General features: G+C 35.1%; 15 protein-coding genes and 1 long non-coding RNA gene across 23 annotated transcripts; 5 read left to right on the top strand and 11 right to left on the bottom strand.

Annotated features, from left to right (window-relative positions):
* Positions 1-5,761: 5,761 nt before the first annotated feature.
* Positions 5,762-7,646, top strand: LOC116136602. Of its 4 annotated transcripts, XR_004129047.1 has the most exons (5): positions 5,762-5,806; positions 6,086-6,149; positions 7,022-7,118; positions 7,208-7,477; positions 7,553-7,646. XR_004129047.1 is itself a non-coding variant. In XM_031422276.1 (4 exons), exons 1-4 carry the CDS (start codon positions 5,780-5,782, stop codon positions 7,413-7,415), a joined length of 396 nt encoding a protein of 131 aa, XP_031278136.1. In that variant the 5' UTR covers positions 5,762-5,779; the 3' UTR covers positions 7,416-7,546. The 4 variants fall into 4 exon arrangements, 1 of the variants encoding a protein (XP_031278136.1); XM_031422276.1 differs by lacking the exon at positions 7,553-7,646 and having other exon boundaries at positions 7,208-7,546; XR_004129049.1 differs by lacking the exons at positions 5,762-5,806; positions 7,553-7,646 and adding an exon at positions 6,753-6,841 and having other exon boundaries at positions 5,893-6,149; positions 6,942-7,118; positions 7,208-7,229.
* Positions 7,647-8,245: 599 nt separating this feature from the next.
* Positions 8,246-11,006, bottom strand: LOC116136600 (putative pentatricopeptide repeat-containing protein At1g12700, mitochondrial). 2 transcript variants are annotated; one of them, XM_031422274.1, is made up of 2 exons: positions 9,131-11,006; positions 8,246-8,693 (listed from the first exon to the last, which is right to left on the bottom strand). In XM_031422274.1, the coding sequence occupies exon 1, from the start codon at positions 10,982-10,984 to the stop codon at positions 9,431-9,433; it is 1,554 nt and encodes a 517-aa protein (XP_031278134.1). In that variant the 5' UTR covers positions 10,985-11,006; the 3' UTR covers positions 8,246-8,693; positions 9,131-9,430. The 2 variants fall into 2 exon arrangements, with proteins under 2 accessions (XP_031278134.1, XP_031278132.1); XM_031422272.1 differs by having other exon boundaries at positions 8,246-8,823.
* A 7,144-nt stretch (positions 11,007-18,150) lies between these two features.
* LOC116136533 (putative pentatricopeptide repeat-containing protein At1g12700, mitochondrial) lies at positions 18,151-22,354 on the top strand. Its single transcript, XM_031422224.1, has 5 exons — positions 18,151-18,387; positions 21,142-21,402; positions 21,451-21,828; positions 22,028-22,221; positions 22,339-22,354. The coding sequence occupies exons 1-5, from the start codon at positions 18,151-18,153 to the stop codon at positions 22,352-22,354; spliced, it is 1,086 nt and encodes a 361-aa protein (XP_031278084.1).
* A 21,554-nt stretch (positions 22,355-43,908) lies between these two features.
* On the bottom strand, positions 43,909-45,108 carry LOC116136606. Its single transcript, XR_004129056.1, has 4 exons — positions 45,024-45,108; positions 44,842-44,946; positions 44,650-44,756; positions 43,909-44,575 (listed from the first exon to the last, which is right to left on the bottom strand). It is a non-coding gene; the product is annotated as an uncharacterized LOC116136606 (long non-coding RNA).
* Positions 45,109-45,583: 475 nt separating this feature from the next.
* On the bottom strand, positions 45,584-47,622 carry LOC116136534 (uncharacterized calcium-binding protein At1g02270-like). Its single transcript, XM_031422225.1, has 7 exons — positions 47,613-47,622; positions 47,441-47,494; positions 46,960-47,232; positions 46,680-46,790; positions 46,033-46,253; positions 45,835-45,911; positions 45,584-45,731 (listed from the first exon to the last, which is right to left on the bottom strand). Exons 1-7 carry the CDS (start codon positions 47,620-47,622, stop codon positions 45,584-45,586), a joined length of 894 nt encoding a protein of 297 aa, XP_031278085.1.
* LOC116136537 (pentatricopeptide repeat-containing protein At1g12775, mitochondrial-like) lies at positions 46,849-75,759 on the bottom strand. The gene is made up of 3 exons (XM_031422228.1): positions 74,653-75,759; positions 73,812-74,565; positions 46,849-47,186 (listed from the first exon to the last, which is right to left on the bottom strand). Exons 1-2 carry the CDS (start codon positions 75,664-75,666, stop codon positions 74,125-74,127), a joined length of 1,455 nt encoding a protein of 484 aa, XP_031278088.1. The 5' UTR covers positions 75,667-75,759; the 3' UTR covers positions 46,849-47,186; positions 73,812-74,124.
* LOC116136535 (putative pentatricopeptide repeat-containing protein At1g12700, mitochondrial) lies at positions 47,630-48,582 on the bottom strand. The gene is made up of 2 exons (XM_031422226.1): positions 48,121-48,582; positions 47,630-47,818 (listed from the first exon to the last, which is right to left on the bottom strand). The coding sequence occupies exons 1-2, from the start codon at positions 48,580-48,582 to the stop codon at positions 47,630-47,632; spliced, it is 651 nt and encodes a 216-aa protein (XP_031278086.1).
* Positions 49,412-55,058, top strand: LOC116136536 (peptidyl-prolyl cis-trans isomerase-like 2). The gene is made up of 6 exons (XM_031422227.1): positions 49,412-49,495; positions 51,184-51,262; positions 52,474-52,565; positions 52,665-52,754; positions 53,769-53,928; positions 54,946-55,058. The coding sequence occupies exons 1-6, from the start codon at positions 49,412-49,414 to the stop codon at positions 55,056-55,058; spliced, it is 618 nt and encodes a 205-aa protein (XP_031278087.1).
* A 7,044-nt stretch (positions 75,760-82,803) lies between the features above and the next one.
* LOC116136538 (pentatricopeptide repeat-containing protein At1g62720-like) lies at positions 82,804-83,518 on the bottom strand. The gene is made up of 3 exons (XM_031422229.1): positions 83,191-83,518; positions 82,943-83,133; positions 82,804-82,824 (listed from the first exon to the last, which is right to left on the bottom strand). The coding sequence occupies exons 1-3, from the start codon at positions 83,516-83,518 to the stop codon at positions 82,804-82,806; spliced, it is 540 nt and encodes a 179-aa protein (XP_031278089.1).
* Positions 83,519-88,227: 4,709 nt separating this feature from the next.
* LOC116136599 (pentatricopeptide repeat-containing protein At1g12300, mitochondrial-like) lies at positions 88,228-89,887 on the bottom strand. Its single transcript, XM_031422271.1, has one exon. It carries the CDS (start codon positions 89,652-89,654, stop codon positions 88,440-88,442), a length of 1,215 nt encoding a protein of 404 aa, XP_031278131.1. The 5' UTR covers positions 89,655-89,887; the 3' UTR covers positions 88,228-88,439.
* A 17,535-nt stretch (positions 89,888-107,422) lies between these two features.
* On the top strand, positions 107,423-114,521 carry LOC116136539 (ATP-dependent RNA helicase SUV3, mitochondrial-like). The gene is made up of 15 exons (XM_031422230.1): positions 107,423-107,461; positions 107,562-107,699; positions 108,068-108,208; positions 108,646-108,768; positions 109,174-109,251; positions 109,616-109,784; positions 110,402-110,514; positions 110,695-110,775; positions 111,466-111,531; positions 111,658-111,722; positions 112,122-112,167; positions 112,249-112,365; positions 113,049-113,140; positions 113,219-113,329; positions 114,160-114,521. Exons 1-15 carry the CDS (start codon positions 107,423-107,425, stop codon positions 114,227-114,229), a joined length of 1,449 nt encoding a protein of 482 aa, XP_031278090.1. The 3' UTR covers positions 114,230-114,521.
* A 1,164-nt stretch (positions 114,522-115,685) lies between these two features.
* Positions 115,686-117,428, bottom strand: LOC116136598 (pentatricopeptide repeat-containing protein At3g22670, mitochondrial). Its single transcript, XM_031422270.1, has one exon. It carries the CDS (start codon positions 117,421-117,423, stop codon positions 115,783-115,785), a length of 1,641 nt encoding a protein of 546 aa, XP_031278130.1. The 5' UTR covers positions 117,424-117,428; the 3' UTR covers positions 115,686-115,782.
* Positions 117,429-118,511: 1,083 nt separating this feature from the next.
* Positions 118,512-121,538, top strand: LOC116136661 (protein RDM1). Of its 3 annotated transcripts, none has more exons than XM_031422334.1 (3): positions 118,512-118,673; positions 120,559-120,757; positions 121,039-121,538. In XM_031422334.1, the coding sequence occupies exons 2-3, from the start codon at positions 120,619-120,621 to the stop codon at positions 121,404-121,406; spliced, it is 507 nt and encodes a 168-aa protein (XP_031278194.1). In that variant the 5' UTR covers positions 118,512-118,673; positions 120,559-120,618; the 3' UTR covers positions 121,407-121,538. The 3 variants fall into 3 exon arrangements, with proteins under 3 accessions (XP_031278194.1, XP_031278193.1, XP_031278192.1); XM_031422333.1 differs by lacking the exon at positions 118,512-118,673 and adding an exon at positions 119,102-119,258 and having other exon boundaries at positions 120,525-120,757; XM_031422332.1 differs by lacking the exon at positions 118,512-118,673 and adding an exon at positions 119,102-119,258.
* A 99-nt stretch (positions 121,539-121,637) lies between these two features.
* Positions 121,638-124,476, bottom strand: LOC116136660 (pentatricopeptide repeat-containing protein At3g22690). The gene has a single exon (XM_031422331.1). It carries the CDS (start codon positions 124,362-124,364, stop codon positions 121,809-121,811), a length of 2,556 nt encoding a protein of 851 aa, XP_031278191.1. The 5' UTR covers positions 124,365-124,476; the 3' UTR covers positions 121,638-121,808.
* A 1,165-nt stretch (positions 124,477-125,641) lies between these two features.
* LOC116136644 (homocysteine S-methyltransferase 3) lies at positions 125,642-129,725 on the bottom strand. 2 transcript variants are annotated; one of them, XM_031422317.1, is made up of 8 exons: positions 129,492-129,625; positions 129,227-129,296; positions 127,431-127,487; positions 127,122-127,348; positions 126,728-126,857; positions 126,407-126,610; positions 126,162-126,233; positions 125,642-126,037 (listed from the first exon to the last, which is right to left on the bottom strand). In XM_031422317.1, exons 1-8 carry the CDS (start codon positions 129,590-129,592, stop codon positions 125,879-125,881), a joined length of 1,020 nt encoding a protein of 339 aa, XP_031278177.1. In that variant the 5' UTR covers positions 129,593-129,625; the 3' UTR covers positions 125,642-125,878. The 2 variants fall into 2 exon arrangements, with proteins under 2 accessions (XP_031278177.1, XP_031278176.1); XM_031422316.1 differs by lacking the exon at positions 129,227-129,296 and having other exon boundaries at positions 129,492-129,725.
* Positions 129,726-136,018: 6,293 nt separating this feature from the next.
* On the bottom strand, positions 136,019-142,089 carry LOC116136617 (serine/threonine-protein kinase STY13-like). The gene is made up of 6 exons (XM_031422287.1): positions 140,802-142,089; positions 138,947-139,068; positions 138,121-138,329; positions 137,858-138,032; positions 137,257-137,391; positions 136,019-136,427 (listed from the first exon to the last, which is right to left on the bottom strand). Exons 1-6 carry the CDS (start codon positions 141,127-141,129, stop codon positions 136,221-136,223), a joined length of 1,176 nt encoding a protein of 391 aa, XP_031278147.1. The 5' UTR covers positions 141,130-142,089; the 3' UTR covers positions 136,019-136,220.
* Between the last annotated feature and the right edge of the window lie 1,501 nt (positions 142,090-143,590).

The raw sequence follows: 143,590 nt of genomic DNA on the forward strand, positions 1-143,590 counted from the left end.
TTTCAATTAGAAGTTTAAAAATTTAGGCCTCCCAAAATAGGTTTCATTTCTCTCTTGCATTTTGTTTATAAATGAAAAACAAAATTAAAAATTAAAAAAAAATTGAGAATGGACGCCCAGTTTTCATTTCTCTCTTGCCTTTTCTTATAAATGAAAAAAAAAAATTTGAGAATGGACTGGTGTCCATATTTTTACTTAATTAAAATCAATTTTTTTTTCTTTTATTTCATTTAAAATTTTATACTTTAAAAATAATATTCACTAAAATTACATGGACGCCCGTCCATATAATATGGACGACCGTCCTAATAAAAGGATTCTCGTCCATAATATATGGACGAGTCCATACTATGGACAGTCGTCCTCATAAGAGATAGGCGTCCATAAACATTTGGCCAAATTTTTTTAATTTAAATTAGAAGGACGGCCGTCCATATATATGGACGAAAATCCATTTCAAATGGGCCGTCCAATAACAATGGAAGGTCGTCCATATTTGATGGACGACTGTTCATTCGCGGAATATTTGTTAATTTGTTAACGTGATACGTGGCTTGTCTAATTCAGTTGACACGTGGTTCGGTGTAAAAATTCGGTCAAGCGTCGATGTTCCGTAGCATTTTTCATGAGATAAAGAAGGAGAAGTAGACAAAAAACATTGATTGGGTGATGAGATCAAGAAAATGATGTCACCAATTCGACCTGCCGATCGAACCGGTTCAACCGAGTTAACCCAAGACCTGATCATCTGTCCGAGTCATTGACGGGATCGGTTTTTAAAACATTAATAAGATGATACATAATCTAATATAAAAATTACGTGTATTGAAAAAGACTTTCTAAAATACTGACTTATTACAAACTGTTATGTCGTGTGTTATGAGAAATTTCTGTCTAACCATCTAATTACAAACTGTTATGTCGTGTTATGAAAATGTTTATTAGACTATCTTTATTCGATCTTTAAGATGAAGGGTTAGAGCTCCCATCAACCTTTGAAACAGAAAATATGTATATTTTATTATTATATATCTGGTTTGGTTAATGTTAGCTTTTATAATTGACTATTTACTTCTATTATATAACTGGTTTTTTAAATGTTAACTTTTATAATTTGCCTATTGACTTCTTATTATATAAGATGGTTTGTTAGTTGCTATTTGCTAAATCAAATCTAAGGCTTATTCCTCACTTAATCGCTCCGTCATGTTGCTAATTGTTGTAACCGAAGAAGAAAAAGAAAAACATTATCTATTCATTTTCTTAGATTTATACATAATACATTCCCCTATTGATAAAAGGACACTTTGAGAAACCTACTTCTACTCGCAGCATGACTTGCGAGTTGCGACTTCGAATAATAAACACAATTCTGATGATTTTTTTAAGGAAAAAATTGGAAACATATATTTAGTATAATGTGGAAACTTATATTTATATTATGACATTTCCTAAGTATCTCCTTTTAAGTCATTGAATTTTTATTTCACATCGAGAACATATAATGAATAATGTAAGCAAATTCTTCTCATCCACACTAATCAAAGCAAACCACCAAAAGCATCGTTATTTTTTATTTTTTATTTTTATAAAAATGTTTGATCAAATTTGATTCGAATTAGTTGGATACGTTATGAGCCTCTGTTATTGGTTGAATGGAATGACTTCTGATGAGTCTTGTGACAATAAACACCTATAGATGTTGGAATACTTGGAGTTCACATATCCTTGATCATCTTCTAAATAACTTACAATAACAAATTCAGTACAAATATATATAATGGTCATGAAAAGATACCTTCAATCTTTGTTCTGCTTCAGACTTTTGGCTAAGCTGATGAGATGAGATTCAATGTTCGACTTTCAAGTAATCGAGACAATTAAAGACACTGGACATCTAATGTTCAATTAAAAGATTGAACATCATTGACAATTAGAATTTGCACTATATGAATATATACCCCATCTATATTCTTTTTCAGGGGACAAAATCATCTCTACTGTTTTAAGACAAAGCCTCATTAAGCTACCAGATCATGTATAAGCAGTTTAAACTCATTCAAGAAAAATATGAGTCATGGAGTCATTGCCAATCTTAATCACTGTATGAGTGTTGAGTTCATGCATATCCTTAATCCTGTAGTTACAAAGAAATGATGCGACGGGAGCTGGTAGATATGTATCAACAATGTTTTCGATTTCTTTTTACAATTAGAAGGAGCTTCACTAGTCCATCCAGTTTCACATTCGTATTGCTCGTAAACAAAAGTGCAATCAAGGAGAAGACTAGAGCTACATAATTTCCAGAGAAGGTCAATTTGAAGAAAATATATTGACATATCAAATCATGGTGGAACAGCTAAACTAAAAATTCCTTACCTACGGCTATCACGGCAGTTAAGGATGATTGCAAAAGAATCAGCTTGAGAAGATAAAATCAAGTACAACCTGATCGATTTCAAAACAGTGTAAACCCAAAATTTGACAAATAAATACGAGCATAGAGCAAAGGAATAAAGCACAACAACATAATGTTGATGTTGGATCTACACCCTCAAATAACGATATTTATACAACAATGGTAGAATAACAAGGGAGAAATAACTTATATTAACTAGTAATTGTATTTATTATGATCCGGAGGAATCATATCAAAACTAGACAAGGTATGCTTGGAACTTTGAGACCAAATCTGTAGAGAAAGCATATCAAATGATCAGTAGACCTAAAAAATCTTCCAAACAATCAACTTGATGATATAACCAAAATTGATAAAAGCAAGAGGATAGTGAAGGCAAAAGCTTGCAACTCCAATAAAAATCATATAAACATAAATTTTAATGCTACGCACTCCAGATTCCGGCCCATAAACTAAGAATTCCTGAACAAATCAAGAAAAGAAGAAGTAGAGCATCCTAGATGCACTGCTTCAAAGAATTTTAGAAAGTAAATAACAAGCTTTCAACAAGAGTGAAAAATGCTGACGTTGGAAGACTGATAAACCAGAAAAGAAAAATATTTGTACTACATGTTTGATGGTAAAAAGCCATATCCAAAAAAGAGTAATTGAACCACATAGAAGGTTGGCTGCAGAAGAGGTAAAAATTCTTCCAGAAAGGAAAACCAATAAAACAACAGAACCAGTAAACGTCTGCAACTACAGTTGATAGAGTTCAAGGTCAATTTACAGTAATAATCTATAATGACTCGATATACAAAGCCCTTGAAATGCACCAAACAAAAATGATGAACTGAATAAAATACAACTTAAAAACATGCTCTGCAAAGCAGCTCTTTAGTTAATATCAGTTGTATTTTACTTCAAATTTGAGCAATTGATTGCATATGGCTTTCAGTTGCAATAACACACAAAATGCCTCGTTCATCAATACAAAAATAAATATAGAAAACCAATTAACATATATCCTTCAGACAGTGATACATGACATAACAGATATGGTATCAGACAGCAATTTGAGTGCTGACGCAAATTTTAGGGCTTGTACCAAGCACAACTGAGTCAAATAATTTTCGTTTGAACACTAATAGACTTAAGAATGTAATCTTCATTCTTTAGCCTAAAATTTCAAAAGGTTCGCTTTAGAGTCTATTTAAGAAATTTATAATGCTATAAGTTCTAACCTTTCCCACCGCCTGGCAGCTTTTTCTACTTTTGATTGTTCATTTAAGTCACTGTAATGCACTAAAGTGAGTCCTTGGCTACGTTAATCCGTAAAAGTTTGAAATACTAAAAATACCCCTAAAAAATTCATGAACCCCTACAGATTTAAAATGTAACAAAAACCCCCTAGAACTTGAACCGGACAGAAGAGGTTGCCAGTTCCCGGTCCGACCAGCCAGTCCAATTTGATTTTTAGAACATTAATCTTATCCCATTTACTATTATACTGTTACATATTAATACAAAATCTGCACATCTAAGTGATTATAGAAGATCTCGCACATGAACAAGTCCCATTGAAAAAGCATCATTGAAATTAAAAACGAAAAAAATACAAGTCACAAGTGTATTTACCATGACTATTCTCCAAATCACAAATATACTAATTAATAAAAAAGGTTTCTATTGTAAACGAAAGCATTAAATTCTTAAGAGTAGAATCTCAAGATTCTAATGCCAAAGTAATGCATCATGTAATCCTGCATAAGATCTGAACTTGAACTCTTGTCAATTAGCTTTTCAGGATACAGCTTGAAAATTATGGTATTAGTCTCAAATTAGCTTTGCTATCTCTATTCTGAAGTTATCCCAAGAGGCCATCCATGATGTGATCACAATCTTGCTTATCCATTTCCAAGGCATCAGATCTGTGATTGTATTGACTCAGAGCATTTTTAGATATTCTCGATGATTCCGCAAGACTCCTGGCTTGTTCCTCTAAAGAAGCAATACATTCATTTTCTGTTGAAGTTGAAGTTGTCAATGCTCATCAACAAATGCAAGAAACTTATCCCTTTGATCTTGACAGAGAGATGCTCAAATCCCATGAGGCAGCAGCGACGAATAAACTCTTTTGCGACACTGATCTCAGCAACGAATGTAGGAAAGAAGCAGTTTGGATAATCTAATATACAGACTAATACACACAAGAAGGGCCTGGAAAATTTACCTGCAACATCTATTATATCATTTCAGCAGCAAGCAATTCCATGGCCTTCAAGATTAGAGCCAGGATTTTCAGTTGTTCAGAGGGCTGGCTCAAGTGAGCCAACATCATGCTCTTCTTCTATTTTACTGTCCTCGTGGGCAGGTTCAGGATCTTGAGTGTCTGCAATTACTTCCGGAATCTATTCAATAACCACAGTTGTTCTGATGGAATCTCAAGCAGCAACAAGCTGTTCTTGTTCTTGACAATAGTATACCAAAATGAGGGCTAAGGATCAATTACATTTTGAAACACAATTGAACATACTTTAGATTGAAATTTTCAGTTCCCTTTTACTGGTCCTTTCTTTCAAACATTCCAATGATTACTTTCTCCTTACACAAACAATTGTTTTCAGTTCACTAATAGTCTAATTTTGTATGAAAAACTACATCATCGAAAGGATATTCTTCCACGCAATTCCTTTCATTTGCTTGATTAATGCAATTTTGTAACGAAACCAGCCCTCTAGCAATCCACTATTTGGCATCCATGAAATGAAAAGGAGAGCAAAGAAGTCAAAAGCAAGCAAAGAAATATGAAATATAACAGATTCAAATACGCCATAACAAAAAACACAATACAAGGCTTCAGAAATAATGCATGTTCAATGGTTCTGGTTCATTCAGCACAGCCCCAGAATTATATACTCTCAAATTAGTGAATCCTAATTTTGGATTTTATATGTAAAATACATACATGTTTTGTTATATCCTCATGTAGAATGCTAGCCTTCTGGTCAAGCTCCACCTGCATTCACCCTATTCTAATTAAGGTTGTCTATGATATTTTTAAAATTATTTTACTTAACTAAATGGCACTTCTATGTATGCAGAAAGCCTGTAATATTGTCAACACTTACAACAGTTGACCATTTTAGCAAGCCATCTTTCATTCTCTGAAACAAATCCTCACATTCTTCCTGCAAAAAATACTACTAGAGTAACTATTTGCTTTGCAAATAAATCATCACTGGAAACCTTTTGGCAAAAAAAGTTGAAAAATCAACATTTTGTCACTCTTATACAAAACTAGTTTTCTAGCTTGCCCTANATTTCAGTAATCTGATGTCTTTAACATTTTTCTTCAGCTTCACACAAAGGACTTGGAAGATGTCCAAACCATGGAGGAAACTAGAGTTGCATCTTGTAAACCTTATCAAATATGGGCTCTATTTCTGGCACAAGGATGTGCCGCTTTATTATAGGATAAGATTATGTGATATAACCATCTGTTACCTAATGGCTCAGTTTTGTGGGGAAAAGGAGTTATGTGTGGGAACAATCGAAATAGATATTCTTTATATGAATAGAACCTAGAATATATTTACATGCACTTATTTTTTTGGCTAATTTTTTTCCTCCACTATTTTTCCGCACTAATGAAATTTGCCTAATTTTGTTTAGTTGGTTGCACAGAAGGGAGACCAAGCTCTGAACAGAAACTTTAACCACCAGAACAGTTCAACACTGTATTACAAAGGTTGGTTTTTATTTCCCCCCCAGTCAGCACTATCATCATGCAAATTTTCATAACTGTCATTTCAATTTTCCTTTTCTCCTGTTTTGTGTTTTATGAGCTTGTAAGTTTCTTGATGCATTTTTATTTTCTTTAAGACCAGTACTTGGATTCTGTTTGTGGTTTAATTTAGACTGTTGAACAACCAACTCCCCAGCCATCCCCACCTCCTAAAAAGGCTATATTTTGCATCCAACTTACAAATTATTTTGAGAAGCTTGCAAAATTGCATGGTACTAACATGGATACTTTTGCAAGTATCTATGTTAGATGCTGTGCTTCTTAATAATTCTCTGTACATATGATGAATTCATTACAAATTTATCATTGGAATATGATTGAATGACCAAAAAGTTAAAAGATACTAATCAAGTATGGTAAGTAATAGAACTCTTCACTTTGAAATTTAATCTCTCTAGTGTCCATTGGTGATCCAAAAGGCCCGAGGGCGTAGCTTTAAAGTAATTTAGTTAGTTTTAGTGGTTTTGAAATTAATCCTGCATATCTATGCTCTAGTGTTTGGCAAGGTTAATTGTCATTTCTCTTCTGTAATTTTATATGTCTTAGTGATGCTGGTGTTGCCAATGTTGATGGCGTTAAGGATACAAATGGGACTACACAACTGTGTGACTCTAAAATAAGTGAAACTGCTCAAGGTAAGATTTAAAAACCCGCATGTTTTAAATTGTATGGACCATTTATTGATTTTACTATGTATTAAGAGTTTTCCATTGTAATGTCTTTGTGGGGTTAAAGGGTAATGTTGGGGTGTGATTCTTATTCTGGTTTGTCGGTTGAGGGTTTAAAGCTCATCTTGTCCCTGAATGCAATTTCAGATGTAGGATTACATGACCAAAACTGTTTAGCATCAAAAAAGATTGCTGGACAAGGTGGCTCATTTACCCCTAATGGTTTCCCTCCTTCAGGATCTTGGTAAATGCTTGTTGATACCCATTACTTGCCCATTTTCAATGTCAAATTGTGTAAATTAAATTTTAATAAACTGTTATCCTCTACTTCAGTTTATCCGCTGGACAGGATAGAGAACAAAATGACCGGCCGTCTGATGCGAATCAGAATCCAATTGGTTCAGGCCGTGACAAAGTTACTCCTAGTGTTGCCAGGGGGAGACCTGTGCATTTTTTAGTGAAGCTTCGATTGAAGTACCAATTACATGTGAAATCAATTGCACTAACACTGGCTCTGAAAACAGTTCAAAGCGCAGTGTAGCAGGCAAGATAAGTGATGCCACGGAGAAGCAACCGGCAAGGAAACTAACCAGAATTTTCATGGTGGTTTTTGTTAGAATTTTTTGAATGATTGAGAAGTATTAACTATTGTTCATAGTTAATTTTCCAATCATCTAGGTATTAGATTTTATAGATGTAAAAGATGTTGGGTGCCTACTTATTAGGCACATATGCAAACTTATTTTTCAAAATGTGATGAAAACTTCCAATTACTTTAGCATCAAATTTCTCTGCTTGCTTTAGTAACTCCTCCACTAAACTCTTCCTCAAGTAGACAAGTTTGATGTTTTTCGAGACTCTAGACGCGAAACAACTTTTTTGCACAACAACAACTGATCCTGAGGAAAATCATGTCATGGAAGAGGGATTTTAGTTTTGAGCCTCTTCTCGCTCTGCTATTTATTATACATAACACAAAAAAAAAAAAAAAGAAAAAAGAAAAAAAGCATCTATGATATTATAGGATTGTCATATCATCCGTAACATGTCAATATTAAATAAAACACCATTGATATGAGATGCTTGGGTGGATTTTAATCTATCTACCCATGGGAATGTGTCAACACACGAGGCTTAGTCCATCAAGTTTGAGTTGTTTCTTACCTAAGCTAGAATGAAAGAAGTTATAGCTAACCAAAAAGCAATACAAGCCAACCGATTTATATGAGTGATCAAATGCATAATCTTTTTTGATAAATTTTACAGACCTAAACAACTGAATTTGGAATCAATTTGTAATGATTTTAAAAAGATTTTTATCTATTTGTTTTTCAAAATTTTGTAACAGTGCCATATTCAATATGTCACAAGAACTGGAAAACTAAAAAGTTTCACCAGTAGAATAATATTATTTACATAACATCTCAAATATAGTTTTCTTACACCCACTGCAGTATACACCAATATTTCTATTTTCTCTCTAATGAATCTCTTACTGTACACAAAATTTGATGACAGTAATAAATTACAGGATCCAATCAATTACATAAACTTTTTCTAGCAAGTGTAATCAAACAATGACCATTAAAGACCTTTATGCGCTTTATCATCTGGTGCCTTTAGAAGGCAAGCAACTTTACAGTACCCAACATGATATCTATACAGAGATTCTTCGTTCACTTCTGGTTTCATCTCATTTTTAGAAGGTTTCAGCCTTCTTAGAGCCCATTGCATTGCCCATATGGCCATCGGACACATGTAACATGGTACTCTTAAACCATCACCAATAGTCCAAGCTTCTGGAGTTTGGTCAGAGTAACTACGAAGAATACAGCAATATGTCAGTGAAGCAGGAACAAATAATTCTGGCGCAGATAATTGTCAGTGTAATTATGCAGAATGGATAGTTTCCTATTGGAATCGGAAGAATATATCCTAAAGGGAGTAACCTGGAGAGTAAAAATACTATCTATTAGACATTTTTACTACCAGAGTTTTGTCCAACAATTTTCACCACCACAAATCTACAAGTAAATGGTTAATCAGCACATCCACCAATTTATGTCTACAATAAATTTTAATACCTGACAAAACCAATGATGCAATGAAATCTATAAACATTTCAAACTGATTTAGATCTAGAAAACAGACTTATAGCATAGTTAAAAGCCTATTAATGGCAAATGGCTAGCACTATGCCTTGTCCTTCAAGGTTTAAAAAGGTAACACCGTTATATAAGATAAAGGGGATCTTACCCAAGTCCATTTTTAGACCACGCTGCTTCATAGATTCCACTGACAGTTTGAAATCCCATATCAACCAAATCTTCATGGATCATCGTTACAATAACTGCATGTATCAGGGCAAAACATATTTCTCTTGACAGCAATGTTCTCATGTCAACTGCATTCTTCGTATGGTGACAATCATAGAGTCTTTCTGCAGCTGGCTGAGGCTTTTGCTGTTTCATATTTCAATGATGTCAATAATGCTCTCCTGACAAGGATACTGCTCTGAAAAAGTGAACCACTCCATAAATTTTTATTATGAAAACTTCAATTTCGCTTTTGGACCAGAAATTGAAGAAGCTGGTTCAAACATTCATGATAATTTTCGGCCTTCATTAGTAATTGCATGACTAAGGACATTGTACATTCAGTCGGCTTCACATTTCTCTCCGCCATCTTATGAAGGAGTTCAACAACTTTTGGTATCTTATTATACTTGAGGAAACTGAACATTAGGGTATGAAACGTGATTACATCTGGAGCACAACCTTTTTCCTCCATATGTGACAACAACTCATTTGCCTTTTCTAGTTGTCCATTTTTACAAAGCATATTGATTAAGACGCTATAAGTGACTACGTCTGGAGTAGTTCCCGAACTCTTCATTTCGAAATACAAGTCTATCGCCTTCTTAACTAATCCAACCTTCCAAAGACCATCGATTATAGTAGTATAAGTAACAACATCTGGCCTACAAATAACACCAGATTCTTCATTTCCCTCAGCCAATTCTTCAAGCAACTTAATGGCAGGACTTATCTTCCCTGTTTTACACAATCCATTGATTAAAATGTTGTAAGTACGAACGTTAGGAACCACACCTCTCTGAATCATAAGCTCCAACAACCTATTTGCTTCGTGCAATTTCCCTTTCTTGCAACGTTCATCTATGAGCACATTAAACGTCACCACAGAAGGCTTCACACCTTGATCTATCATTTCAATAAATAAACTTCTACCTTTCTCCCAATCACCCACACAACAAAAACCATGAATTAGAGTGTTATAAGTGACTGTGTCTGGACTGACTCCAGAACCCTTAATTTCCAAAAACAATTTTCTAGCCTTCTCAATTAATCCAGCCTTACAAAGACCATCAATTATAATAGTATAAGTAACAACATTTGGCCTACAAATAACACCAGATTTTTTATTCCCATCTACCATCTCTTCAAGCAACTTAATGGCAACACTTATCTTCCCCGTTTTACGCAATCCATCAATCAAAGTGTTGTAACTGATCACATCAGGCCTACAACCAACAGCAATCATTTTCTTAAACAATTCCATCGACTCCACAATCTTTCTCTCTACACACAGACCTTTGATCAAACAATTAAAAGTCATAGCATCAGGGCCGAAACCCTTCTTCAAAATCTCCCCCAAAACGGCAAAACCATCAGAAACCCTTTCAATCTCACACAAGCAATCGATCAAAACGGTCAAATACAATAAATCTGGAGACAACCCAGTTGAATTCAACCACTTATAAAGAGAAATCACTTCATAATAATGCTTCTTCTTTGCCAGTGCAATAAACAAAGTAGTGAATGATGAAATTGGAGAGATGGGTTGCGAATTAATCATGTAATGAAAAAAGTTCAATGCTTCATTCAGAGTAAAGTTACCTGATCGACAGTTTTCTTTGAGGAATTTAGCAAGTGAGGATCGTTCTAGGGGTTTTTCGAAAGAATACAAAACTTCATTGTTGGAGCTTGAAGTTGTGAGGTTGTGCAAGTGAGCTAACAAAGATGAAATATTAACTTTCAGAGATGGGTTTTGAGAGATTGAAGGCGAACGAAATGGGGATCCCAAAGCCATGTATGAAGAGCGTTTTCCAGGTTCAGGGTTGGATGGTTGCTTTTCGGTTTCAGGGGGCTTTACTTTTTAAATTCCAAAATTATCCAGTTGACCAAACCACCTAAAGTATCTTGCTATTGAAATTTGAATTTAATTTACAATAATATTAAAAATGTTTTTTTTTTTTATTTGTTCTTCAAAATTTTAAATATATCAAAATTTATATTTCATATAGACGAATGTGATATATTAAAAATTAAAGATATTGGTTTTACTTTTTAGAAGTTATATGAATAATTTTTTCATATCACATTAACAAGATTATCAAGCTAATTAGGTTTGTTGAGATATTTATATTATTAAAATAATATTATGTATAATTAATTATGACTATTAATTTTATATTATATAAAAAAGTTATATTGACGATCTTAAAGTTTGATATAATAAAAATAATCTAATTTATAAAATAACAAAAATCTTTACTGTTAAATTATAAAGGTTAAAATAATATAACGAGAATTATAAAAGATTAATTTCTAATTATATTTTTAAGCGAGAGACTAATAGTTTATCAATAATAAAGAGAATTTTATTATTTCAAAAATCTTAAGAGAATTTATATAATTATAGTAAACCTCAAAACAGTTGACTTGATGTTTTTAACTCTTTATGATATTATTATAATGTTCCACATTATTTTATCGGTTTATAATTTCTGTTATGAATATGTTTCCAATAACATTGTAGTCCCTGTTATGACCCTAACTGCTTACAAATTTCGAAACAATGATAACCATTTGCAAGAATTGAATAACTGATGGTAGAACAATTATAATTCGCATAGGCATTTCAAATGTTTTCTTATACAGCTCATTATTATAAACAAATTGGATGATAGTAATAAGTTACAAGAACCAATCAATTATATAAACATTCTCTTGACAGTGTGATAAAGGAGTGACTGTAAAAGATCATTAAACATTTTATCATCCAATACCTTTAGAATGCAAGCTAGGGGTGGGATAAATAATCTGAAACCGAACCGAACTGGTAACCGATCCGAAACCAAACAGAAAATTAGGTTTTTTTGCAAACCGGTTTGGTTTTCAATTCACAAAATTCAAAAAATTAGAAAACTGGTTCGGTTTTCGGTTTGGAATATTTTCCAAACCGGTTTTACCCTAACTATATAAGCAAATTTTTTTTTTTTTCACTCAGATGATCTACTTCTCTATTTCTCCAGTCTTCTCTGCCTTCAAGTCTCCACACTTCCACAGTGCACAGTGCACACTCCATCCACACCTTGAGCAGACTCCAATACTCCACTCTTCATCGTCACTCCACTGTCCAGTCACCAACACCTAGCAGACTCCACTCCATCTCCATTCTTCATTTCTTCGGACGTTCACCAGCACCCAGTGGACTCCACTTTCCAGTCACACCATTGTCCCACTGTGAGCAGACTCCACTCTCCCAACAGTCTCCACCGTCCACACTTCACAGTCTCTGATCGTAGCACTTTGCCAGCACACAGCAAGGCCACGCCGCTAGCAACAGTCTCCACAACAACCACCCAGCACCCACTCACCCAACAGTCTCCACCATTGCTGCTAAGTGGTAAGATCCGAACACTTACAATTACATTCTCTACTAGTTGTCTATCTTTGTTTGTCTATCTAATTGATGATTGGCCTGTATTGTGAGCTCAATGTGGGTGAATTCGGTTCCTTTTGTGGCAGTAGGAGGCAGTTTTTGGAGTGTTGTGGTCATTTTGAATTCGGCTTTTTTTGGCTGTTGTCCTTGCCCCGTGTTGTTTGTTGGTATAATGGGTTCTTTGGGTGATCTTGCCTGCTGTAGGTTCTTCTTCTGGGCTGTTGGGTTTTTGGCAGTTTTTTCCTGGCTGTTTGTTCTGTTTTTTGTTGACGTAAGGCCTTGGTGGATGGTTTCTTTGCTGGCTATTCTGGTGTCTTGTTTGCTGCGGTCTGTGAGTTGGTTTATGGCTGTAAATTTTTTGTTTTGTTTTCTTTGTTTGGTGATTATATAAAACTGAGTTTAGGACGAAATTGATAAATTTCCTAGGAGGAGCCATTAGTTTATTGATGGGGTGGATTAGAGTATCCTGAAATGATTCTCGATTGTAATGAATTGTCTGGTAATAGTTATTATGTTAAGTTTATGTTATCAAGATCGGTGTTTAATAAGTTGTAGTTGAATTATATATGCCTATAATATCTCACATCATTGGAATTTGTTAAGATACAGAATTGATCAAAATTTTAAATAATTAGTAATTGTTACAAGAATTTGGACCCTAATAACATTTTTGTTAAGTTTTCAAAGATATATTGACACAGACACAGAATACCTATACATAATTTAATGTCAAGATTTTATCTTTTTCACCCACCAAATCAAATATGGTCTTCCAATTTCATGAGTTTTTTATTTTTTATTTTTCCGTGGAAGGGCTAGAAAGCACTCTAACCACCAAGATGTAATCAATTTATGGGTTTATCAAGCTACCGCTATACTACGTCTACACCTGTGCTTTTATTGTGTTTTATATATTTGATTGATTCTTTCAAAGCTCAAGTAGTAATCATCCAAAAACTATAGCCAAATTTTTTAGTTATTGTCAATAAATAAAAGAATATGATTTATATGGATGTCTTATTTACTTAATGCATAGTTTTATTTGATGGAATTGTAGATGTCATCGGCCGCGGACAATACTCGTGAGACACCAACAAGTATGACTCCACCTCCAACTCCAAATTCCAGGCCACCACCAACACCTTTAGCTCCCAAACGTGCAAGGGAAACAAGTTCTAGGAAGAATAGTTCTCAAGTGTATGATCACTTTGTTAAGAGTGATTGTGAGAATAAGGATGATTTAACTGCGACATGTAGTTACTGTGGGAGTGTTCTAGCATGTCCGAGTCAAGGTGGTACGAGTTGTCTACGTAACCACTTAAATAGATGCAAAAAATATCCTCCAAATGTGGTAGACAAGAGACAGAAGACCTTAATTTTTCAACAAGGATTACGTGATCTCTCAAGCGACATTGCTCTCTCCACACAATCTTCATTGGTCTCATGGAAATATGATCCAGATCTGATTAGAGAGGCTATAGCAAAAATGATCATTGTTGACGAGGTACCTTTTAGTTTTGTGGAGCGTGAGGGGTTCCGCAACGTGATGAATGTGACACAACCTAGGTTTCAAGTACCTTGCCGGAGAACCATGACTAAAGATTGCTTTAAAATATATATTGGAGAGTGCCAAAAGTTGAAGAAGTTTTTCAATCAGTTTTCGCACATAGTTTTTCTGACGACTAATACATGGACAAACATTCAAAACCTTAATTACCTTAATTATATGTGCCTTACTGCGCATTTCATTGATGATCATTGGTAGCTACAGAAAAGAATTTTAAATTTCTGTTTAATCACTAGTCATAAAAGTATAATGATTGGCAAGGCAGTTGAGAGGTGTTTGCTTGATTGGGGTATTTATAAGGTATTCACAATCACAGTAGATAATGCTAGTTCTAATGATGTTAGGGTAAGCTATCTCAAGACTAGACTAGCAAGTTGGAAGGGAAGTGTATTGGACGGTGATTTTCTACACATGAGATGTTGTCATATTTTGAGTTTAATTGTAAAAGAGGGATTAAAGGAAATGGATGACTCCATATTTAGAATAGGTTCAGCAGTGAGGTATGTAAGGTCTTCTTCAGTAAGGTTACAGAGATTTAAGGCGTGTGTGGAGAAAGAAAAAATTGCAAGTAAAAGTCATTTGGTTCTTGATGTAGAAACCCGGTGGAACTCTACATACTTGATGTTGGAAGCGGCATTAAAATTTCAGAAAGCTTTTGAGTTGTTGGCATTGGAAGATAGCAAGTATGCAGATGAACTTACTAGTGGTGATAGGTCACGAGGTTTGCAATACTCCGTATTTTCTTTGTGGGTTTTATTTAATTTTATTTATGTGAATCTAAGGGGTAATATGTAAGAATTGAAACTTTTTAAAGATGTTTTTGTAAGAAATAAGGCATAGTGGGTTTATTAAGTAGTTTTGCAAGAGCACTTGTGTGAAATTGGAAGTGTGAAAATCTTTCAACAACATTATGAAAGTGATTAAAGATGAGGGGTCTTTTCAATATTGTGTCATGCAAGGGCACATGCATAATTCTCCAGGGGTGAGATCATGATAAAAAAATAAACTTTGTTTAAAGGATTTTGGGGTGCAGGATGTAAGAATCAAAGACTAAGGGATGCATGCATAATTAGCCATTGCAAGATGGATTAAAGGCCCACGGTTTTGGCACATTGTTTTGCCATTGATGGTTGTGCAATTTTATTAAATTGAGATGAGGAATGGTGGAGTGGTGAAAGAGATAGCCGGGAGAAACAAAAAAATAAAGTGTGAGGAGAAGCTTGTTTTATTCTTTTTGTCTTTCTCATTTCACATTCATTCTCCTATGCACATTGAAAGAGAGAAAAATAACATTTGAGTTAAAATAGAGGAGGGCCGAGAGGTGCTTGTAGGAGAAGAATTTTCAGAGAAATTTTGGGATGAAAAAGATAGGAGGACCGAGCACTTGAGTTAAAAGCAAAGGAGAAAGTGTGAGTGAAATATTATTAAACTTGCATTTAAAATCATGTGTTGGTTGAAATGATCATATGCGTGTGCATACCCGGTTGATTGAGGTTTTAATTTAGTTCTTTAGTTTTTAATTTCTAATAAATTGAAGATGTCCGTGACATGCATGTGTTTGGAATTGAGAGTATGAAATTATGTTTATGAAAATATTGGGTAAATTGCTATTAAAAAGAGGTACTTATGCGTTGCATGTTACTTATAATTGGGTATGGTTTTTACATGAATTGAATGGTATATTGCATGTGCATTTCGGTTGCTGGAAAGGTGTATTAATGATATAATTTTGTTTAGTTGCATTATAAGATGTAATTGCATGCGTGGGAAGTCAGCTAATTAAATTGTGTGGAATGAATTGGAAGGTTGTGGGTTAGTTATAAAATTGACTTGATTAGAAACACAAATATGGGTGGATACTAAATGAATTTTGAATTTTATATTTGAATGTTTGTTAAGCTTTGTAATGAGTGGACGGCTGGAAAATTTGGGAAATAATGGGCATGAGACTGCTGGCCTATATTGTATAGAATGTGAACATTTACTTTGCCTAAAAGGTTAGAGATTGGCTGGATTCTTTTTTTTTTTTTTTTTTTTGGTGGTAATGGGTATGAAATCATGACCTGGAGGTTTACTTAAAGTATATATATTATATATTTTTGCTGTATTGTTGTTGCATTGTTGACTAGGTATTTTTGGAATCATCAGTGTAGTAATTGCTGCATTTTCATAAACTACAGACTTGATTAAACGTGATTGTTGAGTGGGAATGAGTGTTGGAAGTTGGTAAAAAAGTAGAATTGATATTAAGGTAGAATGGATATGAAGTTAATGAGATATTAAATACTATAAATGGTCCATTTTAATTTGGATATTGCAGAAAGAGTGTTGAATAAAAATGTTAGATTTTTTCTTATGGGCAGTAGGCTCTTGGCAGTAGGGGGTTAATTGTCGTGTTTAGAAGTTTTGGGACCTTAGAATTGATTATAAATATAGGGTGTAAATAGATTTTTACATACTTTTGTATTTTGATGTGGTGAGCATTGCATTCATGATTACATGCCTTTTATTGGAATTTTATATCATATTATACTTTATACATGCATAAGGCATGCATGATGCATATTTGGAATGAAATTGTGGATGCATGATTATTGTTATGTTTGACTCCCGCATTGGAAACCGTACCCATCCTCCCTCCAGACATCAGCTAGTATTTGACATTTATCCTCATGCGCGCATTGAGATGGTCCGTCCTACTGAACCATTGGGATATCCTACTAGAACAAGACGGACGCCTGACGAGCTCCGGTCGGGATTACACTAGGCGGTTATTGGCCGGTGTGGGGTTTTGGATGCCCCGAGGGTAGACTATGGATGGTGCCACCCCGAGGGTAGACTGCGGGTGGTGTAGCTTCATGTCTGAGTTAGGGACTGGTTTAGATAGTTATGATCCAGGCCCTTAAGTGCTAGTAGGGTGGTGATAATTGATTTATTTTATATGATAGTGGTGTGTGATTTCATGGCATCCGAGAGTAATATATATATACTGTTTGTTGCCTTATCATGTAAGTGCATTAGTGTTGTGTGGCATACAATTATTCATGCATGTTTTCAAAGTTAGAGTTATTTTCGTATAAAATATATTATCCGCTCACTGGGCTTCCCAGCTCACTGTTTTATGTTTCCTCCCCCAGGACCGTAGATCGGGTTCGTGTGGAGCATACTCTATGCTCTAGGTTGGCCTTGACTCATGATGATTTGCATCTTTTACAAACTTTAGTGGACTCTGATACTACGTTTCTTTTGTAACTAGATTTCAGTTCCTGTTTTTAGAATAATTATTTGTGTATTTCCACCTTCTAAACCTTAAACATGCAAATGCACTACTTTTCACTTTCATCTATAAACGGAATTGTTTTTATGAATGTTTTTTTTTTTTAAGAGTATTCACCTTCCTTTCGGGATCTTGAGTCTCCTGGAGCGCTCGGATCTAGTGGGATAGGGATACTCGGGAGGGGGCGCGACGAGGTTTGCCTATGAGTACTGATTGGGGGTATGCTCACTACTTGTTACCTTTCTTGAAAGTATTTTACGATGCTACTCTACGTGTCTCTGTGTCTCTTTATGTTACTGGTAATGCATACATGCGAGAGATTTTCAGTGTTGAGTTGAAGATTTCAACATGGTGTAAAAGTCCTGATCTTGGCTTACGTAATATGGCTACACGGATGAAAGTGAAATTTGATAAGTATTGGTCAAATGTTGATAATATCAACATTATGTTATTCATTGCAGAGGTACTGGATCCTAGGCACAAATTGGAATATGTGGACTAGGTAGTTAATGAGGCCTATGATGTTATTATAGCTAACAAGTTGATGAGAAAAGTGAAGGAAGCTTTGTTGTCTTTATTTGAGCAATACAGTTTGCTTATGGTGGATGACAATGAGCAGTCAAGTGAGAAATCTTAAGTTTCAATTGACATTGATGTGCATGATGCAATGTTGATAATGAGGACTTCATGAGGGTTATGTATAATGAGAAAAAGGCTACAAAGAAAGTTGTTCAGCATAAAACAGAGTTGGATAAGTATTTAGCGGACGATTGTGAGGATGACAATGACAAAATTTTTGATATCTTGAATTGGTGGAAGACTAATTCAACAAAATATGTCGTACTCTCTATGATAGCACGAGATGTGTTAGCTATGCCTATTTCAACGGTTGCATCTGAATTGGCTTTTAGTACAGGGGGTCGTGTATTAGATCCATTTCGTAGCTCCCTTACTACTAAGTGGGTGTTTGTCTGAGCTTATGAAAATTAGCTTAGAACCAATAAGTACTTATAAGCTAATTTTAGCTTATAAGCATTTGAAATTTTAAGCAATTACGTGTTTGGTTAAAGTACTTATAAGTGACTGATAAGTAGTTGACGTGTTTGGTAAAATGTGGCTTATAAGTACATTTTATTATAAAATGACTAAAAAAGGTACTACATTAAACAATGGTATACTATGAAATTTTAAAATTAAACAAGGATAATGTGGTAATATACTTAGTCAAACTAGCTTATAAGCAGAGTGTTTATAAGCCCCTTAACCCCAAAAAAAAGTACCTCCTCCCCAACTTATTTTTTTTTGGCTTATAAACTCAACTTATAAGCTCAAAAAAGTTATAAACAAACAGGCCAGCTTAATTTTAGAGCTTATAAGCAAGTTTGACCAGCTTATAAGCTTAGACAAACACCCCCTAAGATGGTAGAGGCTCTTATTTGTACACATGATTAGATTAGGAATACGCGTGGACCATTGACCATTGAGGCAAGCTTGGAGAAATTATCTAAAATTGAGTCAGGTGACATTTTTTGTTAACTTTCAGTTATAATTATATATTTTCCATCATTATTTATGATTTTAGATAACTTGTTTATCCAACTTTGTGTAGAGTTTTTCTCTTTGGGAGTGGAAAGTAGTCTAACTCATCTTGATGATTGAAGGGTATTCCAAATTTCCAATATATGAGGTATATTATCATTGATAATTAAATGGTTTAGGGGTTAGTTGGTTATGTTGGTTAAATTTTTTTAACAATTGTTGTGTTTATTTGTTGTGAACCGATCTTCGGGAGTAATGTGTAATTGAATTATACATTAAAGTTATCACAGTATATGCTTAATTTATGTCACCTCTGTGTAACCGCATTAAGGAAATTAAGCAGGCCAAGGCATTTGACATTGGACTAATAGGATTAGGATGTGACATATATAGTCCTCTTCATTAGTATTTTCTATTTCTTCATTACTTTGTTCAACTTTTAGTCTCACCTTATCCCATTAAAATCAGAATCCTTATGCGTACTTCTATTCTGGTGTTAATTTTGATGCAATATTTTTATAAATAAATAGGTTTTGACAAGCATGTTTAATATGCGTGGATTATGGTTAATATTATATATAGTTGTATATGTTAATAAGTAAGTTTTAATTTGATTTCACAATAAATATGCGTGGATTGGAGTGTAGGTAAATGGTGGAGGTTCACCTTTTATAATAAATCAATGATGTATATAATTTTTAGAACATTGTTATTAAGATTAACTCTCAAGCTTGATATACGAAACAATTCAATGTAAAATGTGATTGTAAAGTCATATAACTTTATGCATAACTTTACGTTAAATTCATTCTATTTTAATCAAACAATTTGTGAGTACCATATACAAATACAATCATGCCAAAACTGATATATAAATAATAATATTACACTCACATACTATTTTTATTAATTTTTTCGCACAAATACGACGTGTCAGTTTGTAATGGTCAGCTCGCAATGAATCCCACCTGACTAAATGTAAGCTACCACATCAGTGTTAGTAAAAGAAGTTAGTGAAAAGTGTTTGTCAGCCTATTTTTATTTATATATAAATCATCTTCCTTTCCTGTTAAATCAAAATATTTTCTTGTTTGCATCATACATAAAATTGATAATTAACTTAAGAATTTATATAATTGTATTCAGTAATTTATATGTAGTGATTAGTGAAAGAAAATCAAGAATTTCTCTTCTATAGTCATCTTAAATTTAAAACCCTTAGATGTATAGTAGTCATCATAATTTTAATTGTGTATATTAATGATAAACGTAATAGAAAAGTCATAAAACTTCATGGAAAATTAAAACTAACACTATTACATGCATAATTTCACGTAACATCCATTATTTTATTTCAATCTAATTTGTGGTATATAAAAATAACCCAAAACTTACTGTTAAATCAAAGCAATTTCCTATTGGAATTATACATAAAATTGATATAAACAAAGGAATATTCTAATTGACTTGAAAGACAACTCTAATGTAAACTGACAAAAAAGTATAATTTATATAGTCACACATATTCATCCTAACATTTCTCTTTAATTCATTGGCATTTTGCGATTTGCAATGACCTTACTCCGGAAAAAGTAAACCACCCACAAAAACACTTTTCATGCATGGCTTTGAGATCACCATTAACCATTTCGTTCGTCTTCAATCTCTCAAAACCCATCTCCGAAAGGTAACATTTATCTTTGTTAGCTCACTTACACAACTTCACAACTTCAAGCTCCAAAAATGAAGTTTTGTGTTCTTTCGAAATACCCCCTGAACGATCCCCACTTGCTAAATTCCTCAAAGAAAATTGTCGATCAGGTAACTTTACTCTGAATGAAGCATTGTACTTTTTCTATTACATGATTAATTTGCAACCCATTTCTCCCATTTCATCATTCACCACTTTGTTTAGTGCACTTGCAAAGAAGAAGCATTATTATGAAGTGATTTCGCTTTATAAGTGGTTGAATTCAACTGGGTTGTCTCCAGATTTAATGTCTTTGAACGTTTTGATTAATTGCTTCTGTAATATCAAAAGGGTTTTCGATGGTTTTGCGGTTTTTGGGGAGATTTCGAAGAAGGGTTTAAGCCCAAGTGCTGTTACTTTTAATTGTTTGATCAAAGGTCTGTGTGTAGAGGGCTAGAGAACTGTTTTTGGAAATGAAGGGTTCTGGAATTAATCCAGACACGGTCAGTTATCACACTCTAATTCATGGTTTGTGTTGTGTGGGTGATTGGGAGAAGGGTAGAAGTTTATTTATTGAAATGATGGATCAAGGTGTGCCGCCTTCTGTGCGAACGTTTAATGTGCTCATAGATGAATGTTGCAAGAAAAGGAAATTGGATGAAGCAAATAGGTTGTTGGAACTTATGATTCAAAGAGGTGTGGATCCCAATGTTTATACTTATAACATTTTAATGAATGGATTGTGTAAAACATGAAAGATAAGTGTTGCCATTAAGTTGCTTGAAGAAATGGCTAAGGGAAATGAAGAATCTAGTGATATTTGTAAGCCAAATGTTGTTCCTTATAATACTATAATTGATGGTCTTTGTAAGGCTGCATTAGTTAAGAAGGCAAGAGAATTGTATTTGGAAATGAAGGGTTCAGGAATTAGTCCAAGTGCAGTCACTTATAACATTTTGATCAATATGCTTTGTAAAAATGGACAACTAGAAAAGGCAAATGAGTTGTTGTCACATATGGAGGAAAAAGGTTGTGCTCCAAATGTATTCACGTTTAATACCTTAATGTTCGGTATCCTCAAGAATAATGAGATACCAAAAGTTGTTGAACTCCTTCATAAGATGGCGGAGACAAATGTTAGGCCGAATAAATGTACAATGTCCTTAGTCATGCAGTTACTAATGAAGGACAACAAATATTGTGAATGTTTGAACCTGCTTCCTTCATTTCCTGAATAAAAGCTAATTTGTCGAGTGTTTCACTTTTTTATAGCAGTATCCTTGTCAGGAGAGCATTATTTGACAGCATTGAAATGTGAAACTACAAAAACTTCAGCGAGCTGCAGAAAGGCTCTATCTTTGTTACCGTACGAAGACTGCAGTTGACATGACAACATTGCTGTCAAGAGAAAGATGTTCTGCCATCACACATGCAGTTGTTGTAACAATGATCCATGAAGATTTGTTTGATATGGGATTTCAAACTGTCAGTGGAATCTATGAAGTAGCATGGTCTAAAATTGGACTTGGGTAAGATCCCTTTATCTTATATAACGGTGTTACCTTTTCAAACCTTGAAGGACAAGGTCTACTGCTAGCCATTTGCCATTAATAGGCTGTTAACTATGCTGTAAATCTGTTTTTCAGATCTAAATCAGTTTGAAGTTTATAGGTTTCATTGCATCATTGGTTTTGTAGGTTGATTAAAATTTATTGCAGACATAAGTTGGTGGATGTGTCGATTAACCATTAACTTGTAGATTCTTGGTGCTGAGAATTGTTGGACAAAACTCCGTTAGTAATAATGTGTAATAGATAGTATTTTTGCTCTTCAGGTTACGCCTTCAAGATATATTCTTCCGATTCCAATAGGAAACTATCCATTCTGCATAATTTAGATAATTATCTGCTCCAGAACTATTTGTTCTTGATTCACTGACATATTGTTGTATTCTTCGTGGTTACTCTGACCAAACTCCAAAAGCTTGGACTAAAGATGGTGGTTTAAGGGTCCATAGCTTCATTGCTTCATACAAGGATTCTGGAATGGTACGCAACTGAGAATCAACACAACAGATGAATGGCGAGTTCTCACCAGGTGTTTTGAGACATGACCATGTAGGAGTACGACAAATTCATCTCCAACAATAGATTGTGCAAGATCGTGAATAAGGTTATGCATTTTGCATTCTGTTACACTACCATCACGATCTTTATTTCACATCTCGGAAGAAAAACATCCACATGAAGTCTTTGAAGAATTCGTTGCCAATGTCCTCAAGCGTTTTTCTTTCTTCCTTAGACTGTGTCAGGCCTTCTGCAGTATCAAGCCTTCTGCAATCAGAGATGGATTAAATTTTCTTTCTTGATTTCATAATTCTTAGGAAATACAGAGCAGTAAGAGAAGCAACATTTCAAATGTGATGGAAAATGGCTGTAACTCAACCTCAAGGCAGGCAGGATCCCGTTTTCACCTTCACATGCATTCCAAATATCACTTTCCTGCACATGTAGCCACAAAGGAATTCCTCCACATTTCTTAACAATTTCCCTCCCAATTGGCTCTAAATTAGCGTAGTCTTCTCCAGGAGCAAAAGCCCTTTGCTTGAACAATAGCCAGCAATCATCATGTGAGAAAATCTTCATATAAAAAGGGGAAGTTGTTCCACTAACAAATTGCAACATTTGAACTCCACGTGGTGACTAAAATTTTGCTTCCTTTAGCACCATCACTAAAAAAAAGTTCAAAAAAAGAAAAAAAAGTCTATTATCGTAGTCAAATATCATCAAGTATACTTCAAGTAAAATATTTCCATCACATTTAACACCTTACAGAAAATTCCGCATAAAACAAAGAAAAAGGAAGTTAATCAGACATAAAATATCAAACCTTTGCCTAACCAGATTTGGCCAAATTCACTAGAGAAGGCACAGACTGTTTATCTCCTGGTCCAAAAACATTGCTAGGACGAAGAGCACATGTCAGAAGACCATCAATAGTGTTAGCAAACAGAACTAGAGCTTTTGCTTGAGCTCTAAGGTCACACATCATATCCTGTCAAAAACAAAAGACCAATGGCATGTTAGCAAACAGAACTGAAGGGCTGTGTAATATTGTAACAAAGATCAAAGGATGATTAGACATGTCAAACGAACATTTTATCAGAGAAACGCAGTAAGCAGAAGACCAATGGCATGTTAGGGATTTATCTCCATTATAAATATCCTCCTTTTTTTCTGTAAACCTTCTTTGTTGTAGTTTTTTCTTTTCTCAACTTCTTGTCCATTTTGCAACAAGGCGTTAGTAAATCAAGAGTTAATAGTACTGGAGCAGATAATTATCAGTGTAATTTATGTAGAATCGTATAGAGGTCCGATCAGAATCAGCAGAAAATCATCCTAAAGGAAGTAACCTAAGGAGTAAACATATTATCTACCAGAATGTTGCAACTACGGGAGTTTGTCCTACATTTCTCAACATTTCTTCTATTGAATCATTCAACAGCTTATCCACCGACTTATACAGATTTCAGAGTGATTCAAATCTTAAAAACACAGACTTATAGCGAAGATGTTAGCCCATCTATTGCACACAGCTAGCACTAGACCTTCTCCTTTCAAGTTTCAAAAGTAACACTGTTTTTATAAGATAAAGGGATCTTATCCAAGTCCATTTTCAGACCATGTTGCTTCATAGATTCCACTGGCAGTTTGAAACCCCATATCGACCAAATCTTCATGGATTATCGTTGCAGCAACAACATATGTGACACTAGACCATACTTCTATTGACTACATTATTGTCATGTCAACTGTTTCATCAGATAGCATCCCATTTACCGCCCTTCGCTTTACATCTAATACACTTCTCGCTATGTCTTCGTCAACAATCAGTGAATGACCACATGCTCAGGCATACCTACAACAGAGACAACTAACAAGCAAGTATCTTCTCCCACACAACAAGCTTCGAAGTTGAGATTGAAGGACATCTATGCCTAAGAAATCAACTTTATTCTATAATCATTCTGATGAACCCCCTCACATTGAACTCCTCATTAACACAAACTTATATCCTCAGTTCAAAAATCTGTGTCACCCTCTCATCATTACAAGCAGTTGAGCTGGAGTGGTTTTTCTCATACCTCCTAATCCAACGATAGGGATAACTGAAAATATTCTAATGACTTTGACCCCACTTCCTCCATTTGATAATACTTGCACTACTACAACTTCTTTAACTCGACCTCTTCCAACAAATCCTGATTCAATTAGAAAAGACATAGTTCGTCTTTTCTCTTCAACATCACACCTTCTTTCAAGTTAAAGTTAAGCCTTTCAGCTGCCAAAAAGTCTAATCTTTTTTCTAATTTCTTTTGGCGTAGGGAACAATTCAAGATCATCAGCTGCATATGGTTTCAATGAAGGAAGGAAATCACTAAGTACCTGCATCAGGACAAAGTTTTTGCTTCTTGCCATCAGAGCATCCAAATCGAACTCATCAAGTAAATCATCAGCATCATAAGCAACTTCTTTAAGCTCACCCAACCATTTTCTCAAGTCTTTTTCCTTCACTCGTCGCTCCTCTGCATCCTCAAGAACTGATTGAATGATGTTTAGTGAATGCCGAAGCTTGTCTATCTCATCCTCAAACCCACATTTGAGAGCTATTTCTTTCAAAAGCTGAGAAGCAACTTTGTGGAAAACTACTTCCGATAAGGGGCATAAAATACTATCTGCCATTTGCAAAGAATGAAGGATCAGTTCGAAGCTCTAGAAATTCCTTCAACCAGCCACCAAAGATACGCTGTTTTGTGAAATGTGTGATCAAATCCTTCAAGATATCCTTGATCATCTTCGAAAGAACTTACAACATCAAATGGAGTTTCAATACAAATATGTAAGGCACAATACCTTGAATCTATCTTCTGCTTCAGATTTTTGACTAAGCAAATGAGATGAGATTCAACGTTTTGAGTAATCGAGACAATTAAAGACGTTGGATATCAAATGGTCAATTAAAAAAACTTATAGAAGAACTGCTTATGAATATGTAGTTTAAAAAAAAAAAAAAAACTGTTCAATTAGAAATATTAAAGAGATTTATAGTATTAATTTACAGATAGAATGTTTTAAAATTAAGAATAAATCAAATCAAATGTATAAAATAACATAACTTATATTTGTGATGTCTCAGCAATTTAGTAATATGAAATGTGAAACATTATATTGTTTTCTGTAATTTAAGTGGGTTTGTGTTGTCTAAGTAAAATTATCAAAGTATAAGACAAATATGGATATACGATGATATTTTGTTTGTTTTAATAATTATTCGAGAGGATATGATGATCATAATCAAAAATAAAATTCAAGTATCGATCCAAAAAATGCACAGAGGTGGCTTCCCAAAGTCTGAAAATGTGAGGAAATGAGTTATCATAGGGTTTGAAGTAGGGATACTATAATGTGCTGGTAATCAGCTTCATGAGTAGCAGAGAGAGGTATTGATGAGAAATCACGTGTCATCCTAGCTAGTGTTGGAGAAGTTGAAAAATTGAGACGCCACCATTGTAGTACATCAAACCCTTCATTTGAAAGACACTTGGGATCTCTCAAATAGCAGTTGAGTTCTAATTATTAAGAGGATGATAACATAGAATTGTTAGTTCCCTTTGCATATTGGTTGAAAATGTTTGTAACATCATTACCGTACATTTCTTTGTAGAAATTTTCTACAATAAAATCCATTACTAAAACCAACTTACGGTAAAGTTGGGAAATATACATTTGCAATTTTATATTTAGGATCAAACAAGTTATCGACCTCTTCCCCCAAATCTATAAACATTTTCCAACTACTATACAATAAAGTTGCCTCATCCCAATCCTCTTTTATATAATTTATGGACTTGAAATCAGGATCTATATCCTTTGGTTCGCAAAATGCTTCTTTACATCCCATTACCCACTCAATCATAGCGACAACCAACACCACTATGGACACTTTTGGAAGTTACTATTTTGCCAATGGACACAACTTTTGAATATGTTAGATTGATTCCCTTAAATTGAAAGAATTTGAATACACTATGTTAAATTAAAAGTATAAATCGCAGTGGTGGGTTACATGAAAGGTTTAAAATTAAAAGAAATGTTAAGTTTATCCTTTAAATTGGTTGATTGAGAAATCAATAATTTCAAAAATGATTACGATTCTATTCATTTGTCAAATCAATATCAATAGATGATAAAGAAAGGTTTAAATGCATTAAATTTGTTAGTTAAACAGAATTGAATAAGAGAGTAGGAGTTATTTACCGACAAAAAGGGTTTATTTACGTTATAAACACCTTAAATTTATTTTTTAAAGCTGTTTTTTAATTATATTTCAAAAGTGTTTATAAGATTATAAATTATTTTTTCATGACTTATAGGAGAAGCTCAAACCATAAGCTCTTTTATAATCATAAATAATTATTAAGTAAATAAATCATAATTGATCACAATATCACCTGGTCATGGCTAAAATATTTGTGTTAAAGAAATTGAAAAACTCTGAAATTGAATTCTATAAAGAAACTGTTTTGTTTGGCATTTGTGTTAAAAAAAGATAATGGACTTATGGTCTGGAAGGTTCATGGATTGAGACATTGATATTACAATGGCATCAACTCGTCTTTGATTTTAAGGGGCTTTAGAAGTGGCTATATGATATAATATGATAAATGTCAAAAGATATATAACTTTAGATGAACAATGATTAAGATATAAAAATGGCATGGCTTATGATTAAAAAAATTGAGATAAAACATGAGAAGTATAATATTTGTCATTTTTTTTTTATATAAAATGTTAATCTTTTATTTTAATTTTAGCTTCATGGGTAACTTGTATTAAAATGATAAAATTAAGTAAATGGAAAATATGAGAACTTATTTATTATTTCAACAACATATAATTAATAATTTTCCAAGTTGCTAAACAAATTTTTTGTACATATCAATTTTATATTGAAGTCATAATCTTTGAGATTTTCAACACAATCATAAACATCTTTAGTTTCTCTCATTATAGAATCATCTTTATCGATATCAAAGATAGGTTTTGATAAGAAATCACGTGCCATCCTAGCCAGTGTTGAATAAGTTGAAGAATTGAGCCGCCACCATTGTAGTATATCAAACCCTTCATCTGATGGGCACTTAGGATCTCTCAAATAGCAGTTGAGTTCTGATTATGGAGATGATGATGGCATAGAATTGTTAGTTCGCTTTGCATATTGGTTGAAAATGTTTGTAACATCACCAATGATTCCCTTAAGGTGTGCATTGGCATCATTGCCATACATCTCTTTGCATAAATTTTCTACAATAAAATTCATTTTGAATCGTGGATCCAAAATCACTGTAATTACTAAAACCAACTTAGAATTGTTCCAATATTCATCAAACTGTTTCCGAAAATGTGATACAGAGAGGCAAAAGTAATAATTATCACTTTTTTCAAACTGAATCAATTTCGAAAAAATCTGAAAAATGATTGGAAAATATAAATTTGCAGGTTTTATGTTCAGGTTCTAACAATTTTTCAACATCTTTTCTCCATTCATCTAACACTTTCCAACTGTTGTACATAAAATTTGCCTCATCCTATTCCTCTTTTATAAAATTTATATTCTCCAGTTCACAAAATGTTTCTTTACATTCTGTTACCCACTCAAGTATATCGGTGCCGAACTACTGACATGAAGGAACACTTTTGGAAGTTACTGTTTTGCCCATGAACACAGCTTTTTCAGTTGCTGATTGAAACTTATTTCCATTTGGTCTGACCTAGACCGTAAGCGTCTTCAATTTAGTTAAAATATGAGTTCGCGAAATATATTTTGATAATCCAAGGATTATACTAGTTTATTTAAGTTTTTAGGCCGGATTTTAGATACTTCTTAGTTCATTTTTGTCTGAATTGCTACTTAATTCCTTACATTTCGTGTTTCAGGTTAAAATGGGCAATTTGAGCGAATAAAGACAGAATTGGAATTTCGGGACTCAAAAGTAAGCAGATCTCAGAAGTTGGGAGAGTTCTGAAGCAGAGTCAAGCACGATGAAGCTTGTTCCCAATGGAGAGCACAGAAGATCGAAGATTCAAGCAAAGAAGCAAGCGCAGGGCAATTTTGTAATTTCAGATTCTTCAGGAAGCTTCGCCGCAGCAAAGGTTGTTCTTCGCCGCGGCGAAATTAGCCAGTCATGCACCAAATCTGCTTCCTTCTTCGCCGCGGCGAGATTCCTTCTTCGGCACAGCGAAGTCTGCATATTCCAGTCTTGTAAAACGCACAGTTTTACTTTTTAATGTTTTCCTGAGGATTTTTGGGCGAAGTATAAAAGAAAAACTTAGTCTTTTTGCAAAGGGGGGTCTTCGAGTAGGGTTAGCAGCTTTTTACATTTTCTTAGATTGATTTTTGAGCGAATTTTGATTGAGAGAGGGTGAAGATTTGGGATTTAACCAAGGGATTTGTCATTTGGGGAGATTTCTTGTCTTTTCTCTTATTTTCATTATATTGAACTTTGTTATTTTCGTGTCTTTCATTTGTATTGTTGATTTAGCCATGAACTAACCTATTTTGGGTTAAGGTTTTGATTGTAATTTGGAATTTTATGGGTGAAGTAATAGATTGTGTTCTTTCCATATGATTTTGCTTTGATTGTGTGTTTACTGTGAATTTACTGCTTATATGTGATGAACATATGAGATTGAGAAATGAATCATGTTAGGCTTCTTGGGTAATCGCCATTGTAGTATTGGATGCTAGAGATAGATTCAAGAACCAATGAAATCATTGTAGGATTCTTGTTCTTAATGAGCTTAGATTTATTAACTTTCAATTTGTTGGGTGTGGAAGGTTAATAAGGAAGAGTAGGAAAACGTAGCCTGAGAAGGTATGTTTGACACTTTAGAGAGTTCGATTTACAATCAATGCATGTGAATATGAAATTAGCTTAATTCTTTAGGTTTAACCCATAGAGTCCGAATGAAGTCAAAACCCTACCCATTTGTTTGAATTGATTTTATCTGTGTTTTACATCTTGCAGTCATAGTTAAATCTTAGTTTAGTAAATTTTGTTTCAGTTTTAGGTTAAATTGCTCCCATTAATCCAAAAGAATTCGATTGCTCCAACTTGAGAACAGTAGGAAACTTAGTGCTTAGCAAACAATCATCGTGGGAACGATACTTACTCATCACTCTATTACTTGAGCGATTAGTATACTTGCGATCCATTGCATGTTGTAGTAATAACGCATCATATATCAACCCATCAAATCCAATAAATATCTACTTCTTGATAAAATAGAAACAGAAAAACAGATCCGAGTGAAGGAAAGTGAACCTCGTTCATTGAACCAATTAATTGCAAATATCTTCATCTTCTTTCTCTTCAAATAAAGATCTAGTTCTTCTCATAGAGCATATTTTTTTGTCTATGTTCCAATCCACAAGCAAAGACTTCACACTTTCATCGCCATAATATTTGTAATTGTTAAAACAAATAATTTTTCAACTCTTAACTATCATCAATAAACCAGATTTTCATTGACCACTTGTACCTTTCAAAGTAGTCACTATGAATTGTCACATTAAATTAACATGGGAGTTTACCTAAATATCCACGGAGCTTATCCTTCTCTTGTTGGTAAACATCAAGTATATCATTCTTTATGGATTTTAGCCCATACTTAATAATCTTTCACGCCAAATCAGAGCCATTCGATTCTGGATCAATCACACTTTTCTCTTTTGCTTTATCTACAACTCAACCTAGAGTTCTCAAAGTTGGGTAGCTTTTTAAATCATTTTTGAGATGTGTGGTTCCACTCTTACTTGATCCTAAAAAAACTCTTTCTTACAGTGTTTACACTGAACCCATTCATTCCCATCTCTTTCATACTTTGTGAAGTCTTCCCAAACCTTTGACCGCATTTTCCATTTAGAAGATGATGAATTCTCCACATTTTTATTCATCACTGTCTCAATCTTTTCATTTTGTTCTCTTATTTGGGTAATTTTCTGTTAATACACAAACAACTCTATCACCTAATAAGAAAAAAAAGGGCAAATTTAACTAATCTCGATGAGATAGAATGAATACAAATATTATAAGCGAGCAAGTCTATTTTTATAGTTTGCTAGTGAAAACCTTTGAAGAAGAGAGAGATGAATGGAGAAAGTTTTAAGAAAAGAATTTCTTGAAATTACTAATGATTCATTTCTTTTAGTTTGAATTTATACAAGATGACACCACACTGATCCTTCCATCAATCCTTGTGAGCTAAAGATGAACAGCTGAGATTAACTACTATAGCACGGGGTATTCTAGATTTCCTCTTATTAAAATGTATAAGAGAGAGTTATCTATCCATGGTGCATGTTAGGAATCGATAATGGCTTTGTGATAATGTCTTTTGGTTGTTTTGAAGTACGAATGTGTAAAGTCTTGATCACTCGTTCTTGTATTTTGTTTCTGACGAAGTGGCAATCAATCTCTATATGTTTCATTCTTTTATGGTATACTGGATTTGCTGCGATGTCATTTGCAGCCTTGTTGTCACAGTATAAAAGGACAGGCTTTCTTACTTGTACCTTTAGATCTTCTAGTAGCCCCAAAATCTAGATGATCTCACATGTCGTCTTTGCCATGGCTTTGTATTCGGCTTCTGTTGAAGATAGATACTGTTGATTGTTTCTTGGTCTTCCAAGAAATAAGAGCTCCCCCTAGCTTGATACAAAAATCTGTAAGTGATTTTCTTTTCATTGGACATATGGCCCAATCCGAGTCACAATGAGCTGTGATATCCAATTCTTTGTCTCAAGGAAGGAGGAGTCCTAATCTAGGACATCATTTTAAGTACTTTAGAACTTTTATTGCTGCATCCATGTGAGATTGTTTAGGCCCATGCATGAACTGGCTAAGAATGTGGACTGCATAACTAATGTTTGGATGAGTCATGGTGAGATAGATCAATCACCCAACAAGTTTTTGATACTTTGTAGGATCTTCCAGAGGTGGATCATCTTTGGAAGGTGATATCCCATTGTCATATTCCTGAGTAGTCAGCTTTGTATTCTGTTCTACCGGAATTATACTTTGCTTGCATCTTGATAGTCTTGAATCAGAGATAAGTTCCAAGACATATTTCCGCTGGCTAAGAGATATTCCTACTGGGGATCTTGCAATTTCAATGCCTAGGAAATACTTTGGCTCTCCCAGATCTTTTATTCATAATTGTCTATTAAGATGCTCTTTTAAGGATTTGATGTCTACTTCATCATTTCCTATAATAAGAATGTCATCGACATAGATGATGAAAGCAATAAAAGTTTTAACTTTGTTCCAGGTAAATAATTTATAGTCATGTTTGGATTGAACAAATCCTATGCCAGTGAGAGCTTTACTGAATTTCTCATTCCATTGTTGGGATGCTTGTTTAGCCCATAGAGGGATTTTTGCAAACGACATACAATGTTCGCCCCCTATCTGCATAATCCCGGAGGAAGATCCATATATATTTCTTCATGAAAATCACCATGGAGAAAGGCATTATGAACGTCCATTTGATGGAGAGGCCAGTCACGAACAGAAGCTACTATAAGAAAAGTACGATCTATGACATGTTTGGCTACAGGTGAAAAAGTGTCTTGACAATCAAAACCTTCCCGCTGAGTGTATCCCTTGGCCACTAATCGAGCTTTGTACCTTTCAATGGAGCCATCAGCACGATGCTTGATTTTGTAGACCCATTCACAACCAATAGGTTTTCTATGAGAGAAGCAAGGCACTAGATCCTAGGTATGATTTTGAGAGAGAGAGCAGTAAGCTCAATAGCCATGTCTTGACGCTAGTGAGAGTGTTGAATAGCCTTTAAGTAACTAATGGGTTCTCGTTCGACGGAGATGTTACTAATGCAAGCTCTATATATAGGAGAGAGATGATCATAAGTCACATAATTGGAGGTAGGATACAGTGTATTTGAAGGATTTGAACTGGTAGGACACTCATAATCTGCTGCCCACATCAGTGGTTTTGTCTAGCATGTATTACGGCATGTAAGAACAATAAGAGCCTGAATAAGATATCTGGGTGGAGAAATAGACATAGGGAGTTAAACATGTGAATCTTCTATAGTGTTATCAGTGTTTGTTGTATCAGAGTCAATAGTAGGGGTGTTGGACTGAGAAACAGGTGGATTATGAACCATAGTGAACAAGGGATCTTGAAAAGTATCAGTGTTAGGGAACACTCGAGGTGATGGTGATGGTGATGGTGATGGAACAATATCCTCTGAGGCAAATGGAAAAATGTCTTCATGAAATACAACATCTTGGGAGATCAAAAACTTGTTTGTAACTGGATCATATAGCCTATAACCGTTTTGAACCATAGGATATCCCATAAAAACACAACAGGTGGCCCGGGTACAAAACTTATCATGTGATCCAAGAGTGGCAACATAACAAAGACATCCAAAGACTCGAAGATGATCTAGAGGTGGTTGCTTCTTGAATAATACCTCATAAGGAGTCTTTCCATGAAGGACTCTACTAGGCATGCAGTTGATTAGGTAGGTAGCAGTTATCACACATTCGCCTCAAAAGGAGATGGGCAGGTGGGCTTGGTGTTTAAGGGCATGGGCTACTTCTAGGAGATGGCGGTGTTTTCATTATGGACTATATGTGCAAGAGCTTTCATGTAGTATGCTGAGGGATGAAAAAATGGAGGAACAACTATGATTAAAGAAATCTCTAGCATTGTCTGTTCTAACCCTTTGGACAGAAGTATGAAATTGTGTGTTGACCATGGCTAGGAAATGTGTGATGTAGGTAAGTGTTTGGGTTTTGGATTACATGAGGAAAGTCTATGTACCCCGGGAAAAGTCATCAACAATGGTGAGGAAAAATTTGGATCCATCATGATTTGGAGTGTGATAACGGCCCCAAATATCAAGATGGATTAGGGCAAAAGGTTGTGTTGTAATGGAAGTGTTGTGTGGAAAAGTAATTCTGGCTTGCTTAGCTAATGGACATATGGAACAATGAGGTTGAGGAATAGTGGCACTGTGACCTAATCTTTAATGAAGAATAAAAGAGTTTTTATTAATCAATGCATTACAATTGATAATTTTATTGGTTGTAATACAAGGATGAAAAATTCTAGAAGACTTAGCGGGTGCCCAGTAGTATAGTCCTCTATGGACCTTACCCAAGCCCATCAGTTTCCCAGTCGAAGGGTCTTGAAATTCACATGTGTTAGGACAGAATTTTACAGTGCAATTATTGTCTTCACAGAGTTTGGAGACTGAGATGAGGTTAAAATGAAAAGCAGGAACACAAAGTACATTTTTAAGGAATAAATTTTTGGATAATTGGACGGTCCCTATGTGAGTGGTTGGGGTTATGTTCCCATTCGGCATGCGAAAAGAGGTGGATGAGGTAGTGCAAATAGTGTGGAAAAATTTAGGGTGACAAATGATGTGATCACTAGCCCCTGAATCAATAATCCACATTTCAATAGTAATTAAATTGAAGTAGTAGGAAGTACTTGCATAAGATGTTGTAGGTGCAGTGGGAGCATTATTCAGAAGCTGGAGCAGTTGATTATATTGATCCAAATTGAGAATAGGTGCTTGCTGATTTCCAGAAGAAACAGAGTCGGCCTGGAAAGAAGAAGAATTACTATTTTTGTCTTTGTTTTAGGAATCAAGACAATCATGTAATTTCCAACAATGGTCTCGATCATGGTTTCTTCTCTTGCAATATTGACAATATAATCGCCTCCAATTAGATCGTGAATTTCCAAACCCATTGGATCCGTTTCTGGATCCATTTGACCAAGAACTGGGCCCATTTAACCAGCTTGTTGACCGGTTGGACCCTTGTTGTGATGTGGCTTGATTTGAGCCATTAGATGCATTTAAAAACGTAATGAGCTTCTAGCCGTCAGATCACGAGCTGAAATCTAGGCCGTTCATCTCTGCATATAAATTAACCCCTTTCTCTTTTGCAGGTTGCCCTAGCCGTGAGTTCTCATCGCCATTTTCTTTGACTCCTACAAAACCAAGTGGGTCAGTGGATGGCCAATCGAGGTGTAACCAGTGTTGGCTTTTATCTTGCACTACTAGTTGAAAACTTTGACAGAGAGTGGGTGGTGGAGACGTGGCCAGGATTTGCTTACGAAAAGCATAAAACCTTTCATTCAACCCGAGCAAAAATTGCAACAATCGGTCGTGATATCAGATCCTCTAGTACTGTTTGATGGTTTCGTATGGCCCTTCAAGTGTTTCCTCAGTGGCGTCCAACTCATTCCAAATGGCAAAGAGCCGATTGAAATACGTTGTCACCGAAGTGTTCCCCTATTTGAGTTCAATTAGTTGTTGCCAGAGAGTGTATGTTTTGGCGAGATCGAGCTTCCCATACATCTCCTTGATGTATGCCCAAATACTGGCGACCATCTCTATTAGTAGGAGTCCTGTCGATACTTCTATAGAGATGCAGTTGCTGATCCATGAGCAGACTAGTGTATTGTATTGGTTCTAGTGGCGTTGGAGGTGTGGCTATGGTGGCTGTTGGAAGGATTTTCAAGGAAGGGTTCTTTGTCTTTTGTGATGAGGGTTCGCCGGAAATCACAAGCCTATGATGCATAATTATTAGAACCTGTAAGGGTTTGTTTGATGAGGATCAATTCTAGTCCATCAGAAACTAGTGAGAAAAGAACGTCACTTGGTTCAAGGCGACTATTGCCTGTGGCTGGGATGATGCAAAATGGGTAAAGGTAGGGATTTGGATCCAAACCCATTTGAGGAAAAGAGTCCATGTTTTGACCTAGTATTCCAAGAGAAGTTGGGTCGAGGCTAGTTTGGGTAAAAGAATCCGGGTCATAACCCGGCATTCCATATAGGTAACGGGTTGGGTCAGGCCTGGTTTGTGATTTATGGGCTTGAGTAGTTTGGGTTGGAGTACGCCTGGATTGAGTGTTTGGCTTTAGTTGTGTTGGTAGGGTCATCTGAGTTTTCTGTGTTGATTGGGTCGTTCTCCATTCTAATGAAGTGTTTTTTTTTTTGTGTGTTTCAGGGATAAAGGGAGATTGAGGTGAGTGGTTCTAACCAAGTACGTGGCTGAGTTAAGGAATAGAAAGAAAGGCAAGGCTGAATGCGGAAGCTTCGAGCAGTGCTCTAATACCATGTTAGAAATCAATATGGAGAGGCAAACAGCAGTTGTTCAAGATATTGATACTGCCATAGTATGCCAAAGAGAAGAAAGAAGGGAGAAAATTTTATGTATTTTTCATATTGTATAAACCTATACAATGGCTAATTTTTACACTTTTTGTAAATGTAAAAATGGAAAATAATGAATACAAATAAATGTAATTATTCAATCAATCACATAAAATAGGGATTGATTGAATGACAAAATTACTTCTTGATCACAGCCAACAGGGATCAAGAAAAAGCTGTAATGATTGTGCATTCCATATCTCGTCAGTGCAGATCTGTTGTATTGGTATTGAAGATACATGTGCTTCCTTTAGTTGTGCTAAAAATTCAATCTCCTATATATTTTAAAGGTAAAAAAAAAATGTAATATCATGAATTATTTCCTTCACCAAAACTATCAAAACAGAGAACCCAAATCAACTCTAATTTACCTTTCATTAAGCACTTTCATTAATAATGCAATTTAATTATTTATGGAAAACCAAAACCCAAGAAACACAATTTTTTTCTTTTTATTCCGGGATTCACCTTTTTTTAATCAGAATTGCAGGGACTTTTTTCTGTGATGATCAAAAGATCAATTTAATTAAAAATTAAGAACCATATCATGTGAGGGGTTGTTTGTTTTTAAGTCTAAATAATTTAAGTTTCTTGATTGTTTGTTTTTCACAAATTATCACTTATTTTCAGATAAAATCACTTATTAGAAAAAGTTAATTCCACAACTTATATTCAAACACTTATAATTTATAAGAAACACATATAATGTAAATTATCTAATATACTCTTATTCCATAACTTGTATAATTTTCTATATATAGCATCATATGCGGGGTTTTTTGGGGATTTGATGAAGAAAATTTGGTACAAAAACTTTCTATTTCAGATCTCGGCCAAAATACAATTTTATTGTTTTTAAGAGTTATATAAATATATAGATCATTCAAAGACAATCATATTGATACCAATATTGATTTTTAAACTCACTGAAATTTTTTCCTTTGCGTGTTAAAGGCGGTTCACACATTATTTCTATTTTCACACTATATAAATCAATTTTTTTTTCTTTTTTTCTTTTTCTTTCTAATGCCTATATATAGATAATCACACCCTATAAAATCAAAATATTTTTTATTAAAGTCACTCATGTTATGTGCTTATATTGTCTTATTGTTGAAGACAGGATGCTTGTCAATTACTTAAAATATTAGTCTTTTAGAGCTGATTCCATACTTAACTGATCTTAATTTATGCTTGTCAACTAACTGTAAAAAAAAAATTTAATTTTTCTAAATGTTGTTTTCCTATATTTTATCTATAATATTAACTACAAGGCTCTATCATTTTTATTCAATATGGAATCACAATAATATGCATGGTTACATTAGTTGAAATACAATTATACAAAATTGAGATCTTAGTACGTAATATATATTATAAGTTTAACATTATTAATAAAGAGACTAATTAATTTTAGAGTAATGTTATACTTATAATTAAGTCATAAACGTAGGAAAAAAACATGGAATAAAATAGTCAGTTTACATGAAATTATCTAGTTATATGACTCAGTTTTAAATATAGACAAAAATTGATTTTTTGTTTATCTTATTTCTTCTAATCTTGGAAAGATTTTAAAGCATATTACAGTTTAACGGTCTGATGGCTAGGACTTTTAATTTTAATTATCAAAATAGTATGAAAAGTTGCTGGCAAAGTTTGAGTAAACCCCCACGCATTTGAGCAATTATAGAAAACACCTATGCGTTCCAGAAATAAGACCCTAGCTACCATTATGTCTAGTTCTGTTAATAAAAATAAATTGAGAAGGAAAAGATGATTTTACCTATAGACAAAATTACACAAATAATCCCCACTTACCAAAACCAACCTAGAAAACTAAAACTTTCGCCCTTGTTCAACCCAAATATGGAGTAGTTATTACTGTCGACGACGTCATCCACAGCTTGTCATATGCTGCTTGAGGCCCCAATGGACTCTTGAAAACCTTTGGAGGCCACCAAAGGCCCCGCGGGACCAAGAAAGGCCTATAGCCTCACAGCGGCTACAAAAAGGGCCCTTTCTATTAGGACCCTTTTAAGTTACCGAACAAACGCTAAGGATAGTGCCAGAATAATGAATATTAGCTTCTAATTATGCCTTGATAAATAATAAAAGCAATACTAATTTTATAAAGACACATATAAATGAGACATACAAAGACAATCTCCATCCTTGATTTTCATGATTTCTCTCTCTCTCTCTTTCCGTTTTTTCTTTGTTTTTTTCTTCTGGATGATGTCACTTTGTAGCCTTCTTTGTATAGGTCTTTGTAAGAATGGCATTTTTCAAATAATAATAATAATAAATAAAAAAAAAGCCAATTCTATTAGGACCAAAAAAACTCAAAAAAAAAAAAAAAAAGAAACTCATCTAGACAAAAGCACCATTTGCAGTTACAAATTTCTTCTTTCTCAATGATTTCCATTCAACATTTTCACAATTTTCAGTTGCTCTCTTTCAACAATCCTCACAAACCATTTTGGCTTTCTTGTTTGAAAATGCAATATATACTTTCCAATCAAACCAGCTTGAGTAATTGTGTTCTTCATGGAGTGTTGGTGTTGACTCTGGTGCCTCATCATTGTTACATTTTTTTGAACAATGGTGATCGAGGTAAGCTTTCCAATTGGATAGAAATCTTTCCAGCTAGTTTGTTTGCAGAAAGGTCTAATGATTAAAGTTGGTGGAATATAACCAGTTAGAAAGTTAAGCACTATAAGTGAGTTAAGCTTTCCAATGACTGGAGAAATTTCTCCCTGAAATTGGTTGTTTGTCAAATCAATAGTTGTGGAAATGGTCAGATTTCTATCCTTCATTCTGTTAACTCCTTTCACTGACAAAACCACAAAATCTTGGCAAGCAAGAGATTGCTGAGGGAACATGACCATAAAATAAGGAGGAAGAAAGATTAAGATGTGTCAACTCTGTGAACTAACTAAAATTTGAGACAATTCTGGAATGGCTAAAATCATTGCACGTAAGACTGAGCCTCAGGAGATGGTGAAGGAGGAAAAGAGTGCTATTGCCTATTGGCATGGATAGTGCCATGTACCCAACTATGACCAAGGTTGAGGCCAATCACATGACTTATTAACCTATCACAAGTCACCCCATCCCATAGGCAACACTCATTACCCTTCTTTCAGGAGTTTGTCTTAGGAGGATAACCAACAGCGTTGCTACATACAATGACTTTTAAGTGAGTAAAGCAGAGATTTCTTCAAGAAAGCAATTTTTTGCTGATACGGGAGAATAATCGAAAGACAAAGAACAAATAACTTGAAGATGCAAGAAATGGAAGCTAATGAGAAGTAGATACCGTGACATTATCCTCCAAGTCTTTTTCTTTTCAGGAAACATGAAATGAGAAAGGTGTTTCCAATGTTTCCTAAGCCTTCAGCAATTTATACAAGAAAATTTAACTCTCTGGACCTCCCAAGTTTGCATGTTAAAAAAATGACCCTAAAAATATTTTTGAATTTTTTTAAATTTAGAAAAGCTGACGTGGCACACTTAGAATTCATTAAACATGTAAAACGGGTTAAACTGAAAAGATTTAAACATATATGGGTAAAATATATTTAACGAAAGTTTGTTTAAATTTTGAAATTTGAAAATAAGCCCCCACCAAAAAGTGACCGATGAACACATTTCATTTCTCTGCGATTTTCAGCAACGACAGTGCCTTAATTCCGACAAATATTCGATCCTAAAGCTTCCTTACACAACACCATGGCTGACATTCACAAAGAGGAAGAAAACCCAACCCCACTTCGAATACTAGACTCTGGCAGTGCCAACAGTTCAAAAGTTGTCGAAGAAGATGCTCTGGTGGATCATCCGATGAGTCAAGGTGGACATCCGAGAATTCAGGCAAGGAGGAGGATGATGGTGAAGAAAGGGTACGTTTTTTACTTTTTGTTTTGAATTTGATGAGAAATTTGATTGATATGTGCGAATTTGGAGATAGGTAGTTGGTTTTATTGTTATGATGGTTGTGGCATTTTGTCGAGCAGTAGGTGGGTATGAGGGAGTGGCTTTGTTTAGGTTCCAAAGGATGGGGGAAGGCAAGGGAGGTTGTTTGTGGAGGTTGGAGGGCTAGGGATGGTAGGAGGTGGAGTATGGGCGCTGGAAGGCTGGCCTAGATATTGTAGGGCTAGCCATGCACAGCTGCGCCCCTCCAGCCCCCCTATTCTGTCACCTCCTGCCATCTTCAGCCCTTCAACCTCATGGAACCTACCACTACAAGCTTTGTAGGGCTTGCATTGGCCTCCCCCATCTTGTCGAGGCCAAAAACACCTACTCCTTGATGCCCTCAAAGGCCATATCCCTTAAATTGTTAGCCTATTGGTTGTTTTTTGGTCTCTTTTTTTTTTTTTTTTTTTTTTGCTAATATTTAGTTTATATCGTTTGTGCATATTTTACAAAGCGTAAAGTATAAAGACTATGGAGATTGTAAGCGATAAAGTACCATACTTCCCCATAAAGGTGACAATTAGTTCAAGTTGACAAGTTTTCATGAGAATAATGGAGATTTTAAAGGAGCAGAAGAAGGGTATAGATCGATTTAAAGAGAGTTGCTTCAGTTATTTTGTGAACATCAGAGAAAATTGGAAAAGGGCTTTCTGGGGCAGGGAGTGCATTATATGTTGCTGCACTCAGTAAAAAGCCAAAAAAAATGAAATGTGGTTCGTGGTGGATGGGAAGCCACTACGATTGGGGATGATGGAATATGCCATGGTGACAGGCTTAAGATCCAGGGCATTTCCAGACGCGGAAGAGCAAGACAGAATAAAAAAGAGTAGGGCAGCTGATAACTTGGCTAAAAAGGTTTTGAGGGGGAAGGCATCTATTATGGGACGCGATTTAGAGGAGAGGCTAGGAGAAGTTGGGTTTACCTCTTCAGAGAGGTTCAAGATGTGTTTGGTATGGTTCGTTCATTCGATTCTAATGTGTTCAGACTCAACAAAAGCCGTTAATATGGATTTGGTGAAGTTTGTAAGCAACATGGACTTCTTTAATGCTTATCCATGGGACAGTTATCATTTCAGCTAACCATGGACTCCCTGCAAGGAAAAGATATGGCGTTAAAGCATCGTCAATCTGTTGAGAAGAATAGACTGAGCACGTACAATTTATTTGGCTTCCCATGGGCCATGCAGGTAAATATTAATAGTTTTTTGTATTATATGTGTTTTAATTATGATATGAACTGTTTTTTTACAATATAGTCTTAGATGTAAGAGGTTGTCCTTGTCCTAGCTTAGGTAGGGGAGAGGATGAAGACTTCCGATGAGCGACTGCAATTTTCTTGGATGTTGCGGTGCCACATCGAGAAGTGTACCCATTAGGATTATGACAAAATAGACATAGAAATTCAAGCGGCTCGAGTAAGATTAAAAGATTAATCTTTTGAATATGAACTTGCTTTTAAATGTGGCTTAAATTTGATTAATTTTTTTTCTTATTGCAGGGAGTCGTCCATCCCTTCCTTACCGCTACTATGGGTGAAGCAGGAGAAGAGTATCACTACAAGAAAAAATACTTTTTGCAACCATTTTTTTTGCAACTAGGCAAAAATAGTTGCAGATACCCCACATTTAGTAACTAAATTCTAATTAGTCAGGCAAAGGGAATAAAATTCTAGGGCCCATTTAGTCCCGCCTTTAGCATCTAAAATAAATGTTTTGCGACTAATGTGATTTGTTGCCCAAAATATCACATTAGCGACTAATTTATTTGGTTGACAATTCTTACGTGAACACAATTGGCAACTACAATAAGAGATTCTGCAACTAAAATTATGGTTACAAAAAATAATTATTTGCAACTACTAAATAGTTGCTAAATTAGATGCAAATATTTATTAATTAATTTGTAACTATTTTATTAGTTACAAAATAATACAATTACCAAAATATCCAAGCTTTTGACAATAATTAAAAAGGTCCCAGAGTACATTTAGCAACTAATTATTTTGTGCATATTACAACTAGTTTCAAAAACTCATGTATAGCAACTAAAATGTATTTAATCACTAAAAGTTGATGAATTTTTTTGAACCCAACTTTCCCGGTAAAATGAAAAAAATATTATTTTAATTTGTGACTAAAATTACAATTGCGTAACTAAGATTTTAGTTGCCAAATGTATGGTAAATTTTAAGCGCCCATGTTCCCGCTTGAAATAAATTGAAATTTTGGGTATGTTGTTTTGGCAACTAAAGTTATAGTTGTTAATAGGATTTTTTTGTAACCAAAATGTTAGCCACTAAATATTGTTTATTAAAAATAATACATGTTTGATTCTACTTTTGCCGCCTACATTACCATCTCTTTGATTCTACTTTTGCCGTCTATATTACCCCATGAAGTTAACTTTTTTTTTTTAAGTTTTTATGTCAAAGCTCATTCTTTTACAGGTGGTATTTTAATTTTATTGTTTGGTTTTCAATTCGTTTCTTCACAACATTTGCTTTAATTTGTTTAAGTATCTGTTGTTAGTGACGTTCCTAAATGGGTGGCTTTAACTTCGTAATGGGTGATTTTATTTTTGTCTTCTCTATCATCTGACATTACCATATACTCCGTTTTTGTTTTGGTTTTACACATGGGTTTTGTGAATGTTTGTGTGCACTCAAATTTTGAATAAGTTGTCAAACAAGAGATAGGGAAAGTGACGAATGAATCTGCTTTCTCAAATTAAAACCTTAACTATATTTTAAAGGACGTTATTCTTTACCCTTCATCCACAACTTTCTTACATTTTAAACATCACCATTCAGTTGTTCAAAATTATTAAAGAAATTTGAGTTACCATCTATGTTTATACTAAAAAAATTTCCCCTCTTTTATTAATTCATATTAAAAGTCAATGCAATATTGACTTGATTTAAGTTTTGGTTGACTTTAACTTAATTAAACTATGTTTGATCAACGCTATAAAAATTTATACTATAATCTTTGAAAGCCAAAAATAAAAATATTAAAAGAAGGTTTTGTTCAAGGTTTACTCAACCCTTTTACTCAAAATTTTGCTTCTTATAGATTTATTCAATTAAGAAAATATTGTGTTGTTGTATATTTTTTTTTCTCAGGTTCTTAATATTGTATTTTTTTTTATTATTATTAAGGTTTGGTGATTTTTGAAAGTTTTCACAAGTTATTTGACAAATAACGGCAGAGCAGCGGAAGCCCCCCCAGACAAAAATTCTGGATCTGCCACTGTCCACAACATGCACTACACATTAACATATATGATTAGCACATATCAAGTGATAAAGCTGACTAATATTAAAATAATATTCTATATAATTTATTTTACTTGTAGTTTTCATATAGCTTAATATTTGCGTAAAATATTTATGTCAAAATTTTAATTTAAAAAATATTATCTAATATTTAGAAAATTGGGCCAGGCCTTGACTCTGTCAAGGGCCTTATTCACGATTCAATCGATCGGTATGTCGGCGACAAAAATATTTTTAAAAAATTGTAAATTAGTCTTCTAAATTATAGTATATTATAAAAATATCCCTAAAAAATTTAATTAGTCCCTAAAAATTTAATATATTTCAAAAAATACCCAAATAAATATCAAACTAATCCCCAAATGTTTGAAATACTAAAAATACCCCTAGAACCTGAACCAAACCAAAGAGGTTGCTAGTTCCCGATCCGATTCGATTTTCAGAACATTGATCTTATCCCATTTACTATTATAGTGTTACATATTAATACAAAATTTGTGGGACAGACACGTGCACTCAATACTACATGCCAACATTTGTAATGTGCACGTCTAAGTGATTATAGAAGACCGCACATGAACAAGTCCCATTGAAAAAAAATGAATAAAAAAAACAAGTACAAGTGTATTTACCATGACTATTCTCCAAATCACAAATATACTAACTAATAAAAAAGGTTTCTATTGTAAAAGAAAGCATTAAATTCTTAAGAGTAGAATCTCAAGATTCTAATGCCAAAGTAATGCATCATGTAATACTGCATAAGATCTGAAGTTGAACTCTTGTCAATTAGCTTTTCCGGATACTGCAAGACTCCTGGCTTGTTCCTCTAAAGAAGCAATACATTCATTTTCTGTTGAAGTTGAAGTTGTCAATGCTCATCAACAAATGCAAGAAACTTATCCCTTTGATCTTGACAGAGAGATGCTCAAATCCCATGAGGCAGCAGCGACGAATAAACTCTTGCGCGACACTGATCTCATGACTACTTACTGTTGGCTGCTGTGAACACCCTGGCAGAGCCTCAAGAGAATCATCAAGCATATTCTCATGTTTTGCAAAGATGATCCTTGCATCACCTGTAGTTGAGAATGAATGCTTATAGAAGTGAAAGCATATTTCTTGATCAAGATATGAGAGGAAATGAATTACCTCACTCTCTAGATGGGTTGAAGGTACAGAGCGAGCAAGGCTTCTGGCAGAAGCTTGAACAGATGGTTGTGGCTGGAAATATCTGGTGGAGAAGTTGGCAAAGATGCTGTAATGAGATTCCGCAGAATTATCTGGGAGGGGAGGAATCTACACCTGCAATAAATGAAGTTAAAAAGAAACTGAGCCTAAATAATTTTCATTCATTTATTGCAAGGGGAGACAGTTACCATGGTTAAAGGAGGTGTAGTAGGTTGTACTAAGGCAGCAGAATCTTGGTCTTCGAATGTAGAAGAAATGGGAGCTAGTCCTGGTACCAATTCCATTGCAGGCTCATCTATCAAAATGAAAAAAAATAAATAAGTAATATGTTAGTTGAGATACAAATTGAAGAACATAAAGCAATTGAGGAAAGAAATAACCTGCAGTTTCCTCAACTAAAAGGTTCCTGACTTGCATTGTCTTATCGACAGTTGCTACTTCTTGATCAGACTTAAAGATTCTAGTCAAGGCTTCTGGTGGTGGAGCTGTTTTCAAGAAAAAAGCAGTTTGGATAATCTAATATACAAACTAATACACACAGGAAGGAGCCTGGAAAATTCACCTGCAACATCTATTATATCATTTCAGCAGCAAGCAATTCCATTACAGGCATGACGATAGAAGCGAAACAACTTTTCTGCACAACAACAACTGATCCTGACGAAACTCATGCTATGGAAGAGGGATTTTAGTTTTGAGCCTCTTCTCGCTCTGCTATTTGTTATACATAACAAAAAAAAAAAAAAAAATCTATGACATTACAGGATTGTCACATCATTCGTAACATGTCAATATTAAAAAAAACATCGTCGATATCACATCCTTGGGTGGATTTTAATCTATCTACCCGTGGGAATGTGTCAACACATGAGGCTTAGGCCATCAAGTTTGAGTTGTTTCTCACCTAAGCTAGAATGAAAGACGTTATAGTTAACCAAAAAGCAATACAAGCCAACCCATTTATATGAGTGATCAAATGCATAATCTTTTTTGATAAATTTTACAGACCTAAAGAAATGAATTTTGGAATCAATTTGTAATGATTTTAAAAAGATTTTTATCTATTTGTTTTTCAAAATTTTGTAACAGTGCCATATTCAATATGTCACAAGAACTGGAAAACTAAAAAGTTTCACCAGTAGAATAATACGATTTACATAACATCTCAAATATAGTTTTCTTACACCCACTGCAGTATACACCAATATTTCTATTTTCTNGGCATCTGAGGAACTTGTAAACATGCCCACGTTTGCTCCCATTCCAGTCACTATATGAAGTACAAAATTCAAGACAAAGAAAGCATATGAGTGTAGTTCAACAAGATCAGGGAAACAACTCAAATAGAAGTTATGTAATCATCAAATATTCACCCGCATAGAATGATGGGAATGGGATTAAGATTGTATTCTTTCTGATACGATTCCACATGTTGCACAATTTTGTATACCTAAATATAAAATAATGTATTAGCACTAAAATAAGAGACAAAGGCAAGTGGTGTGGCTACTTGAGCCGCTGCTATTAAGATAAGATATAAGTCAAAACACAGAATCAGATATTAAATTCACCTGATGCAATCGTACTATACAAAGACTAGAATCATGAGGAAATAACAAGTGGGTGTTCACAATAAGAAGTTCTTGCTGAACATCGCCATTTCGACACTGTGAAAAGGGGGCTACTAATTCAACATGTAACAACTGAGCAACACGATCTCCACAATCATTAAAAAGCAATTGCCTATAGTTGATAATTCTGAAGTGGTCCTTGTGCACAGCAGTTAGCAGACCTACCAATAGCAAGAAACACACAGTAAGCTAAAGGAATAAATAAAAATCAGGCGCCAACATAACATTGCCTATTCCTTTGAAACAAACATATTCACACGCTAAAAACACCTTCCCCCATCTAAAAACTTTTGAGTTGGAACAAACAAAGAAGGATTCATCTCACATCATTTTTGATTATTCACATAGAAACCAAAACTTAAAAAATGTCACCATTCTGAAGGGTAAAAATCAACTCTCTCAAACTCCTTTTTATAGACATTTGCTTGTTATCCTTTCAAAAAGTCAGGCACTATAATTTTGTATTGCTTCAAATTTGGCTACAAAATTATCATAACCCATCTTAGGAAAAATTGTCAAAAAGTCCAATACTATTATATAAATATGAATAAACAAAGCAAAAAATAGAATGAATGGAAAGAAAATACCATCACCACGATTGTTGGTTCGGCCTAATTTGAAATGGAGATAACCAGCATCCCCCAATCTCTTCTCATAAATATTAACAAGCTCTTCATTTCCCACCCAAAACTCCCGAATCAATCAATTCGTACCCATTATATCATTATACTACATTCATTTAAAAAGANTTCTCTCTAATGAATCTCTTACTGTACACAAAATTTGATGACAGTAATAAATTACAGGAGCCAATCAATTACAAAAACTTTTTCCAGCAAGTGTAATCAAACAATGACCATTAAAGACCTTTATGCGCTTTATCATCTGGTAACTTTAGAAGGCAAGCAACTTTACAGTACCCAACATGATATCTATACAGAGATTCTTCGTTCACTTCTGGTTTCATCTCATTTTCAGAAGGTTTCAGCCTTCTTAGAGCCCATTGCATTGCCCATATGGCCATCGGACACATGTAACATGGTACTCTTAAACCATCACCGGTAGTCCAAGCTTCTGGAGTTTGGTCAGAGTAACTACGAAGAATACAGCAATATGTCACTGAAGCAGGAACAAATAATTCTGGTGCAAATAATTGTCAGTGTAATTATGCAGAATGAATAGTTTCCTATTGGAATCGGAAGAATATATCCTAAAGGGAGTAACCTGGAGAGTAAAAATACTATCTATTAGACATTATTAATACCAGAGTTTTGTCCAACAATTTTCACCACCTCAAACTACAAGTAAATGGTTAATCGGCACATCCACCAATTTATGTCTGCAATACCTGACAAAAGCAATGATGCAATGAAATCTATAAACATTTCAAACTGATTTAGATCTAGAAAACAGACTTATAGCATAGTTAAAAGCCTATTAATGGCAAATGGCTACCACTATGCCTTGTCCTTCAAGGTTTCAAAAGGTAACACCGTTATATAAGATAAAGGGGATCTTACCCAACTCCATTTTTAGATCATGCCGCTTCATAGATTCCAGTGACAGTTTGAAATCCCATATCAACCAAATCTTCATGGATCATCGTTACAATAACTGCATGTATCACGGCAAAACATATTTCTCTTGACAGCAATGTTCTCATGTCAACTGCATTCTTCGTACGGTGACAATCATAGAGTCTTTCTGCAGCTGGCTGAGGCTTTTGCTGTTTCATATTTCAATGATGTCAAATAATGCTCTCCTGACAAGGATACTGCTCTGAAAAAGTGAACCACTCCATAAATTTTTATCATGAAAACTTCAATTTCGCTTTTGGACCGGAAATTGAGGAAGCTGGTTCAAACATTCACGATAATTTTTGGCCTTCATTAGTAATTGCATGACTAAGGACATTGTACATTCAGTCGGCTTCACATTTATCTCCACCATCTTATGAAGGAGTTCAACAACTTTTGGTATCTTATTATTCTTGAGGAAACCGAACATTAGGGTGTTAAACGTGATTACATCTGGAGCACAACCTTTTTCCTCCATATGTGACAACAACTCATTTGGCTTTTCTAGTTGTCCATTTTTACAAAGCATATTGATCAAAATGCTATAAGTGACTACGTTTGGAGTAGTTCCCGAACTCTTCATTTCGAAATTCAAGTCTATCGCCTTCTTAACTAATCCAAACTTCCAAAGACCATCAATTATAGTACTATAAGTAACAAAATTTGGCCTACAAATAACACCAGATTCTTCATTTCCCTTAGCCAATTCTTCAAGCAACTTAATGGCAGGACTTATCTTCCCTGTTTTACACAATCCATTCATTAAAATGTTGTAAGTATAAACGTTAGGAACCACACCTCTCTGAATCATAAGCTCCAAGAACCTATTTGCTTCGTGCAATTTCCCTTTCTTGCAACGTTCATCTATGAGCACACTAATTGTCACCACAGAAGGCCGCACACCTTGATCCATCATTTCAATAAATAAACTTCTACCTTTTTCCAATCACCCACACAACAAAAACCATGAATTAGAGTGGTATAAGTGACTGTGTTTGGACTCATTCCAGAATCCTTCATTTCCAAAAACAATTTTCTAGCCTTCTCAATTAACCCAGCCTTACAAAGACCATCAATTATAATAGTATAAGTAACAACATTTGGCCTACAAATAACACCAGATTTTTTATTCCCATCTACCATCTCTTCAAGCAGCTTAACGGCAACACTTATCTTCCCCGTTTTACACAATCCATCAATCAAAGTGTTGTAACTGATCATATTAAGCCTACAACCAACAACAACCATTTTCTGAAACAATTCCATCGACTCCACAATCTTTTTCTCTACACACAGACCTTTGATCAAACAATTAAAAGTCACAGCATTTGGGCTGAAACCCTTCTTCAAAATCTCCCAAAAACCGCAAAACCATCAGAAACCCTTTCAATCTTACACAAGCAATCGATCAAAACGGTCAAAGACAATAAATCTGGCGACAGTTGAATTCAACCAATTATAGAGAGAAATCACTTCATAATAATGCTTCTTCTTTGCCAGTGCACTAAACAAAGTAGTGAATGACGAAATTGGAGAGATGGGTTGCCAACTAATCATGTAATGAAAAAAGTATAATGCTTCATTCAGAGTAAAGTGACCTGATCGACAGTTTTCTTTGAGGAATTTAGCAAGTGAGGATTGTTCTAGGGGTTTTTCGAAATAATACAAAACTTCATTGTTGGAGCTTGAAGTTGTGAGGTTGTGCAAGTGAGCTAACAAAGATGAAATATTACCTTTCAGAGATGGGTTTTGAGAGATTGAAGACGAACGAAATGGGGATCTCAAAGCCATGTATGAAGAGCGTTTTCCTGCTTCAGGGTTGGATGGTTGCTTTTCGGTGGGGGTTTTACTTTTTAAATTCCAAAATTATCCAGCTGACCAAACCAACTAAAGTAAATCTTGCAATTGAAATTTGAATTTAATTTACAATGATATTAAAAATGTTTTTTTTTTTTTTTTTCTATTTGTTCTTGAAAATTTATATTTCATATACAGGAATGTGATATATTAAAAATTAAAGATATTTATTTTACTTTTTAAAAATTATATGAATAATTTTTTCATATCAAATTAACAAGAGTATCAAACTAATTATGTTTGTTAAAATATTTGTATTATTAAAATAATATTATATATAATTAATTATAATTGTTAATTTTATATTATATAAAAGAGTTATATTAATCATCTTGATATAATAAAAATAATCTAATTTATAAAACATTAATTATGGTTATTAATAAAAATACTAGCATTACTCGCTACTTTTACTCAGCCCTGACGTATCTGACAGAGCCGCATCACTCAGCGGCCACGTTTCTCCCCATCAAAAAAAAAAAAAAAAAAAAAAAAAAAAGAAGTTATATTAAACCCTAAACTGAAATTTTGAGGGAACCCAAACAGAAAGAGTAAACACCCTGTTTTTCGCAAGCTTCAGAATCGGCAACATCCCCTCTTGTTCTTGCTACTTGGGTCTCCCTTGGTTTGCTAGAATAGATAGGGCATTACCGCTCTTTGCTAGGATAGGAGAAGGACACGCATTAAAGCCCGGGAACAAATGCTTCAAGGCTGTACCTCCTTCGTCCCGATCGGCCATTACCAGTAGCAGAAGATTATCCAACTACAGGAACCCAGTCATCTTCTTCCCGTCCCATAGTTTCTGTCCCTTCATCCCCGCCCAGTCGCTAGGCACCTGCGAAGCAATGCCTTGTGCGTTCCCCATTAGCCGCATTTGGAAGAACGGAACTGGTTCATTTTATCTTCTCCCCTGAATCAGATTAACCCGACTCCAATCTCAACCAATTTCCATTTTCGATTTTGAAAAACCATAAGCCTTAACCTTCCAATCTCAGCCACCTTCTCGAATCCAAAAATAAGGGAGTACGAAGATCACATACGGAGAAAGGGGTGAAGAAATGTTGGATTCTTATCACAGATGAAACAAAAAAGGTGAACGACAGTGGTGAAAACAAGCAGTGGTTAGGTGAGTGGCCGATTTATTTGCTCTCATTTCCATTCTCTTGTTCTTTTCTTCCTTTCTTGTTGGTTTCATTAGCCGTGGCCTCGGCTTTGGTTGTAGAAGCTGTCATGAACGACACTTTAAATGTTTGTGTTAATATTTGAATGAAGGGTAGATGATGTCAAGGTTTTGTGTATTTTAGTAGTGGATTTTGATTACAAGCTAATTGTTTGTGCTAATGCTTATGTGAGGAGTAGACATATCTGGTTTTTGTATTGTAGCTATGGTATTAATTGATGTTCGGTGAAGAGGAAATGATGATGTTGATTTTGATTGTGCTTGGGTAATTCTTGTGTAGAATTTTTTGTGTAACTGCATATTTAAGAGCTTAAGTTGCTTTGGTCTGACTTCTAAGAGTTCTTTGTGAATTTTCCTTTTTATATAATTTAAGCACTATTTTGTTTGTTTATATAATTCAATGGTCATTTCAAAGTTTGTTTTAATGTTCAGTTTGAGTGAAGAGTAGCTAACGTCAAAGGTTTTGTTTGTGTTTAGTTTGGGAAACATCCTATTACCGGGAGCCCACTGAAGCTGAGTGATTTAATCCCAGTTACTTTTCTCAAGAATGCTGAAGGTTGGATTCTTTTAATCCATTTTAATTGTTTAGTTCAATTTTGCTGTATAGGATTGTTCATTTTTTTTTTCCCTAAAGCTTTAGCTATGCATGCTACTTGATTGCCTGAGTTTCGAGGAAATGGGTGATAATTTAGACATGAAGGATTATGGTCTGATTCAAGTTAAATGTATGAGTACAATTCAAGGATTTTAATAAACAAGTCTTAGTTTTGATATTGGGTGGGCCTTTTACAGGAATATGCTTCCTCCAATAAATGTGTTTTACCTGTAAATTTTTAATGATTGTGGAATTGCTTCTGTGTGATTGTGTTTAAGAGTTTGGGTTGAAAACTGTGTAGGAACTTATTCTAAACTAACTTGAGCTGTTTCCATTTTCATCATTCTGTGGTGAGCAGGTTTTTTAGGATGACAAATAGATAATAATATCTTCTAAATGAGCGTAGTTTATAAACTGTTGCACAGCTGTATGCGGGTTATGGAGTCATGGTAGTGAAGATGATAGAATGATAATGTTGAAGGACTAGAGAATGTGTTGACTTGTTTTTTGAGGCAGGGCAATTTGCTGGTGAAGTTAGAGCCTCTAGACTGTTGTTGTTCTTGGATGAGCCAAGAGGCTTTCAGTTTACTAGGACTGCCAATCAAGTCTTAGTTCTCAAGTGACATTTTTTTTTTTCAGGAGGTAAAAAAAATATATAAGAGGAATCGGCACTAGGGAATTGCTATAGTTCTTGGAAAAATTCCACTGTAAGGCAAAATGTTATAGTGAAGGAAGATAAAGTGAACTTTCCAAGTGTAGCTTATGTTTGGTATGTGAATTTATGAATAATAGATGTATTGGTATTATCTGAATTTAGTTTCAATTGAATGAATAGAGAGGAGATCTTCAACAACTTGCTTCTTGACGGGAATATGATGGAAGCTATAGCAGATTCTGATGTCACTATATCTATAAGCTCATAGATTTCGCAATGGAAATTTTTGGATTGCTGCTTCTGCTTTCCAATTATTGTTATTCTTAATGTTCAATTTGTTGGTAAAATTGTGTGCAGTCCTAAACAGCCATGACATACATGGTTATGATACTTATTTGATATCATAAATTCAAGCCTATAGACCATGTGTCTTTATCTTGTTTTTGAGTTCTATATTCCTCTGGTTTACTACTATTGTATCTTAACAATATAAAACTTTTTTTCACTTTCTTTGCAGGAGAGTATCATTGCCCCGTGCTAAATAAAGTTTTCACTGAATTTACTCACATTGTTGCTGTCAGGACTACAGGGAACGTGTTCTGTTATGACGTATGTTTGTTGGATTGTCATCGCTTTTAGTGATATTACTTCAAGTTCATGTATACAGTATGTAGATAAATTCTTCATTTGTGTACTCTTGTCTTATAGGCAATCAAAGAATTAAACATCAAGACGAAGAATTGGAAAGAGCTTCTAACTGATGAACCTTTCACTAAGGAAGACCTTATAACAATTCAGGTAATTAGTTGTTTTGAACATATGATGTTTAGCTTTGTTGATTGCATGGTGGTGGTTTTAAGTGGCATGAATTTTATGATGTAGCTAACGTCATAAAATTCATCAAAGGTTTTGTTTGTGTATTTAAGTAATGGGTTTTGATTACAAACTAACTGTTTGTGGTAATGTCCAGTCATCTGCAACGACGACCACTGCCGAGCTCAACCACCTTTTAGTCAAGCACTCCCTTTCACTGAAGATTAATCCATATGAAACTAGTGTTTGGAATTATTAATCACCACTTCCAATAATTCAACATTGAACTTAGTTAGAAATCACAAATATAATTTACAAGAAACGAGAATTAGATTAGAGTTCAATGGGAATTTTGGTTGATGTATCTTATATCTAAAACACAAATATTAATAAGGAACTGGTATGGCTGTGGATGGACAGGACCAATGTCCAGATGTTAACTTCAGTGAATTGAAACCAAGAATTTATGGAAAAAAAAAAAAATTTGGAGCTTTATTAGTGTTGACCGAGTATGTGGTTTTGTTTAACATTACATGGCAGATTTTTGGTCATTGACAACCTATACTTAAAACCATTTCATGGGATGGACATGGACATAGATTATGTTGCTTTTATTAAGCTGTTTCTTTTACTATAATATGTTCTAGGTTAGTTTAGCTTTTAATTTAATGCAACATTGAGCTTAGCATCCATTCCATGAAACAAAGCAATTGTGATTAAACAGACACCAGATAAATCATATTTCCTATTGAATGCATCACATTAAATCATAAATTGTGTCATCTATACAACATCAAACTTTGTCAACAATAACAATAACAAAGTCTCCTCTGTAATGAAATGATTTGCTGCTGCTGCTGGGGCCTTTTGGTGCTGTTTTGCTGCTGCTGGGATTTTTCTTCGCTGCTGCTCGGGGTGATTTTGCTACTGCTGTTGGGGTTTTGGTTGCTGCTCCTGGGTTGATTTCTCGCTGCTGCTGTTGCGGTTGCTGCCCCCTAGGGCTGTTTTGCTGCTGCTAGAGGTAATTTCGCTGCTGCTGCTGGGGCCTTTTTTACTGCTGTTGGGGCTGCTGCTGCTGCCTGGGCCGTTTATTGCNAAGCCGTATGGGTTGGGTTTCAAAACATTGCTTGTGGGTCTTGTGTTCCAGTCTCTGAAAGAGGTACTTATCACATTTATTCAATTCACACATTTATTCAATTCAATTACCTTGGTGAATTGGATTTGCAAGGTATTTTGTGGTCTTTAGAATGAGGTAGACTCTAATATTGGGCTTGAACGCCTCATATACCTGAAAAAAAAAAAATATATATATATATATATATATATTAACCTAATTTGACGGAACATCAAGCTTTACATTTGTATTGTCTTGGCCACAGGCCCATAGTTAATGAGCCGGCAACATGCAACGTGACTCATTGGGCCAATCCTTTTAAACTGTGGCCCATGGACAGACTTGGCCTACTAGTATTTGCTTTGTGTAGGGCCCAATGATTTCGAAACTAGATGGAGTGGGTTCGGATATGCCTTTATTATCAGATTTTAGAAGCCTTTGTTCTGTGCTCAATATGCTTAGGCTTATAGAAATTACTCTTCTTGCTATATAAATGTCTGTTGGGTCATGTTCATCATTCTTGGAGTACAAACCTCGTGAGTGCATTTTTGTGTAATGCTAGTCGGCCTCATACATGGTACCCACGTGCTCACAACAAGATTCGCAAAGTTGTTTTACATGTGGGCCTAGTTAGTAAATACGCGTTTTATACGCGAATTATATGTCCAGCCGTATAAAACGCGTTTTAACGTATGTTATAAAAACTGTCGAATTATACGCGTATAATATGAATACCCGTATAATTTGCGAATTATTCGCGTATAATTTGCGAATTATTCGCGTATTATTGCAAAAAAAAAAAAAACCCATTGCTCACCCCAAAACGACGTTGTTTTAGTGGGTTTAATTCAAAATTACACAGTATCTCTTCTCTTCTCTTCTTCAGTTCTTCTCCTTCCTCAGTTCTGCGACAGATGACATTTTCAACTTTTCTTCCTCAGTTCTTCGACGTTTTCAGCAAGCGTATGAAATGGGGATCTCAAAGCCATGTATGAAGGGTGTTTTCCAGGTTCAGGGGTGGATGGTTGCGTTTCTTTTTCTGCTAATTCCAAAATTATCCAGTTGATCAAACAAACTTTGTTCTGGTAAGTCGTACGGGGTTGGGTTTTAAAACTTTGTCTGTGGGTCTTGCGTTCGAGTCTTACGGATCACATGTTGGTATTTTGTGGTCTTAAAGAGGAGGTAGACTCTAATGTTGAGCTTGAACGCCTTCTATACCTTAATTTAAAAAAAAAAAAAAAGATTAACCTGATTTGACTGAACATCAAGCTTTACATTTGTATTGTCTCGGCCACAGACCCACAGTTAATGAGCCGACAACATGCAACGTGACTCATTGGGCCAATCTTTTTAAACCGTGGCCCATGGACAGACTTGGCCTACTAGTATTTGATTTCGAAACTTAATGGAGTGGGTTCGGAGCAGCCCATCTTTCGCATGTCACAGTAGTCTAAGCGAAGTCTTAAGTTGATCAGACCCGAAGGAAGCGTTGGCAACTTAACAAGAAAAGAAAAGGAGAAAAAAAAAAAAAAACTCTTCGCTGGCTGTTCGACCCAAGAATGGAATAAACTAGATTGTTGTTTTATTATTGTCTTGCCGTGTAAATATTGGTTTTTAGATTGTTTTCTCAGCTGGAGGGAGGTGGTTTCTTCCTTTGTTTAGTTACTGAGTTTAGTGTATGTGTGTCTTTTTTTTTCTTTTCTTTTTTGTCAATGGAGCCTAGTACAGTTAGAAAGCATAGTTGGCGTTAGAATTTTCAATTTTATAGGCTATCTCTATCACCTAATGGCAATGGTACATTTAAAAACTTGATACATTTAACTCCTGCTTTATTGATGAAAAAATGGATTAAATACTTTATAGTTTCTAAGTAATTTTTCTTTGTTTTGGTTATAAATCGTGGGAAAATTAATATGATTACCTCTCTCCTTGTGATCGGATGATAAACCCTTTAACCATTGGGATTAGCTATACTTGTGGGCAATGTTTTAAAACTCGGCCCGACTTGGCTGGTTTAACCGAGACCCAGAAGCTTCAACGGGCTGGGTTTATATTTTTCTTATTCATCCAAAATCCTAGGATTTGGGAGGATGATTGGTGAATAATTGACGGCCGAGATGTTGGAGCTTTTTAAGAGAAAGTGCCGGTGAATGTAATGATGGTGATGGAGTTGATTTCCGGTGAGTAAATCGATCGGAAATCGAACAAAATTGGCAATGACAACAATCGACTTTTGCTGGCGATTGGCGAGGCTAACAGGGGTGAGGTGAGGTGGGTTTTGGTTGAGAGGAAGAGGGGAGTAATTTCTGGGTTATGGGGAGGGTTGTTAATGCCAGCGTCGATGAGATCTACCTTGGAATGTCGACGTAGGCATCGGTGAGATTTGGCCGAAATCGAACCTATTTTAGCCAGATCTTGAGTATATTTTAAGGGGAATGGACTCAAGGGACAATTGTGATTGCATCTAGGGTGTTGCGGCTGCCAACCAGTCATCGACCGATTTGTATTTGGGATATGTTTGCTAAATTTCAAACTTATAGCGACTTAACGTAATTTTTAGGGGTGTATTTAATAAATTTTAGAAGTTTTTGTCAACCGGTTTGACCGCCAGTCAACCTGAGACCTGACAACTTTGTCGGGTTTCACCATTAAAAATACTTTTTTAATGTACTTATATTCTCTTATGGTCAAAGGCAGGATGCTTATCAATTACATAAAATATTAGTCTTTTAGAGTTGATTCCATATATTTAACTGATCTTATTTTATAACTTTTTTATGTGATGTTGTTTTCCTACATTTTATCTATAATTTTAACTCCATCTATAATTTTAACTACATTGGATCAAATTTGATTCGAATTGAGTTGGATATAATATGAACCTTTGTTATTTGGTTGAAGTGAGATGACTTTTAATGAGTGTTGGTGACAATCAACACCTGTAGATGTTGGAGTTGGAATATTTGGAGTACAGACTTTTGACTAAGCAAATGAGATGAGAGTCAATGTTTCGAATAATAGAGACAATTAAAGACACTCTAAAATAAAATTTCCAGAGTAGGTCAATTTGATGAAAATATATTGAGATATCAAATCATGGTGGAACAGCTAAACCAAAAATTCCTTACCTACAGCTATCACAACAGTTAAGGATGATTGCAAAAGAATCAACATGAGAAGATAAAGTGCAAGTATAACCTGAATCGATTTCAAAATAGTGTAAGCCCAAATTTTGACGAAGCAAAAATCGAGTGTAGAACAAAAGAGATGAAGCATAACAACATGATTTGATGTTGGATCTACAACCATCAAATAACAAATATTTATTACAATAATTGAGGAAAATGAAAGGGAGAAAATAACTTATAATTAACTAGTAATCGTATTTATTATGATCTCGGAGGATCATAATGCCAAAATTCCAAATTTTACATGAAATACGAGAACAGACAACTTTAATGTAACATGCAAGGCAGAAGAATCAGTGTCAAAATATACCATGATGAAGTTATTCACATCATCTCCTTTATCCAATGTTCTTAAATTCCAAATCCCTCGATTCCATAAAAATGCTATTCTTGCAATTGAATTCTTTATTAGAGTTTCTGAGATCTGAAAACTAGACAAAGGTATGCTAGGAACTTTGAGAGCAAATCTGTAGAGAAAGAATATCATATATTCAGTAGACTTGAAAAATCTTCCAAACTATCAACTTGATGATATAACTACATAAAATGATAAAAGCCAAGAGTTAGTGAAGGCAAAAGCTTTCATCTCCGATGAAAATCATATAAACATAAATTTTAATGCTAAAGCACTCTAGAATCCGGACCATAAACTAAGAAATTCCTGAACAAATCAAGAAAAGAAGTAGAGCATCCCAGATGCATTGCTTCAAATAATTTTGGAAAGTAAATAACGAGCTTTCAACAAGAGTGGAAAAATGGCTGACTGTTGGAAGACTGATAAAACCAGGGAAAAGAAAAAGATTTTTACGCCACAAACTTTAGTACTTACATGTTTGATGGTAAAAAGCCATATCCAAAAAGAGCAATTGAGACCAACAATAGAAGGTTGGCTGCAGACGAGGTGAAAGTTCTTCCAAAAAGGAAAAACTAGTAAAACAACACAACCAGAGCAAGAAAGTATGTAAATGATTTCTTCTCATCTCTCCAAAGAAAAATGTCTGCAACTGCATAAAAGTTCCAGAGAAGGCCAATTTTATGAAAATATTGAGATATCAAATCATGGTGGAACAGCTAGACTAAAAATTCCTTACCTACGGCTATTACGGCAGTTAAGGACGATCGCAAAAGAATCAACTTGAGAAGACAAAGTTCAAGGTCAGTTTTTATATACCTGGAACAGTTTTGATGTTCCTATCATGTTGAAATTTAGTCACTAGGTTTGCCACCCAACATAACCAAGTGAACACTAATAGACTTATAACAACATAATCTTCAGCCCTACAATTTCAAAAGGTTCACTTTAGAGTCTATTTAAAGAAATTTATAATGTTATAAGCTCTAACCTTTCCCACCGCCTAGCAGCTTTTCCACTTTTGATTGTTCATTTAAGTCAATGTAATGCACTAAAGGTGAGTCCTTAGCTAAGTGAGAGAATGATTCAATGGTTGAAGAGACACCTTCCTGGATAACCAACAATTATCACAAACATAAGATGTCAGACCTTAATATTCCCACATCCTATTCAAACACATCATGACAACATGCTAAAGGTTTCGGAGATTTTATTTTTGAAAAAAAACGATGCATAAAAGTTATATCAGTTGCAGCATACCAATTGTCCAACCAATTGATCAGCATGAATAGATGGACTTGAACAACTACCACTATCATAATAGTTGAAGACACATTACACAATTTCTCATATATAATTTTTGCTTTCTGAAATTTGCACCAGAAATGATCCAGAACCCTTGTCACCTACTTCAGGTTCCAATGCTGACGCGGCCTGCAACGCTGCCACCCATAAGCCCCCCCTGTACGCACTCACAGCAGTTAAGGATGATCGCAAAAGAATCAACTTGAGAAGATAAACTGCAAGTGCAACTTGAATCAATTTCAAAACAATGCAAGCCCAAAATTCGACAAAGTAAATATCGAGCATAGAGCAAAAGAGATAAAGCACAACAACATAATGTTGATGTTGGATCTACACCCATCAAATAACAAATATTTATTACAACAATTGTAAGAATAACAGGGGAGAAAATAACTTATAATTAACTAGTAATTGTATTTATTATGATCTCGGAGAATCATATCAAAACTAGACAAAGGTATGCTTGGAACTTTGAGACCAAATCTGTAGAGAAAGCATATCAAATGGTCAGCAGACCTGAAAAATATTCCAAACAACCAACTTGACTATATAATCACATAAACTGACAAAAGCCAACAGGATAGTGAAGGCAAGAGCTTGCATCTCCGATAAAAATCATATAAACATAAATTTTAGTGCTAAAGCACTCCAGATTCTGGACCCTAAACTAAGAAATTCTTGAACAAATTAAGAAAAGAAGAAGTAGAGCATCCCATATGCTTTGCTTCAAAGAATTTTAATAAGTAAATAACAAGCTTTCAACAAGTGTGGAAAAATGGCTAATTGTTGGAAGACTGATAAAAAAAGGGAAAAGAAAAATATTTTACGCCACAAATTTCTGTACTTACATGTTTGATGGTAAAAACCAACATCCAAAAAGAGCAACTGAGACCAACAATTGAAGGTTGGCTGTAGACGAGGTAAAAGTTCTTCTAGAAAGGAAAAACCAGTAAAATGTCTGCAACTGCAGCGACAGATTTTAAGGTCAATTTACAACAATAATCATATAATGAACTCGATACACAAAGCCCATTGAAATACACCATAACAAAAATGATGAACTGATAAAATCTAACTTAAAAAACATGCTCTACAAAGCAAACTCTTTTAGTGAATATCAGTTGTATTTTACTTAAAATTTGAGCAATTTATTGCATATGGGCTTTCAGTTGCAATAACACACAAAAATGCCTCATTCATCAATACAAAAAGAAATATACAGAACCAATTAACATATATCCTTCGGGCAGTGATACATGACATAACTAGATATCAAGTACCAGACAACAACTTGAGTGCTGATGCAAATTATTAGGGCTTGTACCAAGCAAAACCTAGCCAAATAATTTTATATACCTGGAACAGTTTTGATGTTCCTATCATGTTGATATCAAGCCACTAGGTTTGCCACAAAGCAAGCTCTTTTAGTGAATATCAGTTATATTTTACTTAAAATTTGGGCAATTTATTGCATATGGGCTTTTAGTTGCAATAACACACAAAAATGCCTCATTCATCAATACAACAAGAAATATAGAAAACCAATTAACATATATCCTTCAGACGGACAGTGATACATGACATAACTAGATATCAAGTATCAGACAACAACTTGAGTGCTGATGCAAATTATTAGGGCTTGTACCAAGCAAAACCCAGCCAAATAATTTTTATATACCTGGAACAGTTTTGATGTTCCTATCATGTTGATATCAAGCCACCAAGTTTGCCACCCAACATAACCAAGTGAACACTAATAGACTTATAAGAATGTAATCTTGAGCCCTACAATTTCAAAAGGTTCACTTAAGAGTCTATTTGAAGAAATTTATAATGCTATAAGCTCTAACCTTTCCCATCGCCTGGCAGCTTTTCCACTTTTGATTGTTCATTTAAGTCACTGTAATGCACTAAAGGTGAGTCCTTGGCTAAGTGAGAGAATAATTCAATGGTTGAAAAGACACCTTCCTGCATAACCAACAATAATCACAAACATAAGATGTCAGACCTTAAAATTTCCACATCCTATTCAAACACATCATGACAACATACTCCTTAATTATAAGTTGCCTCCATAATACTATGTGCTATGCGGTGGAATCAGTTAATCTGAGTATAGATCCAAAAGTATTTTGGCTAAAAGTCAAAGACAGAGAATGGTAATGGGAAAGAGAACATGATTAGTCTTTTCATCCATTTGTCAAGTTAGATGAAGGAAGTACAATAAAAAGAAAAAAAAAAATCCCAAGTGACCGAAATATCCAAAAATCCCCCACGTATACAGCTATTTTCTCCCCCATTTTTATCCAATTTTAGATGGAAAAACAAATTTCTTTAAGCGCATTCCTTCTAATGAAAACAAGAGAAGCAGCCTCACCAAATCTTGCCCTCCGCTCCATTTTCCTCTCTATTATTTCTCACCAAAAGTAAATTTCAAATTTTCAATCAATCCATTACACAGTGCTACCTAACCATCCAATATACGTTTAAATTGTCACAAAATAATTATTGTATATATATTGTTTGAATATGTTTGCTTGATGGGAGCTTCATATGATGGCTACAAACTCTGCATAGAATTTCTAACCACTAATCCTACCATCATTGACTGATATTCATCTTTTTCTACCATGATGATTCTTAATACAAAAAATTTTTATAAACAAAAAGCTGGATGTAGAAGACAATTCTTCTATCTTGGACATTTCTGCCATTATCAATTAATTGATTATTCCCTGTCACCTTTCTTTTTCCTTAGGTACTATAATTCTACTTTCTATAGTCCACATGACAATAAGATCAGAAAAAAAGATGCAACCACATAAAAATGCCAACATTCCCAATTTTAATAAAATTAGAAGTCTTGTAATATAGGTCCTAAGGATAATATAATTTGACTTCATACTTTCCAAGAAACCAAGGTATTGGAAATTCTATAAAATGCTAACAAAAAGAGTAAACACAATAACAATATAACGCGAAAGAAAAATTAAACAGTTGGTAAATATTTATATATGAATAAAGAAAGACATCAAAAACCAAAATGAAACATACTTCCAGGGAGACAATTGGTGAGTACCCAATATGTTTCTGCACAACAGTGCAATCAAATGTCCTGGTGTGTGTAGCTAATTGAACAAAGTAAAATGCCGATAGGGAATGGTTATCTGATCTCAAGCCCAACCTTGCATGTGTCGATTTGACAAGCAAGAAAACATATGAAACCAAACTAATAAGAAGTCTTATAAACTGTCCGCAATAAAAAGAAGAAGCAACTCAAGTTCAGATCCTTGTATCAGAAAATCCAAGATAGTAGTTATAAAAAAAGAAATACAGAGTTAGTCCATGCCCCTAATGCAGCAACACAAGAGAATATAAACAACACCATAATGAAAATAACATCAGAATCATATGTTTACCCATTTCAAGTTGTCTAGCATCCTTGTTTCAGTTATCAAATGGATGAATTGGTAAAAATAAGGTTGATGTTTGTTCTAATCATCCACTTATGTGTATGCATGAATGAGGTTGTGTGCGACTGGTAACTTATTTGCAGTTTCTAACAACTGGAATCAAATCAAGCAAGAAAGAAACAAGAACCAAGCCAAATTTTTCCCAGAATGCAATGTTTCACTATAATGATATTGTAAATGCAAAAGGCAATTCTAACATAACGAAATCAGAATGCAACTTTACCTTTGATATCCCAAGCCTTCCAATCTTAGAGATACAAATTCCCAGAACTTCATAGGCTTGAGATTAATGATGAAAAAAGCCTACATGTTAATTGAAATAAGAAATTTTTATTATGCACTGATCTTAGTTAAATAAATAAATAAATAAACATCCAGTAATGTCCAAAATATAGCCACCTTTTAAGCCATAAAAACCATTCATGAATCTAGGGCTTCAGCTGCATAGACATGAGAATGAGTAACATTCTCTGCATAGGTGAAGTCCGACATATTTTCACCATTTCCTAAAATAAACTAAAATGAGAAATCTTGTTACTTTAAAAAGATCAAATAAAACACTACATGCACCTAAGAAATACAAAACCAAATGCTATTTTAATACAAAGTTTATAGTTTCTTATCAAAAAGAATTTCTTAAAAAAAATGTACTTCAATATAATCAGGTTGTGATCTGGGGCAAATCCTAGAAACATAAATAATAAAGGTTTGGGGATAAAAGTAAAAAAAAAAAAATGGATAGACCACCCATTAGTAAGGTCTATAAGTTGAGAGGGCGTAATAGGCATTAAGGGCAGTTGGGTGTGAAGAATGTGAAGGAGAGTTTGTTACAGGCATATACACGTGGCTAAATAGAAGGGTTATTGAATTAGGGACAGTTAGTAAGTGTTACAAACAGAGAACTGATTGTAATATTTTTCATATTGTATTGACAAATTATACATCAATATATATAGGAAAATAAATAACTAATCTAGGAAATAAATATTCTAACTTCCTATTTTACAAATTTGTTCCTAATATGCATTGATTACAATCATAATATCCTATTATAGATTTATATACTTAATCATGCAAAATCTTACACTTAATCATGCAATATCTATAAGATTTTGCATGATTATCTACAACACTACCCCTCAAGATGGAGCATAGATGTTAATCATGCCCCGCTTGTTACAAATATAACCAATCCGAACCTTATTCAAAGCTTTAGTGAAAACATCTCCTAGTTGCTCTCCAGTCTTCACATATCTTGTAGAAATTAAACCTTGCTGTATTTTCTCACGAATGAAATGACAGTCAATTTTAATGTGCTTAGTTCATTCATGAAATACAGGATTAGAAGCAATATGAAGAGCGGCTTGGTTCTCACACCACAATTTTGCTGGCAAAGAGGCTATAAGACCAACTTCAGTCAAAAATTGATATATCCATATTACTTCACACACAGACTGGGCCATAGTCCTATATTCTGATTCTGCACTAGATCGGGAAACAACAGTTTGCTTCTTACTTTTCCATGAGACCAAATTTCCACCAATAAAAACACAGTAGCCCATAGTGGATCTCCTATCTATCTTGGACCCTGCCCAATCTGCATCAGAGAAGCACTAAATATTATTATGTCCATGATTTTCGTACAAAATACCATGTCTTGGAGCTCCTTTCAGATAACACAGAATATGTTCTAACGCTGCCCAATGGTCAACAGTAGGAGAAGACATGAATTGACTTACTACACTGACAGAGTATGCAATATCAGGATGAGTGACTGTTAGATAGTTCAACTTTCCAACCAGTCTTCTATACCTCTTATGATCTTCAAATAGTTCACCATCTTTGGTAAGTTGCGAATTAGGAAACATTGGCGTACTGCATGGCTTAGCACTCAATTTTCCTGACTCAGTTAATAAGTCAAGTACATATTTCCTTTGAGAGAGGAAGATGCCTTTCTTGCTCCTTGTTACCTCAACCCTTAAGAAATACTTCAACATTCCTAAATATTTTGTATGAAAATGAGTGTAAAGAAATGACTTAAGTAATGAAATCCCTGTAGTGTCACTCCCAGTGATGATAATGTCATCAAAATATACAACAAGAAGAATAATGCTAACTGCCGATTGTTTGTAAAAGACTGAGTGATCAGACTTGCTCTTTATCATTCCAAACTTTGCAACTACCTCACTGAACTTTCCAAACCAAGCACGTGGGCTCTGTTTCAAACCATACAACGATTTGCGAAGATGACAAACTTTCCCATACTCCCCCTAAGTAACAAATCCAGGTGCTTGCTCCATATAGACTTCTTCCTGAGGGTCACCATGTAAAAAGACATTTTTAATGTCTAACTGATGTAATGGCCAAGAATGAGTAGCCGCCATAGAGATAAATAAGCGAATAGAAGTCAATTTAGTCACAGGGGAAAAAGTGTCAGAATAATCCACTCCATAAGTTTGAGCATAGCCTTTAGCTACAAGACGAACTTTAAGCCTAGCCACTGACCCATCAGGATTTACTTTAACAACAAACACCCATTTGCATCCAATAGGTTTCTTTCCAGTAGGTAAGTCAACCAAGTTCCAAGTACCATTAACATCTAAAGCATTCATCTCTTCTATCATAACATCACGCCAACCAGGATGAGATAAGGCTTCATGAACAGTTGTAGGAAGAGAGACAGAGTCTAATGATGCCACAAAAGAACAAGAAGAAGATGATAGGTGATCATAAGAAACAAATGAAGAGATAGGATAAGTACACTGATTTTTACCTTTCTGAAGAGCAATAGGAAGATCAAGATCACTCAAGGTTGGATCCAACGACGAAGAGTCTTGGGTAGGACATGAAGTCTGAGTGTCTTCTTGACGAGGAACACAAGTATCGCGATCACTGGAGACTGGTTCTAATGATGAAGGGACTAGTACAGGAGGTTCCATCGACGAGAGTAGACAATGCGAAATGGAGGTATTGGACGGACATGTGGTGGTGCTAGAGGAGGAACAGTAGGTGGGGAAGCCTTAGGTGTGGGAGTAGCTGGTAGGGATGTGGCAGTATAGATTAGTAAGTCATCATCCTCCCCCTGACGTGTATAGGTAGATGAAGTAGGAAAAAAAGGGGTGTTTTCTAAGAAAGTAACATCAAGTGACACCAGATATCTATTAAGACTAGGACAATAACATCGATATCCCTTCTGAAGGCGAGAGTAACCTAGAAAAACACATTTAAGAGATTTGGGATCTAACTTGGTTACCTGGGGTCGAACATCACGAACAAAACAAGTACTACCAAATATCTTTGGGGTAATAGGAAACAAAGGCTTAGACGGGAAGAGAACATTGTAAGGAGTATAACCATTCAGAATAGAGGAAGGCATGCGGTTAATTAGAAAATATGCCGTGGAAACTGCATCAGCCCAAAACCGTTTAGGAACTTGCATTTGAAATAATAGGGCTCGAGCGGTTTCAAAAAGGTGCCTATTTTTCCTCTCGGCTACTCCATTTTGGGACGGTGTGTCAACACAAGAGGATTGATGAAGAATGCCATGCTGGCTCATATAAGACTGAAAAGAACTCGAAAAATATTTTTTGGCATTATCGCTTCTTAATGTTTGGACAGAAGTATTAAATTGAGTTTTAACTTCAGCACAAAAGGCACAAAAATGAAAAAACAACTCAGAACGATTTTTCATTAAATAAAGCCAAGTTACACGAGAGTTGTCATCAACAAAGGTAACAAAATATTTAAATCCAGGTTTAGACATAATAGAAAATGGACCCCAAACATTTGAATGAACTAATTCAAAAGGGACACTAGCCCGTTTATTGACTCTTGGACTTAAAGAAAGGCGGTGGTGTTTGGCAAATTGACATGACTCATAATCTAAGGAAGATAATTTATTAAACTGTGGACATAGTTTCTTTAACAATGGTAAAGAAGGATGTCCTAACCGACAATGCGCCTCAAAAGGGGTCGAAATACTGGAACATGCAATGGTTCTGGGCACCTGTGTATCAAGGATGTAAAGCCCTCCAGATTCATGTCCTTTACCAATAATCTGCCTCGTTGTAAGATCCTGAAACAAGCAATGATTAGGGAAAAATGAGATGCAACATTTAAGAGCACGAGTGAGTTTACTCACAGAAATTAAATTAAAAGCGAACTGTGGTAGACTCAATATAGAGGATAGGGAAATTAACGGAGTAGGGTTAACAAACCCAGACCCAAGAATACAAGAAGTTGACCCATCAGCTAAAGTAACATTAGACGAGGAATTATGTGACTGATATGATGAAAAGAGACTAGGATTACCTATCATATGATCTGTGGCACCAGAATCAATGACCCATTTGGAGGATGAGGAAATAAGACATGCATTTGGTTTACCTGACTCAGCGAGAGCAGTGATGGAAGTAGATGAGGACTTCAATGATTCTTGATATTGAGAAAACTTGGCAAACTCATCAGCTGAAATCATAACCTTCTTCTCAAAAGTATCAATAACGGCAACATGAGCTGACTAAGGTTTCTGGGCCTTATTTTGCAACTTTCTGCAGTGCGCTTTGTATGACCAGGTTCATGACAATAGTAGCACACAATCCCTCCTGACTCTTGACTCCGATTCTCATGATAATTCGAACCCCTTCCTCTATTATTGCTCCTGTTATATGAACACCCGGTGTCATGATTCTGACTTACAAGAGCACTACTTGATTGAACAGATGGAGTGCTTTCTGTGCGAAGAACCCTAGTAAATATGTCTTAGAGGGAGGTGATCTCAAAACTAGCAAGAACTTGAGATTTAGCTGATTCAAACTTAGAAGGGAGTCTAGCTAGGAAACTCATAATTGCCATTTTTTCTCTTTGAGCTTGTTGAACTTTCACATCAGCACTCACTGGTAGAAAAATGTTAAGTTCTTCATATATCCTTTTAAAATCCATAAAATAGGCCGTAAGAGACCTATCTTGTTTCTCAGCTCGATAAAAAGCTTTGCATACATAAAAAATACGAGAAACATTCCCTTTCCCAGAATACAAAAAATCTAGATAGTCCATCAATTCCTTCACATATTCATAATGATTAATTAAACCAAGTACCTCACTGTTGATGGAGTTTCGTATCTACAAGAACAATCGGGCATCCTCTCTCAATCATGTTTGCTTTGAATTATCTTCAGACGAATCTTTGGGGAGATGATCATCTTTACCAATGCTTCGCAGATAAAGACGAATTGTCTTACTCCAATCAAAATAATTATCAGACCCATTAAGCTTATGTTCTGTAATTTTTGACATTACAGGAACCATATCAATTATAGACTTATAGTCATGGTAAAAAGACGAAAATAGCCAACAAAAACTCTTCAAAGAACAAACTCTACACCAATAGAAACCAACAAAACTGATACCAACAGAAACCAACAAAATTGTTCTGACCTGGCTGAGAGACTGAGGAACTAATCACACAGAATTGCCGGAAATAACAAGACGAAGCCGGGAAGGGTGATCAGAGTTCAAGGAATGGTCGATTGGTAGAAGAGGCTTCTTCCTAGGTAGGCGGTGAGAAAAAAACGGCCACTCTCCAGGGTGACTCACAAATAATGCTCACTTGGGTAGAAAAGAAAAAAAAAACGAATTGAAAAAAAAACAACCTAGAATTGCTCTGATACCATGTTACAAACAGAGAACTGATTGTAATATTTTTCATATCGTATTGACAAATTACACATCAATATATATAGGAAAATAAAGAACTAATCTAGGAAATGAATAATCTAATCTAGGAAATAAATATTCTAAATTCCTATTTTACAGATTTGTTCCTAATATGTATTGATTACAATCCTAACATCCTATTATAGATTTATACACTTAATCATGCAATATCTGTAAGATTTAGCATGATTATCTACAACAGTAAGAATAATTAGTATAAAGCTAGAGAGAGAGTGAGAGGGAGTCATTAAGTACTTTCTTGAAGGGTTTATCAATGGAGGTCCCTAGCTCCCGGAATTGCTAGGAACTATCTTTGTTTTCTATTATCGGTACTGTGTTGGGTCCTTTGGGCTCTTCAGGTTTTGTTTACTCTTTTGCTGAATTAATATAAGTTTGTGGAGTTGCTTTTTCTCTGTTTTGGTGGTTTTGTTGGTGTAGAATTGAACGATTTTGACAGGAGTTTCCATAAAAAATGAATAAAGTTCAAAAAATTAAAAAGGTCTATTATTGTAGTCAAATATCATCAAGTATACTTCAAATACAATATTTCCATCACATTTGACAACTTACAGAAAATTCTGCATAAAACAAAGAAAAAATAAGTTAATCAGACATAAAATATCAAACCTTTGCGCAACCAGATTTGGCCAAATTCACTAGAGAAGGCACAAACTATTTATCTCCTGGTACAAAAACATTGCTAGGATGAAGAGCATATGTCAGAAGACCATCCATATTGTTAGCAAACAGAACTAGAGCTTCTGCTTGAGCCTTAAGGTCACACATCATATATCCTGAAACTGTTTCAGGTATACATCAAAAGATCAAAGTATGATTAGACATGTCAGAAGAACATTTTATAAGAGAAATGCAGTAAGCAAAAGAACTTACTTTCCAATGGCATGTTAAGGATTCATCTCCATTATAACTATCCTCCTTCTTTTCTGAAAACCTTCTCTGTTTTAGTTTCTTCTTTTCTCAACTTGTTGTAAATTTTGCAACAATGTGTTAGTGAATCAAGAGTAAATAGTATCGGGGCAGATAATTAACAGTGTAAATCATGTAGAAATGTCTAGAGCTCCGATCTGAATCGGCAGAAATCATTGTCGTATACAATAAAGTGTATTACTAAACATTCTTTGCCCAGTAACTAAAACAAAGCCTTTCCGCAGTTGGTTGAAGCTTTTGCAGTTTTATATTCAAATGCTGTCAAATAAAGGTCTCCTCATAAGGATTCTGCTCTGAATAAAGTTGACAACTCGCTAAATCTTTGTCATGCAAACTTCAAAGTGGCTTTTGGATCAGAAATTGAGGAAGCTGGTTCAAACATTCACGATAATTTTCGTCCTTCAATAGTAACTGCATGACTAAGGACATTGTACATTCAGTAGGCTTCACATTTCTCTTCACCATCTTATGAAGGAGTTCAACAACTTTTGTACCTCATTATTCTTGAGGAAACCAAACATAATCGTAGTAAACGTGAATACATTTGGAACACAACCTTTTTCCTCCATATGTGACAGCAACTCATTTGCCTTTTCTAGTCATCCATTTTTACAAAGCCCATTGATCGAAATCTTTCCACTGCTTCCAAAACACAACCATTCTTGCAAAGTCCATCAATGAATTAGGTATAACACCATTAAATTGCATCTCATCAACTAATTTTCGTGCATGTTTTACCTCAGCTTTAAGAAAAAGGCCAGTTAACAAAGTGTTATACATAATCACATCAGGCTTAATTCGTTCTGAAATCATCTATCGATAAAGGATAAGAGTTTTATTGACTTTTTTGTTCTTGCAATACCAATTGATTAAAGTATTGAAGCAAATAACATGAGGTGTATACCCCTTTCTAGTTGTAGAAGTAAACAACTCCCTTGCGTCACCAATTCTTCCTGCCAAGCAATAACCATTTATTAAAATGTTGTAAGTATAAATGCAAGGATCAATACCTCTTTGAATCCTTAGTTCCAACTACCTATTTGCTTCGTCTAATTTCCCTTTCTGGCAGAGTTCATTTATGACCACATTAAACGTCATCACGGAATGCTGCACACCTTAATTCAGTATCACAATAAATAAACTTTTACCCTTCTCCCAATCACCCACACAACACAAACCATGAATTAGAGTGGTATAAGTGACTGCGTTTGGACTAATTCCTGAACCCTTCATTTCCAAAAGTAATTGTCTAGCCTTCTCATTTAATCCATCCTTACAAAGACCATCAATTATAGTATTATAAGTAACAACATTCGGTCTACAACCAACAGCAACCATTTTCATAAACAACTCCCTTGAATCCATAATCTTTCTCTCTACACACAGACCTTTAATCAAACAATTAAAAGTAACAACATCGGGGCTGAAACACTTCTTCAAAATCCCCCCAAAAACCGTAAAACCATCCGAAACCCTTTTGATATTACAGAAGCAATTTATCAAAATGTTAAAAGACATTAAATCTGGAGACAGCCCAGTTGAATTCAACCTCTTATAAAGCGAAATCACTTTATACTAATGCTTCTTCTTTGCAAGTGCACCAAACAATATGTTGAATGATGACATTGGAGAAATGGGTTGGGAATGAATCATGTAATCAAAAAAGTAAAAAAACTTCACTTAGAGTGAAGTTACCTGATCGACAATTTTCTTTGAGGAATTTAGCAAGTGGGTTATGCTGAGGGGTTTTTTGGGAATAATATAAAAGTTCATTTTGGGTGCTTGAAGTCGTGACATTCTGCAATGGGGCCCTGAAAGCCATGAATTGAAGAGGGTTTATGTGGGTTTTGTTAAGCTTTTTGTAAAGGGTAAGGTGAGGAGTAAGCACAATGCAAAATGCAATCGCCATATGAGTTGAAAGAGAAAAACGTTTTTGATTTCACGAACAACCCTTAATTTTTGTAATATTACCGAAACTTCATTATTTTGAAAATTGTTCATTTATCACCCCCTTCAATTAACTGCATAGAGGTTAAAAATGGAAATTTACATTAAATTTGATTAAAAGATATTATTCTGTTTATGGATTGTTGCTTCAACTTTGTTTTCTTTTTGATAAATTTTATCACACAATCAAATAATATAAATTAAAAATTTTGAAGATTTGTTTTTGGACTTTCTAGAATTTATGTAAATGGTGGTTTATTAACATGTCAAATTTATCAAAACATTATAAAGCTGACTAATATTAAAACAATGTTCTATATAATTTATTTCACTTTTAGTTTTCATATAGCTTAAAATTTTGTAAAATATTTATGTCAAAATTTTAATTTAAAAAATCTTATCTAATGTTTAGAAAACCGGACCGAGCCTTGACTCTATCAAAGGCCTATTCATGGTTTGATCGATCGGTATGTCAGCAACAAAAATATTTTTTAAAAATTATAAATTAGTATTTTAAATGGTAGTATATTATAAAAATGTCTCTAAAAAAAATAATTAGTCCCTAAAAATACAAATTAATGCCTAAAAGTTTGAAATACTAAAAATACCCTTAGAAAATTACATTAACCCTTACAGATTTAAAATGTAAAAAAAACCCCCTATAACTTGAACCGGACCAAAGAGGTTGTCAGTTCCCAGTCCGACCAGCCAGTCCAATTCGATTTTCAGAACATTGATCTTATCCCATTTACTATTATACTGTTACATATTAATACAAAATTTGTGGGACAGACATGTGCACTCAATACTACATGCCAACATTTGTGATGTGCTCGTCTAAGTGATTATAGAAGATCGCACATGAACAAGTCCCATTGAAAAAGCATCATTGAAATATTAAAAAAATAAAAAAATAAATAAGGCTTCAGATTACTCATAACAGATTCACTATTTGGCATCCATGAAATGAAAAGAAGAGCAAAGAAGTCAAAAGCAAGCTCCACTTGCATTCACCATATTCTAATTGAGGTTGTCTATGATATTTTAAAAATTATTTTACTTAACTAAATGGCACTTCTATATAAATCATCACTTGAAACCTTTTGGCAAAAAAAGTTGAAAAATTGACATTTTGTCACTCTTATACAAAACTAGTTTTCTAGCTTGCCCTTAAAGTACCAATAGTTTCACTTCAATATCTCCATTTTTTGAAAGGAAAGCTATATGCATTCTAACAATATTGTTACCTTAGTGAAGTCATCATCCGACAACTTGCTAATTGATATCTCTCTTTGAGTATTCGAAACACGAACGAGGATTTATGCGTTATGCTTGTGGTTCTCTTGGTGCCTGTAATTATGCAGCTTGTCAAAATAATATAAAGATGGAATTAACTTTAAAATTTCATTTATGCAAATGAAAATGTAAATTGTGTAGAAAAATATCAATCAATGACTGCTTAAAAGACAATTCACATCTATGTTGAGAAAATCAGCTATAAGCATTTTTCTCCAAATGGTCACTTTGGTCAAATTTTACTCTCACAAAACTTCCAATTACTTTAGCATCACTGGCTTTAGTAGCTCCACTAAACTCTTCCTCAGGTAAGCAAGTTTGACGTTTTCCGAGACTATAGACGTGAAACAACTTTTTTGCACAATAACAACTAATCCAGAGGAAAATCATGCCATGAAAGAGGGATTTTAGTTTTGAGCCTCTTCTTGCTATTTGTTATATATAACCAGAAAAAAAAAAAAAAAAAAGCATCTATGATATTATTGGATTATCACATCATCCGTAACATGACATCATCGATATCAAATGTTTGGGTGGATTTTAATCTATCTACCCGTGGGAATGTGTCAACACATGAGGCTTAGGCCATCAACTTTGAATTGTTTCTTACCTAAGCTAGAATGAATGAAGTTATAGTTAACCAAAAAGCAACACAAGCCAACCCGTTTATATGAGTGATCAAATGCATAATCTTTTTTGATAAATTTTACAGACCTAAAGAAATGAATTTTGGAATCAATTTGTAATGATTTTAAAAAGATTTTTATCTATTTTTTTTTTTCAAAATTTTGTAATAGTGCCATATTCAATTTGTCACAAGAATTGGAAAACTAAAAAGTTTCAACAGTAGAATAATATGATTTACATGACATCTCAAATATAGTTTTCTTACACCCATTGCAGTGTACACCAATATTTCTATTTTCTCTCTAATGAATCTCTTACTGTACACAAGATTTGATGACAGTAATAAATTACAGGAACCAATCAATTACAGAAATTTTTCTGGCAAGTGTAATCAAACAATGACCATTAAAGACCTTTATGCGCTTTATCATCTGGTACCTTTAGAAGGCAAGCAACTTTACAGAACCCAACATGATATCTATACAGAGATTCTTCATTCACTTCTGGTTTCATCTCATTATTAGAAAGTTTCAGCCTTCTTAGAGCCCATTGCATTGCCCATATGGCCATTGGACACATGTAACATAGTACTCTTAAACCATCACCGGTAGTCCAAGCTTCTAGAGTTTGGTCAGAGTAACTATGAAGAATATAGCAATATGTCAGTGAATCAGGAACAAATAATTCTGGCGCAGATAATTCTCAGTGTAATTATGCAGAATGAATAGTTTCCTATTGGAATCGGAAGAATATATCCTAAAGGGAGTAACCTGGAGAGTAAAAATATTATCTATTAGACATTATTACTACCAGAGTTTTGTCCAACAATTCTCACAACCACAAATCTACAAGTAAATGGTTAATCGGCACATCCACCAATTTATGTCTGCTATGAATTTTAATACCTAATAAAACCAATGATGCAATGAAATCTATAGACATTTCAAACTGATTTAGATCTAGAAAACAGACTTATAGCATAGTTAAAAGCCTATTAATGGCAAATGGCTAGCACTATGCCTTGTCCTTCAAGGTTTAAAAAGGTAACACTGTTATATAAGATAAAGGGGATCTTACCCAAGTCCATTTTTAGACCATGCTGCTTCATAGATTCCACTGACAGTTTGAAATCCCATATCAACCAAATCTTCATGGATCATCGTTACAATAACTGCATGTATCATGGCAAAACATATTTCTCTTGGCAGCAATGTTCTCATGTCAACTGCATTCTTCGTACGGTAACAATCATAGAGTCTTTCTGTAGCTGGCTGAGGCTTTTGCAGTTTCATATTTCAATGATGTCAAATAATGCTCTCCTGGCAAGGATACTACTCTGAAAAAGTGAACCACTCCATAAATTTTTATCATGAAAACTTCAATTTCGCTTTTAGACCGGAAATTGAGGAAGCTGGTTCAAACATTCACGATAATTTTCGGCCTTCATTAGTAATTGCATGACTAAGGACATTGTACATTCAGTCGGCTTCACATTTCTCTCCGCCATCTTATGAAGGAGTTCAACAACTTTTGGTATCTTATTATTCTTGAGAAAATCGAACATGAGCGTAGTAAACGTGATTACATCTGGAGCACAACCTTTTTCCTCCATATGTGACAACAACTCATTTGCCTTTTCTAGTTGTCTATTTTTACAAAGCATATTGACCAAAATGCTATAAGTGACTACGTTTGGAGTAGTTCCCGAACTCTTCATTTCGAAATACAAGTCTATCGCCCTCTTAACTAATCCAACCTTCCAAAGACCATCAATTATAGTACTATAAGTAACAACATTTGGCCTACAAATAACACCAAATTCTTCATTTCCCTAAGCCAATTCTTCAAGCAACTTAATGGCAGGACTTATCTTCCCTGTTTTACACAGTCCATTCATTAAAATTCTATAAGTATAAACGTCAGGAACCACACCTCTCTGAATCACAAGCTCCAACAACCTATTTGCTTCGTGCAATTTCCCTTTCTTGCAACGTTCATCTATGAGCACATTAAACGTCACCACAGAAGGTTGCACACCTTGATCTATCATTTCAATAAATAAACTTCTACCCTTCTCCCAATAGCCCACACAACAAAACCCATGAATTAGAGTGGTATAAGTGACTGTGCTTGGACTGATTACAGAATCCTTCATTTCCAAAAACAATTTTCTAGCCTTCTCAATTAATTCAGCCTTACAAAGACCATCAATTATAGTATTATAAGTAACAACATCTGGCCTACAAATAACACCAGATTTTTTACTCCCATCAACCATCTCTTCAAGCAACTTAATGGCAACACTTATCTTCCCCGTTTTACACAATCCATCAATCAAAGTGTTGTAACTGATCATATCAGCCCTACAACCAACAGCAACCATTTTCTTAAACAATTCCATTGACTCCACAATCTTTCTCTCTACACACAGACCTTTGATCAAACAATTAAAAGTCACAGCATTTGGGCTGAAACCCTTCTTCAATATCTCCCCCAAAACCGCAAAACCATCCGAAACCCTTTCAATTTTACACAAGCAACCGATCAAAATGTTCAAAGACAATAAATTTGGAGACAACCCAGTTGAATTCAACCACTTATAAAGAGAAATCACTTCATAATAATGCTTCTTCTTTGACAGTGCACTAAACAAAGTAGTGAATGATAAAATTGGAGAGATCGGTTGCCAATTAATCATGTAATGAAAAAAGTATAATGCTTCATTCAGAGTAAAGTTACCTGATTGACAATTTTCTTTGAGGAATTTAGCAAGTGAGGATCGTTCTAGGCGTTTTTCAAAAGAATACAAAACTTCATTGTTGGAGCTTGAAGTTGTGAGGTTGTGTAAGTGAGCTAACAAAGATGAAATATTACCTTTCAGAGATGGGTTTCGAGAGATTGAAGACGAACGAAATGGGGATCTCAAAGCCATGTATGAAGAGTGTTTTCCAGGTTCAGGGGTGGATGGTTGCGTTTCGGTTTCAGGGGGTTTTCTGCTATTTCCAAAATTATCCACGAAAAGAAAAGGAAAGGAGAAAAAAAAAAAAAAAGAAGAAGAAGGAAGCGTTGGCACCAAGTTTCGCTGAAGAAACTCACGATTCTTTGACCCACCACATGTTCTCCTTCGAGTTCGTGGTCCTATAATGTCAATGTTTTTTTCCCTCATTTTTTGATTCTTTTTAGTTTTCATACACATATTTCTTTGTTCTATTTTCTTATTCATCACTTACAAGGTTTATAGGGATAAAAATGGCTGTTTTGCTACTTTGACATCGAAAGGCTTCAGTTTCAGGGATTTCTTCCATACTCCGAGGTGGAAATTTAATCTCACTACAATAGTTATTATTGTTTTTGTTATGTTTTTATTATTCGTTGTGGAAAAGTGAGTTCGAATTAAGTAAATTTATTAGATAACTAACAGCTGAATTGTTTTAGAATGATTTTGTTGTTTTATTATTGTCTTGCCGTGTAAATATTGGTTTTTAGATTGTTTTCTCAGCTGGAAAGAGGTGGTTTCTTCCTTTGTTTAGTTACTGACTTTAGCGTGTGTGTTTTTTTTTTTTTTTTTTTTTTTGGTCAAGGGAGCTATTAGGGCCAAAAATCATCTTGGCCTTGACGAGACCCAATAACGAAATAAATATATCATGGCCCAAGGCCTCAGCCCAATTCTGATTGGGCTTATGCTTAAAATCACCTTGCGAACTACCCACTCTATGAGTTGGGATATCGTATAAGTTAGGCTAAACTGAGTTTCAGCCCATTAGCCTGCAATAGTCTATAAATAGGAAATCAGAATTCTATTCTATTTCCTCTTCTACTAAGATTTCAAATCTTATTTAAACTATTAGACTTAATCTGATAAGGTCAAGAAATCATATATCTTTCATGATAGGGATTATCTCCCAAAATAGGACTTAATGTTCTACTAAGATTCCAAATCTTATTTAAACTATTAAACTTAATATGATAAGGTCAAGAAATCATATTTCTTTCTTGATAGGGATTATCTCCAAAAAAAGAGGACTCAATGTCCTCCTAGGATTCCAGCCCCTTGGGTTCACTATAAAAATAGAGGCTTGCCCTCACATTAGGCATGAAATCTCCCATAGTCAATCTACAATACTCAAAACCATCTATTTGCTCCTAAAGTTCTTGCTCCCAAGAACCCGACACCTCTACCGTAGTCCTAGCCTCTGACAAGACTCTTGGTAATTCTTCATATCCTTAATTCTTATCAAATAATTTCTTTCAGCCTCGCTGACTTGAGTGTTAGAGTGCCTACGGCAAACACCACCATGGTGTTTTCCGGAAGCTTCACGCTTGCCCTTTCATGTGTGCAGGTCTAGCGGATTGTTAGTGGCCCCAACCTCACGAGATCAGACCCTATTTTAATAACGATAGATTTTTTGCATCTACAGTTTGGTGCCCACCATGGGGCCCTGAAAATCATCTACCAACAACAACTTGAAACATGAGAGGAGACACAGAACTCCCTTTGACTGGCATCGTTAACCCGAAAATCTCATCACAATAAGAAATTTTTTCGTTACTTTTCTTCATTTTAAATCCATTAAAAGTATCTAGGAATAATTCACATGTCATATTATGTCTATTAAGCATGAAATATGATAACTTGAAGCATCAAAACACATCTCCCGTGTTCATAATTTGTTTATGCGTTAGTTGGAATATTGCTCACTTTTCGTATGTGTTTAATTTCTTTTTGGAAGGTATTTCGTGTCCTAAAAACTCTCACATCTCTTGGGCATGTTATCGAGTGTTAAAAAAAAAAAAAAAAAAAATTCAATAGAAAGACAAAAATGTGATCCCATTTAGGTCCATGAAGTAAGATATACTTAATTACTTCTACGCATTTTACAATATCGAACATGGAAAAAAGCAATTGTCGTACTATTTACTGTTTACTTTGATATGCAAAATATATGGCCAACATTTTAGGATTGATAATGAAGTTCCTTGGTCTTAGTTACATATATATTGATACTTAAGACCATATACTTTTGGTTCAGACTTGATCCTTTCTCCTCATAGATCAAGTGTTTACCACGGTTATGTGCAGCTCTCTCTCTCTCTCTCTCTCTTTGTGAGTGCATATGTGCCTATCTTGACACCTGTGTGTGTAATCAACCACATTATTCGAACATTTTTGTCTTTGTATTAATTTGTGCTAATGATGAATGAGACTTTATTTACTGTAATTCCACCTTGATCAAGTATTTGGGAGACTTGGTACCAGACCTACTACTATTGCACAAACCAGACGTCCCAATTGATTATGTTAATTTCAGGATGGCAGTGGCGGTGTAATAATTTGGTTCTTCTCCTACCAATTACATTATCGATGTCACTGGGAAACAGCCATTCCATTTATCTTATTGTCAATACTCCACATTCGTGTTAAAATCAATAGGTCCTGCCATCTTCGCAAGGCCAACAAAATTGCCCACTTGTATTGACCAAGAATAAAGAAACACAGGGCAGCCACCAGACTTTTGCTGAACCTCTTGGCTCCAAACACCCACTTTCTTCTCCAAAATCCACCAAACAACCAAGCAAAGAAATTAGAAAGATTACCTTGGAAAAAGTGGTTGGAAAACTTCGTCAGAAAAACACGAGAGGATGGATTTTTTTTTTGCAAAATACAAAATCAGAAAGAAGACATATTAAAAGAGGTAAGGAATTTCTTATTGCTCCATAAATGTTTGACATTTCAAAATGACATGTGTCAACTTCATGTTGCATCTTGAAAAAGAAAATTACATTTTTTCCGTCTATTGGATATTGAGTTTTTTATTGAGACATGACCACCATGTGGGGGACCACGTGTAATGGGAAGTAAAACCATTTTAAGTGTGGTCCATGTGAACCCATTCTCGAGTAGAGGAGCAAAGCCGAGTCAGTTGCACTAATACATTGACCATTGCCATTTGCATCTGCATTAATTAAAATGCACAATATTTAATCAGCTCGACTCTTTTGCCTTATTCTGTTACAGTCGGTCATTCGGCACAGCTCAATCAAACCACTCTGGCACATTTAGCGTGTACACCATTTTTCCCTGGCACATTTATCTTTATTTTGCTCAATTTTTGTCAATCACATAGTAGAAACATTCAACCCCAGTTGTCTTTTTCTTTCTCTATTTGGCTTATTATTTCATTTGATTTATTACACATGAACACCACACATATTAACTCTCCATTCGGCTCTTTGCTTAAAACGTGCATGCCATGCATGTCATTGCTCCAACTTTAATCAAATGTTTTCAACTACAAAGTCGATCACCCCGACTGGGCCACATAGCCCTCAAAGGTTTAAACTACAAATCGATCATGCCAACTCGACTACAAGCTCCATACAAGCTCCACTTAGCATACACCTTCGGATCGACCCTGCTCGATCCACAGATTTACACCTTCGGATCGATCTTGCTCGATCCACGGATTTACACCTTCGAATTGACCCTACTCAATCCACAGATTTTTACACCTTCGAATCGACCCTGCTCAATCCACGGATTTACATCTTCAGATCGACCTTGCTCGATCCACAGATTTACACATTCGGATCGACCTTTGCTCGATTCACGGATTTTTTACACCTTCGGATCGACCTGCTCGATCCACGGATTTATACCTTCAGATCGACCCTACTTGATTCACGAATTTTTTACACCTTCGGATCGACCCTGCTTGATTCACGGATTTTTTACATTTTCGAATCGACCCTGCTCCATTCACAGATTTTTTACACCTTCGGATTGACCCTACTTGATTCACGGATTTTTTAAACCCTCGGATCAACCCTGCTCGATCCACGAATTATTTATACATTCGGATTGACCCTGCTCGATCCACAGATTTACACCTTCGGATCGACCCTGCTCGATTCACTGATTTTTTACACCTTCGGATCGACTCTGCTCGATTCACCGATTTTTTTAAACCTTCAGATCGACTCTGCTCGATTCACGAATTTTTTACACCTTCGGATCGACCTTGCTCGATTCGCGAATTTTTTACACCTTCGGATCGACCCTACTTGATTCAAGGATTTTTTACACCTTCGGATCTACCCTGCTCGATTCACAAATTTTTTATACCTTCGGATCGATCCTGTTCGATTCACCGATTTTTTTAAACCTTCAGATCGACTCTGCTCGATTCACGGATTTTTTACACCTTCGGATCGACCCTGCTCGATCCACGGATTTACACCTTCAGATCGACCCTGCTCGATTCACGGATTTTTTACACCTTCGGATCGACCCTACTCGATTCACAAATTTTTTATACCTTCGGATCGACCCTGCCTGATTCACGGATTATTTATACTTTCGGATCGACCCTGCTCGATCCACAGATTATTTACACCTTCAGATCGACCCTGCTCAATCCATGGATTTACACCTTCGGATCGACCCTGCTCGATTCACGGATTTTTTACACCTTTGGATCGACCCTGCTCGATTCACCGATTTTTTACACCTTTGGATCGACCCTGCTTGATTCACCGATTTTTTACACCTTCGGATCGACCCTGCTCGATTCACAGATTATTTACACCTTCAGATCGACCCTGCTCAATCCACGGATTTACACCTTCGGATCGACCCTGCTCGATTCATGGATTTTTTACACATTCGGATCGACCCTGCTCGATCCACGGATTTACACCTTCAGATCGGCCCTGCCTGATCCATGGATTTACACCTTCGAATCGGCCTTGCCCGATTCATAGATTTACACCTTTGGATCTGCCTTGCCCGATTCACGAGTTTACACCTTCGAATCGACCCTGCCCGGTTCACGAGTTTACACCTTCGAATCGGCCTTGCCTGGTCATGAGTTTTTTACACCTTCGAATCGACCCTACCCGGTTCATGAGATTACACCTTTGAATTGGCCTTGCCTGGTTCACGAGTTTACACCTTTGAATCGGCCCTACCCGGTTCACGAGTTTACACCTTCGAATTGACTCTAGTCGATTCACGGATTTTTTACACCTTCAGATCGACTCTGCTCGATTCGCGGATTTTTTACACCTTTGGATTGACCCTGCTCGATTCACAGATTTTTTACACCTTCGGATCTACCCTACTCGATTCACAAATTTTTTACACCTTCGGATCGATCTGCTCGATTCACGGATTTTTTACACCTTCGGATCGACTCTGCTCGATTCACGAATTTTTTACACCTTCGAATCGACCCTGCTCAATCCACGGATTTACACCTTTGGATCGACCCTGCTCGATTCACGAATTTTTTACATCTTCGGATCGACCGTGCTTGATTCACGGATTTTTTACACCTTCGGATCGACCCTGCTCAATTCACGGATGTTTTACACCTTCGGATTGACCCTGCTCAATCCATGGATTTACACATTCGGATCGACCTTGCTTGATTCACGGATTCTTTTACACCTTTGGATCGACCTTGCTTGATTCACGGATTTTTTACACCTTCGGATCGACCCTACTTGATTCGCGAATTTTTTTCACCTTCGGATCGACCCTGCTCGATTCACGGATTATTTACACCTTCAGATCGACCCTGCTCAAACCACGGATTTACACCTTCGGATCGACCCTGCTCGATTCACGAATTTTTTACATCTTCAGATCGACCCTGCTCGATCCACAGATTTACACCTTCGCATCGGCCTTGCCTGATCCACAGGTTTACACCTTCGAATTGGCCTGCCCGATTCACAGATTTACACCTTTGGATCGGCCCTGCCTGGTTCACGAGTTTGCACCTTTGAATCGACCCTGCTCGGTCACGAGTTTTTTACACCTTCGAATCGACCCTGCCCGGTTCACGAGATTACACGTTCGAATCGGCCCTGCCTGGTTCACGAGTTTACACCTTTGAATCGGTCCTACCCGGTTCACGAGTTTACACCTTCGAATCGGCCCTGCCCGATTCACAAGTTTTTTACACCTTCGAATCGGCCCTATCCGGTTCATGAGTTTAAACCTTCGAATCGGCCCTACCCGATTTAGGAGTTTACACCTCAAATCGGCCCTACCCGGTTCATAGTTTACACCTTCGATCGGCCCAGCTTGATTTATGAATTTACACCTTCAATCGGCTTAGACCGATTCATGAATTTATACCTTCGATCGGCTCAGACCGATTCATGAGTTTACACCTTCGATCGGCCCAGCCTGATTCATGAGTTTACACTGTCGATCGGCCCAGCCCAATTCATGAGTTTACACCTTCGATCGGCCTAGCTCGATTCATGAATTTACACCTTCGATCGGCTCAGACCGATTCATGAGTTTGCACCTTTGATCGGCCCAGACCGATTCAGGAATTTACACCTTCGGTCGGCTCAAACTGATTCATGAGTTTACACCTTCGATCGATTCAGACTGATTCATGAGTTTACACCTTTGATCAACCCAGACCCATTCACAAGTTTACACCTTCTATCGGCCCAGCCTGATTCACAAGCATACACCTTCGATCGGCCCAGGCCAATTTATAGATTTACACATTCAATTGGCCTAGACCGATTAAAGGACTTGCACCTCAAATCGACAAGTCATCGACCCAATCCACACAACGATCCATCCGACCTAACGAGTTGCTCCGCTCAGTCTGCACTTATTCGATTAAATATACTCTCTAAGCTAAATACTCTTTAACTTAGAGAGTGGGGGGCTAACTGTTAGGGTAAAAAATTGTCTTGGGCTTGACGAGGCCCAATAACGAAATAAACATGTCACGGCCCAAGGCCTCAGCCCAATCCTGATTGGGCCTACGCTTAAAATCACCTTGCGAACTATCCACTCTATGAGTTGGGCTATCCTACAAGTTAAGCTAAACTGGGTTTCAGCCCATTTGCCTGCAATAGTCTACAAATAGGAAATCAGAATTCTATTCTATTTCCTCTTCTACTAAGATTCCAAATTTTACTTAAACTATCAGACTTAATATGATAAGGTCAAGAAATCATATCTCTTTCATGATAAGGGTTATCTCCCAAAATAGGACTTAGTGTCCTACTAAGATAACTGCAAACTTATTATTTACTAAATTATGAAATCTTTCCACTGCTTCCAAAACACAACCATTCTTGCAAAGTCCATCAATGAAAATGGCATATGTCAATGAATTAGGTATAACAGCATTAAATTGCATCTCATCAACTAATTTTCGTGCATGTTTTACCTCAACTTTAAGAAAAAGGCCAGTTAACAAAGTGTTATACGCAATCACATCAGGCTTAATTCCTTCTGAAATCATCTCTCGACTAAGGATAAGAGTTTTGTTGACATTTTTGTTCTTGCAATACCATACATGAGATGTATACCCCTTTCTAGTTATAAAAGCAAACAACTCCCTTGCATCACCAATTCTTCCTGCCAAGCAATAACCATTTACTAAAATGTTGTAAGCATAAATGCAAGGATCCATACCTCTTTGAATCATTAGTTCCAACAACCTATTTGCTTCGTCTAATTTCCCTCTCTGGCAAAGTTCATTTATGACCACATTAAATGTCATCACGAAAGGCTGCACACCTTGATTCATCATCACAATAAATAAACTTTTACCCTTCTCCCAATCACTCACACAACACAAACCATGAATTAGAGTGGTATAAGTGACTGCGTTTGGACTAATTCTGGAACCCTTCATTTCCAAAAGTAATTGTCTAGCCTTCTCAATTAATCCATCTTTACAAAGACCATCAATTATAGTATTATAAGTAACAAAATTCAGTCTACAACCAACAGCAACCATTTTCATAAAAAACTCCCTTGAATCCATAATCTTTCTCTCCACACAGACCTTTGATCAAACCATTAAAAGTCATAGCATCGGGGCTGAAACCTTTCTTCAAAATCCCCCAAAAACCAGAAAATCATCCAAAACCCTTTTGATATTACAGAAGCAATTTATCAAAATGTTAAAAGACATTAAATCTGGCGACAGTCTAGTTGAATTCAACCTCTTATAAAGCGAAATCACTTCATAATAATGCTTTTTCTTTGCAAGTGCACCAAACAATATGTTGAATGATGACATTGGAGAAATAGGTTGGGAATGAATAATGTAATCAAAAAAGTAGAAAAACTTCATTTAGAGTGAAGTTACCTGATCGACAATTTTCTTTGAGGAATTTAGCAAGTGGGTTATGTTGAGGGGTTTTTTGGGAAGAATATAAATGTTCATTTTGGGTACTTGAAGTCGTGACATTCTGCAATGGGGCCTGAAAGCCATGAATTGAAGAGGGTTTATGTGGGTTTCGTTAAGCTTTTTGTAAAAGGTAAGGTGAGGAGTAAGGACAATGCAAAATGCAATCGATATATGAGTTGAAAGAGAAAAACGTTTTTGATTTCACAAACAACCCTTAATTTTTGTAATATTACCTAAACTTCATTATTTTGAAAATTGTTCATTTATCACCCCCTTAAATTAACTGCATAGAGGTTAAAAATGGAAATTTACATTAAATTTGATTAAAAGATATTATTCTGTTCATCGATTGTTGCTTCAACTTCGTTTTCTTTTTGATAAATTTTATCACACAATCAAATAATATAAATTAAAATTTTTGAAGATTTTGTTTTTGACTTTCTAGAATTTATGTAAATGGTGGTATATTAACATGTCAAATTTATCAAAACATTATAAAGCTGACTAATATTAAAATAATTTTCTGTATAATTTATTTCACTTGTAGTTTTCATATAGCTTAAAATTTGTGTAAAATATTTATGTCAAAATTTTAATTTAAAAAATCTTATCTAATGTTTAGAAAACTGGACCGAGCCTTGACTCTATCAAAGGCCTATTCACGGTTTGATCGATCGGTACGTCAGCAACAAAAATATTTTAAAAAAAATTATAAATTAGTATTTTAAATTGTAGTATATTATAAAAATATCTCTAGAAAAATTAATTAGTCCCTAAAAATTTAATGTAGTCCAAAAAATACCCAAAAAGTTGCAAATTAATCCCTAAAAGTTTGAAATACTAAAAATACCCTTAGAAAATTTCATTAACCCCTACAGATTTAAAATGTAACAAAAACCCCCTATAACTTGAACCGGACCGAAGAGGTTGCCAGTTCCCGATCCGACCAGCCAATCCAATTCGATTTTCAAAACATTGATCTTATCCCATTTACTATTATACTGTTACATATTAATACAAAATTTGTGGGACAGACATGTGCCAACATTTGTGATGTGCACGTCTAAGTGATTATAGAAGATTGGGCATGAACAAGTCCCATTGAAAAAGCATCATTGAAATAGCAAGCAAAGAAATATGAAATATAACACATTCAAATACGCCATAACAAAAAACACAATACAAGGCTTCAGAAATAATGCATGTTCAATGGTTCTGGTTCATTCAGCACAGCCTCGGAATTATATACTCTAAAATTAGTGAATCCTAATTTTGGATTTTATATGTAAAAATACATACATGTTTTGTTATATCCTCATGTAGAATGCTAGCCTTCTGGTCAAGCTCCACCTGCATTCACCGTATCCTAATTGAGGTTGTCTATGATATTTTTAAAATTTTTTTACTTAACTAAACGGCACTTCTATATATGAAGAAAGCCTGTAATATTGTCAACACTTACAACAGTTGACCTTTTTAGCAAGCCATCTTTCATTCTCTGAAACAAATCCTCACATTCTTCCTGCAAAAAATACTACTAGAGTAACTATTTGCTTTGCTAATAAATCGAAACCTTTTGGCAAAAAAAGTTGAAAAATCAACATTTTGTCACTCATATACAAAACTAGTTTTCTAGCTTGCCCTATAAGTACCAGTAGTTTCACTTCAATATCTCCATTTTTTGAAAGGAAAGCTATATACGTTCTAACAATATTGTTATCTTAGTGAAGTCATCATCCGACAACTTGTTGATTGATATCTCTCTTTGAGTATTCGAAACACGAACGAGGATTTATGCATTATGCTTGAGGTTCTCTTGGTGCCTATAATCATGCCGCTTGTCAAAACAATATAAAGATGGAATTAACTTTAATATTTCATTTACGCAAGTGAAAATGTAAATTGTGTAGAAAAATATCAATCAATGACTGCTTAAAAGACAATTCACATTTATGTTGAGAAAATCACCTATAAGCATTTTTCTCCAAATGGTCACTTTGGTCAAGTTTCACTCTCACAAAACTTCCAATTACTTTAGCATCAAATTTCTTTGCTGGCTTTAGTACCTCCACTAAACTCTTCCTCAAGTAAGCAAGCTTGATGTTTTTCGAGACTATAGACGCGAAACAACTGTTCTGCACAACGACAACTGATCCTGAGGAAAATCATGCCATGGAAGAGGGATTTTAGTTTTGAGCCTCTTCTCGCTCTGATATTTTTTTATACATAACCCCCAAAAAAAAAGCATCTATGATATTATGAGATTAGCACATCATCTGTAACATGTCAATATTAAAAAAAACATCGTCGATATCAAATGTTTGGGTGGATTTTAATCTACAACAATGCTACAGACACTGGGGTTTTACACCGAAATTTTGTACCGGCTTACGTGTCTCCTGAGTCAGACCATTCAACGCATTTAACGTTATTAATTTTTTTTTAATTTATTTTTTTTTAAATATAAAAATTTAAAAAAAATTCTGGCATGGACGGGTCCATTGTGTAAGGACGGCCGTCCATATGTAATGGACGCCGGACGGCCGTCCCTACTCTAATTAAAAAGCTTCAAGCTTCAAGTTCTAACTTATCATCTTCCATAACCTTCTGCAACTCACCCGACATTGTTTCAAAGCTCATAACCAATGGCTGCTTCTATGCCTTCCTCTACTTCTTCTTTCTCTACAGCTTTTCACGCTTTCGCACAACCCAAAACCCAGGAAAAGTTATGGATTGCAAAGAGAACCCATGCTGCAAAAAGGCAGATTTAGATGACCCAAGTGAAGATTTGATTGAGGGAGTCCATGAAGAAGCCATGGAAGGCCATGAAGAAGAGGAAGTGGCGTCAAAAAAGCACAACAGATTTGATGGAGGGAGTCAATGAAGAAGCCATGGAAGGCCATGAAGAAGAAGAAGTGGCGTCAAAAAAGCACATGGGTTGTGCGAAAGCATGAAAGACTTTTTTTTTTTTTTTTTTTAATATTTTGGTTATGGCATTGCATTTTTGGCTTCCCGGCAGAGAAAAGAAGCTCCACCTGTTTCGGTGCAATTTTTTCGGTGGATATACCATTTTTGTTTAATCTATCTACCTGTGGGAATGTGTCAACACATGAGGCTTAGGCCATCAAGTTTGAGTTGTTTCTTACCTAAGCTAGAATGAAAGAAGTTATAGTTAACCAAAAAGCAACACAAGCCAACCCATTTATATGAGTGATAAAATGCATAATCTTTTTTTATAAATTTTACAGATATAAAGAAATGAATTTTGGAATCAATTTGTAATGATGATAAAAAGATTTTTATCTATTTTTTTTTTCAAAATTTTGTAATAGTGCCATATTCAATATGTCACAAGAATTGGAAAACTAAAAAGTTTCAACAGTAAAATAATATGATTTACATAACATCTCAAGTACAGTTTTCTTACACCCACTGCAGTATACACCAATATTTCTATTCTCTCTAATGAATCTCTTACTGTACACAAAATTTGATGACAGTAATAAATTACAGGAACCAATCAATTACAGAAACTTTTTCTAGCAAGTGTAATCAAACAATGACCATTAAAGACCTTTATGCGCTTTATCATCTGGCACTTTTAGAAGGCAAGCAACTTTACAGAACCCAACATGATATCTATACAGAGATTCTTCATTCACTTCTGGTTTCATCTCATTTTTAGAAGGTTTCAGCCTTCTTAGAGCCCATTGCATTGCCCATATGGCCATCGGACACATGTAACATAGTACTCTTAAACCATCATCGGTAGTCCAAGCTTCTGCAGTTTGGTCAGAGTAACTACGAAGAATACAGCAATATGTCAATGAATCAAGAACAAATAATTCTGGCGCAGATAATTGTCAGTGTAATTATGCAAAATGGATAGTTTCCTATTGGAATCGGAAGAATATATCCTAAAGGGAGTAACCTGGAGAGTAAAAATACTATCTATTAGACATTATTACTACCAGAGTTTTGTCCAACAATTCTCACCACCACAAATCTACAAGTAAATGGTTAATCGGCAAATCCACCAATTTATGTCTACAATGAATTTTAATACCTGACAAAATCAATGATGCAATGAAATCTATAAACATTTCAAACTGATTTAGATCTAGAAAACAGACTTATAGCATAGTTAAAAGCCTATTAATGGCAAATGGCTAGCAATATGCCTTGTCCTTCAAGGTTTAAAAAGGTAAAACCGTTATATAAGATACCCAAATCCATTTTTAGACCATGCTGCTTCATAGATTCCACTGATAGTTTGAAATCCCATATCAACCAAATCTTCATGGATCCTCGTTACAATAACTGCATGTATCACGGCAAAACATATTTCCCTTGACAGCAATGTTCTCATGTCAACTGCATTCTTCGTACGGTAACAATCATAGTCTTTCTGCAGCTGGCTGAGGCTTTTGCAGTTTCATATTTCAATGATGTCAAATAATGCTCTCCTGACAAGGATACTGCTCTGAAAAAGTGAACCACTCCATAAATTTTTATCATGAAAACTTCAATTTTGCTTTTGGACCGGAAATTGAGAAAGCTGGTTCAAACATTCACGATAATTTTTGGCCTTCATTAGTAATTGCATGACTAAGGACATTGTACATTCAGTCGGCTTCACATTTCTCTCCGCCATCTTATGAAGGAGTTCAACAACTTTTTGTATCTTATTATTCTTGAGGAAACCGAACATTAGGGTATTAAACGTGATTACATTTGGAGCACAACCTTTTTCCACCATATGTGACAACAACTCATTTGCCTTTTCTAGTTGTCCATTTTTACAAAGCATATTGACCAAAATGCTATAAGTGACTACGTTTGGAGTAGTTCCCGAACTCTTCATTTCAAAATACAAGTCTATCGCGTTCTTAACTAATCCAACCTTCCAAAGACCATCAATTATAGTACTATAAGTAACAACATTTGGCCGACAAATAACACCAGATTTTTCATTTCCCTTAGCCAATTCTTCAAGCAACTTAATCGCGGGACTTATCTTCCCTTTTTTACACAATCCATTCATTAAAATGTTATAAGTATAAATGTCAGGAACCGCACCTCTCTGAATCATAAGCTCCAACAACCTATTTGCTTCGTGCAATTTCCCTTTTTTGCAACGTTCATCTATGAGCACATTAAACGTCACCACAGAAGGCTGCACACCTTGATCTATCATTTCCAAAAACAACTTTCTAGCCTTCTCAATTACTTCAGCCTTGCAAAGACCATCAATTATAGTATTATAAGTAACAACATTTGGCCTACAAATAACACAAGATTTTTTATTCCCATCAACCATCTCTTCAAGCAACTTAATGGCAACACTTATCTTCCCCGTTTTACACAATCCATCAATCAAAGTGTTGTAACTGATCACATCAGGCCTACAACCAACAGCAACCATTTTCTTAAACAATTCCATCGACTCCACAATCTTTCTCTCTACACACAGACCTTTGATCAAACAACTAAAATTCGCAGCATTTGGGCTGAAACCCGTCTTCAATATCTCCCCAAAAACCGCAAAACCATCACAAACCCTTTCAATTTTACACAAGCAATCGATCAAAACGTTCAAAGACAATAAATTTGGAGACAACCCAGTTGAATTCAACCACTTATAAAGAGAAATCACTTCATAATAATGCTTCTTCTTTGACAGTGCACTAAACAAAGTATTGAATGATGAAATTGGATAGATGGCTTGCGAATTAATCATGTAATGAAAAAAGTATAATGCTTCATCCAGAGTGAAGTTACCTGATCGACAATTTTCTTTGAGGAATTTAGCAAGTGAGGATCATTCTAGGGTTTTTTCGAAAGAATACAAAACTTCATTGTTGGAGCTTGAAGTTGTGAGGTTGTGTAAGTGAGCTAACAAAGATGAAATATTACCTTTCAGAGATGGGTTTCGAGAGATTGAAGATGAACGAAATGGGGATCTCAAAGCCATGTATGAAGAGTGTTTTCCAGGTTCAGGGATGGATGGTTGCGTTTCATTTTGTGCTAATTTCAAAATTAACCTCAAGATTTGTTCTAGATCAATTGTACTTGGAGGGCATTTTGGTGGTGTTAAAGATTAGTAATTAATTGTAATAATATTTGTTAGACTAGATATAACAAATATTATGTGGGTGTAAATGGTATCAGAGCTTTGGAGGACAGGGGGTTTATGTGTTTATACCTGGTAACCTGTTGAAAGTTCTATAACATGAATAATGATTTAAATGATGAAGTCTGTTTGAGTAAGACTTGTTTTCATTTAGATCATGGTCTCGAGGTAAAACTGGAAATCGGTTTGTTAAATACTGTCGTAGATAAGTTAGAGCTTTTGACCCAGAAGCTTGAAAACTTAGACAGGAGAGTGAATTATACAGTGTATCGTATATTTGCTCTAAACAAAGAATTAACCCAGATCGGGAACCAGATTGAAAAGGTTAATTCTGTACTTCAAAAGGTCAAAACACTGGAACATGTTCTAACTATTTTACTAAGCAGGTAAAATAGGAGATGTCTCTGGTGTTGAGTGACATCGAACAAGTGTGGCCTATTGAAGGATATACCAAACAAGAGGTTAAACGGGTTGTGTTAAACCTCTGTAATGGCAACCTAGATATTCGAGAAGAGTATCTGACTTGGCTAGGTTTAAAGCGACTTTTGGATGCTATTCAAAAGGCTTTTAGTCAAGGGTACACAAAGATTTTGTGTTTTATTTGCCGGATTTTCACCATTGAAGTCTCTGAGCTAGAGCTTCAGAATAAGTGGTTGGAAAAAGCTGAGGCGGTAGTTCCTTACTGGTATAGCGAATCCCAACCGGATCCAGATCCTACATCATATAAAGAGTCAGACTTTGCAACTGAGTTGAGACCTGATTCAGATTGACCATGGGTGGTCAGGATGTTTTGGATCAGTTCGCAGCTAGTTTGCAGGCAAAATATCCCGGATTGCCTCTAGGATATGCACAGTTTGTGGCCAAAGAAACCCAAGGTGATTGGGAAAAGGCGGAAAAACTCTTAATGAAAGGTGTCAAGGAAGAAGACTTTGTTTCTAAAATGGATGGAAAATGGAAAGTTGATATTCCGAAAATTTCTACCTCTGATGCTGAAAGAATCAGCATGTATTATGAGGAGGAAATGAAGAAACAAAGGAAACGAAGACTGAAACTTACTCCAGGTCCAGGTCCTAAAAAGGTGGAGCTCGATGAGCTAATCTCAAAACTCAGGGAATCTGAGTTTATTGAAGGAATTCGTAATCCTTTAAATTCTTTCGAAGGATTCCTTAAGGAAGTCTCCAAACCCAAATATAAACAAACTTATCCCATGAGGATAAGGTCGGAGTTTATGCCTAGGGGAGTACCTTGAATGGTGGAGATACCATCTAGCGGAAGTTTCTTAAACATCGATTGTGTTACGAATGTAGGATGCAATTGAAGCATGGGAAACTGTTAACTGGGTTCATATCCAAAACAAGAATTTTGGACTCAGTGATACTTACAGGTTTCTAAGATCCACACTGCAGGGAGCTGCAGGAAGCTTTTGGAGAAGTCTAGAAGCTGGTACGGGTCTGTTAGATACTGTAGGTGACTTGAAGAATAAAGAGGCTATCTTTACACTCTTCAAGGATATGTTGTGTTGAGAATTTACTGGAATAACTATTACTAGTAGGAATCTCGTAGAGGTAGTTGCCTTAGAAGCTTTAACAAAGCTTAGGCTTTGTGACATGTGTCTGTTTGAAAATTTCGTCTGTGAATATAGACGCTATTTTTATCAGTTGCCTGGTGGTACACAGGAAGTCATGAAGAATACTTTCTTTGCTAAGCTTCCCCCAGGATGGGATAAGACAGCAAACGAGGCGTTTAAGCTTCTACTTGAAAGGAATCAGGTTGTTTATTCTTTGGGTGGAAGAATAGAAGCTGTTAGACAACTCGTGAGGACAAGATGTTTGAACGCCAAGCTGAATAAGGAAGCTAAAAGGCTTGAGTTCAACGAATCTTGTTGTCAAAACTTTGATGGCGTGCCAGGACAATATGGATGTGAGTCGCGGGGTTCGACTAAACATCAAGGTTGGAAAAACCATATGAAACGAAAAGGGTCGTTTGGTAAAAAGAATTTTAAGCCGAAATGTTTTCGTAATATGGTAAAACAACCTGTTACTAATAACCGGAATCTTCCGGATCATGGAAGGTTTATTAGGCGAACAGGGAAAGGTAGACTTAACGCTAAGGAACGCGGAGCGCGTAAGTTTTGTGCTACCTGCCCATCTGGCAAAAACACAAAAGATTGTAATTGTTGCTGGATTGTGGTGACAAAAATCATTTTGCGGATAAATGCCCTCATAAGGGAAAGAAGAAGGCTGCGGTAAGATTTTTGGAAGTCAACGTGGAAAGCCAAACTTCTGAATTTGAGCCAGTTTGGGGATACGAAATTGATTCTGATGATGAGGTTTATGAATTAATTTCGGATTACTCTGATGATTCAGATTCTTCAGAGGATAACTCAAAAGATATAACTTTTGAGGAACAATCTTCAAATCTTCAACGCGTAGGTATATTCATGCAACGGACTAGAAGTCTAGATGAATATCCTAGGAATAGCGGTATTGGTGATGAGGATGATCTTATCCCAATTAGAAATGAAGATGAAAACCCTAACTCGGTAATTAGTTCATCATCTAATTACGAGGATCACTCGGGTAACCTTGATAATTGGGTAATTTCGAGGTTAACACCTAGAGAGGTTTTTGAGAAACGCTCTAAGTGGTTATTTAAAGTTGAAGGCTTGGAAGATATACACAAAAAACCTGTTCGTGTAGCTTTGTCTCAATCTCGAGAGGGAGAACTAGTACTCTCGAATGACGAGTGGCTACGGAAGGTTCGAAATCTTGCCAAACGGGCAAATGGCAAGTATAATTATGTACAACTTGGTACTGTACAGATTCGTGTGCAGGGACTATTCCATGGAGGAATGAATGTACCTGTTCAGGTCACCTTACTGGACAGACGATGGCTTACGTTTGGTAAAGCTCTTGTTGGCAGTTTTCACTCTAACTTAGCTTTGGGAGATGCCTACGGGACTGTTAAACCAGGATATATGGTTAGTCTCCAGGATCCAAACCTCAAACGGATTATGGTTCTTCGAATTCATAACCTCAAACGGATTATGGTTCTTCGAATTCATACTTCCGGACTAGAAGACTTGATGGCTTCTAGTGATGGAATAGCAATTCAGTATAGGTTAATTTATCGGTTGATAAATTCTGTAAATCCTATACGTATGAACTCCAGTGTAGATACTGAGGTTCATGGCCTGGGACAGGATTCTGTAATTCCGATTCGACCTACGGTAGTCAATGCTAAAGCTCTTACGTGGCCAAAACGATGGGTTTTTGAATATTCAACGTAGCCCAGCGTGGTGGAATTAAACCCTAATCGGGGAATTCAAATCCAGGAACTTGATAATGAGGTTGAGGTTACTCTTCCTACGCCTAGAAACTCGGAGTCTCTAGAGCGGAATAAAGAGGTTCAGCCCTTCATATCAAGGAAAAATATACTGGAAACAGATGACACTGCTAGTGATGCTGGAAGTAGTAATAGCAAGAAAATTGTTGGGTATAAATCTGTGCAAATCCCAGTATATGAAGAAGAAACTCCAAGCACGAAAATGATGATGAGTCATGAAATGCATTGTCATGCGATAGTTCAGGGGACTATTGATACATGCATACGTGCTAAACTGTGTTTTCCAGAATATGAGGAATATACTCTGGATATTCTTGTAGACACAGGAGCAACCAATGTATTGCAAGGAAGCAATGTTTTCCACAGAGCTTTGGAAATCATTGGAAAAACCTATCCTAAATACGGTTTCAGATGGAGGTCAAAGTATGTCACGGATGTGGTAGAAACATGGTTGTCTGTTAAACGAGAAAAATTCACTCTAAGGAAGTCCTAGTAGTGGATTACTTAGAGGTAGATTTTATTCTCGGAAATAGCTTTCTACGAGTCAAGCAGAAGTTAGGCCATTTACTCAGATACGACCACATTATCCTTGGAGGACATAAAATCCCTATTCTTGCTAAGCCTGAAGTTTCAAAAGTTAGAAACGGTTTTAGACCGTTGAAACTAAGGCAAGAAGTAATCACATTGTTTTCCAAGTTTTGGAAACAAGAACTGGTGGTGTGAAACTTCTGATGCAGAAGAAGTGGATGAGACTTGTAAGGTTCTCTTTCAAAGGTTTATCCTAGTTTATCATACAACCGGATCGCACGAGGTATATCGTAGGAGGATGATCCCTCTGGTGCATGCCTTGAGAGCACGGATAAATTCATACATAAGAAAAATCTTGAGGTTGAAAACGAGAGCCAAAAGAACTCTTTAAGGATTGAGGAACTTGTAAAATCCTTTAAAGAGGAACTTTCTCCATGCTTTGATGATCAACCATTAAAGTTATGGGAAAGGAACGGTATATATGCTTCACTTGTTGAAAAGGAAGGATGATAAAATAGTGACCAATCCTATCCTTATACCCTGATGCAGAGGAGGAATTTAGTAAGCAAATACCGGAACGGCTGGAAAAGCAATTGATACGCGCCAGTAAAAGTCCACACTCTTCGCCAGCATTCATGGTCATGAATAGAGCTAACAGTTAAGAGGTAAGTGTGGATGGTTATCGATTATAGGCAGTTAAATGAAAAACACCATTGACGATGCCTATAAGATACCAAACAATCACTTGTTTGAATAAAGCTAGATTTGGAAAATCTTCTCCAAATTTGATTTAAAGTCAGGTTCTGGCAAATCAGAATGGGGAGTCAAGCATTCCTTGACGGCTTTCACTTGTCTGAGGATTGTTTGAATGGATGGTTCTGCCTTTTGGCTTAAGCAGGCACCATCAATATTCCAAAGAAAAATGGATAAGCCTTTGGAGATTTATCTAACTTTTGTGTAGTCTATATTGATGAGTTTCTGGTTTTCAGTAAGACCAAAGAAGAATATGTAAATCATCTTAGACTGTGAGGAAAAGGTTTCTTGATAATGGAATGATTCTATCTGAAAGAACGGTAGAATGGTTTAAGAACGGTGAAGTTCTTAGGCGTTAGATAGGTGAAGAGGTTCACCTCCAAGAACATACTCAAAGAAGTTGTTGAAATTTCCAAATGTGCTAGAAGATAAGCACATGTTACAACAATTTCTTGGGTTAGCCAATTACATGCGCGAGTAGTTTCCTAATCTCGCTAATGTAATTAATGGCTTGACGCTTAAGGTTATGATAAAGTGCCCTGGGATTGGACACTTGAAGACACTAATTGTGTTAAGCGGACCAAAGCCTTGACAAAGCAATTAAAACCTTTTAAAACTCTCGAAGATGAGAATAACTCATTATAGAAAGTGATGCATCTCACTTGTATTGGGGAGTGTGCTTAAGGCTAAGGGCATTGATAATATTGAACGGATTGTTCGATATGCGTCAGGAAAATTCTCTCCTGCTGAAATAAACTATCCTGTCCATGAAAGGAAGTTTTAGCAGTGAAAGAATGTATTACCAATTTCGATTGTTCAAATCAGTCAGAATTTACTTCAAGGATAGACTCTAAATATTTAAACTTTATGAAACTGTCTTTAAAGGATGACAAAGCTAGACTAATCAGATGGCAATTTGGTTTGCAAATTATAGAATCAAATTTGAATATATTTCTGGTAAATCAACTTTGTTGCTGACTTTTGTCCAGACATTTTGTAGAAGAATGCAGGATAATGGCGGACAAGAAGAAACTGGAAATCACTTCTCATGCTCCAAGTGTAAGCACGACGGGACACTTGAAAGGAACTGCCCTTTGAAGGTTACTTCTACTTCAGAGGTTACTGCTAAAAGGGAGAACACTACGATAAGCAAGTGCTTCTTCTTCTAAGTAGGTTACTGCGGTAAAGTAGTTGTGAAGGAAAGAATCGTGACTATGATTCTGATACTCTATAGAAGAAACCCAATTTCAAAGATTGAAGGTCAAACTTCTACGAAGGAAAATACTTTTGAAAAGAGGGTTACTCTTAAGAAGGAACGACTCAGAAAAAGCAATAGTTTGCTGGTCTTGTAACAAGAAGGACATGAACGGGCTAATTGTCCACTGTCACGATCAAACATTCTAGGAATCATCATCAGGCGCTACAAGCATGGTGACACACACCCCACAAAAAAGGTTAATTGATGTAGATATTTGGTGAGAGGTTTAGCTTTCCAGAAGGCTTAAGTTAACTTCAGCTAGTCAAACACTCGTGAGGATCTGGAAACCAAATTAGAATCGCGATGACGATAGGACAGGAAGTACAGCTGCAGAGATGTTTAGAAAAGCTAGCAAGAAGGTTAGCTTGGCTGGAAGCTGACAAACTGTTTTATGAGGATGAGGAGTTCAAGGGAACTGCTTTACTCTATGAAGCAGGAATTCAAAAACTTGAGGTAATGAGAAAATGTCATTCGTTTGACATGTCGAACTCAAACTCGAGAATTTGAATGAATTAATAATGAAATTGGGAAAAACTGACTTGACGGATGTGGTTCAAGGATTAGCGGTTTATCCTAATGGAGCTATGGAATTGTTCGTTCCATGAAAATCTTTAAAAAATGTTTCTGTAGAGATCTTTTGACTAAATGATGGATGATACAATGCAAATTGACTTACAGGAAGCGATGGTGGATCCGAATATGCCAGATCGGTTAGCAAACGCTCTGTGTATTGAATCGGAAAGTTGACATTTTCACTTGCATGATTACTTCCTCATTGCAGAGGCTATGATGTTCAACCTGTACAGATATGGGAATTTCTTGTAGGAAAACCATGATACTTAATATGCTCGATAATGAGTAAAAATGGGTTCTTATGCACTAAAGAAATTCAAAAGAAAGAAGAGAAGATTGGACCAGGTTGCATATTGCAAAATTGCTATTGGTTAAATCTAAACTGGAGGAGCTTGTGAAACAAATGCTACTGTCCATATCCAACATGGGATAGTGGTAGTTATACCAGACAGATATGCATTGATCCAGGATACTCTTTTTCAACATAATCAGGCCCAGTTGAGAACGCACTAGAGGGTTCGATTTAGCCCATCTACCGAAACATGCCTTAATGAAGGAACTATGATCTTCTAAGGTTGGTCTTAGCCCACGACCAGGAAGCCCAAGAAGATGCAACTCTAAAAGATTTTATTGATCTTATAGAAGTGTAACTTCAAGGATTGATAAAAATCTGGAGGATGGAGATTTGGACAACCGGAAATGTCCAACACGTAATACGCTGACATGTATCCAAAGCGAAAATAACACATGGACCATCAAGATTTTGCCGAAAAAATTTAACGCAGCATACTTAAAGGCAATCTTGAATATTGTGTCATATGTAATACGTAACAGTGTATGTAATAAGTTATTTTTGTTTTAACATGGGAGACAGGTGGACCCCATGACATTTTCTTTATTTTCTTTTAGTTACATGTTGTGTTTATTAGGTTAAGTCAAATCACATGTTTGTGATTGACATTGTAATTTGTAAATTTTATCTTATCTACGGATTCAAAATTTTGAAATCCGAACTTCTCTATATAAAGAGAAGCTTTGTATATTTGTAATCAGGAGAAGTTAATAATATTTTCAGTTTTGAAAAATTCTCTCGATCTCTTGTTTACTTTTGATTGTATACTCGAAACAAGAAAAATGATCTATTCAGACATCGATATCCAAGTATATTAATCTGATAAACTGAATCTATGAATTTTCTCTCCAATTAATTAACTAGGTTGTTTATTACAGTTTATCAGATTAATTCATACCTGGATACGATCGTCTTGAATAGATCATTTTTCTTGTTTCGAGTATACAATCAAAAGTAAACAAGAGATCGAGAGAATTTTTCAAAACTGAAAATATTATTAACTTTCTCTAATTACAAATGTACAAAGCTTCTCTTTATTAGAGAAGTTCAGATTTCAAAAATTTTGAATCCTGTGATAAGATAAATCCTATACGTCAAAAAAAAAAAAAAAAAAAAAAAAAAAAAAAAAAAAAAACCTGATTTGACTGAACATCAAGCTTTAGATTTTGTATTGTCTCGGCCGTAGGCCCACAGTTAATGAGCCGGCAACATGCAACGTGACTCATTGGGCCAATCTTTTTAAACCGTGGCCCATGGACAGACTTGGCCTACTAGTATTTGCTTTGTGTAGAGCCCAATGATTTCGAAACTTGATGGAGTGGGTTCGGAGCAGCCCATCTTTCGCATGTCACAGTGTAGTCCAAGCAAAGTCCTTAAGTTGATTAGACCCGAAGGAAGCGTTGGCAACTTAACAACAAAAGAAAAGGAGGAAAAAAAAAAAAAAAAGGAAGCATTGGCACCAAGTTTCGCTTAAGAAACTCGCAATTCTTTGACCCACCACATGTTCTCCTTCGAGTTCGTGGTCCTATAATGTCAATGTTTTTTTTATTATTTTTAGTTTTCATACACATATTTCTTTGTTCTATTTACTTATTCATCACTTACAAGGTTTATAAGGATAAAAAATGGCTATTTTGCTACTTCGACATCGAAAGGCTTCAGCTTCAGGGATTTCTTCCATACTCCAAGTTGGAAATTTAATCTCACTGCAATAGTTATTATTGTTTTTATTATGTTTTTATTATTCGATGTGGAAAAGTGAGTTCGAATTAAGTAAATTTATTAGATAACTAACAGTTGAATTGTTTTAGAATGATTTTGTTGTTTTATTATTGTCTTGCCGTGTAAATATTCGTTTTTAGATTGTTTTCTCAGCTGGAGGGAGGTGGTTTCTTCCTTTGTTTAGTTACTGAGTTTGGTGTGTGTGTGTGTGTGGTTTTTTTTTTTTTTTTTCAATGGAGCCTAGTACAGTTAGAAAGCATAGTTTACGTTAGAATTTTCAATTTTATAGGCTATCTCTATCACCTAATGGCAATGGTACATTTAAAAATATAAATATGTTACAACGTCTGGCACTAGGTTTTCAAGTTGAGAAAATTTTTGAAATAGTTCCCAAGCAGTTTCTAATCTTCATGTTTTACACAAGCCATCAATGGGGGAACTCTAACTTTCAAGGCTAACTGCAAACTTATTATTTACTAAATTATGAAATTTTTCCACTGCTTCCAAAACACAACCATTCTTGCAAAGTCCATCAATGAAAATGGCATATGTCAATGAATTAGGTATAACACCATTAAATTGCATCTCATCAACTAATTTCCGTGCATGTTTACCTCAGCTTTAAGAAAAAGGCCAGTTAACAAAGTGTTATACGTAATCACATCAGGCTTAATTCCTTATGAAATCATCTCTCGATAAAGGATAAGAGTTTTATTGACTTTTTTGTTCTTGCAATACCAATTGATTAAAGTAACGAAGCAAACAACATGAGATGTATACCCCTTTCTTGTTATAGAAGCAAACAACTCCCTTGCATCACCAATTCTTTCTACCAAGTAATAACCATTTATTAAAATGTTGTAAGTATAAATGCAAGGATCCGTACCTCTTTGAATCATTAGTTCCAACAACCTATTTGCTTCGTTTAATTTCCCTCTCTGGCAAAGTTCATTTATGACCACATTAAACGTCATCACGGATTGCTGCACACCTTAATTCATCATCACAATAAATAAACTTTTACCCTTCTCCCAATCACCCACACAACACAAACCACGAATTAGAGTGGTATAAGTGACTGCGTTTGGACTAATTCTTGAACCCTTCATTTCCAAAAGTAATTGTCTAGCCTTCTCAATTAATCCATCCTTACAAAGACCATCAATTATAGTATTATAAGTAACAACATTCGGTCTACAACCAATAACAACCATTTTCATAAACAACTCCCTTGAATCCATAATCTTTCTCTCCACACAGACCTTTAATCAAACCATTAAAAGTCACAGCATCGAGGCTAAAACCCTTCTTCAAAATCACCCCAAAAACTGGAAAATCATCCAAAACCCTTTTGATATTACAGAAGCAATTTATCAAAATGTTAAAAGACATTAAATCTAGAGACAACCCAGTTGAATTCAACCTCTTATAAAGCGAAATCACTTCATAATAATGCTTCTTCTTTGCAAGTGCACCAAACAATATGTTGAATGATGACATTGGAGAAATAGGTTGGGAATGAATCATGTAATCAAAAAAGTAAAAAAACTTCATTTAGAGTGAAGTTACCTAATCGACAATTTTCTTTCAGGAATTTAGCAAGTGGGTTATGCTGAGGGGTTTTTTTTAGGAAGAATATAAAAGCTCATTTTGGGTGCTTGAAGTCGTGACATTCTGCAATGGGGCCCTGAAAGCCATGAATTGCAGGGGTTGTTACATTGATTTTGCTAAGCTTTTGTAAAGGGTAAGGGAGAGTGAATGAGACAATGCAAATGCAATCGCCATATGAGTTGAAGAGGAAAACTTTTTGATTTCACAAACAACCCTTAATTTTGTAATAACCTAAACTTCATTATTTGAAAATTGTTCATTTATCACACCCTTCAATTAATTGCACAAAGGTTAAAAATGGAAATTTACATTAAATTTGATTGAAAGATATTATTCTGTTCATCGACAGGATCGATTGTGCTTCAACTTCATTTCTTTTTGATAAATTTTATCACACAATCAATAATATAAATTAAAAATTTGAAGATTATTTTGACTTTCTAGAATTTATGTAAATGGTGGTTATATAACATGTCAAATTTATCAAAACATTATAAAGCTAACTAATATTAAAATAATATTCTGTATAATTTTATTCACTTGTAGTTTTCATATAGCTTAAAATTTGTGTAAATATTTATGTCAAAATTTAATTTAAAAATCTTATCTAATGTTTAAAAATCGGACCAGCCTTGACTCTATCGAAGGCCTATTCACGATTTGATTGATCGATACTTCAGCAACAAATATTTTAAAAAATTAAAAATAATATTTTAATGTAGTATATATAAAATATCTCTAAAAAAATTAATTAACCCTAAAAATATATTACTCCAAAAAATACCCAAAATTACAAATTAATCCCTAAAAGTTTGAAATACTAAAATACCCTTAGAAAATTACATTTAAAATGTACAAAAACCCCCTATAACTTGAACCAGACCGAAGAGGTTGCCAGTTTCGGTCCAACCAGCCAATCCGTTCAATTTTAAGAACATTGATCTTATCCCATTTACTATTATACTATTCATATTAATACAAAATTTGTGGGACAGACATGTGCACTCATACTACATGCCAACATTTTGATATGCACGTCTAGTGATTATAGAAGATCGACATGAACAAGTCCATTGAAAAAGCATCATTGAATATTAAAAAAAAAAAAAAAAAAAAGGCTTCAGATTACTCTAACAGATTCACTATTTGGCATCCATGAATGAAAAGAGAGCAAAGAAGTCAGCAAGCAAAGAAATATGAAATATAACAGATTCAAATACGCGATAACAAAAAACACAATGCAAGGCTTCAGAAATAATGCATGTTCAATGGTTCTGGTTCATCAGCACATCCCCGGAATTATATACTCTAAATTAGTGAATCCTAATTTTGGATTTTATATGTAAAAATACATACATGTTTTGTTATATCCTCATGTAGAATGCTAGCCTTCTGGTCAAGCTCCACCTGCATTCACCGTATCCTAATTGAGGTTGTCTATGATATTTTTAAAATTATTTTACTTAACTAAACGGCACTCTATATATGAAGAAAGCCGGTAATATTGTCAACACTTACAACAGTGACCTTTTAGCAAGCCATCTTCATTCTCTGAAACAAATCCTCACATTCTTCCTGAAAAATACTACAAAGTAACTATTTGCTTTGCAAATAATCAAAACCTTTTGGCAAAAAAAGTTGAAAAATCAACATTTTGTCACTCTTATACAAAACTAGTTTTCTAGCTTGCCCTAAAAGTACCAATAGTTTCACTTCAATATCTCCATTTTTGAAAGGAAAGCTTAACGTTTAACAATATTGTTACCTTAGTGAAGTCATCATCCGACAACTTGTTGATTGATATCTCTCTTTGAGTATTGAAACACGAACGAGGATTTATGCATTATGCTTGAGGTTCTCTGGTGCCTGTAATCATGCAGCTTGTCAAAACAATATAAGATGAATTAACTTTAATATTTCATTTACGCAATGAAAATGTAAATTGTTGAAAAAATACAATCATGACTGCTTAAAAGACATCATTCACATTTATGTTGAGAAAATACCTAAACATTTTTCTCCAATGTTCCCTGGCAATTCATCTCACAAAACTCTCCAATTACTTTAGCATCAAATTTCTTTGCTGGCTTTAGTACCTCCACTAAACTCTTCCTCAAGTAAGCAAGCTTGATGTTTTCGAGACTATAGACGAAACAACTTTTCTGCACAACAACAACTGATCCGAGGAAAATCATGCATGGAAGAGGATTTTAGTTTTGAGCCTCCTCTTGCCTGCTATTTGTTATACATAACCGAAAAAAAAAAAAGCTCTATGATATTAAGATATCACATCATCCGTAACATGTCAATATTAAACAAAACATCGTCGATATCAAATGTTTGGGTGGATTTTAATCTATCTACCCTGGGAATGTGTCAACACATGAGGCTTAGGCCATCAAGTTGAGTTTTCTTACCTAAGCTAGAATGAAAGAGTTATAGTTAACCAAAAAGCGACACAAGCCAACCCATTTATATGAGTGATCAAATGCATAATCTTTTTGATAATTTACAGATCTAAAGAAATGAATTTTGGAATCAATTTGTAATGATTTTAAAAGATTTTTATCTTTTTTTTTTTTTTTAATTTTGTAATAGTGCCATATTCAATATGTCACAAGAATTGGAAAACTAAAAAGTTCAACAGTAGAATAATATGATTTACATAACATCTCAAATATAGTTTTTTACACCCACTGCAGTATACACCAATATTTCTATTCCTCTAATGAATCTCTTAGTACACAAAATTGATGACAGTAATAAATTACAGGAACCAATCAATTACAGAAACTTTTTAGCAAGTGTAATCAAACAATGACCATTAAAGACCTTTATGCGCTTTATCATCTGGTACCTTTAGAAGGCAAGCAGCTTTACAGAACCAACATGATATCTATACAGAGATTCTTCATTCACTTCTGGTTCATCTCATTTTAGAAGGTTCAGCCTTCTTAGAGCCCATTGCATTGCCCATAGGCCATCGGACACATGTAACATAGTACTCTTAAACCATCACCGGTAGTCCAAGTTCTGGAGTTTGGTCAGAGTAACAACGAAGAATACAGCAATATGGCAGTGAATCAGGAACAAATATTCTGCCAGATAATTGTCAGTGTAATTATGCAGAATGGATAGTTTCCTATTGGAATCGGAAGAATATATCCTAAAGGGAGTAACCTGGAGAGTAAAAATACTATCTATTAGACATTATACTACCAGAGTTTTGTCCAACAATTCTCACCACCACAAATCATAAGTAAATGGTTAATCGGCACATCCAACATTTATGTCTGCAATAAATTTTAATACCTGACAAAACCAATGATGCAATGAAATCTATAAACATTTCAAACTGATTTAGATCTAGAAAACAGACTTATGCATAGTTAAAAGCCTATTAATGGCAAATGGCTAGCACTATGCCTTGTCCTTCAAGGTTTAAAAGGTAACACTGTTTATATAAGATAAAGGGGATCTTACCAAGTCCATTTTAGACCATGCGCTTCATAGATTCCACTGACAGTTTGAAATCCCATATCAACCAAATCTTCATGGATCATCGTTACAATAACGCGTGTATCAGCAAAACTATTTTCTTGGCAGCAATGTTCTCATGTCAACTGCATTCTTCGTACGGTAACAATCATAGAGTCTTTCTGCAGCTGGCTGAGGCTTTTGCAGTTTCATATTTCAATGATGTCAAATAATGCTCTCCGACAAGGATACTGCTCTGAAAAAGTGAACCACTCCATAACTTCAATTTCGCTTTTGGACGCGAATTGAGGAAGCTGGTTCAAACATTCACGATAATTTTCGGCCTTCATTAGTAATTGCATGACTAAGGACTTGTACATTCAGTCGGCTTCACATTTCTCTCCGCCATCTTAGCAGGAGTTCAACAACTTTTGGTATCTTATTATTCTTGAAAACCAAACATGAGCGTAGTAAACGTGATTACATTTGAGCACAACCTTTTTCCTCCATATGGACACAACCATTTGCCTTTTCTAGTTGTCCATTTTTACAAAGCATATTGACCAAAATGCTATAAGTGACTACGTTTGGAGTAGTTCCCGAACTCTTCATTTCGAATACAAGTCTATCGCCTTCTTACTAATCCAACCTTCCAAAGACCATCAATTATAGTACTATAAGTCAACATTGGCCTACAAATAACACCAGATTTTCATTTCCCTTAGCCAATTCTTCAAGCAACTAATGGCAGGACTTATCTTCTTTTTTACACAATCCATTCATTAAATGTTATAAGTATAAATGTCAGGAACACACCTCTCTGAATCATAAGCTCCACAACCTATTTGCTTCTGCAATTTCCCTTTCTTGCAACGTTCATCTATGAGCACACTAAACGTCACACACAGAGGCTGCACACCTTGATCTATCATTTCCAAAAACAACTTTCTAGCCTTCTCAATTAATTCAGCCTTGCAAAGACCATCAATATATATATTAAGTAACAACATCTGGCCTACAAATAAACCAGATTTTTATTCCCATCAACCATCTCTTCAAGCAACTTATGGCAACACTTATCTTCCCCGTTTTACACATCCTCAATCAATGTTGTATGATCACATCAGGCCTACAACAACAGCAACCATTTTCTTAAACAATTCCATCGACTCCACAATCTTTCTCTACACACAGACCTTGATCAAACAATAAAAGTCACAGCATTTGGGCTGAAAACCTTCTTCAATATCTCCCCAAAACCGCAAAACCATCAGAAACCCTTTCATTTTACACAAGCAATCGATCAAAACGTTCAAAGACAATAAATTTGGAGACAACCCAGTTGAATTCAACCACTTATAAAGAGAAATCACTTCATATAATGCTTCTTCTTTGACAGTGCACTAAACAAAGTAGTGAATGATGAATTGGAGAGATGGGTTGCGAATTAATCATGTAATGAAAAAAGTATAATGCTTCATCAGAGTAAATTACCTGATCGACAATTTCTTTGAGGAATTTAGCAAGTGAGGATCGTTCTAGGGTTTTTCGAAAGAATACAAAACTTCATTGTTGGAGCTTGAAGTTGTGAGGTTGTGTAGTGAGCTAACAAAGATGAAATATTACCTTTCAGAGATGGGTTTCGAGAGATTGAAGACGAACGAAATGGGGATCTCAAAGCCATGTATGAAGAGTGTTTTCCAGGTTCAGGGGTGGATGGTTCGTTTCGTTTTCTGCTAATTCCAAAATTATCCAGTGATCAAACAAACTTTGTTCTCTAAGTCGTACGGATTGGGTTTTAAAACATTGCTCGTGGTCTTGTGTTCGAATCTCCGAAAGAGGTCCTATCACATTTGTTCAATTCAATTACCTTGGCACGCCTCCTATACCTAAAAAAAAAAAAAAAAAGATAACCTGATTTGACTGAAATCAAGCTTTACATTTGTTTGCTTGGCCACAGGCCCACAGTTGATCCTTTTAAACTGTGGCCCATGGACAGATTGGCCTACTAGTATTTGCTTTGTGTAGAGCCCAATGATTTCGAAACTGATGGAGTGGGTTCGAGCAGCCCATCTTTCGCATGTTCACAGTAGTCCACCCGAAGGAAGGAAGAAGCGTGGCACTTAACACGAAAGAAAGGAGAAAAAAAAAAAAAAAAAAAAGGAGGCGTTGGCAAAGTTTCGCTGAAGAAACTCGCGATCTTTGACCCACCACATGTTCTCCTTCGAGTTCGTGGTCCTATAATGTCAATGTTTTTTTCCCTCCTTTTTGATTCTTTTTTTTTCATACACATATTTCTTTTCTATTTACTTATTCATCTTACAAGGTTTATAAGGATAAAAATGGCTGTTTTGCTACTTCGACATCGAAAGGCTTCGGCTTCAGGGATTTCTCCATACTCCGAGGTGGAACTTAATCTCACTACATAGTTATTATTGTTTTGTTATGTTTTATTATTCGATGTGGAAAGTGATTCGAATTAAGTAAATTTATTAGATAACTAACAGTTGAATTGTTTAGAATGATTTTGTTGTTTATATTGTCTTGCCGTGTAATATTGGTTTTTAGATTGTTTTCTCAGCTGGAGGGAGGTGGTTTCTTCCTTTTTTAGTTACGAGTTTAGTGTTTGTGTGTGTCTTTTTTTTTTTCTTTTTTTTTTGGTCAATGGAGCCTAGTACAGTTAGAAAGCATATGTGACGTAGAATTTTCAATTTATAGGCTATCTCTATCACCTAATGGCAATGGTACATTTAAAAATATAAATATTTTAAAATTGGCCTGGGAAATAGATAGGGCTAACCGTTGGGAATTTCTGTGCTTGTTAGAATCTTGATCATTAGAATTTCTGTTTAACTTAATTTCTGTTCAATAGGCCAAAGAGTTGAAGTAATCTTAATCTATGTTTTATGTTACAATGAACATGCTCTCATGTCAGGCTAGTAATTGAATTTATGTCTTTTTGAGAAGGTGGTGTGTGTTTCTGATTTTTTATCATTCTTTTTTCTTTTGTGCAAATTTTGGCAGGTCAGTGGAGTCCTTGGCCAGAACAGGGAAACAAAGTTTGGAGCTTTTGTGGTGTTGATGTTATGATAAAGAAGTACAGCAACTGCAGTGGTACCACTAAGTTTGATTTTACAGACCTAACGTAAGAGATGTGTTTCATTCTTGAAACTATTTTTTTGCTTGTTAGAAGATTTTTTGCGCTCATAGACTTTTCAAAAAAAAAAAAAAAAAAAAAATACATTGACTTGTTTGCTAAATGATAATCTCACTTCTCCATTATGATAGCATAAAGTTTGTCCAACCTGTAGTTTAAAATTGATTTCTTTTTTTATCAATTTTAAATAGTGTTGCAATTTAAATCATGTGAAATTTTGGAATGTTGAATGTATTAATCCTTAGAACGTACAATATCTTAAAAGTTTTTCCTGAAACTCCAGTTAATATACTATATATCTCTGTCACTCTTTATTATCAGATTTTAGAAGCCTTTGTTCTGTGCTCGATATGCTTAGCTTATAGAATTACTCTCTTGCTATATAAATGTCATGTTCATCATTCTTGGAGTACAACCCTGTGAGTGCATTTTTGTGTAATGCTAGTCGGCCTCATACATGGTACCACGCGCTCGCAAACAGATTCGCAAAGTTGTTCTGCATGTGGGGCCTACAAACAGTGGTAAAACACACCAGCTCTGAAGCGGCTTGAATCAAGTTCTACTGGATGTCTTAAAGCTTATTAAACCATAAGTCAGACATGTTGTCATTTCATCTGTTAGTTAACATTAAGGTGTTGGTAAATAGCTATTCAAAATTGGCCACTAGTTGCTTTATTTTCTGCCATATGCAGGCATTTATTGTGACCATGAGATTGTTGGCATGGAGGTGGCAAAAAGGTTGAACAAGGCAAACGTTCCTTGGTATCTAATTACCGGACAAGAAGAGAGGAAGTTGATGGTGCAAAACACAAGGCTGTGACAGTTGAATGGCTGATGTTACTACTGAATGATTGTGCTGTTATCGACGAAATTCAGGCATGTTGGTAGTTTATCTGAAGTATTTTTGTTCCCTTTTTACTTCCCATTGGACTTACTTGTGATTATTAAAGCTGGGGCTTTCCTGAATAACACCAACAAAAGCAAAGCCAATTCTTTTTCCTGTTGCCAGTTTTGTCTATGTTGAAATTGGTAGGTCTTATTTTTATTGTATTAATTATTCTTCAGCATAGGATTACACCAAGTATTATGCTAAAATGCTTTTTCCGAAATTGGTTGTCATTTTTAGTATTGTTACTTATATAACTGAATTGTGGGCTTAAATTCGTATTGCAAAGTAATTTTAGTTAATCCTTGAGTCATCATCTTTAGTATGTCTCATGTCTTTGTGTACTTTTCCTTTCCAGATGTTGGGGTGTAGGACCAGGGGTTTTTCATTTACCCGTGCTCTATTGGGGATCTCTGCTGATGAACTTCACCTTTGTGGAGATCCAGCTGCTGTTCCTCTTATCCAGGAAATACTTAAAGTAACTGGTGATGATGTTGAAGTATGTAATTGCTTGTGGATTATTTTTGTGCATGTTATTTTCTTGTTCTTGTTCTTGTTCTGAAGGCAATATTTATGCCACTGTATGTCTCTGTAAAAATAAATAAATATATAAAATCTTATTATTCAATGGATATAGAATATCAGAATGGGTGTATTATGTTAGATATCAACGGTACTGCATCATGTTCATAGTACAAGAGCAAAGAAACAATGAAGAATAAGAAACATACTGCAACACTATCATTCTTTTCCTTTTTTGTGTTTACTTTGGGGGAGGGGGAGTTTGCTTTTGTCAGTCTTTCTATTTTCTGTAAAATTGTTAATAACTGGTGGTTTCTTTAATCCTGTCAGTATGTTCCATGTTTATTATGGGCATTTTACATTATTGCCTTTTTTATTCCTAGCATAAACCATTTTCTTCATTTGATGTTATAGGTTCAATCCTATGAGAGACTTTCACCCCTAGTTCCATTGAAGGTTCCTCTTGGATCATTTTCTAACATACGAACAGGCGATTGCATTGTAACTTTTTCACGTCGTGATATATACAGATTAAAGGTTTGTAATCCTTTGTTGCTTCCTTTTTTTGTCTGTTGTTAACTTTCTTGATTGTTTTATATTATGTTTTCTCAACCACAGCACTGACTTCTTTCTCCCTTCATATTTTTATGTTTTATGATGTCTTGGGTAAAACTGAGCTTAATTTAACTTGCATATCCTTATATCTTATGAGATTTTGCCTTCAGGATAAAAGAAAATTTTCATTTAAACTACTATTATTAATATTCTACCGTTAAGTTAGTAGATAAACAATAAAGCTTATTCTTTTGGCTTGTCATAGAGCATGAGGGGTTGATCATCTCCATTTTCAAATACTGCTTATACCTGCCTGTGATGCAATATTACTCCTATTTGGTAGACTGTCTTGTCTAAATTGATCTGTGTATACTCTACTATTGTCAGAAAAGGATCGAAAGTTCGGGAAAGCATCTTTGTTCCGTAGTGTATGGTTCACTGCCACCGGAGACTCGAACAAGACAGGTACTGTATCTCTGATGTTTTTGAGAAACTTTATTTATCCTGTTGAAAATATATTTGGCTTCTATAAATGTGTTTTTTTTTTCCAATGATGTTCTGACTATGGATATGCTTTATCTTTCCTTAAACCACATAATGATGTGCTTTCCTATTCACTTCTTCTTATGATTGTTATCTTTTTTTATTGCTTCACAAGGTTTTCTCTCTCATGAAATAAATAAATTTCTTCCATGAGATATATGAAGCAATTGTTTAGTCCAAACTGTATCATACAGCTTCCACTTTGAGCATTTCTTGCTGTTAAGTCTATTATTGCTGTATATAAAAACGGGGGCTGGCTGAGTTAATATTTTCCCTAGGATTGCAGGCAACAATGTTCAATGATGCAAGCAGTGAATCTGATGTTCTTGTGGCTAGTGATGCCATTGGAATGGGTCTTAATCTGAACATTTCTAGGATAATATTTTCAACTATGGAAAAATTTGATGGTGTGGGGATGCGAGAGCTCACTGTACCAGAGGTCAAACAAATTGCAGGTACCTTGTTGTCTGTGTAGTTGAAGTTTGGCATTACATATTTCTTTAAAATTCCATTTAGACGCTTAACTTGATTAGGGCTAAATAAATTAGGCATTAATATAAGAAGATAAGGTTAGTTGTCATTTATCTGTTGATGAGTTTGCAACTCTTTGGCATCAGTTTAGAGTTTGTTTTTTCATCCTCCTATGTGAACTGACCAACTGCAATAGCTATTCAATTAGGATTCTATCTCACAGAAGTCCTCTACTTTAGGAGTGGGGTTGAAATGGATGGGCCTTTTTAATGATTGGTGGTCAGAGGATTCACTAATCTTATTCTGTTTACTCTTAAGGTGTGTAATTTATTCTGTTATATGGGTAGGTTTGAATTTCGATTTAACAAGTAGTCTTGAAGTAATTTGGAAATGTTTGCTTATCATTCGTTCCTTCCAATAAATGAATGATAAGGTGTGTAATTTACTCTTACGGTTTTTATTTATTCTGTTATGGGTAGGTTTGGATATCGATTTAACTAGTAGTCTTGAAGTAATTTGGAAATGTTTGCTTATTGTTCATTCCTTCCAATAAATTGTACTCTTTATTGATGTTTTATATGGCTTATCGGTTTTGCTGCAGGGAGAGCTGGCAGGTATGGGTCAAAATTTCCAAAAGGTGAAGTGACCTGTTTAAGTTCAGAGGATCTACCTTTGCTTCATTCATCCCTGAATTCTGCGTCACCAACACTAGAGGTGAATGTGTTATTACTGACGTTGCCATTCCACAAAGTTTCTGCTGAAAATCTTTGAAATTTTTAGTATTGTAATTGAGTTTGTCAATCAAATAATTTGAACTTTTAGATTCTGATATGTCTTTAACATCACAGACTAATGTTACTTCTTTATCAAATCATAATAACTTGTCCTTTGCAGTGTGCTGGACTATTTCCTACCTTTGATCTCATTTACATGTATTCACGTTTACATGCAAAAAGTGGCCTCCATGAAATATTGGTGAGTTATTTTATTACTGTCTATATTTGCTTTATATTGTCTGTATCTTTTGTTTATCCATCTAGATATTTTGTTAATCCTTTTTGTTTTTAATTACTTTATTTATTTAAGCATTTCTAAGAATGATAAACATTGCATGTGGGTTTGTGCCTGAGAGACCAATGCAGTGATCTAAACTAATTGTTTTGACAAATGATCTGTCATGTCTTTTGCCCTGTGATCTAAACTAATTGTTTTGACAAATGATCTGTCATGTCTTTTGCCCTGTTGGGAAAATTATAATGGTTAATTGTAAACATGCATGTAATGCAAAAAATAAAAAACAAATAAATTTATAGAGAACCCAATCCTTGCATGTGATGCAAAGTAGAATATTGAAGAGAATGATAAAACTAACTGTTTGCACTTTATGCAATCAGACTAAAGATCTATTCTCATAGAGTGATTGTTTAGAATAATATAGTATAGTCAGCTATGTTTATATTCTCCTTCTATATTATTTCCTATTTTTTGTTGAACCTCTTATCTGCTCCGAATATAAAACACTCTATTTGTTAATTTCCAGAACTTCTGGCAGAATCGTATTGAGCTTTAAGTTATTTCTTTCTTTAAATGGCTTAAGTAGTGTGTCTGGTTGAATTTTCAATTTTTTTCTAACATTTGTTTTGGTGTGTCTGTGTGTGTTTGCAGGAGCATTTCCTTGAGAATGCAAAATTATCTGAAAACTACTTTATTGCCAATTGTGAAGAAATTTTGGTATATTTTTATGTACTTATTTTGTTGTGCTTTTGGCAACTGTAAAAGTCATACTTTAAGGTTCTTGTATAATCGTTGCTTTCAATATGAATACTTATGAATACTAATTATAGTTTTTGATATCAGAAAGTTGCTGTTGTTATTGATGAATTGCCCCTTGGTTTGCATGATAAATACCTTTTCTGTATCAGGTAACAACCTTTATCTCCTAAAAGAAAATTGTTCTTAATAACAACTTGTACTTGGCCTATGCCATTCTACTTTGATGAAGAAACATTTATTTATTCTGGAGGAAAAAAAAAAGTATTTACTGAAATTTAGTTTTGAGGCCAAGGAAAAAAAATCCGACCAGAACTTTTTTTCTTCTTTTGATAGAGCATTGTTTCTGTGTGAAAAAATTGGGGCATTGGTTTTTTGGAAATGGTATCTCCTTAGTTTGGTGCAGGATCTCTAATGGCTGAAACCTGGTTATTATATCGTTACTATTATCACTGCTGCCATTGTTATTGTTCCTGATGTTATTTTTTTTTTATCATTATTAATTTACTAACTAGTTGGGTGTCAGATTAATTATTTTTTGTGTTGTGCAGTCCAGTTGACATGAAGGATGACATTTCATCTCAGGGTCTCACACAGGTATATGCCGTTCCCTGATAAATTAACATATTTCTCTCTGAATGAGGAAATTAATACAAATAAGACTTTGTGATGTATCAGTTTGCAACAACCTATGCAACGAAAGGCATTGTCCAACTTCGAGAAATATTTACACCTGGTACGCTTGCAGTGCCAAAATCAGAAAGTGCACTCAGGGAGCTTGAATCCATTCACAAGGTTAGGCCTTTTGTTAGCGTCATCTATGCGCTTGGGAACAATGCACAAGTTTTAAGTTGTTGGCTTCTAACTGATTTTAAATGAAAAAATTTTAGCTGGCTGGAGGAAACAAAAAGATAAATGTGAAGTTGGAATTTTCTTTAATTGACAGTATGAATGAAATTGATTTTTATTAGTTGGAAAGTAATAATTTGGAAGATGTGAGATAATTTGCCAATCTTAATGCCCTTTTGCACTTAGTTCTTGTGGATGTTATTCATTAGAAGAAAATTTAAATCCTGGTTGGCTGGCTAAAAACTTTTATTGATTTCCATGTTATTGAGAAACTAGTGTATTTGGTAAAATATTGTCCAACATAAGCAATACTTCCTGTTATTACTAATGGCAAATTCAACAGCTATCCTATACTTTGGCCTTCTGAGATAATTTGATTCTGGCTGACTGACTTGCATGCGGGTCATTGGAGAAAAGAATTTGGTCACTATTGTTTTCAAGTACAAACATGAAAACTCATATATTTTTATTTATTTGATTCATCTATAGCTTTGTGTATATTTCTGCCACATGTTGAGACATTGAAAATTCAAGGTTTACTTAACAGTAATTATTCATTTGAATCCATTTTTAATCTGGAATATTAACTGCTAAAAAATGTTTATACGTTCTTGGTGCTCCAATTGAAGGTCTTGGATCTCTACGTGTGGTTAAGTTTCCGATTGGAGGAATCTTTCCCAGACCGCGAACTTGCATCTTCACAGAAGGCTATCTGCAGCCAGTAAGTACATCTGTGGCTTCTTTTTTCCACTGGCTTTTATTTAGGTTACAAACTCATTGTTGTACTTTGAATATTTAGGTTGATTGAGGATTTCCTGGAAAGGCTAGGGTGGCAGAAGGCACTGGCAAAAATAATGCCACGCCCTGGGCCTGGTTTTGGTACTCTATTCTCTCGAAAGAAACAATATCTGTGAGATTTCCCTCCTCATTTTTATGTTTTATTCTTTATTGTTGTTCATTTCTGCTGCAAGTGGTAGCAGAGATGGAGGATAACAACAAACATAGGAGATTTAAAATGACCACTCTATCGTTAAGGCAATTACTAGTTTTAGGTTTTCATCTTTTTTTAATTTTTATTTTTATTTTTTTTTATTTTTATTTTTATTTTTATTTTTTTTTTGTTTCAGCAATATTTAGAGAGCATGAAGCTTCTTCTCTGGTATTTCTTTCATGGAAATTCCTCTCCTTCCGCTTGTCTAAACATTTTTTGTTTTATTCTTTAATGTAATTACGCGGTAAAATGAACCGTTAAATAGGCTCTTTCAACGTGTCTCTCTCTCTCTCTCTCAGCTTGCACATCATAGTATAGAAACATTGTTTCCACCATAACATAATCTTCATGGGGTGTGTTACTTGGAAAATCAATCTAGTGTTTGGTGTTGTAATACATATACAGTAAGAACTGGTCTACACGCCTTCATTTACATTTGATTAGAGACTGTAATCAATATTACACACCATGGGATCTGCTGGGTTTAGACTCTGCAGGCCTCTTTGAAGTGCCAAAAAAATTAAATCACCAAATCATTGTAGTGAGCATTGAATCTCAGACAATTAATCTACCCACCTGATGTTTCATCTTGTCCTTCTACCATGGTTGCGTAGCCTAATAAATTCCAACAGTCTTTTTCTCTTGCAATCTGAAGCCTCCTCGAGGGCAAGTAAAATTGTTTTGGCATAAACTGCAGAAAGAATTGGCCATTATAAGGTACACTAACCTTGGTAAAAAAAATTTAACAGGGTTGGAAAGTGGTGGAAGAGTTATGTTTGGAGAAAGGTTCTTCTGAGCACCAACTTCAAAGATACGTAATTGCCCGTCGTTCTCAAGTTACGTTCTTTTACAAATAATGAATTAGCAAGACGTCCATGTCGCAGAAGGGGTGGATTAATTCTTCCCTGCAACGAATGTACCACGTCAGGATGCTGATGTGATACATCTATCTCATTATAGCAGACCATGTAGTAGAATTTTTAAATAAAATTTTAATATATTTTACTCTCGTCTTTTTTCCCATTTCCGGATTAAAACTCTCTCCAATTTCTTTTTTTTTTAGAAAAACTGCCACATGACTTTCAATAAATGGATGGATGTACCACATCAGTATTCTAACGTGGTACATCCGTTGCGGGGAAGAATTACTCTAAGGTGTGACACATGATCATAGATAACACTTAAAATAAGCATTAAAGTATATTATCTCATTACAATTTATTTTACTTCTAATATTTTCAAGAGGGAAAATTTTATTCCAAGTATTGGCAATATATACCATTGTTTTAAAACTCGATCTGGCCCGATCGATTCAACCGTGACTCGGGGCCTTCACCAGGTCAGGTTATCAATTTCACTATTCTTAGAAAACCCTAGAATTAGAACGACAATCGGCAAAAAATAGGTGGTTGGGATGTTGGGGGTTTTGAAAAGGAAGGGCCGGTCAGTCGAAAGATGGCAACGAAGGTGATTTTTGGTAAGTGAAATTATTGAAAATCGCAAAAATAAATCAACAGCAACTGTTGTAGGTTGTTGCCAATGATTGACGAGACAAACAGGGATGAGGTGAGATGGGTTTTGGTAAGGAGGCTGAGGGTGGAGTTTTCGTGGTGATGGGGTGTGTTGTCAGTGCCGAAAACAAGCCCTATTTGGCCTAGGTTGTCAATGCCTACGGTGTTATTTGAGATGTTTTTGTAGGATTTCAAATCTGTAAGGACTTATGTGTAACTTTTAGGAGTGTTTTTGTTAGATTTCAAACTTTTTTACATGCTGACGTCATTGGTTTGACCTTTCAGTCAAATAGGTTCAATCTGTCAACTCGAAACCCGGCCACTTTGTCGAGTTTCACCCTATGCCAGTTTTCAAACCTTGATGTATACCAGAGAACACGAATGCACCTTCAACAGTTAGATTCAGCTTACAGGTGAGGAATTTTCCAAGGAGCCTAAGAAATATCAGCTATCTCATATGACGAACATGCATCTAAGATTAACTAATTAAAGAAGGAAGAGAATTTTCTTAACCAATGACAATAGTAGGAGTGGCCGCTCACACCGCCCTTTATCTAGAAAAAATAAAAATAATGTTATGTTTACAATTAAGTCATACAACCAAACAAAAATTTTACAAAATTCATGTAAAATGACTATTTTATCCTATATTTTTTCCTTGGTTGTATGTCTGATTGTATAACTCAATTGTAAACATAACATTATTCAAACAAATAAACTAGCACTTAATTTCAACAGTTAACACGTTCTCAAAATAAGAGGGATCAAGAAAGACATAACCGTCGTGTATATCAATTCATACAAAGTTAAAGCATGAAAAACAATGATAACTGAATGAAAAGAGTAAGAACAAGTGAACAACTAAACGCTTTCTTGCTCTTTGGCTTGTGACATCAACTTCTCCATTTTTTCCTTCGCATCTGCCAAGCTTTTCCTTTCAAGTTCCTCCACCAGCATCTTGTATGTGCTATCCCTGGGAACCATTCCCCTTGATACCATTTCTTCAAAGAATAAGCAAGCCTCTTCAAGTTTCCCACTCTTACAAAGTCCATGCACCAAAAGAGTATAAGTTCCCAGATCAATACTGATATCATTCTTAAACATGTGGCGCAGCAAAATGTTAAGCAGTTTCATTCTCTTCTTCTTGCAGCACATCTTCAGTAAAGGCGCATAAGTCTTAAGATCAGGCTTACATGAATCCTCCTCCATCTTTTGAAGCAATTTAAATGCATTCTCCTCCTGTGAATGCTCACAAGCAGAAGAAATCATGGTGTTATATGTCAAAACATTTGGCATAAGTCCCTGCTTTTTCATATCCTCAAATATCTCATTAGCATCCTTAAGCCTGCCAGCCTTACTCAAACAATATATCAATGAACTGTAAAATGAAGTATCAGGTAAACAACCATCACTCTGCATCTTTTCGTAAACCCCCAATGCTTCATTTATCTGCCTTGCTTTTCCTAAAGCATGCATGAAAATAGTATAAGTCACAGTACTTGGCTTGCAACCTCTTTCCTGCATCTGTTTCAAAATGTCTTCAACTTTACGAAAATCCTTTTCTCGACAGTAATGCTCAATGAAACAAGTATAAGAAATCACATTTGGAACAAGCCCATGTTTCTGCATCTCATCCATAGTTCTCTCAGCATCCCCCAATTTCCTAGCTTTGCACCACCCATGTAACAAAATATTGAAAGTATAAGAATTCAAAGGTATGCAATTCTTGAACTCAAGAAACACTTTATATGCATGCTCAACACTATTCTCTTTAGCCAAGGCATCCATTAGAATGTTCATTGCCATTGTTTCTTTCTTCAAACCATACCTCTCGAATCCTCTAAATGCTTCAATAGCATCCTCATACCTATCCCCTCTGGCTAGCCTCCTCATAACCTTATTCATTGTAGCCAATGTAACATACCCCTCTTTCAACTCGTCCATTTCTTTAACTACTTCCCACATAAGACCAAAATTCTTTGATTTTCCTAATATATCAACCATTGTGTTGTATATTTCTGGTGTGTGCCTATAACCTGTTTGTGTTTTTGCCCAAGTGAACAACCCAAAGGCTGGGATCCAGTTATTGCTAAATCTCTTCAAAATGTGCTCAACCAACCTGTTTGATACACTGAAACAAGACCCATTTAGTGCCAGAACAACTTCATCAGGCGATGGGTATTTATTTTTGAGGATTTTGCTGATTTTATCAACATCAGTATCTGTTTTCTCACTGATAACGTGGGTAACAATACTATTTGGATCATTAAGTTTGTGATTCTCAACCCAACTGGCAAGTGAAGGGATTACAAAATCCTCATCTGGGTTTTGGGTATCATGGGATCTGAGCCAAATGGGTAGCTCCGGTGACTCGGTGGTGTTGGGAGACTCGTTCAAGGTACAAAAAGGATTGCAAAATGAGTAGCGCAAAGGATTAATTCGGGGCTTGTTTTGTGAATGTAAATGTAACCAGAAATTGATGATTTTGCGTCTTGGGAGCATTTTTCGTTGAAAAAAAATCAAGTTAGATTATCTAAATTTTTTCTAGTTGCTCTTTTGAAACAACACAGACCCGAATGGTGATCGGTTTGGCCCGATCTCAGGTTCCGCTCCACTACACTCTAATATCCAATTTTCAAACAAATTCTTATATTATGTTTTAATTACTAGAATGAACCACTATTATGGTTCTGGCTTAGAAATGATATAAACTATATTTGACTTCAATAATCAAATACTTAAAAAGAAAAAAGTGGCACTACCTTTATTTGATTTTATTTTATAATCAGAAGTGTTCGAGCCAGCTTACAGAATACCTCAACTAATCCGTAAGAGCTTTAATGGATAAATACCTATTAGCAATCGAAGAAAGACTCAAACTCAAGACTTCTTAATAATACATTCAAGAATTCATATCAAATTATTCGACCACCTAAAGGTAGTTGGCACCACCTATTTTAAGATATTATAATTCAATTTTCAACTTAAATTTTTTATACCATTTAATCAACTTTTCGTTCAATCCGATCTAATGATTAAAAAAATATATATATCTCAAAATATATCAATCCAATGCATATTACATAATATGTTTTAAGAAGTAAGTGTTATAGAATCTTAGTTCACATAATAGAGGTTAAAGATTTGTTTGATATATAATTTAAAACATATGAAATGTGAAAAAGTATAACAAAACAAGTTTAATTAGAATCGATTAAAATATTTTTTGAGTAAATCTAATAATTATCTCTTCCGTGACTCGAACCTGAGATCGTTAGTAACTAAAAGACTAATCAACCCGTAAGGGGAAAAGTAATGGATTAAAATATTCCAAAATTAGTTTATAAATATGTTCTTAAAAAAATTTAGTATAAGCTTAAAAATTAAAAAATTATTCTTAGTTTTTTAATATATAAATACGTACAATTTTTAAAGATTAATTTAGGATCCAATGATCCAAAGCTATTGTTTAACCAAAACAGGAGTTGGATCCAGGCCAGGGTCGGGGTCCATTAAGTGGGTAATGGATCTACCTACCCGCGCCAGTACTAGGAATGTGGTTGAAGAGTAGAACAAACTCTGCACTTCAATACACTGTTGTTGTCCGTTCCTATTCTTCTCAATCATAATTACCATCAGCCCTAACTCTCTCTCTCTCTCTCTCTCTCTCTCTCTATAAATATATATATATATATATATACATGCAAACTCTTTGAAACTTATCTCACCAGCTCCAACACATCTATTTCCGTGTGAGTTCCTTTCTTCTCTCTTTTTATCCCTTTCTCTGCTGTTCTTTGATTTCTCTGTATGCCATTGAATTGAGGTTTGACAATGGTATTAACGCCCATTCGGGCTTTTGATTTCTCGATTTTAGTTTACTGCTGTTACTGTTTGTCTTATATTTCTTTCACTGCTTATGCATTTATGTAAAAATTGCAATGGTAGAGTAGCGAAATGAATTACTAGAAGCCAAATGGTTCTAGAGTAAACCATAATTTATTATTATTTTGGTATGGTGTTGTTACGCCTGAAAAGGTAGGGTTGGGTTAACGTGGAGTCTTGTCAGTATGGGATGGTCAGAACTTGGGAAGGTTCTGCAACCNTAATGGATCTACCTACCCGCGCCAGTACTAGGAATGTGGTTGAAGAGTAGAACAAACTCTGCACTTCAATACACTGTTGTTGTCCGTTCCTATTCTTCTCAATCATAATTACCATCAGCCCTAACTCTCTCTCTCTCTCTCTCTCTCTCTCTCTATAAATATATATATATATATATATACATGCAAACTCTTTGAAACTTATCTCACCAGCTCCAACACATCTATTTCCGTGTGAGTTCCTTTCTTCTCTCTTTTTATCCCTTTCTCTGCTGTTCTTTGATTTCTCTGTATGCCATTGAATTGAGGTTTGACAATGGTATTAACGCCCATTCGGGCTTTTGATTTCTCGATTTTAGTTTACTGCTGTTACTGTTTGTCTTATATTTCTTTCACTGCTTATGCATTTATGTAAAAATTGCAATGGTAGAGTAGCGAAATGAATTACTAGTAGCCAAATGGTTCTAGAGTAAACCATAATTTATTATTATTTTGGTATGGTGTTGTTACGCCTGAAAAGGTAGGGTTGGGTTAACGTGGAGTCTTGTCAGTATGGGATGGTCAGAACTTGGGAAGGTTCTGCAACCGTTCAGATTCAGTCACGTCACATAATGACGTAAGTAGCACGCTTCTGTCAGTATAGTGGGTGAGTGCCAGATTAGCAGATGGTTGGAAATCGTCCATGTGTCCAAACCCTGCATAAGTCGAGGAAATCGCTCAGGCAGATGAGCAATGGAACGTAGAGAAGGATTTGCACGGTACTCACCTACTTGCAGATTTAGTAATCATTACCTTGGTTCAGTCCACTATAAATAGAAGTTTTCCCTCTCATCTACAGAATTAGCTAATTTTATGCTAAAATAGTTTACTCTCTCTCTCTGACATCCTCTTTAAGCAGTAACTCAGTTCGCTGAACGCGACCTGACCTTACTCTCATTAATACAATATCAATGGACATAGGATTCGCTTTTGAGTATCCGAACCACTTTAAACATTGCATTTCACTGTTTATTTAACTAAATATTCATATATCGCGTGTGATTTCTAAGTCCGTTTAGCATTTCTCACGTGCGAATAGTTGATGTCAAAATCGAGCATCAACGGGTGTATTGGTTAAAATCACACAAATCTGTTTTACTAATTGGGTCATCTTTTAAAAATAAAAAAGGAAGTGGAGGAGATGGTTCTAGAGTGATCTAGTTCATTGTTTGATATAATTATCTGAAGTGAGGTTCAAGGGTTTAAATTCGGTTGGTGTTTCAATTGTGGCTGTTTCTTGTGTACTCTTTTCATATTTTCTTTTATTCGCACATTGTGCCTTAATGGAATAATCTTTTCATCGAACCTGGTTTAGTGTTTAAGTCGCAGGGGTCTAAATTTTGGCTTGGAATTGTTTAGAATGTTGCAATGATCAATTCCTGCTTCATTTCTTATAAAGGATCGATAAACAAAGATACTCCCTTGGCAAGTTTCATAGTGTGGTTAATCATTTTGTTGCAGGACTTACATTTCTTGTTGTTTTACTTTATGTTAGCTCACCCAGGCTTCCTTTGACAAGGATATTTACTTTTGCAATCCGGTCATTGACTCGGCCATGAAGCGGGCGATGCCATGGACTGAGCATGTTGATGTTATATCATCAGGTGAATCATCTTCCTCAGATGCAGATGATGGGTATGGTTGTCAGCAGTCAATCAATGATACTACAGTTATCAAAGATTTGACATCTGAAGGTATTTATATTGGGATTCTGGATCTAGTTTTTCTTATACTTTGGATGTGCTTTGTCCATTAATCTTGATAATAAAAATGTTCAAATAAACTAATAGGAAACCTCTCTATATGTTCCCATTATTTGAGTGCCATAATTTGAAAGAATTACTCGTTTCAGTTTCCCATTCTTTGTGCTTTTGGTTCCAATTATAAGTTTTTTGCTTTAGTGGAGAATTATTTTCTGTATTTGTTGAAACTAGCATGTTCACAGAAGGCATTATTGTGATATGTTTTCTCATAGGTGCACTGTTCAAAAAGGCAGAATTGTATCAGGAATACATGAAACAGATTCCAATTCCGACACACCGTGGTTCTATTATTCCATTTACCTCATGGATGGGACTAGGCAATTCGATTAAGCAGTTATATCAGCAACCCTTGCATTACCTCACTAATATTCTCTTAAAGCAGTGGGACAAATCAAGGTTTGACTCCGAAGATGAGTATAAGCCCCTGGATACAGTCATTCATCCCTGTAAAGCTGAAGCCACCATTTGGCTCATTGAAGAAGTCCACCGCTGCACCTCTTCTCATCATCATCTAGCTAAAATCTGGCTTTCTGATCCAATGCACAATACCTTCATTGATTCCATATTCCCAAATTCATGAACCACATCTTGAAGAGCCATCTGTTTTCACCCTTGTGTTGACTGTTTAATAGATGCTCTTTAATTTCTTCATGTGGTTTGGATCTGTACAATATGAACTTGAAATAAACTCATTCATCAGTTCTTTATTTCATTTTCATAAATTGATGTGGCATCAGCTCTTTAATAGATCAATATCCTGGGCAAGAGCATCGGCTGTTTGGTAGATGCTCTTGCTCAGGATGTTGATTTATCGATTTTATTTCAATTGTTGTTCTCATGGATTGAAGGCCGCCGATTTTTGTAGGATTCATTTTTTATATACAAATTATCAACTGTAATAGATTGGCATAAACTTCTTGTAGCTTCAAGTTATCTGCAATATTCTAATGGGTGATAGTTATAAATGAATGGAACTTTTAATCTACCAATAATCATTACAAGAACAGACCCCTCGCTGGAAAAAGTGGAATCTGTTATTATCTCGAATAATAATTTCTCGCTCATATATTTTTGAAACTAGTTTGGCAAACGAGTGGCAGTCCGAGCACATTCGTAGATTCTTCACAACACGAATGGGCATCCTTTGACTTGTACTGATTAGTCCAAAAGCCAAGGCCAGTTTCTCACTATGGTGACTAAGCAAGTACTCTTTCTCTTGCTCATCCACATCAAGTAAAACATTAGTAAGATCAGGAACATGGCCGGCATCTCTGAATCTGCAGTTCAGTTCATGTAGCATCGAGGAGATGGAAGTCATTTCAGGGTGAGATTCGTCACCAGAAGTGAACTCATGAACTTTTCCATAGACTTCTATGGAGCTTGATCCAGGCACTTTGCGAACCCCTCTCTCCTTCATGTGTAGCCTCACTCTTGCAACATTGCTCCACTTTCCAGCTGATGCGTATATGTTTGATAGAAGCACATGAATCCCAGACTTATCGGAAGCCAATTCGGTTATTCTTTCAGCTGCATATGCTGCCATGTCAACATTTTGGTGCGTTCGGCAAGCAGCTAAAAGAGAGCCCCAAATCACATCATTAGGCTCCATTGGCATGCTCTTTATAAGATCTAAAGCATCTACCAGCAACCCAGCACGGCCAAGCAAATCAACCATGCACCCATAATGGACAATTTGAGGAGAAATTCCATGGATTTCTTTCATGGACCTGAAAAGATTCCAGCCTTTTTCCACTAATCCACCATGACTACATGCTGTCAATACTTCAACAAATGCAATATCATCTGGTTTTACCCCCTGCCTGAGCATCTTGTTGAAAAGCTTTACTGCTTGTTCACCATTTCCCTCCATAGCCTTTGCCCCAATGGCTGCAGTCCAGGCAGACACATCTCTTTTCTCCATTCTATCGAATACTTGCATCGCACTTTGAGGATCACCACACCTGGCAAACATATCAACTAATGCAGTTCCAAGCCGCATATCAGAGTAAATACCTTTTTTCTCAATGAAAGTGTAAATCCACTTGGCAAGATCCAGAGCTCCTAGATATCCACAGGCAGATGCAACACCCACCATTGTTATCCTATCTGCGTTGATTCCTTCACTCTGCATCTGTCGAAAAAATTCAATTGCTTCCTCAAACATGCTTTCTTGCATTAAAGCACAAAGAATAGTGTTCCAGGACACAAGATCACTCTCTGGCATCTCACCAAATAATTTCCGAGCTGATTCCAAATCACCATTCCTAACAAATCCTGCAATCAATGAATTCCAAGATACTATGCCCTTGTTTGATATTCGATCAAAGATTAAACACGCCAATTCTTGTTCGCCACATTTCATATACATGTCAATCATAGAATTACAAATGTTATCCCGACCTTCTAATCCATTCCTCAAAACATATCCATGGCACCGCTTTCCACATAGAAGATCACCCAATTGCGCACTTGCTGAGATTGCAGATAACATACTAACTCTATCAGGTCGCAGCCCCTGTATTAGCATTTCATCCAAGATAGCAAGTGCTTCTCTTGGCATCCCCAGCCCTACATAATTTGACATGATTGTATTGCACAAAACCAAATTCCTATCTTTGCATTCATAAAAAAGCCGCTTTGCAGTATCAACAGCACCACATTTCATGTACATATCAACAAGTGCATTCATCATAAGGGTGTTCACCTTCATTCCCAGCTCACCAATATAAGCACACACTCTCTCACCCAAATCAAGATCTTGCAACTTCGCACAAGCAGAAATAACACAAACCATCGTTACCGAATTGGGTCTAATTCCTTCCTCCAACATCTCAAAAAACAAGTCAACAGCCTCTTTTGCCAAATCCTTTCGAGCATAGGCACAAATCAAACTAGTCCACGACACAACATTTCTCTCAGACATTTCATCAAACACTTTTCTTCCATCATCAATCTCTCCACATTCACCGTAGAAATGAATCAAAGAATTCTCTACAAACAAATCTCCTGCGAAACCCATCTTGATAGTTGCTCCATGAACTTGAAGCCCTTCACTGTAAGCTGAACTCTTCGTGCACGCGCTTAACACAAATGGAAGAGTATACTTATCAGGCAACATACCAAAAGTCACCAACTCAACATAAAGCAAAATAGCTTCTACACCAAGTCCAATACAAGAGTACCCTCTAATCAAAGAATTGTACATGAACAAAGTAGCAGTTTCATTATCTTCTTTGAAGAGATCAAAGGTCTTCTGTGCATAGTTCAAACTTTCAGAAGTACCCATTTGGGCATAAGTTGAGATAACCTTTGCAACATAAGAAGGATTATTATTTAGGCCTTGTTTTAATAATTGACATTGTAGTTGTCTGAGTTCGTTTAAGGTTTCGCAATCATTGAGATATCCAACTGAAGGAGAATCTTTAGAAATGGGTTTGGATTGGTGTTGGTGTTGGCGTTGGCGTTGGCGTTGGTTGGTAAGAGTTGTAGATTTTGGGGTTGCCAAAACCAAAAGAGATGGATTGAGAGTTGCAGACATTGTTGGGCATTTGTTTGAACTTGCGCTCCCTTTCAACTAAATTAACTGATATTCTCTTATTGTTCCCGCTTAATTTTTATACTGATTTTGATTTCTATGCTGAACGACTTATCTTTTCGCTAAACGGACGACTTAGTGATAGAGATGACTTGCTGCCCACAGTCTAGATTCTAGGCAACAGAACATGTGCTCTGGTCATGGACGACTTGTCGTTGACTGGATACTGTATTTACACCAATGCGATATATCCTCTCTTAAATTTTAAACGGAATCAACCGTTGCAAGTATTTAATATTACTTTTTTTTAAATGATAGGAGATATTGAGGCTGATTTACGCATATCTTAATTAATTTTTTAGGATCCTAAAATTATTATCTAGATAAGAATTTTTGTTGTTAATCCTATTAATAACTGAAAAAAGACTTGAACTCAGGACTTCTTGAATAATACACTCAAGAGTCTCTATTAGTGATAGAGATGACTTGCTGCCCACAGTCTAGATTCTAGGCAACGTAACATGTGCTCTAGTCATGGACGACTTGTCGTTGACTAGATACTATATTTACACCAATGCGATATATCCCCTCTTAAATTTTAAACGGAATCAACCGTTGTAAGTATTTACTATTACTTTTTCAAATGATTCAGGATGTCTGGACTAGTTTACGTATATCTCAATTAATTCTCCAAGACCCTGAAATTATTATCTGGATAAAAACTCCGGTGGTTATCCTTATTAACAATAAAAAAGAGACTCAAACTTAAGACCTCTTAAATAATACACTCAAGAGTCTCTATCGATCCACTGGTCACCTAGAGGTAGTTAATAATTGTAGTTATTGTAATGTCTGAACCATAACTTTTCTTTAGGGTTTAAGCTATTATAAAGCACTTTAATAAGTATGTTTATAAAATTTACATTAATGTATTCATACAAATACAAAATAACCAAAATTGTACTGATTTTTCTTTAGACCAAACCTCGGGTCCATTACAATTATCTCTATGAGGAAGCATAAATAGTTCATGGTTCTAATTACCGTAGACTCATTGGGAAAGATCGAAAAAATTCAACATACAATCTGAAAACTTTTCATGAAGTTGAAAAAATCTTTACAAGTCAAGACTTCTTATTTCATAACATTTTTTATTTATTAATATTATAGGATAAAAACTTAATAAATTCCTTATTACCAATTAGGCCATGTCGATGAGGAGCATCAAAGATTGTTCCAATGTAAGATCTAATCACCATCCTTTTGGACACACCATCAACTCAAGGAAACAGTCTTTTTCATTGCTTTTCTCCATTTCTTTACATTTAGAAACAACACAGGAAAACAGAACAAAATTTTTTATTTAGTTCTTGCAAAACTTTTTGAGTGTTACATTTACATTGCCCACTAGAACTTAAAAGAGGTTAAAAGGGAATATCAAGATCTTGAAGATCCTCCTGGAAAAAGAAAATTTCTAGATTAACAGTCGGATTCATATTATCACCAACGCCCGTGTCTTAGACTTTAAGGGTGGTATTTTTGTTGGATAGAACTCTAGATATGGCTTTGATAGTATCTGGGGTAGTCCTGCAGCAGCCACCAAAAAGGGAAGCTCCGGCATCAAGCCACTTACCTATGGATGACACAAAGTCCTCATCTCTTACCCCGGTTGATTCCTGCAATACAAAACATCAACTTCTGCATCACTACAGTAAAAATGGATGAAGATGTTTGGCAGACACCAAGAAGCCTAAGAAATCAATAATAATTCATTTTAAAAGGTGCGGGCTGGAAACTCACCACCCACTGCTTGAGCACAGCATCATAAGTCTCGCCACTGTTTGGATATATTATCACTGGTTTACTAGTTACCTGCCAGATTAATCAGTCAAAAGAACTATCATTTCTGGGGCAAATTCATCAGTAGCATTCCACTTCTTCAAAAGTGTTTAGATCACAGGGACCACAAAATCCTATCCTTATTAATGTCTTAAAGAGTTCTGAAATTTCGATCTTATTAATTGCATCTACCTCAAGAATCATACCTTTCTAACAGAGAGAATCAATCCATGGATAAATCTCGGAGCAGTACAGTTGATTCCGACAGCAACTACTTGCTTGCATGAATCAGCGACGGAGGCACATTCCAGTATAGAATCACCACTAACCACATTGACTCCATCCTTGCAAGTGAACGAAAACCATGCTGGAATATTAATCCCTTCTTCCTCAAGAAGCTCAGCATAGGCCTGCATTCAATTCAATTGAAAATCTGAATGAGTCAGAGACCGAAAGTGATTCTAAATCTATCATTGGTTGTAAAGAATATAACAGCCTTAATTTGCCTTAATTTTTTCCAGATATACCTTTGCTTCCATTTTATTTGGAATTGTTTCAAATGCTATTAGGTCGGCACCTGATTGGGCTAGAATCTGTAACCTTCTCCTATGAAAATCCTTCAATGTTTCCACAGTAACCGCGTCACCATAGTCTCCACTGTAAAGGAGACAACAAATAGACAGATATGTTATTACTGAAGATACCATTCAAGATCATAGTGTTCAAGTTCTTTTTTCACCTTTTTGCTGGTAACAAAGTATCCAAATCAAATTAATGAATATGAATCCAGCCAACTAGAAACACATTCATGCATCAATTACATGAAAAATATATCAGGCCTTTACCAAGTCAATTACACGAATTGGGTGAACGGCATTACATACATGTGTAATTACTCTGGGAATCATCAAGTTCACTCACCTATACTCAGACCCATCAGCCAAATAAGCCCCATAGCTACCCACTGAAGCAGCAACTAAAACTGGACGCCTTGAAGTCCCTCCATTTTCAATGTGATCACAAGAATCTTTAGTACATCTATCATAATAAATTTGACGTGCCTCGCATGCAATTTCAACACTCTTCCTTAGCAATCCTTCTGCTTCCTCTGTAGATAATCCCTTGGCCTCAAAACCTTGTATGGTGGCCTGTATCAAATCAATGAGATGGTAAATATTCCTCAGAGAAAAAGAAAAAAAGCCACTCATATGTAAGGAGTAATAAAATTACCTGATAAGACGCAGTTAGGATGATATTTGCACCCGCGTCAAGGTAATCTAGATGAACCTGTTACATTAAGCCAACCAGTCAATCTACAATAAAAGAAGATGGTTATACTAAACATATCCTCATTCTTACACATTTAACACGTCCAAATAAATACTTCAAAAACTAAGTTTCCACCAAAAACCACGTTATATGAAAGAATCATGCTAAACACATGTTAGAAAAGATATTCAACCAAGAGACAAATATATGTAATAAAAGAACAGTTCGGTTTCTCTCTCAATAAAATTTCAAAGCAGTTAGTCAAAATTTTCATGTTACTATCAAACCTTTGGAAAATCCTTCTGCCTAGTGTGTTTTACCTTTGTCTTGCGGTACAATAGCGTTACCATAGAACTGTCCTCCAAAATTCATCTGGGTTAAAAGTTTCTCAGCAGCTGCAAGCTTGCTTTTAAGAATTTAATAAAGTGCCCTGGAAATATATATAGGCTCCTTTGTACACAATTTTTCCCTACCCTATTCCCTATGCGATCCAAAATACACATTTATTTCCTTATTCTCCAAATATTATTCCATTTTTTTCAATTTTTTTAAACCCCCTAGGTTTATTAATTTAACTAAACACCCCCTAAAATTTTTTTTAGAAATTGACAAAAACACCCCACCAATCCACATTTGCTAGATTTCAGCTACCACTACGGGAAACTGGCTAGAATCTGGTATAATGACGCACTACCGGCTGGATCTAGCCGATAGTGCACCGATCTAGCCTTTTTTGACTAAATCTACTATAGATTTGATCGAAAAAGGTCATATCTACGACCAAATCTTTGGTCATAGCCAATCATCAATAATGGCCAAGATATGGCCATCTTTGACCATCAACGACAGCCATATCTTTGACCGTCGTTGACAACCAAATGCGGCCAAATCTAGTCGTCAATGGCCAGATCTAATCATAGATCTGGCCAAAAAAAGTCATATCGACGCTCTACCTATCAGATCCAGCTGGTCGTGCATCAATACGACGACTCTAGTCACTCTTCAACAATGGTGGCCGATTGTCGATATTTAATGGGTGAATGAGGGTGTTTTTGTTAATTTTTAATATTTTATTATAGGAGTGTTTAATAAATAAACAAATCTAAGGGATATTTTTGTTAATTTCTAAATCCTACATCGTAATAACCATCCAATTTTACTTTTTTTCAAAATATTATTCTAAAAAGTATCAAAATAATCAACCACGCGCATAATTATTACGAAATACTAATCTATCGATCGCTACTTAGATGCTTATTAGATATTTATTTAACAAAATAAGGAAGTGCAAAACTAGATGAGCTCCACCCAGGAAAAGTATGTCACTGTAACTGCTTGAAACACTGTTAAATAGATCCTCTGCCATGGCTTAGACGATAAATATATTAAGTTATCCAAAGCACCAGAACAATATTATATAAGTTTAACTGCATGAAATAAGACAGCTGTCATAAAACAATAACATGAGACTACAAAACTCTTAAGGTATATTGTAACATACTCGCCACGTCATTTGCAGAGGATAAGACACTTTATTTATATCCTGATTTGACATTTTTTAATTCAATATATTCACCCTGGAAGCATAATAAATAATCGATATAATCGAAACTTTCATATTTTTTATTCAAAATTTAAAGTTATTTTTTCCATTAACTGGAACCCTGTTCCAGAAATCTCTCCTAAATTTCGTCAGATTTTATGGGTTAAAAATTGAACTTCTTCCAATAAAAAAAAAAAAAAAAAGGTCAATTTACCAAGATCTTATAGCTCAATAAAGTCCGGACTCCAGTCTCCAGAAGCCACCTAGAGAGACCTAAAATGAATCTTCGCATACAAGAAAGAAGCCGAGACTTAAAAAAGTAAACAAACCCAACTTCATTTTTCTCATGAAACAAACAGAGGAACTCAAAGAGAAACAAGAGAGTGTACGTAAATCTATCTGTTATATAATCGTGCGTGTAAGTGTTGTGTGTATGTATAGATATAGTATTTCAATAGTATAGAGATTAGAGAGAGTACCCTTCTGACGAGGTGAGGAGAAGTGACAAGGCACTTGGCGCTCCAAAGAGGGTCATTGAGGTTAGCGCCATGGCGTTCGAGCTCGGTGGCGAAACCACCATCAACGACGGCGAAGCCACCACACTTTTGGAGGAAATCAGTCATGAATGACGACATATCGGTGCTTCCCAATTCCATTTGGACGGACCGAAAGAGAAATAAAGAAATTAAATAGAGAAAAGAAGTTGGATTTGGTTTTGGTTAGGCGGTTAAAGCTCTTAGTTCGATTTAAACTGAAGCGAACATCTACTTTTTGCTCTGCTCTCAAATTTATTTATATAGTATAGGGAGAAGTATATCGATTTACGGAATTGCCCTTGTCTTAGTTTATTTTTAAAGTTATTTATACAATAAATAATTAGATTAAATTTCAACCATTCAAAGTGTACTGATTCTATCATACTTTAAATAAATAGATTAAATTTAAAGCAATCCCGTACTCTTAACATTTTATCAAATACGAAGATAATCCAAATAATTAAAAGCAAATGCAGTGGCTTAATTGCTAATTAAGAATAATAATAAGAGTAAACATGTTCCCACCAGAGGTTTAGCATCATAGCCTGTTGATACCCTGATTTCATTTATTCTAATTTTTACCCTTAAAGTAAGGTCATTTGTTAAAATAGTCATACACACAGTATCATGGCGCATTTTAGCAGAGGCAGATTCACTTTAATAGCGTCCAAGCCAGCGCTTTTTGACTTTTTTTTACCGATTTCAAAGTCCAAAATTACTTTTGAGACTATCTTTAGACTCTCCATAATCTCCTCTACAAAACTTATATCTTCACTTGCCGAATCTCACTCACCATTTTCGACCACCTTCATTCTTGTCACCTTGTGAGATTGGGTTACTTTCAAGCTTTTTCTGATCAATTTTGCTACAACTGACCTCTTCAGACTTCACTACCAACTTCTCCATTGTCAGTTAGTTGTTGTGATATGTTTTTTGGCCGTTGGTGACTCTCCAGTCATAAAAATCGAAGCTCAAATTAGTGCTCATAACCTACTCAATTAAAGTCCTCACCCAATTACCGCCTAAAAGCCAACCCTATCACCACCAAATAAACAGTGTTACTTTTAAGGGTAGAAATCTAGAATAAATGAAATTAATAGTATCAAGTTGCTATTTTGTTAAACTTCGGCGGGGAATATGATGTTTACTCTAATTATAATGATACAAGGAAACACGAAATTGACAGGCGAGATGTTTATCGTCACACGTGTAATGAACTAATGATACACGTCATTGATATTTTTATTATTTTCATTAATAATTTTATCAGCAACAGTTTTGTAAGATTCCGTGAATGAATTTCTAAATCAAACATTATCATCTCAAATCTAAATTCCTTTTATATTATAAACAAAATAATAGATCAGATTAATCAATGAAACCATTATTTGCTAAATTTACCATCTCAAAAGGGACGAGCACTAAATGTATGAGGCCAATCTCTTTTGTCCACATTCCTTGAAATAGTCCAGGTTCTGTCTTGTTTCACTTTTTTAATCTGATAAAGAGTTTTGCTATTCAAGTTTGCTTTTTGACTTTGATGTATATTTGGATAAAGCCAGGTGAGCTATCCTATCCATGATAAGGTTTTTATTTAACTTGTTTCAGGAGTTGAGGTAACACACACGAAGACCATTTGGCCAAGAAAGTTTTCATTTTCAATGATTTATCTGAATATGCAAAAACCACTTATTATGAAGATTATCCGGAAGAGATTTCGTCCTGACAATAATTACCTACAAAGCTATCAAATTTTCTAGGGTATTCAGGAAGGAGTGAAAAAAGAACGCTAGGGAGTACAGATGTAGACAAAAGTTTCTTGATTCTAAGTTGAAACTCGCGAGGAGTTTCAATAAGAATTTGCTTCCATTTCACCACAAATGTAAAGTTTACCCTTCCCTGCTAATGTTACGCAAATGTAAATTAACCCTGAAACATTCGCAGGATTTCCCCATCAAAATGTTTTGGAGGTTTTCGATATGCTGATGGAAGGGTTCATTTGCTAGTGGGAAAATGTTTGATTTAGGGAAAGAAGTAAGACCGCCCAAATGCACAATGTTGAGTTTAGGAATGAACTGGAACTAAGAAAACAAGGGGGGAAAAGGACACTTTCTCACATTTCAACAATACGTACGTACGGACAGAAAGGAAAATATAAGAGACCTATCAAAACCGCTTTTTTACATAATTTCATCGTTTCTGGCATGAACTTCGCATATTCTCAATCTAAAACCAAACACTGCCGTTAATCATAAGTGTGCTTTTGCAGGATGTGTGCAGTAACTCGTATGTGTAACATGGCTCAGTAACTTGAACACAAATATAGGTTGTAAAAGTCTTCATTTGTAACAAGAGTATAGGTAAAAAGCATAAACCTTTTCCCTGATCATGTACACTACTGAAATATTTTTTAACGTTCTTTGCAGGACAATCAGAAAGCAAATAATCCAGCAGTTCCTGCATCTTCGGCTTCTGTCATGCATAGAAGTCGAGCAGAAACAGTATCAGGGACCACGAGCAGGGGCAAAACAGAAACAACCTCGAGACTGGTCTTCAGGTATCATTCCACCACCCTTACTTGTATCAATTGCTTCTAACATTCTCACCACCTCATCCATTTCCGGACGTCTTTCTGGATTTCCATCCCAGCATTTTCGCATGACATTGACCAAAGAATTCGGACAACATCTAGGAATATCTGGTCGCAAATTCTGCAAGGAACCAATGTAATATGAAACTCCCAACATTAAACACGCAATCATTACAGTAGTTCATAATAAGGGTTAACAAAAATCTTGAAATTTTCTTAGGTCCAAATAACTTTACTTTTTTTTTGTTAGTTTATGCTATTTAAGAAATATCACAACCACTTACGGAGGATTGTCTCCTACAATAAGTTCTGATGTGAAACATGTCAAAGATTATTGCTTTCCCATATATAAATTAAAGATACATTTATAGTTGCATAAACAAATTCCTAGATGCTAGATCAAACCCCACTCTGTCAATTATGTAATTAGAAAAGAAAAAACTGATAAATTTCTATTTTTTATTCATAATTCATATAATTATATTCTACCAATTGTCTCAGATGGCCAGACACCGACCAATTTAAGCTTTCCACCCATGTGAAGAAACTAAAAACTTCTGTACATCACATGATGGCTAAGCCAGATTGCAAATGGAAAAACTGATATCATTCCCAGTAGCAACAAAAGGCATGAATCAAACCATTAGAATGGTCTTGGAAAAGGAAAAGTATCACTATAAAGAAATTGTAAATTTGAGCCACAGTTTATTAAACTAGACTTCCTTCAAACGATCTGAAACATGCAAAAACACACCCAAATCAAGTACATTTCTGAATTTAAACGCTCAGTAGAAGAAAACAAAAGGTGTCTCTTAAAACAGCTATTGAATGCTCGTTGATAAAAAAACAATTAGAAAGCAGATACTATTCAACATAGCAAACAGATAAGTCAACACTAGCCTGACCAGAAGTTGCAGAGCAAAGATAATTATTGAAGCATCAGAGCTAACCTGTCTAACAACAGCAGATGACACATCGGCAAAGCTCATCCACATACTCGCCACGTCATTTGCAGAGGATAAGACACTTTATTTATATCCTGATTTGACATTTTTTAATTCAATATATTCACCCTGGAAGCATAATAAATAATCGATATAATCGACGAAACTTTCATATTTTTTATTCAAAATTTAGAGTTATTTTTTCCATTAACTGGAACCCTGTTCCAGAAATCTCTCCTAAATTTCGTCAGATTTTATGGGTTAAAAATTGAACTTCTTCCAATAAAAAAAAAAAAAAAAAGGTCAATTTACCAAGATCTTATAGCTCAATAAAGTCCGGACTCCAGTCTCCAGAAGCCACCTAGAGAGACCTAAAATGAATCTTCGCATACAAGAAAGAAGCCGAGACTTAAAAAAGTAAACAAACCCAACTTCATTTTTCTCATGAAGCAAACAGAGGAACTCAAAAAGAAACAAGAGAGTGTACGTAAATCTATCTGTTATATAATCGTGCGTGTAAGTGTTGTGTGTATGTATAGATATAGTATTTCAATAGTATAGAGATTAGAGAGAGTACCCTTCTGACGAGGTGAGGAGAAGTGACAAGGCACTTGGCGCTCCAAAGAGGGTCATTGAGGTTAGCGCCATGGCGTTCGAGCTCGGTGGCGAAACCACCATCAACGACGGCGAAGCCACCACACTTTTGGAGGAAATCAGTCATGAATGACGACATATCGGTGCTTCCCAATTCCATTTGGACGGACCGAAAGAGAAATAAAGAAATTAAATAGAGAAAAGAAGTTGGATTTGGTTTTGGTTAGGCGGTTAAAGCTCTTAGTTCGATTTAAACTGAAGCGAACATCTACTTTTTGCTCTGCTCTCAAATTTATTTATATAGTATAGGGAGAAGTATATCGATTTACGGAATTGCCCTTGTCTTAGTTTATTTTTAAAGTTATTTATACAATAAATAATTAGATTAAATTTCAACCATTCAAAGTGTACTGATTCTATCATACTTTAAATAAATAGATTAAATTTAAAGCAATCCCGTACTCTTAACATTTTATCAAATACGAAGATAATCCAAATAATTAAAAGCAAATGCAGTGGCTTAATTGCTAATTAAGAATAATAATAAGAGTAAACATGTTCCCACCAGAGGTTTAGCATCATAGCCTGTTGATACCCTGATTTCATTTATTCTAATTTTTACCCTTAAAGTAAGGTCATTTGTTAAAATAGTCATACACACAGTATCATGGCGCATTTTAGCAGAGGCAGATTCACTTTAATAGCGTCCAAGCCAGCGCTTTTTGACTTTTTTTTACCGATTTCAAAGTCCAAAATTACTTTTGAGACTATCTTTAGACTCTCCATAATCTCCTCTACAAAACTTATATCTTCACTTGCCGAATCTCACTCACCATTTTCGACCACCTTCATTCTTGTCACCTTGTGAGATTGGGTTACTTTCAAGCTTTTTCTGATCAATTTTGCTACAACTGACCTCTTCAGACTTCACTACCAACTTCTCCATTGTCAGTTAGTTGTTGTGATATGTTTTTTGGCCGTTGGTGACTCTCCAGTCATAAAAATCGAAGCTCAAATTAGTGCTCATAACCTACTCAATTAAAGTCCTCACCCAATTACCGCCTAAAAGCCAACCCTATCACCACCAAATAAACAGTGTTACTTTTAAGGGTAGAAATCTAGAATAAATGAAATTAATAGTATCAAGTTGCTATTTTGTTAAACTTCGGCGGGGAATATGATGTTTACTCTAATTATAATGATACAAGGAAACACGAAATTGACAGGCGAGATGTTTATCGTCACACGTGTAATGAACTAATGATACACGTCATTGATATTTTTATTATTTTCATTAATAATTTTATCAGCAACAGTTTTGTAAGATTCCGTGAATGAATTTCTAAATCAAACATTATCATCTCAAATCTAAATTCCTTTTATATTATAAACAAAATAATAGATCAGATTAATCAATGAAACCATTATTTGCTAAATTTACCATCTCAAAAGGGACGAGCACTAAATGTATGAGGCCAATCTCTTTTGTCCACATTCCTTGAAATAGTCCAGGTTCTGTCTTGTTTCACTTTTTTAATCTGATAAAGAGTTTTGCTATTCAAGTTTGCTTTTTGACTTTGATGTATATTTGGATAAAGCCAGGTGAGCTATCCTATCCATGATAAGGTTTTTATTTAACTTGTTTCAGGAGTTGAGGTAACACACACGAAGACCATTTGGCCAAGAAAGTTTTCATTTTCAATGATTTATCTGAATATGCAAAAACCACTTATTATGAAGATTATCCGGAAGAGATTTCGTCCTGACAATAATTACCTACAAAGCTATCAAATTTTCTAGGGTATTCAGGAAGGAGTGAAAAAAGAACGCTAGGGAGTACAGATGTAGACAAAAGTTTCTTGATTCTAAGTTGAAACTCGCGAGGAGTTTCAATAAGAATTTGCTTCCATTTCACCACAAATGTAAAGTTTACCCTTCCCTGCTAATGTTACGCAAATGTAAATTAACCCTGAAACATTCGCAGGATTTCCCCATCAAAATGTTTTGGAGGTTTTCGATATGCTGATGGAAGGGTTCATTTGCTAGTGGGAAAATGTTTGATTTAGGGAAAGAAGTAAGACCGCCCAAATGCACAATGTTGAGTTTAGGAATGAACTGGAACTAAGAAAACAAGGGGGGAAAAGGACACTTTCTCACATTTCAACAATACGTACGTACGGACAGAAAGGAAAATATAAGAGACCTATCAAAACCGCTTTTTTACATAATTTCATCGTTTCTGGCATGAACTTCGCATATTCTCAATCTAAAACCAAACACTGCCGTTAATCATAAGTGTGCTTTTGCAGGATGTGTGCAGTAACTCGTATGTGTAACATGGCTCAGTAACTTGAACACAAATATAGGTTGTAAAAGTCTTCATTTGTAACAAGAGTATAGGTAAAAAGCATAAACCTTTTCCCTGATCATGTACACTACTGAAATATTTTTTAACGTTCTTTGCAGGACAATCAGAAAGCAAATAATCCAGCAGTTCCTGCATCTTCGGCTTCTGTCATGCATAGAAGTCGAGCAGAAACAGTATCAGGGACCACGAGCAGGGGCAAAACAGAAACAACCTCGAGACTGGTCTTCAGGTATCATTCCACCACCCTTACTTGTATCAATTGCTTCTAACATTCTCACCACCTCATCCATTTCCGGACGTCTTTCTGGATTTCCATCCCAGCATTTTCGCATGACATTGACCAAAGAATTCGGACAACATCTAGGAATATCTGGTCGCAAATTCTGCAAGGAACCAATGTAATATGAAACTCCCAACATTAAACACGCAATCATTACAGTAGTTCATAATAAGGGTTAACAAAAATCTTGAAATTTTCTTAGGTCCAAATAACTTTACTTTTTTTTTGTTAGTTTATGCTATTTAAGAAATATCACAACCACTTACGGAGGATTGTCTCCTACAATAAGTTCTGATGTGAAACATGTCAAAGATTATTGCTTTCCCATATATAAATTAAAGATACATTTATAGTTGCATAAACAAATTCCTAGATGCTAGATCAAACCCCACTCTGTCAATTATGTAATTAGAAAAGAAAAAACTGATAAATTTCTATTTTTTATTCATAATTCATATAATTATATTCTACCAATTGTCTCAGATGGCCAGACACCGACCAATTTAAGCTTTCCACCCATGTGAAGAAACTAAAAACTTCTGTACATCACATGATGGCTAAGCCAGATTGCAAATGGAAAAACTGATATCATTCCCAGTAGCAACAAAAGGCATGAATCAAACCATTAGAATGGTCTTGGAAAAGGAAAAGTATCACTATAAAGAAATTGTAAATTTGAGCCACAGTTTATTAAACTAGACTTCCTTCAAACGATCTGAAACATGCAAAAACACACCCAAATCAAGTACATTTCTGAATTTAAACGCTCAGTAGAAGAAAACAAAAGGTGTCTCTTAAAACAGCTATTGAATGCTCGTTGATAAAAAAACAATTAGAAAGCAGATACTATTCAACATAGCAAACAGATAAGTCAACACTAGCCTGACCAGAAGTTGCAGAGCAAAGATAATTATTGAAGCATCAGAGCTAACCTGTCTAACAACAGCAGATGACACATCGGCAAAGCTAAGATCTGGATAGGGCATATCACAGCAATAAATTTCCCATAAGCATATTCCAAAACTGTAGACATCACATCTTCTATTATAAGGCTTGCCCTGGAGAACCTACATTAAGCATTGTGTAAGTTTGTCAGGCCTGTCATTGACCATTTATGCTGTTTGTGATGCAGAATATTTCCTAAATAAGAACATGGTTTCTTAGTTCTGCATTTAATTTGTCACTCATTTGCCGAATATTATGCAAATACAGATGTTTTCTTGTTTCTGTATAACAGTATGTGCATATTTATGTAGCAGTCTTATGATAGTATCACCTCTTCTAAGAAGGATACAATTCTAAAGGCCCAAACCCAACCACCCAATCATCAAGAATAAATATTTTTAACTCCATACTTGAAATTAGAATTCAAAACATACAACTCAAATTTCAAAAAGAAAAAATTTCTCTTAGACTCACCATAAATTCTTTCTACTCACTTTTAATGAATAATAATAGGTCATAACATAAAAGTTGAGTTTCCAAATTATTCTGCCCCAAGAAACAATTAAAGCTTTAAGCAGAGATGAATACCTCAGGGGCCATGTATCCAAGGGTACCAGTTTCACCAGTCATGTCTCGTGGATTTTGAGCTTCAACACGAGCAACACCAAAATCAGCGATTTTGAGATTTCTGTGTGCATCCAGTAACATGTTCTCTGTTTTGACATCACGATGCACAATTTTCTTTGAATGCAGATAGCTAAGACTGCAAATTAGAGTTTAAAAAATGATTATCAACAAGAGGAAAAAATTATACTGTATTTTCACCAAGAATGACAGAGAACAAGACTTACCCTCTAGAGAGGTCCAAGGCAAGTTGAATCACAACCTTGAAAGCAAGTTTCTTTCGCCTATTCCTTATCAAATACTGTTTTAGTGTCCCACCAGGAAGATATTCCACAATCACACAACACGCTCTAGGAGGAACGGTGGGGTTACCATCACTTGAAGGGTTTTCTGCAGGAATCTTAAGATTTGAGGTTCCCATTGAAGCTCCCACAAACTGTATCAAGATTTGAAATAAAAAATAAAAAATCATTACTAAAAAGATATAAAAAAAAAAAATTAAAATTTCAATTTCAATTTAACATGTTGAGAATTTTAAGGCCATTGCATTAGAAGTTTAATGCAATCCTTTATCTTCAGAAACAGGGGATATATAAGAATTTCATAAATAAATTAAAAATGTATATAGCTTAAATGCTTCCCAAAAAAAATAGTTTTCATTCTTAGAAACTAATATAAAAATTGAAAAAAAAAAATCGTTTACATTTTTCAACAGTTTAAAACTATAACAACAGCTTTTGAACATTTTATCAAATGCATATTCCGATATTATAAATTTTTTATAATACAATATAGATTTTTGTATCATGTCCCATTCTTCAAAAAAAAAAAAAAAAAAAAAAAATCAAAGACTCCCTTAGAAAAATCATAATCTTATGGAAGAGGCAGATACTAGCACACTAGGCAAGCCCAATGAAGATATTGTTGTTAATCCCTCACAAGTTACACAAAAGAAATCATGAACCCTAAATGTCCCATATTTTACATTAAAATATTGTCATTTGTCAGTGAATATCCATAAAATTAATAACAAGTTTAAGAATTGAATTTTACTCTTGTAACATTAGAATGGTTGAGCTTCTGCCATACGGCGACCTCTTGCCGAAATGATGCCCGCAGAGCAGCAGTTTCAGCAGTGGTGGCAATACCATCCTCCCCCCAGTCCAGCAGCTTCACTATAACATTCAACACAAAATTACTGTGAAATTTGATATCAACAATAAGGTGCTCAAGGCATATTAGGCTCTCCAAAGGAGAAGAATTTGAACTAAAATAACTAAGCTTCAGTTTCATCAATGAGTTGAAATCTAAAGATAATCCAATAAGACTTCAAGCCTAGCACATGCAAAGCATTATATGACACAATCTTCTGAATGTTCAAATGTTCTTGAATCACACAACATATTCATGAGGAATGTAAAAATCCTAACATCATTAAACAAAATTCAGTACTGAATAAATATGACTGTCATAGCAAAATAAAGTACAAATACCTAAATTATAATGACAGTAAAACTCAATACAGGGATAAAACAGAGGTTTCCTTTGTTGACCAGCAACACTCCCACATAACCCCAAGAAGAGCAAAATCGTATCATTCCTTCATTACCAGACAGAAAACCTAACTAGTTTGTCTAATATACTTCTAAGCCCAACATATATTTGAACTACAACTTTAACTTCAAAGTGAGGCTGGCATTCCTCTGGTAACTAGTAGCTGATCCATCATATTTATAAAATTATAAAATCCTCAAATAACTATAAAAGCAGCTGAGCATACTTTACATATTTTTTCATGAGCTTGGGAGAAAAATAGTAAAATACACTCTAAGTAACTCAAATAAGAGTACATAGGAAAAATAATTAGAGTTGACTCATCTACAATTTATCACATCTATCTAGGTGGATACATGGTTTCTATCCATTCTTTTGGATGAAACTACAACTGGAGAATTCTGATATATATATGATTAAAGCTAGGATTTGTTTGTGGATGCATGTATGCATGCCCACGAGTAAGAGATGATCAAAAATTAGATTGTCCCTACCCAAATAATTATGAGTCAAAACATCTAATAAAGAATTCAAAGATTCAATAACAGAGTAAATGGTATTGGGGTAAAATAAGATAATGTAAGAAAAAATTATGGGGAGTGTCTTTGCAAAAAGCCAATCAAGTGTATTTATTTTCATAAGAATAGCTTTAGTTTTCATCATGTCCCAGTTGAAGGTAAAAGAAAATTTAATGCATTCTTTAAACCAATTAATTAATCTCAACAACAACACTGAATGAATGTTACAAGCATTAATTATTAGTGACTCCTGTTATTTAAATCAGAAAAGCAAATGGAGATTGATGAGTCCACAAACTTTCAACAGAGTTCCACAAGATTGATAACATGGATCAATCAAAAAGCATCACCAAACAACATATACATTAATATATTACATGCTTTCCAATTATATAATTAGAATCCCACAGCAAAACCCAATTAAGTTTAGTTCATATGATCCATATCAAATCTGACCATGAAAAACCAGTTTTAGCCATGTAATGCAAGAGCTCTCGTTCAGATGAACTTTCATCTGAACCAGACAATTCAAACATTCAAACTTTTGTTCCCAACTTTATTGCTGTTTATGCTCATTGAATACCCAAAAGAAGCAGGAAGGATTCTGTAATGAGATTTTACGGATGGATTATCAAATGGATACCACTGATGGCAAGTTGAGAACCATTTTCTCACCATAGTTTCATACACCATTTCACATAATTTTATATACTCATGGGAGAACCAAATGACAGATAAGCATCAATTTCATATTTATAACACTCAAAGCAAGAGTTTAAGCACCATTAAACATATCGTATCTAACTGACAAGAAAAAAGAAAATAGAGGGTAATACCTGCAACATCTTGATTATCATAAACGCCACGGAAAACAGTCCCATAGGTCCCATGAGCTATGGCATTCCTGATTTCCAGTTTAGACAAATCAATCTCCCACTCTTCTTTAATCCTTTGGCTTTCAGAATTTCTAGACCAAACCCAGCTCAAGTGCTTCTCCAGCTGCATGTCCAAGCTTTTCAGATCAACTTTATCAGCTCTCACAAGCATGTCCTTGCTACTAATACTCCCTGTACCCTTCATTTTTGAATTCACACTTCCCTCCTGATTATCAAATTTCTTTGGAAACTTGGCAACTCCAAGTCCATCTTTTGTATTCAAATCCATATTCAAAACTCTAAATAAACTCAACAACACAAATGAACAAACTCTTCAACACCAAAGGGTACCTTGAATTCAAGGATGAAGAAAGAACAAAGCCAGAAACGATTTATCTACTTGATGTCTTGATAGACATGATAATTACAGATTCATGGTCAACGGCCTTGAATCAAACACATAAAAGATCAAAACTTACCACCTCTTAACTAGAAATATTCACCAAAATAACACTATACTCAAATCAGAAAATGATGAATTAAATAGAGAAAATTCTATCAAACAGAGAACAAGCTTCACCAACCACAGTTCCTGTTCGAATTCCCTCCAAGACTGACTTTATTACCCAAAAAAGTAATACCCAAAAAAAGATAAATTCTGACGGTAAAAAGCCACCCATAAGTATATCGAATAGTGTATCGCCTTCTTATATTCTCTTGAAAGTTCACAACCACAATTTCCCCATCACCAAGCCCAAAAAAAAAAAAAAAAAAATTTATCTTTTAAAAGGAAATTATAAATAAAACACAAGAGAACAAAAGTAACCCTAAGAAAGCGACCCAATTCCCACCAATATCTGACCAAGACCAATGACCCAGAAACTTAAAAAGAGAAAATTGAAATCAAATAACTAAAAGAAATAAAATTTTGGAATAAAAAATGAAAGTGAAAAAACACCATGCAAAAACCCAGCAATCCAAAAGAAAGCAAACAAAGAACAAGCGAGACGAGAAAGTTGACTTTGAAAACTATTAAACCTGAATATCGAATCAGAGTCGGTGGTGGTGTTTCAGCCTCTTTTTTAAAAGAATCAAAGCTTTTTCATAACATCATCATCATCATCATTATCAAAATCACCACCACCACCACCACCGCCTCAGCACAGAACCACTAGTTAAAAGAAATAAAAAAGAAGATGATGATGATGATGATGATTTCGGGTTCAACCCAAAAACGAAAATTTGCGGCTACACAGAGAGAGAGGGATGGTGGCTATGTATATCGGAAGAAGGCGAAGAAATAAAAGAAAAATGGTAGTTTTGAGAAGAGAGAAAAGCGCGGGGTTGCTAAATAAGGCTTTCAAATTCTTTACTAATTTTATGATTATTTATTTATTTATTATGGGAAATAAATTAGAAATAGAAGAATACTAAATTTGAGAAATGAAATTGATTAAGTTAGCAAATGAGGTAAGGTTGAAGACACCATAAAAGGCAAACCAAAAACCTCCAAATAGCTTTCTATAATTGCATATTACATTGTTTTAATTTTCTTAAATTAATTAAAATCTTTACATAGCTGATTCTCGGTGCCACCTATGCAAATTGCTCCACTTCTTCTATAAATTAATATTCAAAATATCATTCAAATATCCAAGAATTGACAATGTGTTATATTTGGTGCTAATTTTGAATTTATGTCCGTGATTTAAGCAAATTATTTATCCACAATATCTGTCATTTTAGTTATTTCGTTTCTAATAAGTTATATCATTTTAGTTAGTCAATAAATCAAATATTTACAGACATTTTTCTGTTATCCTATTTGGAGTAAAAAATAAAATATGTGTTTGTTTGTTTATTGAGATCATTATTCTGAAAATTAATATAATTGAAATAAGATTTTTTCTATTGAAAATGAAAAGCGGCGAACTTGTTTTCTATTATCCTATTCTATTCAATTTAAAACATTTTTCCAACTTTATTTAACTAAAAATAATTACCTTTCAATCCTCCCAAGCTGAAAATTAATCCACCCAAGACCATCGTCGCGACCTACGTCGGAACGACGCATGACTAGCCAGACTTAGCCAGTCTGCATCAATCTGACCGTTTTCAACTAGATCCACCGTGTCAACCAGATTCTGGCCAGATTTATCTAGCCATTAACGACAGCTAGATTTTGGTCATCGTTGATGACCATGTTTTAGTTATTAACGACGGCCAGATTATGGCCATAGATCAGGCTAAAAAATGTTAGATCGGCGCACAACTAGCCAGATCCAGTTGATCATGCGTCGTTCTAGCAAATGTCGACTGCCGTCCAGTCATGGTGACCGACGACCGACAATGGCTTGGGTGAGTGGGGGTATTTTTGTTCATTTTTTAACTTTTATTGTGGATGGTTGTTTATCTAAATTAACAAATATAAGAGGTTGAAAAATAATTTAAATGTTTTCCAAAAATGTATCAAACAATTTTTCAGCATTTTATCCAAATATAATTTTCAGATATTATACCAAACACATTCTCATAATCATATCACATTTGATTTAATCAAACTCAACTCAACTTAAAATGGTTTTCAGAATATCATTTTTCAAATAATCTACCAAAAGGTCCCCAATAACCAAAGTATTGCCGATAAATGTTTTGCACCACTTATGGTATGTACCTATACAAGCTCAATGAACCAAGATAGTTGCAAAAATATGGTAGATAACTCTCTTGTGACTTATACACAATACCCA

Source organism: Pistacia vera, unplaced genomic scaffold (assembly GCF_008641045.1).
Source record: "Pistacia vera cultivar Batoury unplaced genomic scaffold, PisVer_v2 Contig317, whole genome shotgun sequence".
NCBI classification, from domain to species: domain Eukaryota; kingdom Viridiplantae; phylum Streptophyta; class Magnoliopsida; order Sapindales; family Anacardiaceae; genus Pistacia; species Pistacia vera.

Bases quoted from the DNA above. Each gene is read 5' to 3' on its own strand.
- LOC116136602 (XM_031422276.1), top strand. From the start codon at position 5,780: ATGTCCAAACCATGGAGGAAACTAGAG. The intron at 5,807-6,085 runs TTGCATCTTGTA...TTGGTTGCACAG, and splicing joins AACCATGGAGGAAACTAGAG to AAGGGAGACCAAGCTCTGAA. The intron at 6,150-7,021 runs GTTGGTTTTTAT...ATGCAATTTCAG, and splicing joins TTCAACACTGTATTACAAAG to ATGTAGGATTACATGACCAA.
- LOC116136600 (XM_031422274.1), bottom strand. From the start codon at position 10,984: ATGGCTTTGGGATCCCCATTTCGTTCGCCTTCAATCTCTCAAAACCCA.
- LOC116136533 (XM_031422224.1), top strand. From the start codon at position 18,151: ATGAGGGTTATGTATAATGAGAAAAAGGCTACAAAGAAAGTTGTTCAG. The intron at 18,388-21,141 runs GTATTAGATCCA...GTCTGTGTGTAG, and splicing joins CTTTTAGTACAGGGGGTCGT to AGGGCTAGAGAACTGTTTTT. The intron at 21,403-21,450 runs GTTTATACTTAT...AAAACATGAAAG, and splicing joins AAAGAGGTGTGGATCCCAAT to ATAAGTGTTGCCATTAAGTT.
- LOC116136535 (XM_031422226.1), bottom strand. From the start codon at position 48,582: ATGGATCAAGGTGTGCGGCCTTCTGTGGTGACAATTAGTGTGCTCATA. The intron at 47,819-48,120 runs GTAATCACGTTT...AATATGAAACAG, and splicing joins AAAAAGGTTGTGCTCCAGAT to CAAAAGCCTCAGCCAGCTGC.
- LOC116136537 (XM_031422228.1), bottom strand. From the start codon at position 75,666: ATGGCTTTGAGATCCCCATTTCGTTCGTCTTCAATCTCTCGAAACCCA. The intron at 74,566-74,652 runs GTTTATACTTAT...GAATTGGCTTAG, and splicing joins AGAGAGGTGTGGTTCCTGAC to GGAAATGAAGAATTTGGTGT.
- LOC116136538 (XM_031422229.1), bottom strand. From the start codon at position 83,518: ATGGTTGCTGTTGGTTGTAGACTGAATTTTGTTACTTATAATACTATA. The intron at 83,134-83,190 runs GTATGGATCCTT...ATTGCTTGGCAG, and splicing joins GGAACTAATGATTCAAAGAG to GAAGAATTGGTGATGCAAGG. The intron at 82,825-82,942 runs GTAAAACATGCA...TTTTGGAAGCAG, and splicing joins GCCTTTTTCTTAAAGTTGAG to TGGAAAGATTTCATAATTTA.
- LOC116136599 (XM_031422271.1), bottom strand. From the start codon at position 89,654: ATGATTAATTCGCAAGCCATCTATCCAATTTCATCATTCAATACTTTG.
- LOC116136539 (XM_031422230.1), top strand. From the start codon at position 107,423: ATGTTGTCATTTCATCTGTTAGTTAACATTAAGGTGTTG. The intron at 108,209-108,645 runs GTATGTAATTGC...TTGATGTTATAG, and splicing joins TAACTGGTGATGATGTTGAA to GTTCAATCCTATGAGAGACT. The intron at 110,515-110,694 runs GTGAATGTGTTA...TGTCCTTTGCAG, and splicing joins CTGCGTCACCAACACTAGAG to TGTGCTGGACTATTTCCTAC.
- LOC116136598 (XM_031422270.1), bottom strand. From the start codon at position 117,423: ATGCTCCCAAGACGCAAAATCATCAATTTCTGGTTACATTTACATTCA.
- LOC116136661 (XM_031422334.1), top strand. From the start codon at position 120,619: ATGAAGCGGGCGATGCCATGGACTGAGCATGTTGATGTTATATCATCA. The intron at 120,758-121,038 runs GTATTTATATTG...GTTTTCTCATAG, and splicing joins CAAAGATTTGACATCTGAAG to GTGCACTGTTCAAAAAGGCA.
- LOC116136660 (XM_031422331.1), bottom strand. From the start codon at position 124,364: ATGTCTGCAACTCTCAATCCATCTCTTTTGGTTTTGGCAACCCCAAAA.
- LOC116136644 (XM_031422316.1), bottom strand. From the start codon at position 129,668: ATGGAATTGGGAAGCACCGATATGTCGTCATTCATGACTGATTTCCTC. The intron at 127,349-127,430 runs GTAATTTTATTA...GATTTGATACAG, and splicing joins TCCTAACTGCGTCTTATCAG to GCCACCATACAAGGTTTTGA. The intron at 126,611-126,727 runs GTATATCTGGAA...AATTGAATGCAG, and splicing joins CAAATAAAATGGAAGCAAAG to GCCTATGCTGAGCTTCTTGA.
- LOC116136617 (XM_031422287.1), bottom strand. From the start codon at position 141,129: ATGGATTTGAATACAAAAGATGGACTTGGAGTTGCCAAGTTTCCAAAG. The intron at 138,330-138,946 runs GTAAAATTCAAT...ATCTTGATACAG, and splicing joins ACCATTCTAATGTTACAAGA to TTTGTGGGAGCTTCAATGGG. The intron at 138,033-138,120 runs GTAAGTCTTGTT...TCTAATTTGCAG, and splicing joins GCCTTGGACCTCTCTAGAGG to TCTTAGCTATCTGCATTCAA.